The 144,179-nt window shown below is 44.4% G+C and overlaps 2 protein-coding genes and 1 pseudogene across 2 annotated transcripts; 2 read left to right on the plus strand and 1 right to left on the minus strand.

The window, feature by feature from the left end:
* Positions 27,463 to 85,475, plus strand: FAM198A (family with sequence similarity 198 member A). The gene is given in 8 exon segments (XM_013981528.2): positions 27,463 to 27,868; positions 69,373 to 69,532; positions 69,535 to 70,140; positions 70,143 to 70,190; positions 70,193 to 70,659; positions 82,543 to 82,665; positions 84,252 to 84,355; positions 84,966 to 85,475. Coding segments are annotated over 8 exon segments (1,722 nt in total). The 5' UTR covers positions 27,463 to 27,865; the 3' UTR covers positions 85,177 to 85,475.
* On the minus strand, positions 110,407 to 112,279 carry LOC106505583 (annotated as a pseudogene).
* On the plus strand, positions 115,436 to 138,011 carry POMGNT2 (protein O-linked mannose N-acetylglucosaminyltransferase 2 (beta 1,4-)). The gene is given in 3 exon segments (XM_003132141.4): positions 115,436 to 115,963; positions 135,704 to 136,358; positions 136,361 to 138,011. Coding segments are annotated over 2 exon segments (1,740 nt in total). The 5' UTR covers positions 115,436 to 115,963; positions 135,704 to 135,808; the 3' UTR covers positions 137,551 to 138,011.

Raw genomic sequence — 144,179 nt, forward strand, 5'->3', positions numbered from 1 at the left:
CTAGTCAGTTCTTTCTCCTCACTCACTATACTTCACATTCTCTCATTGCCTACCTTGCAATTCTTTCTGCTTCCTCAGGTGCCCTCCCCTCTTCTCTCTCCTTTTCTTTGATCTTTCCTGGGCTGCAATAGGCCCTTTAAAGTTTGCGGCTTTTATACTGCCTTTTACACTATCTTCTGTGCACCCTGTTCCATCTTGAATTGTCACCTTTTCTGTAGATGGCTGCATTACACTTGATATAACCTGGAGTTTTTTCCCCCTCTGGACTTGGATTTTTATTTTCACTGTTATAGCCAAGTTGACACGTCTCAAAGGCTAGATGAAAAATGGTCGAGAAGTTTGGATATGTTTCTGCCATAAACAAATGTATAGGATGAGCATTTGAATGTTGATTATAGAAATGGTGAAAACAAGCAATTTCCTTTAGCCTCCAAAGGGAGAGATTTGAATAGAACCTGAAGGAGTTCCCATCGTGGCTCAGTGGTTAACAAACCTGACTAGTATCCATGAGGATGAAAGTTTGACCCCTGGCCTTGCTCAGTGGATTAAGGATCCGGTGTTGCTGTGAGCTGTGATATAGGTTACAGACACAGCTCAGATCTGGCATTGCTGTGGCTGTGGTGTAGGCCGGCCTCTATAGCTCTGATTCGACCCCTAGCCTGGGAACCTTCATGTGACACAGGTGAGGCCCTAAAAAAGACAAAAGAAACCTTGAAGATACTGCTGTAAGAAATAGACCTTGTAGAGAGCTGTTTATGCCTGGGCCTTCTAGGAGGCTGTAATTGCATAGTAAGTGGGAACTGGTCCTCAGTTGTACTTCAAGGGATGGTTTCATCAGTGATGCCGGAAAGATAATACTGGAATCTGGGTTCTTGTTCATGGCGGTCGAAGAATGAACTCCGCGAACACACAGGCAGCAAGCAAGCAAAGTTTTTACTAAAGGAAAGCAGATAGCTCCCAGGGTTACTGGGAGTGGGGAGAAGAGCCCCCTTTCTCTATTGTCCTATAGGGGTTTTTATTCCTTAAAGTTGGCGGGGGGGGGGGGAACCAACGTGGGGTCCAGAAAGATGTGGTCTTCTCCTATTGGCCTTGCTCAGTTATCTATACCAGTCCTTGTCCAGTAGGGTCCTAGGGGTGGAAATGTCCCGAAAGTTCTATGGTTTTATTTTGTCCTTTCTGCAGACCGAGTCACAGAGGATTAGGGATTAATGTCCATCTGGGTGTAGGTACACTCTCTATAGTAAACAAGGCCTGTGGGGATGTTACTCCCTGGAGCCCTTAAGCCACAAATGTTAATCAGTGGCCATATCAAAGAATGTATCAAAGCCCATGCTCCTACACTGACTACCTGAGTTAATATTCTGCCTCATCAGGACTTACCAGTGCAACTGAATCCCAGCCACTGGATTCATTTGACATTTTGCAAGAGACTGATCTGTTAAGCAAAAAGGCAGTTTGTTATTTTTCCATACGGTACATCTTTTCTGGGTCCAAAGGGTTATTTGCTATCTAGTTTCTACCTGTCTCTCCTTCCGTAACAGGGGAGAGTAGCTTCATTATGCAAAGGTGTCAGCCTTTATAGGTTGGCTGCTTATGACCCTTTTAAGACGTAGAGTGATAGATGACCTCCCTTTCTTGTGTTCCCCCTTGTTGGTATCTTGCAAATGTTAACCTTCTTTTATTGTAATCAAAGGTTATGCTGGGTTGGAAGCTATACTTTAGAAAAATACAAGTGAGCCAGGTGTTGATGACCTTGAGCCAGGATAGTCACAGCTAATTAGAGACCATTTTATCCAAAGGTAGAGGGTGTGAACTGAGAATAAGATTCTGGAGCTAAAAGCAGTGTTGCTGCTTAGAGAAGGGCCTAGGAGAAAAACTGTGAGTTAAGAAAGAGCCTCAGTTAATAGAGTCCCCAGGTTTATTTAAATAGTGAAGAGGTTTGGGGACCACAGGACAGGGATAAATCCAGGGACCCATCCTTGGAGGGCCATCCTTGGAGGGCTGCCTGGAATGTGGTGCTTATGGCCTGAAAGTAATATCTGGCAACTACAATTCAAATGCTAGTTGATTAGTAACTTAATCCCTGCATTGCTCTGGCTATCTGGTGAGGAGAGAGCTTATCCCTGAGATCTGGGTATAGAGGGGGAAATAAAACCAGGTGAAGAGGGAGATAAAGGAAGCTGACTCTCATCTTAAGCAGTGCTATATATTAAGCTGGGACCACCTTGATTCTGTTAATCTTTATGTGTTTGTAATTACCCAGCCTGGATGAAACTCGTGTCTGAGGCCATTTGAAAATGCTAGGGAACTGAAAATGTTTAGCCTGATACTGGGGGTTATCTTGAGAGTTAATCTTGGAGAGGTGAACAGTATCCTAGGTCACTGAGGAACTGGTAGCCCATGCTGAGGAGTTTGAACTTCATCCTTGACAGGAGAAGCAAAGTCATTTGTGGAAAAGGAAGAATTAAGGGTGGGTAAAATAGGAGCCGGGGAAACTAGTTAGACCAACTGTTCCTAAATGGGTCTGTGGCCTGGTGCAAGTCCATGACAACATTTCCACTTATCTGTGAAGTGAGTGAAAATGTAGTGGAAATCTAGCTGCATATGTTCACTTATCATGGCCCACAGTGCTTGGAAACTTACACTGAAATTGTCCTTTTTCCTTTTTGGCATTAAAACGGTCTTTTATGAAATAATCATGAGGATTGTAGACTTTTGTCGTAGTTCTGCTCTGTTTTAAAATATTCTTTATTGAAAAATAAAAGATTGGCTGTGCTTTATTTCTCTCCCCTCCCCCAGCCATTCGTGTTTTAAAAACTGGTTTGTGAAATCACAAAATACAACTAACTAGTATGATAAACTTTTCTGGATCAACTCTGGGAAACTGAGTTAAGAGTTTAAACCAGTACTTCTCAGACTATCTGTGGTAAAGTATTAGTCTCCTGATCTTCCCATAAATCTTTCATTGACAAATACATGCTTCTATGGCACATGACTAATACACAGCTCATGCTATATGTAATTTATCACATGGGTTCAAAAATGGTATAAACCCTGTATGATATGAGTTAACTCATCACCTTCTTGGATATCTTAGCAGTGTCAAATTGCTGTAGATGTTTTAAAAATTTTATTCTTAATATCTACACTACTAGGTTTGTAAGAAACAGTTCACAGATGGATTCTAGACCACAAACTACCCTTTGAATTGCAGGGCCTTAGACTCTCTTTATGCATCAGATTTGAGCCTGCCAGGTTTCTGGGTTGAGCGGTTGAGGTGAATTGGTCAGCCCTGTGGTCAGGGTACCTTATTATGGTGAAGGGCACTGCTTTTCCTGGGATCTTGGGGGCTAACACAGACTCCATTAGTCCTGGAGAGAGAAGTATTGTGGTCAGACAAGTGTGTCAAGAGTCAGGAGGTTGGCTGTGGTGTAAATTTTTCAGAGGGATGACCGGAACCATCAGGACCTCTTCTTGCATAAGCCCTGTGCTGATTAAGTTTGGGTAATTGTGTTTTATTTCCACCGCGTGATTTGTATCTCCTAGATTGCTACACCACAATAAAGATATGCTCTTAAGTGAACTCTGAATGTGCAGTGCAGGGGGTGCTGTGAAGAAGGGCAGCATTAGAGAGTGAGTCAAGGCAGAGATGGCTGGAATCAGGCTTAGAAACCTACAGTTAGAGAGCTCCTCTGGAGTGTCCTTGTTTGGTTACATGGTTGAGGTCTCAGATATATGTTTGTGATGGCATCAACCACACTGCCTGCCTTCAGCAGCCTTGAGTATCCTTGTGAGGCATAGTGCATAACAGGCAAAGGGGAAGGTGGGAGGGCAGGTTTCGTGAATGCTTAGGACAAACTGTGGCCCCTCCTCCCCTACTGAGACCCAAATGATATTTTGATACCTCCTTTATATGAGCAGTGGGCCTTTTTATGGAGAACAGGCCTGTCCAGGAAGCCCTCAACAGTAATAGAAATGACAATAGTTACACTGCTATTTATTGAGCATTTACCATGAACCAGGTACTATACTGTGGACTTCATATAGTTTATCTCAATCCTATAATAGCTCTGTGCAGTAAGTGGTTATTATTGTCATGATTTTATGGCTGAATACATCAGGGTTTTTTGAGAGGTCATAATTCAAACCTGGGGAATGTTCATAGTTGCACTACTTTATTTATTCATCTCTCTCTATTGGTGCTTTGTGCTCCAAGCCAAGATCTTTGAGATCAGGGTTCCAGGCTTCTTTCTCTTTCCTACTCCTGGCCCTGCCACTGAAAGACCTCCCATGGTCCAGGTCCCACATATGGAGCTTGTGGAAGGGCCAGTCACAGCCTCTGTTTACCTTCTCACACTCAGGACTGAAGATCTTGCTCAAAGGCCTTCCTGGGGATAAGTCAGACATTTATAGAAAATAATACGAGTAAGAGAGAGAAGAGTTGGGTAAAGTGACTGTAGACTTGATCACAGCCTGGGGATGGGAAAGAAGGTTAGAGAACCATGTTGGCCAGAAACTGATGATACATAAATAAACATGTATATGAATATCTGATTGTGTGTGTAGCAGAGCCAACTGTTGAGATGGGCAAATGTGCCAAGGAGATGATAGCCACTTGGACTTGCTAAAAATTGAACTAATTTTAAGCAATACACTGTTTAGTGAGGACAAGTGGCTATGCCTCAGTATCATTCCTAATGCCAGGAAGCTACTCAGACCTAATTAGGCAGCTGAGTCTAATGTGCCATCCCTTGATACAAGTCCTCACTGGAGGCCATCCATGCCAAGAGAACCAGCTGCTGAAGTGCAGGAGAAGCCTCGAAATGGACACTGTAAGGTGGAGGGTTACTGAGATAATACCTGAAACAGTGTCCTAACAGGACTGTGTTACTGGATTTGACTCAAAGTTTTTTTTCCAGGCAGATTGAGATCTGAGAAAAGCCTGTGTAATTATAACAAAAATGCAAGTTTATTTTTTACTGAGTTTTATAGCATGATTGGAACCTACACAGCATATCTTGTTAACATTGTTAGAAAGTGGGTTAGGTCCTTCTAAATTTCGCTATATTTACTAACTTGTAGCCAATAGAGATATGGTAGGACTGGCTTAAACTTTGTATTTTAAAATAACATTCAAAAATGTTTAAGATGTTGATTTGAGCATAGACATCTAACTTTAATTCTCCATCCTTGTGACCAAATCTTGACCTGAGAAAAATACTGGAGAGAACATATCTCAACATGCTACCTTTTGCCTCAGTTCTTGAGGACTTTTCTTTAGGTTGGTATAGATGGACCTGAATTGATCCTGAGGAATGACTCAGAGCCTTTTCTGAGAAAGTTTGTGTCATAGGCAGCAAGCAGAAGAGATGTGAGCAAGGTTTTAATAATGTCTCTGAGTTGGGAGGAGCCAGGAGGGCACACTGAGTGACTGTTGAGGGACCAGATGAAAATGTCAATATTTTTTGCAAATGCTCAATAGCAATAGAAGCTCTACTAAACAGAGCCAAAGATGGACAGGTCTTTTCTCTGACTTAGAGGGATAGGACAAAGAAGGAAAATACATACAACATGGCCAGGTTGCAGGGCTTGTAGATCAAAGAGAAAATAATAAAGCCAGTACCTGGCAGATTGGTATCGTCAAACATGAGAAAAACATTGTAGATTGCCCTTCAATTCCTGAATTCTGGTGTATCTTTGAATGGAAATGTTGACTTGTATCAAACAGTTCTGGAGCTTACTGAGGGAAGGATGCTGATATTGACTAATATTTGTCTGTTTATTTTGCCAGTTATTGAGCGGTATATCCTAAAATCTCATGCTGTGCTTTGTCCATTTTTTGTTGTTTGCTTTGTAAACTTTGAGGTTGTATTTCCAGATGTGTATAGGGCCCCATGGGTCTGGGCAGTCATGGCTAATGAGTAGTGGGTGAGCAGACCCCATGCCACTGTCTGTGGTCTTGAAATATTGTGCTCCAGGTCCTTTTTTTTTTTTTAAATTACTGAATGAATTTTATTACATTTATAGTTGTATCTAGGTCCTTTTAAAAATCTTAACCTGGAGCAGTGATATATCCTATTCACTCTCGCACATATTCTGAGACTGGGGAGCAGGCAGCTACAAGTTGAGGAAACGCAGAGAGAGGGGAAAGAGAAACAGAGGAGGAGTCAGGAAGGCACAGCTGCCAGAGTATCGCCAGGAAGGAAGAAAAGAGGCAATTGTTCTGACAGTGTTTTTAAATATTCCCAGTTGCCAAGAAAGAAATTATTACTTTCGCTGGGAAATTTTCAAAGGCTTTTTCCTATCAGCTCCTGCCATGGCCTCCAAATGCTACCCATTTGCAGATGGGCCTTTTGTGTCCTTAATGCTCAACAGAAGTCTGTGCTTCCTGCTCTGCAAGGTCCAGAGATGACCCTGACCCCACCTCACACACAGCATCCTGTTCCCTTTGACTAGAATGCCTCCCCTTCCCCCATCACCCACTTGGAGAACTCCTACTCATCCTAAACACTCAGCTGTCTTGGAAGCCTTAGACCACCTATTCAGGCAAGTGTCAAGAGCAGCCTGTTCATTCCTTTATGGTAGCTCTGGTCATGTTATTCACTTCCACACCTTTTCTTTCCCACCTGGAGATCTTTGTGGGCAGAGGGTAATGTTCTAGTTTTCTTTGTCACCCTACTCCTTACATAGTTCTTGGCACATGGAAGATACTTAATAAATTTTGGATTAAGAAGTAAATGAGTGAGATGATTTCTGCAATCAGTAGATACAGGATATATTGGACAGTTCCATCACTTTAACATTAGTTTATTCAGCAAACATTTATTAGGCTCATTTTTTTTTTGTGCCAGGCATCGTGATAGATTACATCTGTGAATAAGTTAGTCATGGCATCTGCCTTCATATTGCTCAGGAAACCTACAAAAAGATAGACAGCCATACATAGTGGAAGGCAAAGAGTCTGGCAAGAAATACAGTTTCATGAATCCCACCCACACTGAAAGGTCATAGCTAGTCTAGAGGAGTTGGGATGGGTCTTGCTCAGGTTAACCTCTGTAAAATGCCTATGGCAAGGGGGTGTTGAATTGTGCCTGTTAGGAAGCTAAGAGGCCCTCCAGGCACAGTGGGCTCACAGCCACAGATCTTCGTGAGGAACAGATTGTGAGACCAACTGTATTCATTTCTCTGAATGTGTTTTAATTCTGTCTCCACCCTGGTGAAGCCAGAACATTGTACAGTAGCTAGGAAAAACCCAGGGCTGAATCAAAGCACACAACAGCTGTGCTTTGGAATATGGAATGTTGGCCACACAGTGGTGCTATTTACTTCATCAAATCCTCCTTAGTTAAAACATTTCTCATACTCTCCATTCTGGGACTAGCTTAGATGTGTCAGAACCCACCCGCCAGCCTTGATGTTCAGTGCATTTCCTCACTTTATTCCTTCTGAGGTAATCACTGTCCATGACCAAGGAGAGCAATTCAGGATGCCCATTACCATGAGTTCTCAGAATTCATCTTCACATCTTAAATGATGTTATAAGCTAAACAGTGTCTCCTGACCTTGAGGAGAAGTAATTGGCATTAGGAAGCATGTCGAGCTGATGCTGCCCTTCATTTATTCTCTAGACTGCTGCTTGGGTCCAGGAACAAGGTCTGAGAAGCATAGCTTTTCTGAGGGCTTTATGAGCAAGGCCTTGGTAAGGCTAGAAGAGAGCTGTCATTCAGTGAGCACCCATTAGGTGTTAAGTTCCTTAAGTTTATTGTCTATATAAAACTTTCTACCAAACTTCATGAGGTAGGCATTTTACAGATAAGGAAACTGAGGCTGAATGTGTATGTTATTTGTCCAAGGTTATGTAGCCCAAAGTGGTAAAATTCAGTTTTAAACTCAGGTCTATCTCCATAGCTTCAGATTCTCTTTCTTCATGTGATTTTCAAGATAGAGCCCCTGTAACTTGCTCAAGAAGATAAGATTCCTGAAAGTATGTTTAATAAACAAGAATAACAACAACAAAAATGGTGACAGCAACTTAAAACTGATGAAAGAGAGCTACTTTTGTTGACATGGAAATGGTCACAATATGTTACTAAGTAAGAAAAAGCAAGCTTGAGAATAGTAAGGTGGGTTTCAGTGGCAGTGGACAGTGAGAAGTATCATACCCACCACCCAGATCAGGATAGCACAGAAGGCTTCCTTATGTCCCTCACCGGTCAGCCTCCTCCCAAGGGTTAACCATTGTAATGATTTCTCCTACTGTAGATTAGTATAGGTTACAAACAAAATAATTTAGTATTTCCTCTTTTATGTTTAGATGCTTTCGCCACATTTAGTCTGTGAGATTTATCCATGTTGTTACATGTAGCAGAGGCTTTTAAAAATTGCTGAGTACTATTCCGTTGGCTGAATATACCACTGGTTGATGGATTTTGGGTAGTTTCAGCCCTGGGCCTTGTGTGAGTAAAGCTATACAAATCTTTTGATCTATTCGTGCAACTCTCTTGAATATAGGTAGATAGATTCATGTTAATTAATTGCTATATGAGTGGAATTGTTGCATCTTAGGTTAGGTATATGTTTGGCTTTAGCAGATACTGCCAAACATTTTACAGAATCATTATGATGATGTATGCTCTTCCAGCAGTATGTGAGTCTGAGATACTCTACAGTCTCCTCCTCCTCACTATTTTTAATATTAACCATTCTGGTGGTAGTCTAGATGTAGTTTATTGTGGTTTTGATTTGTATTTTCCTAATGACTAATAATTTTGAATACCATTTTCATATCCTTATGGCCATTTGGATATTCTTTTTGTGTAGGGCTTAGGGTTAGGGTGAGCGTTCTTTGTACCTGCAGAGGCTGGGCATAATTTGAACTTCCCTCTGGGAGCAGGGGAGGGAGCCTGCGGGGTTTCTTATAGGCCTTTTCAGGGGTGGGGGAATAGGAGAAGAGAGAGGGGAAGGGCTTGAAAGCTCTTAGCAATTGAACATCAGTAATGGAGTTATACTCTTTTTATTACAATGTTTCTAAGATCTGTAGTGATGAGGTAAATCTGAAATAACCAATACTTACACTTGGAACAAAAGGTAAAGTAAGTGAATATGAGATGCTGATTATCTAAACTGTTCAGGCTGGGCCAGGGAATTAGCCTTTAAATATGATGTATCCTGCTTGGCTGAGCTATGACTGCTTTATGAGTAAGAACTACAATAAAATTTTAAAAAATGCAGTATTGACACAATACTTTTATCTTTGGCAGTAGACTAAGCATGGATCCTTGACTACCCAAATAGTAATAAGCTTAAACACTATGCCTTATGTAAATTATTTCTTCTCAAATCTCACAGAGACTATGGAATAGAGAGGGAAGGCATCATTTTATATTTGCTTTTTAATTTTTATTTATTTATTTATTTATTATTACTCAAATGAATTTATCACATCTGTGGTTGTATAATGATCATCACAATCTAATTTCACAGGATTTCCATCCCACAGCCCAAGCACACCCCCCCACCCCCCAAACTGTCTCCTCCGGAGACCATAAATTTTTTAATGTCTGTGAGTCAGTATCTGTTCTGCAAAGAAGTTCAGTCTGTCCTTTTTTCAGCTTCTACATGTCAGTGAAAGCATTTGATGTTGGTGTCTCATTGTATGGCTGACTTCACTTAGCATGATCGTTTCTAGGTCCATCCATGTTGCAAACAATGCTGGTATTTTGTTCCTTTTAATGGCTGAGTAATATTCCACTGTGTATATGTACCACATCTTCTTGATCCACTCCTCTGTCGATGGACATTTAGGTTGTTTCCATGTCTTGGTTATTGAAAAGAGTGCTGCAATGAACATCGGAGTGCATGTGTCTTTGCGAGTCCTGGTTTTCTCTGGATAGATGTCCAGGAGTGGGATTGCTGGATCAAATGGTGGTTCTCTTTTTAGTTTTCTGAGGAATCTCCATACTGCTTTCCATAGTGGTTGCACCAGTTTACAATCCCACCAACAGTGTACGAGGGTTCCTTTTTCTCTACACCCTCTCCAGCACTTACTGTTTGTAGACTTTTGGATGATGGCCATTCTGGCTGGTGAAAGGTGGTACCTCAGAGTGGTTTTGATTTGCATCTCTCTAATAATGAGTGATGTTGAACATCTTTTCATGTGTTTTTTGACCATCGGTATGTCTTCTTTGGAGAACTGCCTGTTTAGATCGTCTGCCCATTTTTTGATGGGGTTGTTTGTTTTTTTGGTATGGAGCTGCAGAAGGTGTTGATAAATTTTGGAGATTAATCCCTTGTCAGTGGATTCACTTGCAAAGATTTTCTCCCATTCTGTGGGTTGTCTTTTTGTGTTGTTTAGGGTTTCCTTTGCTGTGCAGAAACTTTGAAGTTTGAGTAGGTCCCATTTGTTTATTTTTGTTTTTGTTGTCAGTGCTCTGAGAGGTGGATCTGAGAAGATGTTGCTGTGGTTTATGTCAGAGAGTGTTTGGCCTATGTTTTCCTCTGGGAGTTTGATAGCGTCTGGTCTTATGTGTAGGTCTTTAATCCATTTGGAGTTTATTTTTGTGTATGGTGTCAGGGAGCGTTCTAATTTCATTCTTGTCCATGTGGCTGTGCAGTTTTCCCAGCACCACTTATTGAACAGGCTGTCCTTTCTCCATTGTATATCCTTGCCTCCTTTGTCATAGATGAGTTGGCTGTAGGTGCGTGGGTTTAGTTCTGGGCTTTCTACCCTGTTCCACTGATCTATATGTCTGTCTTTGTGCCAGTACCATGCGGTTTTGACGACGGTTGCTTTGTAGTAGGGTGCAAAGTCCTGGAGCCTGATTCCTCCAGCTCCATTTTTCTTTCTCAGGATGTCTTTGGCTATTCTGGGTCTTTTGTGCTTCCAAACAAACTTTACAATATTTTGTTTGAGTTGTGTGAAAGATGTCCTTGGTAATTTGATAGGGATTGCATTGAATCTGTAGATTGCCTTAGGTAGTATAGTCATTTTGATAAAATTAACTCTTCCAATCCATGAGCATGGTATATCTTTCCATCTATTTGTGTCATGTTTGATTTCTTTCATCAGTGTCTTCTAGTTTTCAGAGTACAGGTCTTTTGTCTCTTTAGGTAGGTTTACTCCTAGGTATTTTATTCTTTTGGATGCGATGGTCAACGGGATTGCTTCCCTGATTTCTCTTACTGCTCTCTCATTGTTAGTGTGTAGAAATGCCGTCAACTTCTGTGTGTTGATTTTGTGTCCTGCGACTTTGCCAAATTCGTGGATGAGCTCTAACAGTTTTCTGGTAGAGTCTTTTATTTATTTATTTATTTATTTATTTATTTATTTATATTTTCCCACTGTACAGCAAGGGGGTCAGGTTATCCTTACGTGTATACATTACAATTACTTTTTTCCCCCACCCTTTGTTCTGTTGCAACATGAGTATCTAGAGAAAGTTCTCAATGCTCTTCAGCGGGATCTCCTTGTAAATCTATTCTAAGTTGTGTCTGATAAGCCCAAGCTCCCGATCCCTCCCACTCCCTCTCCCTCCCATCAGGCAGCCACAAGTCTCTTCTCCAAGTCCATGATTTTCTTTTCTGAGGAAATATTCATTTGTGCTGGATATTAGATTCCAGTTATAAGTGATATCATATGGTAGTTGTCTTTGTCTTTCTGGCTCATTTCACTCAGTATGAGATTCTCTAGTTCCATCCATGTTGCTGCAAATGGCATTATGTCATTCTTTTTTATGGCTGAGTAGTATTCCATTGTGTATATATACCACTTCTTCCGAATCCAATCATCTGTCGATGAACATTTGGGTTGTTTCCATGTCTGGGCTATTGTGAATAGTGCTGCAATGATCATGCGGGTGCACGTGTCTCTTTTAAGTAGAGTTTTGTCCGGATAGATGCCCAAGAGTGGGATTGCGGGGTCATATGGAAGTTCTATGTATAGATTTCTCAGGTATCTCCAAACTGTTCTCCATAGTGGCTGTACCAGTTTACATTCCCACCAGCAGTGCAGGAGGGTTCCCTTTTCTCCACAGCCCCTCCAGCACTTGTTATTTGTCGATTTCTTTTTTTTTTTTTTTTGTCTTTTGGCTTTTGTTGTTGTTGTTGTTGTTATTGTTGCTATTTCTTGGGCCGCTCCCGCGGCATATGGAGGTTCCCAGGCTAGGGGTTGAATCGGAGCTGTAGCCACCGGCCTACGCCAGAGCCACAGCAACACGGGATCCGAGCCGCGTCTGCAACCTACACCACAGCTCACGGCAACGCCGGATCCTTAACCCACTGAGGAAGGGCAGGGACCGAACCTGCAACCTCATGGTTCCTAGTCGGATTCGTTAACCACTGCGCCACGACGGGAACTCCTGTCGATTTCTTAATGATGGCCATTCTGACTGGTGTGAGGTGGTATCTCATGGTAGTTTTGATTTGCATTTCTCTTATAATCAGCGATGTTGAGCATTTTTTCATGTGTTTGCTGGCCATCTGTATATCTTCTTTGGAGAAATGTCTATTCAGGTCTTTTGCCCATTTTTCCATTGATTGATTGGTTTTTTTGCTGTTGAATTGTATAAGATGCTTATATATTCTAGAGATTAAGCCCTTGTCCGTTGCATCATTTGAAACTATTTTCTCCCATTCTGTAAGTTGTCTTTTTGTTTTCTTTTGGGTTTCCTTTGCTGTGCAAAAGCTTTTCAGTTTGATGAGGTCCCATGGGTTTATTTTTGCTCTAATTTCTATTGCTTTGGGAGACTGACCTGAGAAAATATTCTTGATGTTGATGTCAGAGAGTGTTTTGCCTATGTTTTCTTCTAGGAGTTTGATGGTGTCCTGTCGTATATTTAAATCTTTCAGCCATTTGGAGTTTATTTTTGTGCATGGTGTGAGGGTGTGTTCTAGTTTCATTGCTTTGCATGCAGCTGTCCAGGTTTCCCAGCAATGCTTGCTGAATAGACTTTCCTTTTCCCATTTTATGTTCTTGCCTCCCTTGTCAAAGATTAATTGACCATAGGTGTCAGGGTTTATTTCCGGATTCTCTATTCTGTTCCATTGGTCTGTCTGTCTGTTTTGGTACCAGTACCACACTGTTTTGATGACTGTGGCTTTGTAGTATTTCTTGAAGTCTGGGAGAGTGATGCCTCCTGCTTGGTTTTTGTTTCTCAGGATTGCTTTGGCAATTCTGTGTCTTTTGTGGTTCCACATAAATGTTTGGATTGTTTGTTCTAGTTCTGTGAAAAATGTCATGGGTAATTTGATAGGGATTGCACTGAATCTGTAGATTGCTTTGGGTAGTATGGCCATTTTTACAATATTGATTTTCCCAATCCAGGAACATGGACTATCTTTCCATTTCTTTACATCTTCTTTGATTTCTTTGATTAAAGTTTTATAGTTCTCGGCATATAGGTCCTTTACCTCCTTGGTCAGGTGTATTCCGAGGTATTTGATTTTTTGAGGTGCAATTTTAAAAGGTATCGTATTTTTGTATTCCTTTTCTAATATTTCATTGCTGGTATACAGAAATGCAACTGACTCTGAATGTTAATCTTATATCCTGCTACTTTGCTGAATTTATTAATCAGTTCAAGTAGTTTTGGGGTTGAGTCCTTCGGATTTTCTATGTATAGTATCATGTCATCTGCATACAGTGACAGTTTGATCTCTTCTCTTCCTATATGGATGCCTTTTATTTCTTTTGTTTGTCTAATTGCTGTGGCCAGGACTTCCAAAACTACGTTGAAGAGCAGTGGTGAGAGTGGGCATCCCTGTCTTGTTCCAGATTTGAGTGAGAAGGCTTTCAGTTTTTCCCCATTGAGGATTATATTTGCTGTGGGTTTATCATAAATGGCTTTGATTATATTCAGGAATGTTCCCTCTATACCCACTTTGGCGAGGGTCTTGATCATGAATGGATGTTGAACTTTATCAAATGCTTTTTCTGCGTCTATTGAGATGATCATATGATTTTTGACTTTTTTTTTGTTAATGTGGTGTATGATGCTGATTGATTTGCGTATGTTGAACCATCCTTGTGAACCTGGGATGAACCCAACCTGGTCATGGTGTATAATTTTTTTGATATGTTGTTGGATTCGGTTGGCTAAGATTTTGTTGAGAATTTTTGCATCTATATTCATCAATGATATTGGCCGATAGTTTTCTTTTTTGGTGGTATCTCTGTCTGGTTTTGGAATGAGGGTGATGGTGGCCTCATAGAATGTCTTTGGGAGTATTCCTTCTTCTTCAACCTTTTGAAAGAGTTTAAGGAGGATGGGCACCAATTCCTCTTTATATGTTTGATAGAATTCACCTGTGAAGCCATCTGGTCCTGGACTTTTATTTGTAGGGAGTGATTTTATGACCTCTTCAATTTCATTTCTAGTGATCAGTCTGTTCAGGTTGTTGTTGCATTTCATGTTGTCCCAGCGTTCTCTGAGACTCTCTTCATTTGTTTTCCATCTTTTTTTCTCTTTTCGGTTCTACATTTCATAATTTCTGCTAATCTGTCCTCCACCTCGCTTATTCGTTCTTCTGCCTCCTGTTTTCTGCTGTTAGCTGCTTCTAGTGAATTTTTTATTTCCGTTGTTGTATTTTGCATCTCTTCTTGTTTAAGTTTTATATCTTGTATCTGTTTGGTCAGTGTTTCCTGTAAGTTATCCATCTTTGCCTCCAGTTTATTTCCCATGTCTTGCATCATCTTCAGCATCAGCAATCTAAAGTCTGTTTCCTGGTTGCTGAGAATCTCCTCATTGCTTAGCTGATTTTCTGGGGTTTTTCCTTTCTCCCTCATCTGAGTTATAGTTCTCTGTCTTTTCATTTTTACAGGTTTGTGGTGTGGTGACCTTTTTATAGATAATAGAGTTATAGCCTGTCTTACTTCCTGTGTCTGCCCCAGGTTGTGGCTGAAGTTGGTATGGGGGCTTGCTGTAGGTTTCCTGATGGGAGGGAGTGATGCCTGCCCACTGTTAGGTGGAGCTGATTCCTGTCCCTCTGGTGGGTGGGGCTTAGTCTCTGGATGGGATTAGAGGCAGCTGTGTGCCTGAGGGGTCTCTAGGTAGCCTGGTTCCTGAGGGGTGGGGCTGTGATCCCACCTGGATTGTTGTTTGCCCTGGGGCTTCTCAGTGTTGACTGATGGGTGGGGTCAGAGTTTCCCAGTATGGCCACCTCCAGAGAAAGGCACACTCCTGAATATTCCCGCGAGCTTTGCATTCAATGTCCTTCCCTCACAACAAGCCACATTCACCCCTGTTTTCCCAGAATGTCCTGGAAGAACTGGAGTCAGGTGTGACCCAGATTCCTCTGGAGGCTTTGCTTTGTCCTCGGACCCAGTGCACGTGAAAGTCTGTGTGGGCCTTTTAAGAATGAGGTCTCCGTTTTCCCCAGTCCTGTGGAGCTCCTGTGCACAAGCCCCACTGGCCTTCAATGCCAGATGCTTCAGGGGCTCTTTCTCCCAGTGCCAGATCCCCACACTTGGGAGTTTGATGTGGGGCTCAGAACTCTCACTGCTGTGGGTGAGTCTCTGTGAACCAGTTAGTTTCCAGTCTGTGGGGCTTCCCACCTGGGAGGTATGGGGTTGTTTATATCATGAAATCACCCCTCCTACCTCTTGATGTGGCCTCCTCTTTGTCTTCTGGAGTAGGATGTCTATCTGAATGTTTCTGGCCCATTTGAGTGACGATTGCTCAGCCTTTAGTTTTGAATTTTGTTGTTTTTAGGAGAGAAGTTGAGCTCCAATCCTTCTGTTCAGCCCTGCAACACCAGATCCTATATTTGTTTTTGTCAGAAATATAAATGTTAAATAGCTTGTCCATAGTTACAGCTTTCTGGAACAGTAATTCAGACAAAGATTTTTTTTTTTTTAATTTTGGTACAATTTTTTTTTTTTTTCCTGTACTGTGGCTTACGGAGGTTCCCAGCCTAGGGGTCAAATTGAGCTACAGTTGCTGGCCTTCACCATAGCTACAGCAACACGGGATCCAAGCCGTGTCTGCGACCTACACCACTGCTCATGGCAAGAGATCCCTAACCCACTGAGGGAGGCCAGGGATCAAACCTGCAACCTCCTGGCTCCTAGTCAGATTTGTTTCCACTGTGCCACGATGGGAACTCTTTGAATTGTAGTACAAGTTTAGAGGTTACTTCTTTATCTATGTTATTACAAAATAGTGGCTATATTCCCTGAGTTGTACAATACATGCTTTTTTTCCCCTTTGGTCATACCCACTGCATGTGGAAGTTCCTAGGCCAGAGATTAAACTTGTGCCACCCAAGCTGCTGCAGTGATAATCCACTATGCACAAGGGAACTCCCTATACAACACATACAATATTAAGCCTATATCTTATACCCAATAGTTTGTACTTTCACCTGCCTCACCACTGGTAACCACTAGTTTGTTCTCTGTCTCTGAGTCAGACAGAGATTTTGATATACAAGGTCAGAAATGTATTTAAAGCATTTAAACAATGATTTAATTATTTTAACATTAAAATAAACATACTTGTATACAAACAATTGGGATGAAAAATTACATGCCGGCCATGAGGTGGTTTAAGGCCTCATCCCTAGTTTTGTGCCTGGGGTCTGAATTTTTCTGATCTGCCTTTAGAGATGAAGTTTAAGAACTACCACATAAAGGATACAACTCTTAATAAAATAAGGTTGTAATGTTCCAGGAGCAAAAGGAGCCACCTGGAGGGAGCAAAGGACAGTGGGCTTGGCAGGCCCTAACTCAACCCTCTCTAATTTGTTGTCTTTCCTTTAGAGTTACCTAATTCTCTCCTCTTTGCCAGTGTGTCTGACCCTTAGTTTACTCAGATATGGTTCCTTTCTAGCCAAGGCAAGGACAAAAATTCATTTTCCATTTTCCTCCAAGTCCTTAAGTGGCAGAGCCCGGATTTTTAGCCTCAGTTTCTCCATCTATAAAATTGAGACTATAATAGCTTCTCATAGGGCTTTTATAAAATTTTTAAATTAAGTGTACATGAAAAGACCTTGCACTATACTTGGTCATTGTAGATGCTTAGTAAATATAGCTAATTACTAGTTGAATCCATCCATTCTGGAAGTTGATATAACTGCATAGACCCCAAGATTCCTTTAGATAAGTATGAATAACTCCCTGGTTTGCTCAGTACCATCCCAGTTTTAGTACTGAAAGTTCAGTGTCCCAGGAAACCCCTCCCCAGGACACAAAAAGTCTCAGTTTTTGGTGCTAAATGTAGAAGTATGAGGGCGAATATAGAGCCCTACAAGGCTACCTGAAACATAGGGGGTGAAAGCAACACCGTTTCTAGTGTCAAAATGGTATGATATGGATTATCTGCCTTTTGTAGTTGTTGTTGCTTAATTTTTTCCCCTTACCATTGATGCTGGCAACCTTGGTTTATGGTTCACAAAATGGAGCATTCATTGTAGCATCACTCCAAATTATGTAAATTAAGCATCCTCCTTAAGTGTGCGGTAACCAACAGCACTAATGGTCTGCTTTTTTGTGTTTTTTTTTTCTTTTTTCGTCTCTTTAGGGCCACACCTGCAGCATATGGACCTTCCCAGGCTAGGGGTCAAATCGGAGCTACAGCTGCTGGCCTACACCACAACCACAGCAACGCCAGTTCTGAGCTGTGTCTGTGACCTACACCGTAGGTCACGGCAACTCCAGATCCTTAACCCACTGAGCAAGGCCAGGGATTGAACCCACAACCTCATGGATATTAGTTGGATTCATTAACTAACTAGTGGAGCCACGACGGAGCCCTAACAGTGGAGCCCTAACAGTCTATTTTTTATTTTGCTTATGGATTATCTATTGGATTTTGCATTGAAACAGTGCTAGTTTAACTTTTAACATTGTGAACCATGTTTTCCAAGAATTCAGATAATGAAAAGAAAAATGAGGAGTTCCCTGGTGGCTAGCAGTTAAATGATCCAGCATTGTCATTGCTGTGGCTTGGGTTACTGCTGTGTTGCGGGTTTCCACCCCTGGCTGGGGAACTTCTGCCTGCTGCAAGTGCAGCCAAAAAAAAAAAAAAAAAAAAAAAAAAAAAAAAGAAAACAAGAATGATTATCCTACCAATGCCAGCATGACCCAAACATCTCTGAAAAAGAAGGCTAAGAGACTTTAATGAGAAATTGATGGAGGTGTACAACTGGATTAGGGCAGGGAATAATTAAAGGAGGACATACTTCACACTATGGAGAAAAAAGTTTGGGACTGCGTATGGTGGAGCAGGAGATGTGAATCTCACTAGGATGAGACAGGCACATACCTCTAAATTGGTCAGAGGGCCCCACCCTCTTTTTTTCTTTATCTTATTCTTGTCTTCTCCGGAAGACACTAATGCTTAGTGGAAAATAGAGGCCACTAAATTAGCTTTGGTACACCACATGAATGAACATGCATTATTATATCATTTCCTTGATATCTATATAAAACTGAGTACCTGACTCGGAGGTTGCAACTAAACTATCCTGTGGGCATACACAAGGGGAAATTTTGATAGTAGATATGTTGGTCTTCCACAGTGTAAAACTGTTCTATCAGATCTTACTAACAATTATACTTTCTGTAGCATGTCAAGTTGCCATTAAATCATGGCAACAAAAAATGTTGCCCCTAGCAGGTAGGCACTTTGACTTGAAAAATGGAGTTTCAAATAATCCTCTTTATTTCTATTAAGATCTTAATAAAACCACAGAATACATAAAGCAAAAGATTATTAAGATATTATTCAAATACAAACTAGACTTTGCTTATCAATTAGTATGGTCATTAGACAGGTAAATGTAAATTTCTACAGATTCTATCCAATCTATAAACTTCTTACCAAAGGAAAAGAAAAGATCTTATCTTCTAAATGATCTGGATGCTTTGTACACAACGTGGCTAGAAATGGGTGTGATCTGCTTACCAGTGATACAGAGACTTTTATAATGAAAATTTTTGGCCACTTTTCAATTTTCTCAAAACCTGCAGAAGCACTTAATGAGATTTTTGACTTTATAGAAGTAGAAGGCACCTCCTTAGGCATGTGCTTTTAAGATGGCTATCATTCTAGTCATAGAAAAGATATTAAAATGTTGGCCTGCCATTAAATCATATTTTCAAAGTAGGGCACAAGAAGGATGTCTGTCTCAGTCTGCTAGGCTGCCATAACAAAATAATACAGAGCTGCTGAAAAAGCAGAAATTTATTTGTCCACAGTTCTGGAGACTGGGAGTCCAGGATCAAGGTGACAGCAGGGTTGGCGACTGGTGAGGGCTCTCTCTCTGGGTTGCAGATGGCTGCCTTCTCACTGTGAGCTCACATGACCTCTTCTTTGTGTGCCTATAGGGAGAGAGAGAAAGCAAGCTCTCTGATTTCTCTTCTTATGAAGACACTAATCCTAGTGGGTTGAGCCCCACCTATGACCTCATTTAACCTTAATTACTTCCTTTGAGGCTCCATCTCCAAATACAGCCACACTGAGAGGTTAGGGCTTCAACATATGAATTTAGGGATAGAGGGCACAAATACTCAGTTCATAACAATGTCTTTCTTTAATTTGGAAATACATTGATGAGAATGGAGGAAAGTACTATAGCAAAACAGTTTATATGCTCTGTCTCCAAAACTGATGGTCTTTGAAGAGGCCACAGAGCCTGAAAAAGAATGAACTGACTACAACCTGACTGATTTAATGTTATGGGTATATTGCAACAAAACTCATACAAGCAAAACATGACTTGATTTTTGGAAGTGAGACTGCTTTAGAACTACAAAAATTGTCATCTGAAAAGATCAGGCAGTTTAAGTAAGACTTTCTCAATTTCTTTATTAAAAACTGTAATTGATATTACTTATATGTGGAATCTAAAATATGGCACAAATGAACCTATCTACAAAACAGAAACAAACTCACAGACATGGAGAACAAGCATGTGGTTGCCAAGGGACCGGGAGGAGGGAGTGGGATGGACTTGGAGTAGTAGATGCAAACTATTACATTTACAATGAATAAGCAATAAGATCCTACTGTACAGCGCAGGGAACTCTATTCAGTCTCTTGGGATAGAACATGATGAAAGATAATATATAAGAAAAAGAATGTGTGTATGACTTATTTGCTTTGCAGTACAGCAGAAATTGGCAAAACTTTATAAATCAACTGTACTTTAATAAAAAAAAACAACTGACTTAGAATTTAATCTCACAACTTCAGATTATCTTTGTGTTTCAAACTATTTTCCCTGAGAAAGAGAGGTTTAATTTATGATGACATCTAACATGCTTCAGAGTGTTTAAAAATGATGGAAGTTACCATCTGATAAATGTATAGATACAAAGTACCTGATTGGCAAACAGCTGGTCTAGCAAAACAAACCTGTAGATACAAAAAGAATGGACGTTTTTGGAGAGCTGGAAGCCAATTCCTGTAAATCTATATGCCTGCTGTTGTAGGTTCGTAAGATAAACCTGGTAAATAAAATCCTAAGTTCTCAATGCTCAAATGCCTTCATTGAGAGGATGTTTAGCTTGATGTCATCACATTGAACTGACACAAGGAATCAGTGAAACATATACTTGGTAAGAGCTGAGCTATAGGTCAAAGTAAGGTTTATATTTGACAGGAGAGTAACTGTATTATGAGAAAGAAGGGAACATTGTGGGTTTTTTAAATTATAGTTGATTTAGAATGTTTTGCCAATTTCTGCTGATCAGGAAAGTGACATATATATATATATATATGTCTGTATCTGTGTGTGTGTGTATATATATATATATATATTCCTTTTTATATTCTTTTCTATCATGATCTATTCCAGGAGGCTGGATTTTTTTAAAGTTGTATTGAAGTATAGTTGATTTAAAAGGTTGTGGTAATTTCTGCTGTACAACAAAGTGATGCAGTCTTACATATACACAGTCCATTCTCTCTCAGATTATTTTCCCACATATATTATCACAGAATATTGGGTAGAGTTCTCTGTGCTGTACAGCATGTCCCTGTTGTCCTATCATTCTGTATATCTCAGTGGGCATATGCCAGTCTTAGACCCCCAGTCCACGACAGGAACTCCCAATTTTTTTTTGTTGTTGTTTGTTTGTTTTGGTTTGTTTTTTTGTGGCCAAAGTTCCTAGGCCAGGGGTCAAATCAGAGCTGCTTCTGGAGCCTACACGACAGCCACGGCAACATTGGATTTGAGCTGCAACTATGACCTGTGCTGCAGCTTACAGCAATGCCTAATTTTTGAGGCCAGTGATCAAACCTACAATCTCACAGAGACAACGTCATGTCCTTAACCTGCTGAGCCACAATAGCAATTCCCTGGGTTGTTTTTTGGTTTTTTGTTTTTGTTAAGTTGTATATTTTGGAGATTAAGCCCTTGTCAATTGCATCATTTGCAACTATTTTCTCCTATTCTGTAGGTTGTGTTTTTGGTTTTCTCCTATTCTATAGGTTGTGTTTTTGGTTTGGTTGTGTTTTTGGTTTTTGGTTTTGGCCTATGCAAAAGCTTGTGGGTTTTACTAGGTCCCGTTTATTTATTTTTGTTTTAATTTCTATTGCCTTGGGAGACTGACCTAATAAAATGCTTATATAATTTATATTGGAGAATATTTTACCTGTGTTGCCTTCTAGGAGTTTTATGGTGTCATGTCTTATGGTTAAGTCTTTAAGCCATTTTGAGTTTATTTTTGTGCATGGTGTGTGAGGGTGTGTTCTAATTTCATTGATTTACATGCAGCTGTCCAACTTTGAGAGCACCATTTACTGAAGAGATTGACTTTTTCCCATTTTATATTCTTGCCTCCTTTGTCAGAGATTGACTGCAGTTGTGTGGCATATTGTTATTTTAAAATTATATCTATATAACATCTGTTTAAGAAGTCCTATTATATTTCTGTTCTCTTTTTAAAAAATCTTACATTTATATAGCCCCCTATATAGATTGGATTTCTAGCCTGGGAGCTTCCATATGCCATAGGTATGGCTCTAAAATGAAAAAAAAAAAATAGAATTTGTTAAACAAAAAAAAACAAACAATATAGAATGTTAGATAATTTTATTTTATTATTTTTTTCTTAATTCTCATTTATTTTGATCTCTGAATAGCATGTGAGCATATCCTCTTTCTTTTTTTTTGGTGATTTTTTAAAATTATTATTCAAATGAATTTATCACATCTGTAGTTATATAATGATCTAACAATCCAGTTTCACAGGATTTCCATCCTATAACCCAAGCACATCCCCCCACCCCCCAAACTGTCTCCTCCGGAGACCATAAGTTTTTCAATGCCTGTGAGTCAGCATCTGTTCTGCAAAGAAGTTCAGTCTGTCCTTTTTCAAATTCCACATGTCAATGGAAGCATTTGATGTTGGTGTCTCATTTGTTAGATAATTTTAAATGAACACCTATCTCCATATTTTTATGTTAAAGTAATAACACATGTATGTATAATAATTTATTATATGTTATATTATTATAGAATTTTTGGATATGATATGGCTCCTTTATTGGCCTGGGAACCCTTTTGTCCTGGATCGCCTGTCTAAGAGCTTGGCCCTCCTCTCAGTATCACTCAACATTTGCTACAATAATGCTGTGGAACAAACTTCTCTAAGACTCCTAAGACTTAGTGGCTTCCAACCGCACCATTTATTCTCATGCCTCCGGGATGGTTGGACGTGGCTCCAGATAGTGAGTTGGGTTCAGGTCTGTCCCACATGTCTCATTCTAAAGTTAAGCCTAGAGGGTAGTGGCTATCCAGGTCTTGTTTTTTATGTGGTGAACCACCCGAAAGAAAGTCAAACCATACTGTATAATGCCTCTGTTGCTCACATTGTAGTGGTTTTAGGGATCCATGGCCAAGCCCAATGACAGTGGCACAGACACGTGCTCTGCTCACTGCAGGGCAAAGGGGAGTGAATATTTGCTGAGCAATAATCTGAGCAGCACCAGCCATTGAAGAGCCTTTGTGGGCCCCATCCAGTGACTTCCATTTATTTCCCATTGGCTGTCCCTTTTTGCAAGTGAGGTTGTGAAATATATAAATTTTTTTGGCCGGACATGCTACTGCCCTTAAAATGTAGGGGTTTAATGAGTGAGAGGAAAAAAAGAAAATGTATGCTGGATGTTAGCATTCTCTACTACAAAGGAAGTTTCCTTCTCATTTGTTCATTCATGGATTCAATAAATGTTTCTGAAAGTTTGCTGTGAAACAGGCCCCTAACTGGATGATGTAACTTATATGAACCTCGGAACCCAGGGAGGTGGGCTGAGAAGGGATTATGGTTCTTATTTGTCAGGCAAGGCATGTGAAGCCATTGGAGGAGAGTTGCTTTACTGAGTACCCATGCTTTATGAGCTGCAGATCTAGCCTTGAACCCAGGTCTTTTGTCTTATTCCTTTATTCAGAAGCATTTATTGAGTAGCTGCCTGGTGCTAGGCAAATGGATACAGAAGGCCCAGAATGGTCTCTTCCTCTGAGTAGTTTGGGGTCCATGAGAGAAACTAATAAGGCCATGTTATTCCAGAGTAACTTCAGGGAACAGGGAGAATAGCTTCATTATGAAAATGTGTCAGCCTTTATAGGTTGGCTGCTTATGACACTTTCAAGAAATAGGATGATAGATGACCTTCCTTTTTTGTGTTCCCCCTTGTTTGTATCTTGCAAATGTTACCTTCTTTTTGTTGGAAATTATAGTTGAGAAAAATGCAAGTGAGCCAGGTATTGATGACCTGGGTGTTCAGGATAGAGAGGATTTAGGCGTGGGGTGGTGAAGGTACATCAGGTTAAAAATGTCAAGAAAAGGCTTTGGATGAAGGGAACTGCCCTTAAAAAGGTTCAGAAATGTATAAGAGGCCTAAAGAAGTTATCAGAAATCAAGCCTGGAAGGACCTTGAAACCCATGCTGAATTTGCTTTTAATCCTGAGTTAGGGGGACAGGCCAATGGCAGGTCCACATTTATGTTTTTGTAGTTATGTGCAGGATGGACTGGAGAGAGTGAAAGCAGAGCCTGGATGTCCTTCCAAGGGTACTGCGAGACAAAAGTTTGAGCCAAAGAAATGGCAATGAGAATGGATAGGAGAGAGGTTCCAGAATCATTTAAAATGGCCATTTGGACATGGGAGCCAAACACAAGGAGTTGCTTGTTTAGCTCAGCAGTTCTCAGTCTGGAATTAACTGTGCTTTATAATTAACTGTGCTTAAAAAATGGACAAGTTCTTGGAGCGTTCTTGTGGCATAGTGGGTTAAGGATCTGGAGCTGTCACTGCAGCGGCTCAGATTGCTGCTGTGGTGCAGTTTTGTTTTTCTTCTTTTTAGGGCCGCACCCAGGGCATATGGAGGTTCCCAGGCTAGGGGTTGAATTGGAGCTACAGCTGCTGGCCTACCCCACAGCTGCAGCAACACAGGATCCGAGCCGTGTGAGCGACCTACATCACAGCTCAGGCAACGCTGGATCCTTAATCCATTGAGCGAGGCCAGGGATCGAACCTGAAACCTCATGGTTATTAGTTGGATTCGTTTCTACTGCACCACAACGGGAACTCCTGTGGTGCAGTTTTGATCCCTGTCCTGAGAATTTCCATATATTGTGGTTGCAGCCAAAAAAGAAAAAAGAAAGATTCTCAAGCATTGGAAATTTGATTCATTAAGTCTGGGATGGAACCAGACATGGAACCATATTAAACAGTGGGCCAGTTGGGGAGCTGCCTGGGGTACTCATTTATAAGGAGCCCTAAAATGTCTTTAGAGCAAATTGGAAATTTAACTCCTTAGAAATGGTGAAGATAGAGAGATTCACTCCGTGATGAAGTGGGAAGCACTCTTTGGTGGAAATAGTAAAATATTCCTCACCAACATCAGCCAATCTCAGTTGATATTTCCCACATGCAACATCCACTGTGTAACCTGTGTAACCAGAAGCCCTACCGGTGTCCTCGGCCCAACCTCCAAGTAGCCAAATTCTCTAAGTAAATACTGCATGAAATGCTGTTTCCTAGAAAGGAGGGCATTTATTGGTTATCTAAATTTAATATATTCAGAGCTGGAAGGAATCAGTGTCAACTAGGAGTTAGTAAAGAAAGGGAAGGCAAGAGTCTAGGCAGAATCTTGTGAAAGGCAGGTGGAGTGATCCCAGATCCTAGAGTGTCCTCAGCTAAGCAGTTTATCTGCTTCCGCACTTGTGGTCATTCCTGGACACTGACGACTCACATTCCTTCTGGGTTTTAAAAGTGGCAGTTGTTCATTTATGAATGGAGTCCCTACACTAACCATCTGGGTACTTGATCCTTTGCAGAGCAGAATATCAGTTGGACAGAATGGCTGAGCTTGGGATTGGGCTTCAGAATGTAGAGTTTTGACTCCTTGTTCATGTATGACATTTCACTTGTTTGGGCCAGGTCCTGGAGCAGCTTTTCTCAAGTGTGTCCCCTGAGTCCTGAGAGCTGACTTCTCTGAGAGTTTTCTATCTAGTAAACCTGGGAAAAACTGGGCACTCTCCTCCTATCTCAGGAAACCTCAACATCTATTACCTTCAAAGGCTCTGGCAGGTCTGACTGCCAAAAAAAAAAAAAAAATCTGTGTTCAGTGTTCTCAAAGTTGACCAACAGAATCCTGCATATAAAATTCCTTTTCTAGGAGTTCCCATTATGGCCCAATGGGTTAAGAACCTGTCTTTGTGAGGATGTGGGTTTGATCCCTGGCCTCACTCAGTGGATTAGGGATTTGGGGTTGCTGCAGGCTGTGGTGTAGGTTGGCATAGGTTACAGATGTGGCTTGGATCTGCCATTGCTGTGACTGTGGCTGTGACTGGCAGCTGCAGCTCTGATTCGACCCTAGCCCAGAGAATCTTCATAAGCCATAGGTGTGGCCCTAAAATGAAAAAACAAAACAAAACAAAAAAACTTTTCTATATAGCAGACGCATTCTGCTAAAGACCACAAAACTCTTTGAAAACATTAAAGAACTGTCTCTATTCTACTCTCCATAGTTTTTCAAACTGTACTCATTAGTGGATTTTAGAGAAATATAATGATTAGAGAACACCATTAAAAATAATTAAGATGGGGTAGAATAGAAAATATTGGAGTGCATCACATGTGATAACAATTGCTAAAACTTTGTTACATTTATGTGTATGTGTGTATGTGTGTACATAGGATGTACATCTTACATAGGTTGCAGTTAGAAAAGGAGACTCTCCCCAAATGGCTGGACCAAACACAAAAAAGTCTGTACTGTCTGTCCCACTCCCTTTTGCTTTATGTTCCTCAGTCAGCGCTCAAATTCCCAGTCCTCCTCATCCTCCCTAAGCACAAACTAGAGTTTTCAGCACTGCATCCTATGTCCTGTTCCTGACTTATAGATTTCTTCCTCTCTCTTACCTGCTCTAGCAAATAGACTTTGGTTTGTGAAACTACTTACTATCTGGCCTCAGGGAAGTCACTTCAGCTACCTAATCTTCAGTTTCCTTATTTGAAAAATGGTGGTAATAAATTTTCTGTCTTAGGATTGCTTGTAATGATGAAATGCAATGACCTATGGAAAGCATCTGGAACATAATAAGGACCGAAAAAATCCTTTGAATCTGTTGTATCCCCACTACACACACACACACACACACACACACACACACACACACACACACACACTTTAAGGAGATCCTCTTAAGAAGCAATGTTAGTAGTGACATCCTCAAAGCATTCGGCAGCAGGGGACTGCTGGGAAGATACCAGCTTCTGTCCATCTAACAATGGTTCTTACTAGTTTCAGTCTTGGAGGGTAATATTTCAGCTTGGCTCCCAGATTCTCTCAGAGCCCTACTGCTGACTCTGTCCCCACCTCCACCTTCCTTTCTACAGGCTGTTAAGAATCCTGAGATTCAAACATTGGGCTACTTGGGGACACTGATCTAAAAGAGGTCCAGGCCCTGGTGGAAGGTGGCTCAGCTGTTAACAGAGAGACCAGCCTCCAATTCCAGGGCTTTGGATTCCAAGCCCGGTCCTGTCTCCAACACGGAGCATGCAGATCTTTAGGTCCTGCCTGGCCTGTGCCACAGCGCTGGGAGATTACCCAGGGAGTGTAAGGTGCTGTCTGTGCATCCATATCAGGTGCTTACTCCTGCGACCTAAACACTGATTAGTTCTCAAGGAGAGAAGCTGTTCAGTGTTAATGACCTTAAGTGGTCAACAGACTTTCCTTCCAAATCGCGCTTGATGACTGGGCTCAAACAAGGCTGTGAGGCTCCAGTAAAATTGTCTTTCAGAGGCTTTGCAGGGGAAAGTGATAGTTTTGCGACCCTCCGCAGGAACCCCGGGGTTTCCGCCGTTCCAGAGCCCCGGACTCCTTGGAGGCGAGATCGTGGCGATGCACAGTCTCGCTGCCCAGCTTTGGTTTTTCACCCAGCGGCAGGCGGGGCCGTTCCTTTCTAGCACCTGGGTTCCTGCTCGAGGCGGCTGAGGCTGCCTGAACCCCGGGTAGGGCTTTTATTGTGAAAGGAGCTCCCCCCTCCCGTGCTTTCGGGAAAGTGGGGAGGCTGGGCCGGGATGCTCGGCAGGGACTTTGCAAACTCTGCAAACGTCCTCAGCCGATTACAGAGGCTCGAGGCTGTGGGAGGGGTCCCGCAGAACGGCAGATTCTCGCAGCCCCAGAGACCCCCCCATTTGCATTCGCCTATAGACCTCTACCAACCCCACCGCAGAGCATCCCACCGCTCATCTCTCTCGTCTGGGAGTTGGCCGTTAGGAAGCTGTGGCCCCTCGGTCCGGGAAACCCAGGTCCAGGGAAGCCGGGAGAATCGTGGCGCTAGGAGCAGCCTGGGGCGGCAGGATGAGCTGGCGAGTAGGCTGAGCGCCCCGAGGAGCCAATCCAGCCACCGCGGGGGACATGGTAGGAATCGCAGGAGGGGAAGCTCAGGCAGGCGGGTGGGCACCCAGACAGGTGGCGGCAAGCAGCGCACCCGCCCTGCACGACCTCCCTGAGCCAGAATTGTTCCCAGAAAGTAGCAGGGGGGCGGGGACTTAGGAAGGGGGCAGTTGGCTTTTCTGCTTCCCTTGGCTGGGGGAGGACTGTAATAAGGCAGCTTTCCTTTTGGACCCGCACTCCCTGGCTGCACTGTAACCCTCTGGCAGTGCTGCAACGACTCCATCTAATCCACAGTGTTGGGGAGGAGAGGATTCCACGGGCACTCAGGGCAGCCAGTGATGGGTGAGATGATTTTGAAGTTTCTTTCTATCTTTGAAAAAATGCACGTGAATTTTATATTCTATCATAGCCATATTTTAATATTAAGAAGTAATGCCTTGCATTTATTACCATAGAATTATGTTGGCCCTGGTAAGGTTCCAATGCCTGGCTCCCAGTGTCCCATCTCCCTCTGCCTCCTGGGACCCTAGGGCTGGTATGGGGGTGGAGGACTGCCTGGGGCATGATTCATGGAGCCAGGGACCCTGTGAAGGGTTGGCTCTTCCATTGATAAAGCTCACAGACACCAACAAGCAGGAAGGATAGACTTTTTGGGGGTATGATCCAGGCAGTGTAGCTAAAACACACGTGTAGCCTCTGGAAAGGGACTTACCTCAGCACTGGCTGCTGATCAGCTCTGCTTCCAGGTAGAAGCTACCTACAGCCCCTACCCCCACCCCCTCCTGCAGTTCACTGTCCTTCCCTGGGGGGTATCACCCACCAGGATAAGTTTGAACTCTGAAGGGACTCAGAGGGGTTCTCCTATTTGCTTCTTTGGACAGCCCCCCACCCCACTTCAAGATCACACAGAGCAGATTGGAGCTCACTGTACTTTCTAAGGAATTTAGCTTTGGGCCTGGTTTTGAGACAGGCACCCAGGATTCCCCTGATGGGCAGTCTCTGGGAGGTGAGCTCCCTGTTTGCCAGGTATCTGGGCAGTGTCTGTACCAGAGGTGGAAGGCCACTGACCAGAAGCTGGGGGCTCAGGGAAGGGGACCCATGAGGCTAGGGGGGATGCTGTTTCACTTTATCCCTGCATAGCACCCCTTCCCCCAACCCTCAGAGTTTTTGTTTTTTGTTTTTTGTTTTTTCCCCCTCAAAGCTGCTAAGGAGAAATTAATAATGGAATCTTAAGGTTGGAAAAGGGCAGTGATTAGAGGTACAGGGCATGAAAAATCAGCAGATATTTTACCCCAAAACTCCCTTTTCAGGGCCAGAATGTCTCCAGAAGAGAGTATAGGCCAAGGCCACCCACTCAGGGCTGTTACTGTTGTGCAGGAGTCTCCTGTCCACGGCAGAACCTCTCAGGTCTCCTCTGGCTTCTGCTTGGGCAGCCTTTGGGTGCCACATTGATGTGATTGCTCCATGCCAGGGTGGGCTTCTTTTTTTAAATTATTTTTTTAACTCAATGAATTTTATAACATTTATAGTTGTACAGTGATCATGACAACCCAATTTTATAGCATTTCTGTCGCAAGCCCCCAGCCCATCCCCCACCTCCAACCTGTCTCCTTTGGAAACCATAAGTCTTTGAAAGTCTGGTCTGCAAAGAATTTCATTGTGTCCTTTTTATAGATTCCACATATAAGTAATAGCATATAACATTGATGTCTCACTATCTAACTTCACTTAGGATGATAATTTCTGGGTCCATTCATGTTGATGCAAATGACATTATTTCTTTCCTTTTTGTAGCTGAGTAATATTCCATTGTGTGTATGTACCACATCTTCTTGATCCACTCCTCCATCAATGGACATTTAGGTTGTTTCCACATCTTGGTTATTGTGTATAGTGCTGCAGTGAACAATGGGGTACGTGGATCTTTTCGAGACATGGTTTCCTCTGGATAGATGCCCAGGAGTGGGAGGGTGGGCTTCTTTTTCCTGTGAGCCAGCAGGCTCCTGGCTTTTCATCCTCAGTTCTGGGGTATGTTAGGAAGAGGACTTGAGGTAGGATTTTGCTGTGTCCAGGTCCACATGCCAGAGAAAGGGGCATATTGGGCACCCCCTGGCAGCAAAATGGCCTTGGAGATCTGAAGGTTTCCTTTGCTCCTCCCTCTGAATGAAGGGTCTTGTGGTCCAGAGGCCTAGGGGCCCGAGGGCAGCCAGGCATTGGCAGAAACCAGCATAGGAGGAGGCAGGGGGCTAGGAGTCCTCTGGGGGCCTTTGTTTCCTACTCTGTAAAATGAGATTGAACTCATGCCCTTTGAGGTGCCATTTAGCTCCAAAAATGGATGATGCTTGAATAATTCTGAGGGTGGACCCCTGATATTGCCCTCTTCTCAGCATGAGCAGCTAAGCAGGGTGAAAGGAAGAAGTTGTTCTTAGCACTGACTCTCACTTATCCCCGGATCAAATCCAGGATGGGATCCAGACCAAGGGATTTTTTTTTTTAAGTCTCCCTAGGTGATCCCAATGTGCAGCCAGGATTGAGAACCACAGGGCTTGAGGACTGAGGGAACAAGAACTGCACTTAGAGAGAAACTTCTTTTAATTCATTAAAATTGAGATGTGAATATCCCCAACTTGTTCAAATATTTAGTAATTTCTTAATACCATCGTATTACTGATCCCATTACATAAGATAGAAAAGCCTGAGTTGGAAATATGAAGCTAACAGTCTGGAATCCTTAAATGTCTTTTTGCAAAAGTGGACCCTGAACTTCAGGATCTGTGAGGGCGTTTTTGATTTTTGATCATCTTTTTTTTTTTTTTTTTGGTCTTTTTGCCATTTCTTGGGCCACTCCTGCGGCATATGGAGGTTCCCAGGCTAGGGGTCTAATCAGAGCCATAGCCACTGGCCTACACCAGAGCCACAGCAACGTGGGATCCAAGCTGGGTCTGCGACCTACACCACAGCTCTTGGCAACGCCGGATCCTCAACCCACTGAGCAAGGGCAGGGATCGAACCCACAACCTTATGGTTCCTTGTTGGATTCGTTAACCACTGCGCCATGATGGGAACTCCGATTTTTGATCATCTTAAAGGGGCTGTGGGTCTTATCCAGGGCTTGGATTGTGTATTTCTAAAGCTAAGAGTGGGACGCTTGCCACTTCCCTTACAGTAATGGTGGGAAGCTTCTTGTATGTTGAAGACTTTGAACTTGGAAGAAAAATATTGATAGAAGACTGTTATTGCCAACTTAAAAGTGTTTTTTTCTGGTTCTTGGGGGATAAAAAGTATATGTATTTCTGAAATATATTTTATCTAACAGCCATACTGCAAAATTCTATAGGTAACCTTGATTATTGTTTTGGTGTATCTCTTACTTTCTTGGAGTATTGTTTTATTTTATTTTTATTCTTATATTTATTTTTTGTCTTTCGAAAGCCAAACCCATGGCATATGGAGGTTCCCAGGCTAGGGGTAAAATCAGAGAGGTAGCTGCTGGCCTACACCACAGCCCAGTAACTTGAGATCCGAGCCATGCCTGTGACCTACACTGCAGCTCACGGCAACACCGGATCCTTAACCCACTGGGCAAGATCAGGGATTGAACCTGCGTCCTCATGGATACTAGCTGGGTTTGTTAACCACTGAGCCACGATGGGAACTCCTTGAGTATTATTTTAGAGAGTTGTATACCAAACTTGCAGTTTTTCAGTCTGATTTGTTTTACTTTACTTTTCATTAAAGCAAGTTTCCATGTCTACATCTTTAAAAAGATGTTTATCACCCTACTTTCAATGCTCAGTACCATGATTTTGATAATCATCTCCCTGCTTATAGACTTTAGGTCATTTCTCTTTGGGGCTATTTTCAATGGCGTGGGCCAACTTCTGATCATCCATGGAAATGGGGATCTGAGTGCCTGGGGAACAGATTGCTTCAGCCTCTTCATCAAAGATTTTGCTGCAGCCACCTTCGAGGCCCCAGAATGGGAGTATGGGAGGCAATTCCTCTTGTCTGTCTTCTCTCTGCTATGATCTTGTCATAACGAAGGCCATAGGCAGAAGGGGGTCCCAGAAGAGGCCACACATGGGTCAGTTCTCCTTGTGAGAACCAGAAACTCAAGTCCCTGGAGGTTGAGACTCAGAGGGTGATCTCTAGGAGAATGAGCTAAGGCCACACAGAGAAGGGCACAGAGAGCTGGGCTTGAGGGAGTTCTTCATTCCCCAACCCCACACCATGCAGGTCCCATCACAGACACTGTGGCATCTTTGTATACTTGAGACCTTTGATGTAGCTTGGCGTGGTGGAGAAGAGGCACACAGTTTGAAATCACAATGAGGTTTGTGGCAGACTAGCTACTGTGCAGCTCTGAGTAAGTACATCAGTGCTCTGAACTTCAGGCTGCTCATCTGTAAAATGGATTTACACTAACGTGTTGCTATTAGCAAAAGGACCTCGGAGGTGACACCACTTGATGCCCCCAAAGGTGCTATAAGAATGGGAATTTTACAAAGAACCCACAAAAATAGATTTTCTTTTGTCAGGACCTAAAACAAACAGTAAGGAAGTAACTGATATATTTTATTCAGTACCTGACTAGGGGGTATTTCTGGGACTCTTCTCTAAGTGTGGATCAAGTATAGACAGATTCTATCCTAAAATAGGTTACTTGCTTTGTTAGATCTTTCTTACCAGGCAGGAAATTCCCAGCCTGTAGGAGATGTTTCCCTAGTCTGTGTGCCCCGGGCCTCCTTTGGATGCTGGTCAGGTGAGAAGGTAGCCCCATTCCGCCATAGCCCCTGAAGTCTGATGCTGGGGTGCCCTGGCAAATCACCCTGATGAGGCCTTCAGGTTCTTGGGCTTAGCTGGAGAAGGGAAGAGGTTAAACTAGTTTTGGAGTTAGAACTGGGAATCAGGACATTCAGTCCTTGGAGCCTGCAGGGAATTTGATACCCTCTCTTGCAGGCATCACCCCCTCCTCATGGAACAGCTCCTGCTGCATACGCAGGCCAGGCTTTGCAGGGATGGCTGGGGAGCAGAGGGGTTTAAACAATCCACTGGCCCCAACCAGACCAAGGAGGAGTTGGTTCAGAAACAGTGGATTGGGGAGTTCCCATTGTGGCACAGTGGAAACAAATCCGACTAGGAACCATGAGGTTTCAGTTTCGATCTCTGGCCTTGCTTAGTGGGTTAAGGATCTGGTGTTGCCCTGAGCTGTGGTATAGGTCACAGACGCAGCTTGGATCTGATGTTGCAGGCCAGCAACTGTAGCTCCGATTGGACCTCTAACCTGGGAACCTCCATATGCCATGGGTGTGGCCCTGGAAAGCAAAAACAAAACAAAACAAAACAAAAAACCCCCAGTGGATTGGAAGGGGTAGGGTGTGGGTAGCATAGGGATAGATCTTGTGAAAAAACGAGGTCTTTAGCAGTTTTGGGAGCCAGTGAGAGAAGTGTACTTCAGATAGGCCTCAGAGATGCTTTCTGACAATCCCCTCAGAGGAGGTCTGGAAGACTAGCCCTCCCTCCCTCCCCGCCCAGGGTGCTAATGTAGAAGCAGAGTACTTCTGGTATCCTTGAAGCCTGGGTGCTAAGAGGCACTGGATTGTGTTTTTTTTGGGCAGGGGAAAGTAGGGGGCTTCATTGTTATCCATGCCACTACAGAATCAAAGAGATTATCCTTGATAATAGATGCCATTTTCAGGGTGCTCATGGTGTGACTGTGCTCTAGATGCTCTTTCTACCCATGGTCTACTTTAAATACACCCGATTGCCTTTGCTTGGATCATTTTTTGATGTGACTGCTCCACTTTATTATTTCCATCTGGGATGTTTGGGGTGCAGTAGAGATTGCACACATCCCATATTGTCTGAATGAGTCTACACAGGCTTGAGTCTGATGGGCACCTGGCCTGAGGATAGAGTAATAGTGGATGCCCTTATACACCATGTGCACACATTCTTGGAAGTGGCCTGGGGTCTGGCCATATTTCCCAGGGCCTGGCTTGGTGGCTCCAGAACTGCTCACTGAGAGGAAGTTGGAAGGTGCTTTAAGATAGCAGCTGGTGAATTCAGGGGTGAGGGGCGAAGGGTGGAAAAAGTGAAAGATAGGGAGAGAGGGATGTGGAGGATGAGGAAATAGTAGGGGCCTTTACTGGTCTCCAGGCCTTGACTGGTTCTGAATGAACACATGTCTCCTTTGGGTAGGGCCTGAGTCTCACTCTCCTTGACTTTGGACTTCTTGGGTGGCACATCTAGGAGGCCACAAAAGGGGAGTTTACAGTCTACGTATAAGTGTGTGTTAGTACTCCCTTTCTTTCCTTCCTCTCTTGGCATTAATTCATTCATTCATACCTGCTTTAAGCCAGACAATGTGCTAGAAAATAACAACAATAAAAAGCACAGATCCTGCCTCTAGGAGACACACAGTTCAGTGATGCTGCCTGTGTAGGTATGTATGTGGGGTGGAGCAGGTGCAGGGGAGAGGGAATGTGAAGGAATGCTTCTGACTTGCGAGCTAAATGCTAATGAGGATGCAGAGAAGGATGCCTCTGATGCCGAATGCCCTCCCATCCTCAGCTTGAGGAATGAGGCCCACAGGGAGGCTCCAGGACAGGGAGGGCCTAAGAATGGCCTGGATTTGTCAAGTGAAGAAAAGAGAAGCTACTGTATAGTTATTGGAGTAGCTAAAATACAAACACCCTGAGAATGTCGAGTGCTGGCCAGGATGCAGAGCTACTGGAACACTCATATGTTAAAGATGGAAATGACAGTCATAGAGCTACACTGGAAAACAGTTTGTCAGTTGCTTATAAAGTTAAACATTCATATACCATATAACTCAGCAATCCTGTTGCTATATATTTACCCCAAAGGAATGAAAACACATGTCTGTACAAAAACCCAGATCCAGGGAGTTCCCGTTGTGGCGCAGAGGAAATGAATCCGACTAGGAACCATGAAGTTGTGAGTTCGATCCCTGGCCTCACTCAGTGGGTTAAGGATCTGGCATTGCCATGAGCTGTGGTGCAGGTGGCAGACGCGGCTTGGATCTGGCATTGCTGTAGCTGTGGCGTAGGCCAGCAGCTGTAGCTCCGATTTGACCCCTGGCAGGTGCCGCCCTAAAAAGACAAAAAAGACAAAAACAAACAAACAAAAACAGACATGTTATAATACCTTTATTCAAAATTGCCCAAAATTGGGAACAAGCCAAAAGTCCCCCAAGGTAGATCAGATAAGCAGACTGTGATCTAGTCATACCATGGAGTAGTACTTAGCCTTACTGAGACCACACTGCTGACACAAACAATAGCATGGATGCATCTCTAAGGCTTTATGCTGAAGCCAGTTTCAGAAGATTACACGCTGTGTGCTTCCATTTATATGACATTCTGGAAAATGCGAAACTCTAAGGATAGAGAACAGATAATGGTGGGGAATGGAGAGGCTGTGACTATGAAGAGATGTTTTTGGTGGGGAATGGAGAGGCTGTGACTATGAAGAGATGTTTTTGGTGGGGAATGGAGAGGCTGTGACTATGAAGAGATGTTTTTGGGGTGATGGAACAGTTGTGTCCCATTTGTGATGGTGGTTCTCTATATGTGTTAAAACCATAGAACTGTATACAAAAATTTTAGTTTTACTGAAAAAACATTTAAAAAATAATGTAACAAAAAGAAAGAAAGGCAGTCTAGCATAAGGAATAGCATATGCAAAGCCCTAAAGGCAAAAGTGGGCTGTCAAAGTTGGCTGGGAGGGAGTTGGGGAGAATCTTCTGGAAATGGAGCATGAGTGGTCTCCCCAGCCAGCAAGAGATTTGTGTTATTATCCTGAGAGCAGAGTGGGCAATTTTGAGCTTAGAGAGGTGAGATTGTATTTTGCGTACTAGAGAGCAGTTTCCAAGGGAGGGGAGACTGCAGGAGTTGGAGTGGAGGGCATCTGGGGAAGGATCCTGGTCCTGGTGGACAGGAGGGAGGAATGGCCTTGTGACTGGCTAGAGGGAGCAGGTGTAGGGGAGAGATATTTGGGCAGGAGGATTTAGGATTCTTGGTAGCCTGAGGGCAAGTCAAGAACAACTTCCATTCTTGCTGAGGCATCTGGGTATACAGGTTTCTGGGCCTTCCTCTTCTTTCTTCATCATTATTTTATTTATCTTATGAGGGGTCTTTTAACTAGTCACCCTTAGAAGTAACCATGATGTAGAACTGACTTATTTAAAAACAATACTAATAATTTCATTTCTATAAAATAGATCATTGTATTATATTCTTTTTTAAATTGAAATATAGTTGATTTACAGTGTTAGTTTCTGAACAGCAAAGTGATTCAGTTAAACATATTATATACTCTTTTTAAAAAATATCCTTTTACATAGTGGTTTGTCATAGGACATTGAATATAGTTCTTAGTGCTGTACAGTAGGACATTGTTGATTATCCCCTCCTTGTATAATAGTTTACATCTACTAACCCCAAGCTCCCACTCCATCCTTCCCTCAGTCCCCTCTCCCTTGGCAACCACAAGTCTATTCTCCTTATCCATGAGTCTGTTTCTGTTTCATGATAGGTTCATTTGTGTCATGTTTTAGATTCCACATGTAAGTGATCTCATATGGTATTTTGTCTTTCTCTTTCTGACTTGCTTCACTTAATGTGATAATCTCTAGTTGCATCCAGGTTGTTGTGAATGGCATTATTTCATTCTTTTTTATGGCTGAGTAGTATTCCATTGTGCATATGTACCACATCTTCTTAATCCATTCATTTGTTGATGGATGTTTAGATTGTTTCTATATCTTGGCTATTGTGAATAGTGCTGCTATGAACATAAGTGTTCATTTATCTTTTTGAATGATAGTTTTGTCTGGATATATGCCCAGGAGTGAGATTGTTGGATCATATAATTCTATATTTAGTTTTCTTAGGAACTATAGAAACTGTTTTCCAAAGTGGCTGCACTAACTTAACATTCCTACCAGTAGTGTAGGAGGGTTCCCTTTTCTCCACATCCTCTCCAGCATTTATTATTTGTAGACTCATTAATGATGGCCATTTTGATTGGTGTGAGGTGGTACCTTGTTGTAGTTTTGATTTTCATTTCTCTAGTAATTAGCGATGCTGAGCATTTTTTTCATGTGCCTGTTGACTATGTATATTCCTTCTTTGGAGAAATGTCCATTTTTTCAAGTGGGTTGTTTGTTTTTTGTTGTTGTTGAGTTGTATGAGCTGTTTGTATATTTCAGAAATTAAGATCTTGTCAGTTGCATCATTTGCAGATATCTTCTGCCATTCCATAGGTTGTATTTTCATTTTGTTTATGGTTTCTTTTGCTGTACAAAAGCTTGTAAGTTTGTAATCTTATAATCAGATCCCATTTATTTTGTTTGTTTTTATTTCCATTGCTTTAGGAGACTGACCTAAGAAAACATTGATATAATTTATGTCAGAGAATATTTTGCCTATGATCTCTTCTAGGAGTTTTTTTTTTTTTTTTTTTTTCTTTTTTCTTTTCTTGGGCCACACCCGTGGCATATGAAGGTTCCCAGGCTAGGGGTCCAATCGGAGCTGTAGCCTCTGGCCTACACCACAGCCACAGCAACGTGGGATCCAAGCCGCTTCTGTGACCTACACCACAGCTCAAGGCAATGCCGGACCCTTAACCTGCTGAGCGAGGCCATGGATTGAACCTGCAACCTCATGGTTCCTAGTCAGGTTTGTTAACCACTGAGCCACGATGGGAACTCCCATGTCTTATAAGTCTTTAGGCCATTTTGCGTTTATCTTTGCGCGTGGCGAGAGGGTATGTTCTGACTTCACTGATTTACATGCAGTTGTCCAACTTTCCCAGCACCACTTGCTGAAGACACTGTCTTTTTTGCCACTGCATATTCTTATTTACTTTGTCAAAGATTGATTGACTATAGGTGTATAGGTGTGTGGATTTATTTCTGGGCTCTCTATTCTGTTCCATTGATCCATATGTCTGTTTTTGTGCCAATACCACATGCTGTTTGATAACTGTAGCTTTATAGTATTATCTGAAGTCTGGGAAGGTTATGCCTCCTACTTTGTTCTTTTTCTTCAGGGTTGCTTTGGTAATTCTGGGTCTTTTATGGTTCCATATATATATATATGTGTGTGTGTGTATATATATGTGTGTATATATATATGTATGTGTGTATATATGTATGTATGTGTATATATATGTGTGTGTGTGTGTGTGTGTGTGTATATATATATAAGGATTATTCCGGTTCTGTGAAAAACATCATGAGTAATATGATAAGGATTGCATTAAATCTGTAAATTGCTTTGGGTAGTATGGCCATTTTAATGCTATATGCTTAGAGCTATAGTGAAGTGTTTGACATTCCTTAATCCTCTGAATTGGTTTTGCCAATATAATCATAAAAATAGGATAGAGATAATTGCAATAATAAATGAATACAGCATTATTTATGACACCCAAGCCACCTGGCTGGCAGTCCCCAGGGTCCTCTGCCTGCCAGAGCAGCCACACGGCTCCCCTTCCTCCTGGCCCCCAGGCCCTGCTGGAGGGTGGGCAGAACTGCGGCTGCTCTATTTCCTTGCCCACCTTCCTCACCTGCTACAGGCTTCAGCTTGGGTTTCTGCTAAGTGGCCACAGGAAGGGGCTATGTCACATGCTGTTTACTTGTGGGCATTTTTTTGTTTGGCTTTTGAGAATATTTGCTTGCAGTAAGCAAACAGCCTTTTCCAGAACCATCTGGAGAATTCAAATCCTTCCATCTTGGCTCAGGCAGCAGGTTCACGGTCCTGTGTTTAGAAGCCAAGTCATGTAGGGATTTTTCCAAGAAGGCCATCAGTCAGAGAACTGATCAAAGATAGCAGAGGGCTTAGGGTTAGAAGGGAGAGAGGGAGAGAAAAAAGAGAATAAGAGCTGGAGGTGTATGGACGCGAGATGAGGAGCTCAGGGAGAAAAAGGAGGCCCTAGGGAGGCCCTTTCCCCTCTCGGCACCTGTGTGAAGCCCACAGGTGCTCCTTGAAGTCTGAACATGCCAATCGGAAGACACAGGGTCTGGAGCTGCACTGGGCACAGTGCTCTGGGCTGCGTTTCAGCAGCATGCTGCCCTCTGGTAGAGCAGGGACGCTTTCTGCTGGCCTGGCTGGTGAGGGCTGACTGCTACTGCCTCTCTGTGTTTCCAGTGTTTGCCCTGTGAGCCTGCTGGGGGAGCTTTATTGGAACAAACTTGGTTTGTCCAGCAGCTGGCCCTGCCTCTGTCCAGAACTGGTTTTGCACCAGTGCTATGAGATGCCTTCCAGTGTGGGAGGCATTGGAGGATTCTCAGGACATTCTGTCCCTTATATCTCAGTCTCCATGTTTCCTGAAAGGAGAGTATCCATGTGAGTCCACGCCTCTAAGCAAATTTCCTTCATATACATGCCCTCAAGCAACTTATACCCCTCTCAATAATTTCTACCACCCAGCTAAGTCCTTAGCAGGGCAGTGTTGTCTATGGTGTGTTCCCATCTGGACCATAGACTGAAGGCAGAGGCCATGCCTTTCTCTTTCATTCTGGCCATGATTTAAAACACTGCTTTAGTACTTTTAAATGCTTGGTGCTTTGTTAGAGGTGGGAGAGGAGGAGTCAAACCTGTAACACCTTAGAGGGTCATAATTTCAAAAAGTACAGGATCTGCAACCCCTTTCATCCTTTTTTCTAAAGGAAATGAATGAACTCCAGCTCCAAGGATAATATGATAACCCGTTTCCAGCCAGGTGGAGGAAAGTGGGGAGGGGTAACAGGCTCATGCTCTGCCCAGGCTAGGATGAAGGCTTTGGGTTGTGCTGCCTGGGATGCCTGGGCCCAGTGCGGGTGGAGGCTGGGAGGCCAGTGAATGGGTCATTTGGATGTCCATCCTTGTGCTGAGGGGAGGGTGGGTGGGACACACAGGCCCCTTTCTCCAGGACAGAGTGGCTCTGTTGTCTCTCTGCACAGAAGCTCAGTGTGTACCTGTCAGGGGACCTGGATCCTGGCTCAGGGACTGGCTGCCTGCAGAGGTGGCCTCCTGGATGGCATGAGCACTCCCTCCCCACCTCCACACACATCCGGCCACTGTCTGCAGGCCCCAGTCCCAGTCAACTCATACAGTTCTGTCTCACCCTCCTCCCCCCTACTCTCCCTACTTCTCCTGGTGCCCTAGAGATCCTGTTGCGACTACAAAGATGCTATTGTATTCCTTTCTTTCAGAACATTCTTTCTTGAAACTCTAGTTGAAATCTTCTCATTTCCCTTTGGGAAGGGCACATGGATGGCTGGGCAATGCCACCCTGTTCACTTGCTTCTCTGGGAATCAGGAAAGGTTCCTGGTCTTTGTTCACAATCACCAACGCCAGGGCAGTGGCCCATGGTGACTGACCTTACATACCTTACTTGGTATGATTTTAAAGCATGAAGGGTTCAGAGGTGAGTTGTAATCAGAACTGAATTCAAACCCTGCCTACCACCTGGGGCAACTCAGTGAACCTTTAGCCTCTCAGCCTCAGTTTCCCCTGAAGATAATTCTGTTCCATGCTATAATGAGCATAAAGCACCGTGTACAGTAGTCATCAGCACATAGTAAGTGCTCAGTTAATAGGTGCTATACCTTGTTTCTAAACAACAGACAGAGCTGGAGGTGCAGCAAGGCCTGGGCCACTAGGGCTGTTAGTAGGATCCTTCAGTGCATCAGGGGAGCAGGAGTTAGCGGGTATTCTTGGGCCCTAGCTCTTGTGTAGAAGGGGTGCTAAGGTGGGGGAATTGGGGGACTATGTGCTGTATGGGGCCTGCCTTTATATCAGCCATGTGGATCCATGCCTATAATGGTGAACTGGAGAAAGGCAGAACCAAATGGTACAGGTTCAGGGATTCTTGAATAGATCCCTAAACTTGGATGAAGAAAAGTTCCATTTTTATTTCACTTGTTTCTAACTGAAATTCAGCATTTCTTTAATAATGAATGTAGGCATTAACTACAGTAGTGTTAGCATCACCTGTGACTTTGTCACCAAGAGGAATCAGAGGAGTTTTATATCATGAGAGTGGAAGCACATACTTTGAAATATAGTCTTTATTTCTCACTCTTTTGAAATTGCATTTGTTATTAGATGTGCTGCTAGATCTCATTATTGTAATGTGTTAATCAAGAAGCACGTTTATTATTATATCATAAATTTGTTTTTTGGAATATTTTGATGACTATATTTCAGTATAATTGATTACCTTTGTAACACTATGTCTTTTTTTTTTTTTTTAAATACCTTAAAAAAGCATCCTGAGAAAGCCACGGCTTCACCAGGTGGTTGGAGTAGTCTGGTACTTTATAAAAGGATCAGAACCCCTGCTTCTGTGTAGATATTCATCAGTGTGATCTGATTTTGGAATATGTCGAGAATCCTCTTTATCTAAACATGTCTTTCCTCAGCTTCTACTCTGAGATCATTAAAAAAAAATAATAATAATCTTGAGGATTTCCCATTGTGGCTCAGTGGGTTATGAACCTGACTAGTATCCAGGAGGATACTGTTCTTTGCCTCAGTGGGTTAAGGATCTGGTGTTGCCATGAGCCGTGGTGCAGATTGTAGATGTGGCTTGGATCCTATGTTGCTGTCTCTGTGGTGTAGGCTGGCAGCTGTAGCTCTGATTCGATCGCTAGCCTGGGAACTTCCATATGCTGCAGGTGTGGCTATAAAAAGCAAAAAAAAAAAAAAATCTTCAACAAATTCTAGTGAGTGCTGGCCTCTGTGCTGGCTGCGGGAAGATCATTCCCCGTTAGTACTAGTAACAACATACATTTGTGTTGGGCTTTGTAGCTTTCTTATCCATTATCTCATCAGATCTTTTAATTTTCAGATGTTAAGGCTGGTATTATTAGATCCATTTTAGAGAGCAATAAATAAAGTAGCTTAGAGGTCATCATTAATTGACCGTAATTGCCAAGTCATGCAGTTCATAACTATGACGGACTTCAACCACAAATGTGAGTCTCTTTCCACTCAAACAGCCTGAAAATTCTCACACTTAGATATAGCCCTTTTATTTTGGTAACATCTTTGGAGATCTTCTGTTCAAAGTAAATGTCCTTGGAAATTTGTTTCTTGTGTAGAGCGTTGCCTGGAGGATCTGGGTCCCAAGAATGTCTTGTTTAGGCGTGGTGGAGGGAAGGGCAGGGCTGAAGTAGGAACCCTGGAAGTGGGCTAGATCTGGATTCAGGGAGAGGACAGCCTTGGGAGGCATGAGGGCAGGACACACGGGCCTTGGGGTGTGTTGGAGCTGAGTGTATAGAGGGGCATAGGGAAGCCCAACTCGGGGGAGAAGTCCTGACAGGAAAGGTGAGCTCTGAAGCCCAACTTGACTCTTTGTGTGCTTTGCTTGGGGAGCCTCCAAACTTGGTCAGACATCCAAGCAGCATCTCCATGAGGGGGCTGAGGAAGTCCCCATTTCCGGAAACCACTGAGGAGACTGCCTGGGACTGGGCTCAGAGGGCATGTGATGGGCAAGCAGGCATGTTCTTTGTAGCATGAAAACAGAGACCTGCTCCTCTTCTCTGACTCTAAGAAGGTCCCTGGGACACTGCAGAGTACCTCCTGTCATCTCTTGTCTTTGGCTGTGGCTCTTTTCCTGGTTAGATAATGAGCCCCTGGAAGGCAGCAGCTCCCCTGCAGTGCCCAGTGCGGTGTAGATGTAGAACTCAACAAGTGTTTTCATTGGGTGGCAGCCTCATATTTAAGCTCGTCTAGCATGACTTTCTGAGATGATGGAAATGTTCCATTCTGCAGTGTCCCCCATGTGGCCACTCCTTACAGGTGGCTGCTGAGTACTTCAAATGGAATTAGTGCAAACAGGAATGGAAGTTTTAAATTTTACTTAATTTAAATGTAAATAGTCACATGTGGTTTGTGGCTTTTGTATTGGACAGTGCAGCTCTGGACCAACAGGTATAAACTAAAGTACTGATGGAGTCCAGGCTGCTGCATAAGTGGCTGAAGTGGGCTGGATATAATGAAGAAAAAAAAAACAATCTATGTTTTGTTTTCCCACGTTGTATTGAACTGGGGTCAGGGACGTGTTTTATCTTCTTTGAAAAACAGTAAAGCAAGTAGATTCCAAAGGCAGCTGTCCTTCCTTCTTCTGGGAGACAATAGGGATCAGTGAGGTCTTTGGTGAACAGCAGAGAACATATCATTAAGAGAGGGAGCCATACTCTATTCCAGTCGTGTGAGATCATGGACCCAAGTTGTGGCTAGAACTTCCTGCTTTTCAAGGGAAGCTGGAAATCTGGATTTGGGGCAGAAATACCCTGGTTTTTTTTTCTTTTTTTTTTTTGTCTTTTTGTTGTTGTTGTTGTTGTTGTTGCTATTTCTTGGGCTGCTCCCGCGGCATATGGAGGTTCCCAGGCTAGGGTTGGAATCGGAGCTGTAGCCACCGGCCTACGCCAGAGCCACAGCAACGCGGGATCCGAGCCGCGTCTGCAACCTACACCACAGCTCACGGCAATGCCGGATCCTTTACCCACTGAGCAAGGGCAGGGACCAAACCTGCAACCTCATGGTTCCTAATCGGATTCGTTAACCACTGCGCCACGACGGGAACTCCAGAAATACCCTGGTTTTTAAACACTGATGCACATTTATTTAAAACATTTCGGGCCAAATAAAACACATCTGCAATCCAGTTTTGGCCCAAGGATCCCAGTTTACAAACTCTCCTCTAGACTTTATTCTGGAGAAATCCATATGACTTGCTATGACTGGATTGGATTGAAGGCAAAGAATGGGATGGATTCTCCCTTTGTCGTCCTTAATTGGCTCAGCCCTGTATTGTCACAGATTTGGTTGGACTGGGGGGAAGTGTGTATGTAGGCCACAGACCTGCCTCCCTTCCACTCTTCCTGAGGGTTGTGTCCTGGCCTCTGAGCAGCCAGAGAGTAGAACTCTCTGGAAGACTAGAATGGAATGGTCCAGAGAGAAACTTGCTTTAGTTTTCAGCCTAAACCCTCACTCCCAGGCCTGCAAGCAAAAGCATAATGTATGGCTGTTAATACCAAGGCAGCCAGAGAAAATTTCCAACAAATAACAGGGTCTCCAAAATTCCATCTGGCCTGCGGTGTTCCCACACTAGTGCTCTTATGAGCTGGAACAAAATGGTAATTCAGTTATGGGTATGGAGAGAGCTCCTGGGGCAGACGGCAGGGCTGGAAAAGCCCCATCATATAATCAACATAGAGACTAGAGCACAGTAACCAGCTGGCAGGGCAGGGGAGATAAAGGACACGTCGTTTAACCCCCTCCCATCTCAGGAGCAGGCTGAGGGTTCATATGCCCACCTGTAGGGCAGGTGTTCTCAACGCATGTTCCAGGTACCCTGCCACGGAGGTAACTCCTGGGTTGTGCTAGAAAATTATAATCAGTTATGATGAAACGTAACTATATTTCAGGTTCTGTTCTGAAAGCTTTACCTACAACAGCTCATATATCTCACAATTCCTAGTGGAGCGGTTTTATTTTTGAGTGACAAGTCACATTCTTTTTCCAGCAGAATGTCACCATCCTAAGGGGAGTGACTTTTTATCTGTTTTGTTCATGGTGTTTCATGTCATCCCTGTGAGGATGCTACCATTCTTATCGCCATTGTACAGATGAGGAAACGGAGGCCCAAGTTCACACAGTCAGGATGCGGTAGGGCTGAAATCAACATTCAGGCAGCCTGGCCCTGAGTCCATTGAAATTAACGGGCTGCTGGTGGTAGGTGAGCCTGGTGAGCTGCTGCATCCCTGTGGGCCCAGAGAGGAAGCTTAGAAAACAGGCTGGGGACTGGGAGAAGGTCATGAGGAGTGGGTTTGCCCTGGGAGTTGGTCCTGAGGTCAGGGACTGAGTTGGGCCCCTAGGACTGTTTCGATGTGGATGTTCAGTTCCTTGCTCAGCCTGTGCCTGTTGGCTATGGGCTGCCTGGAGGATGTGTCCAAACCCTGAGAAGCTGTTTGTCTTTCTGATGACAAATAGGTCACTCTGTCCTGGGGCAGAGACCTGGCAGCTGCAGGACTGTACACTCCATGCTCCTGCCCGTGCTGAGCAGTGAGTCAGCACTGAGGCTGGAACTCAGGCTGGGATACCATCCCCTCTGTGGTGGGGGCCAGGGGCCCTTTGATGGGCACCCCCACAAGCCAGGGTTCCTTGCTTGGGGCAGGAGATGTAGACATTTTCCTTTCTGTTCATCCTCTACTCTCTGAGGCTCACACCTTGGGTGATACCTGCAGCTCTCTTTAAAAAATGAGGAAGGCAGTTTTGTGTATGATTATGGCTGGGGATTGATAGGGGGGTCTGGGATCAAACTGTTGGTCCCAGGGAGGCCAGGCCCTTGGCGGGTTGCACCGCTAGCCTCTGCTCTTTGCTCAGCACCAGCTTCTTCTTGGTCTGACTGCTCGGCTTTTCACTTGGGAGATGTGAAGTGTGCCAGTTGCCATTTTTTGGAGAGAGAAAGATCTGGGATCCACAGAGATGGGGAGAATCTTCAGGTTGGAAAAAAGCATGTTCTTTTCCAAATATATACCCCTGAGGGCTTCTTATCCATGGGCTACTCTGATCCTCACCTTCAAATTCTCCCCTCCTCGGCTATACCTCACCTGACACTGCACAGGGAGGCATTGTCTTCCTCCTTCTTCTCCTCCTTTTCTTCCTCCTTCTCTTAGCTGACATTTATTAAGCATCTCTAATGAGTCTGGAATATGAGTCTGATGGATAGTTCTTTCATTTAATTTTCATAACTACCCTATAAGGTTGTGTCTTAGGTTGCCTTCTCCCAGAAGCAGACCTTGAGCAAGGATTCTGGTGCAAGTAGTTTATTTGGACCATGTGACCAGAAGACAGCATGGAGGTGGCAAGGGGGAGGAAGTGGGACTGGGTAGGCGGCTGATGCAGGGTGCAAGCAGGAGCAGGTTACCTCTGTGAGCAACCAGGGCTCATATCTGCTAGGCACTTCAGGGACAGTGTAGAATATGCCTCAGAGTTGTCCTCCTGAGGGGTGGGGAGGATAGAGTCTTTACTCACCAGTTGCCATCTGTCATGGTTGAGGGCTGATCCTGGAGGTATTAACTTCCTAGCAGCATACTCCTGCATTCTAAGCAAGCACCAAGCCAAAGCTACTTGTGGAGAGGATATGGGCAGGGTGCAGACAGCACCTACTATAGGTAGGTGTGTCTTTTTCCAATTGAAATTGAGGCACATTCCAGATGCATGAGTCACTACCAGATTCTTTTTTTTAAGAGAAAGAAAGAGGAAGAGTGAAAGAAAATATGAATGGGAGTTCCCACTGTGGCGCAGTGGAAACAAACCCAACTAGTGTCTATGAGGACTACTGTTGATCCCTGGCCTTGTTCAGTGGGTTGGGGATCCGGCCTTGCCTTGAGCTGTGTTGTAGTTCGCAGACGAGGCTCAGATTCTGCATTGCTGTGGCCGTGGCATATGCCAGTGGCTACAGCTCTAGTTCAAACCCTAACCTGGGCATTTCCATATGTTGTGGGTCAGGCCCTAAAAAGCAAAAGGAAAAGAAAGGAAAGAAAGAAAAAGAAAAAAAAGAAAATAAGGGCAACTATCATTTCATGAAGGTTTTACTTCAGTTACACACAGAGTATTGGGTCACAATGTCAAATGTATTCCTTTGCATATTGGTAAAAAGAAAGTTTGAAGGCCAGTGGGTAGATGACATTGCTGTGGACATCAGAACCTGGTAAGAAGCAAAGAGACTAAGTAACTTGCCCAGGGTCAGACAACAAGTAGGTGTGTTGGGATTTGAACCCAAAGGCTGACTCCAGAGCCTCAGTGTGGAACTGCTGTGCTGCCATTGACTATTTCCAAGGTCCTTTAAGTGGTCCTGGTCTTTACTTTGTTTTTCATCTGTGTGGGGATACTGGTTATGAGCACAGATGGTATAAAATATATAGCTGGAAGAACTCAGTATTTACGTGGTCTACACCCAGTGTTGGTTGGTTGAAGACCAGCTGTTGTGGAATATCCTTGGGATATTCCAGGGTGAGGATAGGCTAAAGGAGAGGGGGTTGGAGTGGGAGTGGGGAGGGGGCAGGGCCAGCAAGATGGACATGCTCAGAACCAGGCCCTCACAAAAGGGTGATGACCTGTGCATGGCATCTAGGGATTGGCCCCACAGCCAACTCCTCAGCCCAGTCTGTCCTTTGTTACATTGTTGTAGTAATAGCAGCTACCATCTTTTGAATAACAGTTATGTCCCTGAAACTTCTTTATGCGATTCATGCACATTACCTCATAAACATTTGCATCAATCCTCAGAGGTAGATGCCATTGTTTCTACCATGGTATAGAAGCATATGCAGAAGTAGGACACTTGCCTGGGCGTCCTCACCTGGGGGCTGGTCTCTGCTCTCCACCTCACAATGAGATGGGGGCCCTCCTCCTGATGGCTGATCCTCCCCACTGACTCACTACCCCCTCCTCATGACCTGTGTGCTAATCTGAGGTTTGCTGGTACAAATTGACCTGCTATCACCTCTCTGGTCCTGCCTTGCACTGACTTGGTCTCTGTGGCTGTTGATGATGCTGATTTGGGTAGGGGCTCCCTAGTCAGTGTCAGATTTCCTAGGATGCACAAGGTGGGAAAAACCTCTCTGCTTTCTAACCAGGTCCTGCTGGCCACAACTATGTCATTTAACCCACTGGCTTTCAAAATTTCTTTTACCTAAGGAATACATTTTGCATTGTGACCCAATTGTGTGCGTGCATGCATGCGTGCATGCTTGTGTGCCTAAATAAAAGCTTTATGAAATGCTTAGCCTCATGAGAACCAGTGCCTCATACTTTCTTTCATTCTTCTCTTTTATTCTATTCCCTTTCCTTAAAAAATTCTGCTAATGACCCTGGTAATTTATTTCGACCGACAAGGTAACAATCTGATTGAAATTCCCTTCTCTAACAGAGCTGTCCCCCTTCTTGATCTTGGTTCAGATTCCTTAAAATGAGGTAATTTGGCTGTTGAAAGCAAATGTGCCTGTTGTTGCTTTTTCGAATCACTGTGCCTCCTTGTAACATATACTGCACATTCTGGACTGACCTGGTACACACTGGTTCTCCATGAGCCAGCACCCTCCACCCCCAGCAAGCCCCATGGTGGAGTGTTCAGGAGCCCCTTTCCTGGACTAGCTGGCAGCCCCAAGGCTGTCTCCTTACTGTTCTTCCTGGGGTGGAGGCAGGGAGGAAGTTTTCCATTGGGTCTTCTGTGGGTGCCTTTCCCCACTGCCCATCCTGACGTAGACAGTTTGATACCTAGGGTGGATGCTGGACACAGCCCCCTGGGAACCCTGTGGTGGGAAGACATCTTAAAGGAGGCCATTTGGCCCATCTCTGCAGCAGCCAGGGTAGAGGTAGTATTAGTTTCCCCCTGTTGCTGTTATAAATTACCACAGACTTTGTGGATTAAAATAGTACAAATTTGTTCTCTTCTGGTTCTGGTCAGAAGTCCAAAATCAGTTTCCTTGGGCTCAAGTCAAGGTGTCAACAGGGTTAGTTCCTTCTAGAGGCTCTGGGGAGAATCCTTTTTCTTGCCTTCTCCAGCTTCTAGTAGCCATCTGTCTTCCTCGGCTTGTGGCCCCATCCTCTATCTTCAAAAAGCACCACTCCAGTTTCTGTTTCCATCATCACATTGCCTTCTTCTCTTCTGTGGTCAAGTCTTCCTCTGCCTCCCTTTATAAAGATGCTTGTCACTACATTTAGGGCTCACCCAAGTAATTCAGGATAATCTCCTCATGTCAAGATCCTTAAAGTAATCATGTGTACATAGTCCCTTTTGGCACATAAATTGACTCTCGCAGGTCCCAGGAATTAGGTCCTGAATGTCTTTGGGAGCCATTTTTCAGTTTACTACGGGAGGCATCCAGCTTCTACTTTAAGGACTGTAAGTTGCTCCCCCCCGTATAAACTGGCCTAGTCCTGTGTTGTCAGGTTTAGAATGTGCACTCCTAGGGGTCCTTTGAGACCAGTATGACCTCCAAATACTTTCCCATTCCCATTTAGCAAATCAGTAGTAATTAGATTTTAATAAGTAATTGCTATTTTCTACCATTTCCAGAGTTAGGTTTAAAGCTCCTCAATAAAGTTCCTCTTTGGATCTGCGGAAACACAGGGAGCTGCAGAATCTCAGAAGTGGAAGGAACTTAGAGATCATATAAACCAGGGCTCTCAAACTGGTGAACCCCTGGACCAAATCAATCAGATTTTCCAGGCTTGGTGCTTGATGCTGAGGAGAGAGATGAAGGAATCTGGGAAATTATCTTTTAAGACAGCACCACGCCTACAAGTCCATATATTTCCACATAATTCTAGATCACATGTCAGAAATTAGAGTTCTGACACTCAGCATTGTTTTGTAATATTCCTCTGTATCATTCCCACATGGTCAGGTAAGATGCAGCTCAGGGTCTCAGGAATGCAAGCAGGAGTTAATACTTTGTAAACAGTGGGAGTTCCTTTCGTGGCACAGTGGAAATGAATTTGACTCGGAACCATGAGATTTTGGGTTTGATCCCTGGCCTCGCTCAGTGGGTTAAGGATCCATCATTGCCATGAGTTGTGGTGCAGGTCACAAACACGACTTGGATCCTGTGTTGCTGTGGCTGTGGAGGAGGCTGGCGGCTACCAGCTCCGATTGGACCCCTAACCTGGGAACCTTCATATGCCGCGGGCATGGCCCCAAAAAGACAAAAACAAAAAAACAAAAAAACGAAAAAAACCCACCACCACCAACAACAAAAAAACTTTGTAAACACTATCCTTACACCCTTGCTTTAGAGTGCTGCTCCCAGGAGGTGAATTGTATGATCATCCAGCAATTGGCTGAGGTTATGGACAGTTTTGTTTTAGATGTGTTTGGCGGTAGGATGGGGAATAAGGACACTGGAGATTATTTTCTCCTGCTTGCTAGTTTTGCTTTTTTAAAGTCTTGCCCTGGATGCACTTCCATAACTAAATTTTACATTTTCTTACAGACAGGGAAAATCTTGTTCATTTAGACCCCTGTGGCACCACCATGCACTGGTGAAGTACCTAGTGGATGCCTGTCCCGGGGGAGAGTCGAGCCATGATTTCTTGCCTAGGAGTGCTCTCCCCTTGGCACCTCTTTCCCTTTTCCACCTCTGCCCCTCCCCTGGTGTATCTACCAGAAATATGTTCCACATGCCCCAGTGTCTGAAACGCCCAGCACCAGGTCTTCACCTTGGCAGAACTCCTTCTAACCAGGGCCCTGGCATTGTGGGACTAGTCCAGAAAGCCTGCCAGGGGCACATTCTACTTCATGACACAAAGGAGAGGAGCGCAACCCTTCCAGTTCCTTTTCTTGGTGGAACTTGGTGATACATAGTCCAGAGTAAGTGATCTTTCCTTCTACCACTGGATGCAACTCAATCCAAACATGTGGTCACATCCGGCCTGGAACGGGCTTGGTCTGGTCAGAGCAGAGGAAAAGGAGCCAGCTGTTATGAAATATTAGCCTGTGCTCAGTAGGCTCCCGCAGCCATTAGCAAGTACGTGGACAGGGATGCAGTGTTGGATTATTTATTCATGGATACAAAGCTACTGTCGGGGAAATGGCAATTGCCTTTACCCCTTTAAAGAGGAGAGCTGGGGTTCAGGGAGGAGGACTACAGCTCCTGACTTCCAAGAACATATGATTTTGTCAGGAGCTCCACAGAGAAATTAGGGAGGCAAGGGAAGTAAAGGTGAAGGTGCAGGCAAGGGGGCCCCTGGGGTGTAATTAGAGGTGGGCACTAGGGGCGTCTGCGGCAACATTACTTTTTAAAATTTCTGTGACCAGTGAGAGAGCAGTCAAGCTTGCTTTGGAGAAAGAATTTCTGCAGGCTTGGGAGGCTTCGTGCCAGATCATTTCTTCCTCTTATCCTGCAGGCTGCTGCCCCTCTCCTCAGACACCCTCTCTCCCACTTGAAACTGTCTCCTCAAAGCCTCCTGCTGCCTTTGAGGCAGCTCCCTGACCTTTTTCAAGGTCACACACACCTTCTTTTTCTTTCTAGATTCTTATTACTAGAAACTACACAACATGGTATTGATTGATTGGTAGAGTAGTGATTCTCTGCTAATTAGAAACCTGCTGTCGTTAATTATCACTGTTTTTCCAAATGTGAATGGAATTTGGTGAGTCTGCCTTCAGACCTTCCTTTCCCAGAATCCCTTGTTTGATGGTCCAAGTATTTCTCAAGACTGATGGTCTCATAGGCTGATGTGCTACTGGAATTTCCCGACTCTGTGGTTTTATCTGGTTGAGACAAAAGGCTCAGCCTCTGTTCTAAGGCTGGATGAAAAATGGATGTGTATCAGTTTCTTTCTTAAGGGATTTTCAAGAGTAATTTTGATCTAGACTTCATTTTTGCCTAGTTTGCGCTATTAAAATCTCTCGTGTAAATCTGAACTCCACTGCACTACAGATTTTATGTCTGCCTTAGTGTTTGTGTTGACAGCTGCATTGATCCAAGTGATCTGGTGCTGAGGAATAAACCATTTTTGGAAAATTATATATCTGAAACTGCTCTTATTTTGCCCTCACATTGGATTGATAGTTGGGCTGAATATAAAATTCTAAGCCAGAAATCATTTTCTGTCAGATTTGGAAAGATTTGCTCAATTGTACTCTAGCCTTTATCACTGCAGTAATGAGGCCAAAGCCATTCTGCTTATTGATTACTTTGTATAAACCTGTTTTGGTTTTTTTCTTTCTCTCTGGAAACGTGTAGGGTGTTTTCCCTAGTCTTCTGAAATTTCATAAGGATGTGACTTGGTTTGTCTTCACCTAGCTTCCCAGTAGCTGAGCCTGAGGCAGAATGCTTGTGAACTATTATTTTGTTAATTTTTTAATTATTATTTTTTATTATTTTAAAATTATTTTATTTGCTATTGTTTTGTTATTATTATAAGAGTGAACACAGCCTCAGGGAACACACAGAGAAGCAGGGAGAGATGTTATGAGGGTCCATTAGTAAGCTGACTATTGCTAAGTAAAATTGATTGCAGAATCTTCTGGACCTACTAAGACACTCATACAAATGGAATTTAAGACCACTTGAATTTATCTACTAGGTTCAGTCTTCCAGTGATCAAAGTTTTGCTCCATTTGACCTGACTTTCCCTATATCTCTGGGTTGTGTATTCCTGGGTACTACACATCTGCTAGTCGTGGGGGTTGGGGAAGGGGCAGGTGAGAGGCATAGCACCTATGATGAGGCTGTGCCTACAGATGGCTTAAAGAACCCCAGTCCATGACTGCAGGGATGAGCCTTGCCTTATTAGACTGATCCATCAAAATGCAAATGCATGAATGTGTCTGTGCCGGAGGCCAGTGCCAGAGGCCAGCTCCAGCGGCCAGGGAGTGTACACTTTTCCCAAAGGAGAGGGTTGTGCATCGGCTTTTGCAACAGAGACAGCCTCTTTGTCCCTTCTTTCAGGGTTCTGGGACTGCTCAAATTTTATTGGCATAAGTGGTTGATTATATAGACAGTTTTTTACTACAGATTACATCACAGTGTTAAAAGTACATTGGTTAACTTTTACATGGTACAGCAGCTATACATCATGTTCTAAGATCTTTGTTTTAACTACATTTAGTGAGTACAATTTAAGGGCAATTAGGTACAATACATCATGAGGAAAGGAGGAGACTCAGTACAAATCATACCATGGCCAGCAAGTCTCCACAAGTTGAAGAGGTCACGGACACAAGAATTTGGCATTCACAAATCTTGTTTTTAGACTGGTGCTTATCTTTAAAGTGTTATGGCAAGGAGACAGTGTAAGAAAATATAAACCAACTTAACTAGCTATCACTTAAAAGCTTCTATAACTCATAGCTAGGTGTCTTTTGGTCAAGAATAATATATGTCTAACTTCTATTAACCTCATTAAAATCCTAACTCTAAAGTTTACTGTATAACTAGTTATTAGATAAACATTATGTTTTAATTAAGTTGGATTTAAATAGGGGAAAGTCTTTCAGGATGAAATTCTTATTATATTATTGTTGTAACTTTGTTAAATCACAAATCACCACAGGAAAATAAGAATGGAAAATAAGAATAATAGGTAAATAATCAGGAAAGACTGAGGAAAACTGAATAAGAAATAAAACAACAGGAAAGACTAGGTCACCCGAGAAACAATCCATGTTCTCCGGCACAAACATGGAAATTGTTTTCCCAGGAAAGCCCCAATTCTTCCCCATCAACATCAAAGTGAGAGCTGTGTAACCTGAGGCCTGCCCTCAGCTTGTACCATACAGGCAGGCTTTTATCCTGACCAGAAGCCCACATTTGGCTTGTACTGTTCAGGTGAGCTTTTATCCTGACCAGAAGCCCACCTTCAGCTTGTACTGTTCAGGTGAACTCCCTTCCTTGGTTAGGAACCTGCCTTCAGGTTTTTCTGCTGTCAGGCAAGGTCCTTTTTTTGAGTCCCTGCATCTTCTAGGCTCCCCGCATGTCTGTATATGGGTAAGGAAGGGGTTGCAAATAATTGAGTTTACTTCGATTTGAACCTTGTTTTTAGCCAATTTCTTGGCTACTTGGGAGACCCCAATAATATTTCAATATTCAGTGTGTAAGTGCTATCTTAAAACTCAGGCTTTCAGACTAATTCCCTGCCCTCAACTGCCAGATAACCCCCAATATATAGATTCCTTGGTTTTCTCTCTCCAGGTCTTTGGCTGGGTGCAGGGGTGTATTACCTGGTCAAGCAATGTGGAACAAGAGACCTGGGGAGCCAGCTGCTTCTTAAGACTACTTTCAACCAGCCTTGAAAGTTGACTTGTTTTTGATTCACCTTCACTCCTACCCCTGGAGTGAAGAGGTACTTGGTGATACCATTTCTAGATATACTGGGGGTGCTTCTGCAGGGTAAATCATGTTGAGTCTTGCTCCTTCACCTTCCTGTTTAGAATTCAGCCTTCATGATCTGCTAAGATCATTGCCACTCACTTAACTCCTTTCCAGCTTCCTGAATTTTGCTTATGGTTGCCTCCTACCCAGTTTTCTCTGTCCTTTAGATTTGACTCTTAAAAATAAGAGCCTTTTAGGAGTTCATGTTGTGGTTCAGTGGGTTATAAACCCAACTATTATCCGTGAGGATGTGGGTTCAATCCCTGGCCTCGCTCAATGTGTTAAGGATCTGGCAGTGCTGTGAGCTGTGGTGTAGGCTGGCAGCTGTAGCTCCAATTCTGCCCCTAGCCTGAGAACTTCGATATGTTGCAGGCATGGCCCTAAAAAGAAACAAAACAAAACAGCTTTTTCCTAGCATTTTTGTGAGGTTTTAGGAGGGCAGAGAGGAATGCCATGTATTTCATCTACAATCTTTAGATGAACAACAGCATTGCTTTTTAAAATTGAATTGTCTGCCTCTAAGCCAGGCCTCACCTAGGTAACCCAACATCAGATAGACAGCCTAGCTTAAGTCACCTCTAGAAGCCTTGGCTTTTGAAAAGCAAAGGCTTTTTATTCTCTCTTGGGGCAGGAAGAGGCCAGCTCTCTAGGCTTTGCTTGGTTGCTTAGAGAAGGGTGCCAGGAGGGGGAATAACTCTTGTCCTTTGAGTCCTTTAGCAGGGACAGAATTCTAGTTAATACACTGATGGAATCAGCCAGACCCGGGTTTGAATCCCACCCCTGCCACTTAGCTCTGAAGCTGTGAGGACATTACATGAGCTCCCTGTGCCTCAGTTTCCTCAACGCTGGATATGAACGATGATCCCTGCCTTATGGGGAGGTTGTGGGGAGTAGATGAGTTGTTGAAAGTCAAGTACCTGGCATGGAAGCTGGCATAGGAGCTGCTCCACAGTGCTGGCTACAGCCAGTGTCGTGGGGTTTCCTGAAGGCCTCCCTCTGTACTTCTAAGATGGTTCCATCTGTGCCTGTGGGCATGGCTGCCCAGTTCCTCCCTAGTCCTTCCGAACCTCAGGTTTTCTTCTGGAAGGAGCTCTGTGCCCTGTGGTTGTTGGGAACTGCTCCCTCCGCAGCAGGGTCCCTTTATTTCCTATTCAGCCCACAAACTGCGCATCTGATAAATTTGCTAAGGGAAAAATTAAAGATTTAATTTTTGCATCTCGTGTTCCAAGGGTAGCTTTGTTTTAACACTCCCAAGGTCCTATCTTCAAGGCATTTCTTCTCCTGCTGCCAATTTCTCCAGGAGTATTTAACCCGCTCTGGCGCCCCACAGCTGATGTGTGAAAGTCTGGTGCACTGGGTTTGCAGAGCCTGGAGTCAGAGGCTGCTCTTTTGGTCACATGAGCTAATCATGGCTCTGAGCGGGGTGTGGTTGGTTCCCAAGACTTGCCCATGCCCCTTCCTCTCAACTGTGGCTTACCAGTCCTCAAAGTGCTGGCCGGCACTTTAACCAGCCTATTCACAGATGGAGAGTGAGGCACAGGATAGTAACCTGAAGAAGGTGCTGGAGTCACAAAGTACTACAGAGACTTATTAATCCTGGGATTAAATAAACTACTAAGTAATCACTATAAAAATAAATGCAATGCCCTGTTCTTAGCACTTTACTGTATTAAAACTCATTGAATCCTCACTACAACTCTTTGAGATTAGAACCATTATCATACCCATTTTTCAGATGAAGAAACTGATGCTACACAACACACTCATTAGTGGCAGAGCTGGGGTTTGAACCTAGAAAGTCAGCTTCTATGTGTCCTCCAGTGTGTCCTTCAGGATCCTGCCTTTCTAAAGTAGAAGCTGGTAAATATTTGTCAAATGATAATGAAACCCATCATTTCCTATGTCTTGGCTGATATCAGGTTCCCAGCTTGTGTAATGAAAAGACAGACCCAGGAATTCCTCAGGTCTCCTAAAGCCTTTTGCGGGCACTGGCTCCCCCACATCAGCTGGGAGCATCAGAAATGCTTCTGGATGAGCACCAAGGGCCTGAGCTAATCCTTCCCTCAAGGCTTGGCTCCTGTGTGCTGGGAAGGACTTGGTCTCTGAAGGCTGAGGATCTGAGTTGGAATTCCAGCTCTTCTGTTTAGTTGATATGGCCTTATTCAGTTGACTAGGTATCTCTGAGCCTCAGTTTCTTCATCTGTAAAATGGGCATGGTGAGAATTCCTTCCTGCCTTCCAGGGTTGTTGTGAGAATGTCTGGAATAATATCCTTCTAGCCATATACAGAAAAACACTTAAAAAAGTGTGAGATGTTACCTGACTTTGGTGGAGTCCTTACAGGGTGGCCCCCAGCTCTGCTCCTTGGCTTTCTATACTCTGCCACCTGCACCCCTTTAGCTTAGAAATGTAGATTCCCTGGCCAGGCCAGTTTTGTGGGAAACTTTGGGCTAGCCCCAAATTGGTTGTCATTCACGTTTTTGCAATGAGACAGTGAGTTGCTTGAGGGTAGAGGTAAGCCTTCCTCTAACTGGTGTCACTGTTCCCTGGCCCAGTGCCTGGCCTGAAAGGATACTCAAAATAAAAGGGTAAGATTGTGGGCAAAAATTTTTCTGAAAAAATTTTTCTGAAACACTTTTGTGGTGGTGTGGGGTGGTGGTTCCCAAGGCACGTGGAAGCTCCTGGGCCACAGATCAAACCTGCACCACAGCAGCAACCCAAGCTGCTGCAGTGACAGTGCTGGATCCTTAACCCACTGTGCCACAGGGGAACTTCCAGGAACAATACCTTTCCTTGCCTCAGCCCTACACGGTCCCTTTGGAACTGTACGCCTCTTGGCCTCACTTCTGATGAGCCTGACAATCATGGCTTTCCTGGTGTCCTCCACTCCATGGTTTTCTAGTCATGTCTTGGTTTCCAGGCACTTATAATTAATAGCTCAGTTGCCAATGACAAAAACCACTGTAGAGAACAAGGGAGACTGAAAAGGCGAACCCACGCTCAGATGTTCCCTAACTAGAGCCTCCTTCCTGCCAGGCAGTGTCCTCCAGTAGAACTCTATCTAATGCTTGTGAGGGCTAGTTCTTAGGCTTTCTCATATCCACAAATTTGACAAAAACCTTACAGCCTTTTATGTTCTAAACGAAATGCAGCAAAGTGGGTGGAGAGTGTCAAAATTGCAATTTCTGTTATTGTTCTTTTTTTTTTTGGCCACATGCACAGCATGTGGAAAGTTCCCAGGCCAGCAATGGAACTCGCTCCGCACCTACAGCAACGCCGGATCCTTAACCCGCTGCACCACAGGGGAGCTTCCCCTGTTACTGATCTTAAAAAATAATTTTTTACTTTGGCTGAAACAAAACAAAACAATTTTATTTTTATTTTGCTGAAACAATTTCTCAAATTTCTTTTCTTATTTTCATGAATATGGATTGTAAATTTCTGCCATCTTGGAATGTAATATTCTAATCTTTACTGTTTTTTAAGTTTGTATTTTCTGGGATTCTCTCCCCTCTGTTTCTCAAGATCCATCAGTTTCTGAGACTCCATTTGGTCTTCATTTCTACCTCTAGCACTAGCTATTGGCATTGTTTAACCAGGAAGTTTCTGTCACATCACAAGGTTACTGTGTCCCTGACGTTATGCTATGAAAGCTGAACTGCAGAACCTGGGGCAGAGAGCCATGGACTTATTTGCTTGGGGTAAATGAAATTCACACTGACCCTCAGGAGAACTTCAGTTTACCCACTATCATGAACCTTTAGCCACCCCACCCCCACTCCCCCGCCGTAAATCCTCCAAGGCCAGATATCTTTAGTGCCTTTATGTGTACAAAATGCTTTACTTCAGGTGTGCCAAGGAGAGCATTTACTTGGGCAGATTAAGGAAGTGTGAGGACACAATGAAAAGAGATTTTCATTAAAAAAATTGAAATATGATTAATTTTTTTTTTTGTCTTTTTGCCATTTCTTGGGCCACTCCCGCGGCATATGGAGGTTCCCAGGCTAGGGGCTGAATCGGAGCTGTAGCTGCCAGCCTACGCCAGAGCCACAGCAACGCAGGATCCGAGCTGCGTCTGCGACCTACACCACGGCTCTCAGCAACGCCGGATCGTTAACCCACTGAGCAAGGGCAGGGATCGAACCCGCCACCTCATGGTTCCTAGTTGAATTTGTTAACCACTGCGCCATGACAGGAACTCTGAAATGTGATTAATTTATGGTGTTGTATTAGTTTTAGGTATACAGCTAAACGATTCAGAATATATATATTCTTCTTCAGAAGTTCCCATGTGGCTTAGCAGGTTAAGGATCTAGTGGTGTCACTGCTGTGGCTCAGGTGGCTGCTGTGGTGCAGATTCAATCCCTGGCTCAGGAAATTCTGCATACTGTGGGTGTGGCCAATATGTATATTCCTTTTCAGATTCTTTTCCATTACAGGTTACAAAATATTGAATAAGTTCCCTGTGCTATACACTAGGTCCCTATAGTTTATCTATTTTATATGTAATGGTGTTATCAGTTAATCCAAAACTCCTCTAATTTATCCATTCCTCCCTTGCCCTTTGGTAACCACAAGTTTTTTTCCTACAGTCTGTGAGGTTATTTCTATTTCGTAAGTTCATTTTTATCATTTTTTAAAGATTCCACATATAAGCGGTATCACATGCTATTTGTCTTTGTCTGACTTAACCTCACTCAGAGTGATAGAGATTTTCATTTTCAAGAAGGACTTTTCTCTGTCCTTAAAAACACACTGTGGACCATCATTTGCAAAACTGAGCTAGCTTCTTGGGCTTAGTGCCCACTGAATTGCTGCAAGTCAGGACTGTGTGAAGCCCCAGGAAGTTGCTGAAAGAGGCAGCAAAGGCAGCAAAGGGGTGGCAGGATCCCAGGTTCCTTTTCCATTAGTCCCTTCCTAAACTCACCTCTGTCTCTTAAGACTCCGGAGTCTTCATCATTCTGTGGTGGAATGAAAAGTACATGAGCTTTGGGAAAAATTCACATCCTACCTGCCACTGACCTGCTGTGTGACCTTGAGCAAGGAGCTTCTCTAAATTTTAATTTCTGTAATTCTAAAATCATCATATTATTACATGTGTTATGGGGTTTTGAGTGTACTGGTGCATAGTGTGTGTTCAGTAAGTGGCTGTTGTTAATAGGATCTGCCGTATTCATTCCTCAAGTCAGATTATGTTCAGTTTCTTGGCTACAGTTGTCAAAATGCTTGAGCCGAAAGGAACTTGGGCACCATCTTCCTCTGGAAGGAGCAGGGGGCATAGAACCTGCGTGGTTTTGAGATCAAGCCCTAGACCTACTTTGAGAACAACAGATTATTAGAAACTGCCTTTTGATGTTATCTCTCAAGTACACCCAGATTTGATTGGGTCAAATGGTGGTATTTTCTCATTGATATTCTATTTAATAAAGTAGGACATGATAAAAAAAGATGTGGTACATATATATAATGGAATATTAGCCATAAAAAGAATGAAATAATGCCATTTGCAGCAACATGGTTGGACCTAGAGATTATCATACTGAGTAAAGTAAATCAGACAGAGAAAGACATCATATGATATGATATCACTTATCTGTAGAACCTGATAAAAATGATACAGAAGAACTTATTTATAAAATAGAGACAAACTCACAGATTTCAAAGTCAATCTTATGGTTACCATAGGTGAGACTGTTGGGGGAGGGAAGAATTGGGAGAGTGGGAATAATATATACACACTACTATATAAAATAGATGATTAATGAGAACATACCATACAGCACAGGAAAATCTACTCAATAGTTTGTAGTAACCTATATGGGAAAAAAGAATGAATATATTTATATGTATGACTGATTCACTTTGCTGTACATCTAAAACTAATACAACATTGGATTTCAACTATACTCCAATAAAATTAAATTTTTTAAAAAGTAGGTCATGAGATACAATAAAATTATTTTCATTTTGGAGGAAAAATAAATGTAGTCTTGAAAACATTTTTATTTTCCCTCAGTTTGCCCCAGTGCACAAAGGCTGCCACTTACCCTTAATCTTGCTCAAGCCTGACATTTTACAGATGAACTGACCATTCCCAAAGAGCTAAACCTGTGAGAGCAGGGCCCACCCCTGAGACCCAGGGCAGTCTTTTGGAATCAGGGCTGGAGCAGGGGCTTTGGCTGACAGCCCTTTCCCAGGGTGACCCAGCTATTAGGTCACTGGTTCTGGAGCCGGGATGCCTAGCTTCATGTCTTGGTTCTGCCCTTGCTAGCTCTGTGAGCTTTGGGTCACCCTGATTTATTTCTGTGCTTTGTTTTCCTCACCTGTAAAATGGGGTAATAATCTTCATACCTACCCTGTAAGACACATACAGATTGATGGACTTAATAGAAGTAAAGTTCTTCAAATAGTCCCAGGCACACAGTGAACATGGAATAAATGTTAGTTATCATTCCTTTGGTCCCCCCTCCCCAGGCCCCCTGGAGATTGGCCAGGCCAGAAATTATAGGGGCAGAGGTCCTGTCTTGTTTTGAAGTTGCTGATGTGGAAGGAAAATCACATCTTTCCAGTAGAGCTGAGCAAAGGGCCTGGCCGGATGGTGGCTTAGGAGACAGCCAGCCTGGGCTTCTGCCCACAGTGGAACAAACAATTCTAACCTCCTAGGACCCAGAGATCTGACTCAGATAGGGACACTGTGTGCCTGGAGGGTCTAACGGGTTGTGCCTGTTGCTTTTGCTGTCAAAGGCTTGTGCCAGCTCTGCTCCCCATGCCTGGAGCCTGATTCTGGGTTCAGCCAAGGAAGCAGAGTTTGAGCAGGTCCAGCCTCCAGCGTTACTCACAGAAGGAACATGTGGTTTTAATCCAGCCCTTGAAAATATTCTTATGTATTCCTTCTTACCCCAGCCCTGGTTTTGTTATGAAAATTATTTAACTGATCTTTAAAAACTGGAACACAAACTCCGCATTACAAAATCTCTTCAGTCTCACTAAAGTCTGAGTAGTGATGAATCAGTGATCAACCAGTGGGGGCTGCTTAGAAGAGGACAGAGAGGTCAGGGGACGGAACAAAAGGGGCTCTTGCACCTTTAGTGGTGACTCCAGAACCAGAGCCAAACTCGTTTTTTATTATACAGGCACACACACACATATACCCCATGTGGCTTCCCTCTGTCCCTTCTCCCACCCAGGAAACTCCCACCAAGAAACTGTTTACAAGTGCTTTGTCTTTGTATCTGTTGTGATGAGAAGAGGACCACACGATCTTTGTCTTCTCTCCACCTTCCCTGCGCTGCATGTTATCCCATCCATCACAGCAGTTCAGTGGAGGACCAGGTTTTTATCATATTATTATTATTATTATTATTTTGTCCTTTTTGCCATTTTCTTGGGCCGCTCTCGCGGCATATGGAGGTTCCCAGGCTAGGGGTCTAATCGGAGCTGTAGCCACCGGCCTACACCAGAGCCACAGCAACATGGGATCCGAGCCGCGTCTGAGACCTACACCACAGCTCACGGCAATGCCGGATCCTTAACCCACTGAGCAAGGGCAGGGACCAAACCCCCAACCTCATGGTTCCTAGTCAGATTCGTTAACCACTGAGCCACGATGGGAACTCCCTTGTCATCTTATTTTGACATCTGGGAGTTAAGAAAAGATGGCTCTGTCTCTGTTCCTGCCAGCTGGTCTGCCGAGACCAGCTCAGCAGGATGGGGCTGAAGAACGGGTGCTGTGAAATTTAAGGAAAAACGTTAACATAAAACAAGACACAGAGATATTTATCTTAAGGTGGGAACAGGGGGACTCAAGGTCTCAGGGACCAAGAGCACCGCCTTAAGAAACCACACTGCTTTTATTGTGTTTTTTAGGATTACATCAAGTGAGGAGGGGGCTATGGGTGGAGGATATAGGGTTTGTTTATTGTTTTATAAGTTCTTTTATTATTTTAAAAGTAACTTAGCTGGTAGAAGTTTAAGCTTTTACTCTGACCTTTAGGCACATAACAATCATTAGCATTTGAGTTAGCTATGTATGTATAGCATTGCAGAGAGTCCTCACTGTGTTTCCGCAAACCCGCATGCCTAGGTTTGCACTTTGGTTCTCTTTGCTAATACATATTCTGCTAACGACCGCTCATAAACCACTTGGCCATGAGGTTCCTCTTTCTCTTCTTCCTTAGAGGACACATCATGCTTGTGCAAATGGCGTGCCTAGACCAATGCATTAAGTCCTCATTCAGCTGACCCAATGAATAACTTATGCCTTTAGGTCTTTGTTCTTAAGCTTAAGTCATTTACCAGTACTGTGACTGTTTTCCAAGCAGGAAGATGGGGTAAAGTAAAGCAGGACAATATGGAGTTTTCAGGAAAGAGGCTAAGAAAATATTGTAGAAACATGTCTCGCGACACTGGTCCCTGTGCAGCAGCCAGTGGGAGTCACAGTTGATGAGCCTGGAATGTCAGGGTTTAGAGCAGGGCATCCTGGAAGGTGGTCTGGGTGGGGAAGGAAGAGCCAGTGCCCAAAAGTGAGGCAAAGTCCTAATTTTCCCCAAGTAGGAGAGCATTCTTTTCCCTGTAACACTTTAGAAATGAGAAGGTTTCCTGCTGGTGGTTATAGTGCAAACTGTAATAGAGTCCTTTTCTACAAATGTTCTCATTTCTCAAACTCAGTGCAAAGATCATCAGAATATGTTGGAATTTTTCCAAAAAGATCTTCTTGAAAGACCTTTCTGGTTTCCATTTGACAGAAGGCATCCTCCATGCCACCTGCCCATCTCATGGGCAAGACTGGTTCATGGGATGTATCTGACCAAGTTGTACCATCATTATCATCACAGCCTGAGTCCCATTTGTAGTGACACCACTGTGTCATTTTTAGTCAAGGGAAGAACACTCTATTTCAATACTAAACTGCCTTACTATTTTCTGACTAAGGGTACATAGTGAACCCGAAAGAACTCACTGAAGGATCTGTATTAGTTAGGGTTTGCTGTGATAATGCTGCAAAGCAAACAACCTCACAATCACAGTAGTTTGTAACAATATATACTCTTACCTTGGTTACAGGGCTGTGGACCCAGCAAATGTGGCTGGGTTGAGCCCAGGTTTGGGACAGTTCTGCTCTAGGTGCCTCACCTGGGACGTGCTCCTCTCATGATGGAGGACAAGTTTGCAAGGAGGCAAGTCACACCACATAGACACATTTAAAGCCTCCAATAGAATTTGGCCTACTATGTCCACTTACATTCCATTGGCAAAAGTGGGTCACATGGCCAAGGTCAAAGACAGTGGGCAAGGAAGTGTTCTCCATCTTCAGCCAAGCCATGGCAAAGTGAGGAGACAGGGAGAACAGTGAACTAATGATTCCATCAATGACACTGTCTTTTACTTCATGTTTAAGAGCTACCTTCACCTTGTATGGAGGCAATGCCAGAGAATTGGTGGTGCTCTTGTTCCCAGCCCAGCCCAGCCCCCATCTTCACTGTGGGCTGGCCTCTTTACTACTCTCCTGGAGCCCCTTCCTGTAGTCATTAGGGGACCCCAAATCTCAGTCTCTTTCTTTTAGACTGTCTGCATAAAATTGAGGAGAGAAAGGGAGGGAGCACCTTTTAGCCACTCTTCGTGGCTCCCACCCTTTCTCTCCTCAACTTCGTATATACTTTTTTTTTTCCCCCCAAGACCAAACGATTCCTTCCTGTTCCATCCTGGATATCTTTGGATGGAGCTTCTGTAGGGAGAGACCTTTCTCACTGCTCAAGTGGCCTCCTTCTGACTTACACTTGTGGTTTTATTTTATTTATTTATTTATTTTAATAGTTATTTCCACACTTGTGGTTTTATAATGAAAGAGTTTCTCTCTATGTTCCTACCTTGAGCTATGCTCCCAGATATCCTTATTACAATATGCCAAAACCCAGGAAGGGTTGGTGGGGGATCTTTTTTAGATCCCAGAAAAATAGAGGGGTCCTGAAAGTGAGGGCAGAAACCCTGATCCTACTGTGCAAATGTACCAAACCATATACTGGGTCCTTTCTCTATTTCGACTCATTTTTTTCTCATGTTAATCCTTGAGGGAGGAATTATCTCATTCTCCCCCATTTTATGACTGAGGAAATGAGACTGGTTGTATATCTTGCTCAGAAGGGCACAAGCTAACCTAGAATTCAAATGTATCTTCCCTAAAGGTTTTTGAGCTACCCTGTTTTCACCCCTCTTCCTTTGTAGCTGTGAGTGGATGCGACTGCTGAGCCAGGGGGCATCTTCTCTGTAAAATTAAGGGGGAGGAGTTCCCATTGTGGTGCAATGGAAACGAATCTGACTAGTATCTGTGAGGATGCGAGTTTGGTCCCTGGCCTCGCTCAGTGGGTCAGGGATCTGGCGTTGCCATGAGCTGTGGTGTAAGTCGCAGACATGGCTCAGATCCCATGTTGCTGTGGCTGTGGTATAGGCCAGCAGCTGCAGCTCCCATTCAACCCCTAGCCTGGGAACATCCATATGCTACAGATGTGGCCCTAAAAAGACCAAAAAAAAAAAAAAATGGATTAATGGGGAGTCTTGGTGAAAGGGTGGGAGATGGGGTTTTGAGGAGGCACGAGAAACTGAGCAGCTGTAGAATCAGACAGTGAGGGTCACACAATTCTTCTTTCCCTCCTGCTACCAGCCTTGCAAAAGACAGTGCCTGTGTTTTGGATGGAGACAATTGGGGCCGGGTTCCACCGGCAGGTGTACAGCAATGGTGTCAGTTGGGTTCCACCAGCAAACTTTGTAGTACATCATGTATCATTCTATTTCCTCCTTTCTCTAATATCCTCTTTATTATTCAGCTGAATATTTCTCTTCAGAGGATGTTTTTACAGTTTGATCAAAGCTGCTTTTCTTTTCCCAAAAGCTTTGCTTGGGTGGCCCTGCAGGAACCTCAGCTCATGGCCGTTTTGAACCTTTCTCCCTGCACAGCTGCACAATTGCCAACTTTCCCCAGGTTGTCTGAAGCCAAGTTAGGCCACAAGAAGGATCAAAACAGTCTGTCTTCTTGAAACATTTTTAAAAGATGATTTATCTTTATCTAGTGGTATCCGAAACTTTGAGAATCCAGATTGTGAATCCAACTTGAAAACGTATTTTTCTTTTTAGAAGAAAAAAAAAACCCCAAACTTCTTTGTCCATGGCCATTTCTAGTTTTAGTTTAAATTTGAAATATTGGTATTCTTGCCAGCAGTTGTGTGACTCTGTAAATTAGTTCTCTAGACCTTTCAGTTTTCTCATCTGTAAAATAGGAATTGAATAATTCCCATTTCCCTACATTGTTGTGAAGATTAGGAAGATAATAACTCATATACAATTGAAAAGTTAACATCAATAATGGTATCTGCAATTGATTGAATTTGAGAATCCTGAATCTGTGATTATGGAGGGCTAACTGTATTGTTTGGGTTTTTTCACAGTGCTTATCTATGCATGTGTTACACAAATGTGTGTGTATGTTTAAATAGTAATAAACACCATATTAAAAACGTATCTAATCAGGACAAAAATTTAGAATCTTACTCAGAAAGTATCATCAGCTAAAGGCATCTTAGGGGGAGACAATGATCATCTGCTTTGTAGAAAAAAAGGCTTATTCTCCGTGGGTATTTTCTGTGGCATTATTTATTTATTTATTTAGGCCACACTTGTGACCTGTGGAAGTTCTTGGGCCAGGGATTGAACCCACATTGCAGTTGCACCCTATGCCACAGCTATAGCAATGCCAGATCCTTAACCTGCTGCCTGTAGGCATCACTTAGAATGCCTCTCAGAATTGCCCCTTCAGGGAGTTCCCATTGTGGTTCAGTGGGTTACAAACCCGACTAGTATCCGTGAAAATGCGGGTTTGATCCCTGGCTTCACCCAGTGGGTTAAGGATCCAGTGTTGCCATGAGCTGCGGTGTAAGTCACAGATATGGCTCAGGTCCCACATTGCTGTGGCTGTGGTGTAGACCAGCAGCTGTAGTCCAGTTCGACTGCTGGCCATGGGAACTTCCATATGCTGCAGGTATGGCCTTAAAAAATCATCATAATGATAACTGCCCCTTTGAAGGGTGGGGCTAGGCATTTACCCACCGACTTTTTGTCCCCTGTTGGTTGAGGGTTTTCCTCAAAGGTGTTAATTTCCTCTGTGCCTCCCTGAGAGTGGGCAAGAAAGCAGGGAATGATTCAGGGGCTTGAGGTGGGAAGCTGACAGTGTGCAAGGGGATCGTCCACTATGGGGGCAGCTGGAGTCAGTTTGGGGCTAAGGGGAACATAACACTGGGCATAAAAAGCATCTTCTATAGAGAGAGGGCCCCTGGAGTCCCAAACAAGAAGGAACCCCAGAGATTGAAGGAACCCCTCTGGGATATATCTGAAGGAAAAAAATCATATCTTGAAACAGTTGTCTGCATGCTTATGTTCATTACAACATTATTCATAACAGCCAAGATGGATGGATGGATACAGAACATGCATACATGTATACAGTGCAATATCTGCCATAAAACAGAAGGAAATCCTACCATTTGCAACAACATGGATAAACTTGGAGGACATCATGCTAACTGAAATAATCTGGGCAGAGAAAGACAAATACTGTATGGTATCACTTATATTTAGAATCTTAAAAAAAAAAAGGCTGATGCATAGAAATAGAGTACAATGAAGGAGTTCCTGTCATGGCTCAGCAGTTAAAGAATCTGACTAGCATCCATGAGGATGCAGATTAAATCCCTGGCCTTGCTCAGTGGGTTAAGGATCCAGTGGTGCTGTGAGCCATGGTGTTGGATGCAGATGTGCTCAGATCATGGTGCTGTGGCATAGGCCAGCAGCTATAGCTCTGATTCAACCCTGGCCTGGGAACCTCCATATGCCAAGGGTGTGGCCCTAAAGAGCAAAAAAAAAAAAAAAAGAAGAAATTTTCAACAAACAAACAAAAAAGGAGTTCCCGTCATGGCTCAATGGTTAACAAATCCGACTAGGAACCATGAGGTTGTGGGTTCAATCCCTGGCCTTGCTCAGTGCGTTAAGGATCCAGAGTTGCCGTGAGCTGTGGTGTAGGTTGCAGACGCGGCTTGGATCCCACGCTGCTGTGGCTGTGGCCTAGGCCAGCAGCTACAGCTCTGATTCGACCCCTAGCCTGGGAACCTCCATATGCCGTGGGAGCGGCCCTAGAAATGGCAAAAAGACAAAGAAAAAAAAAAAAAGAAAGAAAGAAAGAAATAGAGTACAATGGTGGTTGCCAGGAGCTTGGGGGTGGAGGAAATGGGAATATGTTGGTCAAAGGGTTCAAACTTTCATCTATAAAATGAATTGATTCTGAGGATCTAATATACAGTGTGGTGACTATAGTTAGAAATACTGTATTGTATACTTGAAATTTGCAAAGAGAGTAGCTCACTACACACAAAAAAAGGTCCATGTGTGGTGCTGGATGTCTTACTAACTTGACTGTGGTAATCATTTCATAGTCTCTACATATATAAAATCATCACATTTAATGCTTTATATACAATTTTATTTGTCAATTATCCCTCTATAAAGCTGAAGGAAAAATGAAAAAGAAAAAAGGAAGAATCCTTAGGGTTCCTAGGCAGGGTAAAAGGTCAGCCTAATCTTAGATTTCTCTGCAGCAGTGTTTGATGTTAGAAAACTGTGGAGCAGAATCCACCAGCTATTCCAAGAAAGAAACTGAGCAGTATTTTATAGCTCGCCAAACTTTCTCTCAGGTATGAATGCTATAGAAAAATAGTTTTGAACATGCAAGAACTCAGAGACTACTGTTCCCATGAGTACTTCCTGAAAAAATTACGGAGTTTTAACTTCAGTCAACCAAGAAATAATGGAAAACTAGGGCAAAAGGGACAGGAATGTGCAAAGAATATATTTAACTGAAGAATTAAGACTGAACGAATGTGAGTATTGGAGTGGAAGAGACATGTTTTATAGCCTAATAATATGGAAATGACACAAATCTAAAACTTTGGAAGGTGAATGGGGGAAAAGGTGGGAGAAGGAATAAACATGCTGCTCGTTAATGATAGCTGGGAGCAAAAAAATAACATATAAAGGTGACAGAGTTTTGAAATGTCAGCATTTTTAGTTGTTCAAAGGCAAACTTTAAAAAAAGATAATGCTAGTAATTAAAATTGAATAGCAAAGGGATGGTAGGGGATGGGGGAAGAGGAAATATATATATATATATATATATATATTAATTTTATGATTGTTTTTCCTAGGACTTAAGGGCTATAGTTCAAAGAACTAGATCTAAGGGCATACAATCATAAAGGCAATCCAAATCAAAATTTCCTAAATGTTATAAGACAACCGAGTAAAGGTAACTGAAAATATAGCAAAAGGCCTAAAAAATTACAAATACAAAAGATATGTCATAAAATATGACAGAACAAAGACTAAACATGTATGGCATCTCAAGTAACAAAAATGGGCGAAATCCACCCAGTGAAGGAATATGGAACTTCACCAGGCTCAGAACTGGAACCAGAAAACTTCAGGAAGCTGGGCAGGTGCTCCCTCCTGTTTGGGTTTCTGGTTTGCTGCTGTTTGTTCTCTCTCCTTGTAGACTGGCTCTCTATAGAACATGGCCACTGCCGGAATCATTGGTTGAGAAGCCATGTGCCCCTGCTCTCAAGTTCATGAGCAGAACAACCCACCAGCTTTGGTCAGGAGTCAGGGTGCCTGGACTGATGCGGCAGCTGGGGTGTGGTGGGGGATGGAGATGATACTTCAGGCTCAAAGTTACAGGGACTCCAAAATACAGTGGCTTAAACAGCCCTTCCTAGTTCTGCTCCTGCACGATCATGCATGTTCCCAAGCTCCTTCCTTCTGGAGGCTCCACAGTGCCCAAGCATCAGAATCACATGGAGAATTTGTTAAACACGGGTTGTCGCACCTCTGTTTCTGATCTAGTGGTTCTGGGGTAGGACCTGAGAATTTACACTTCTGACACGTTTCCACATGATACTGATGTTGCAGGTCCAGAGACCATGTGTTGAAAAATCACTGCCCCAGTGTGTGTCCTTGCCAAGATGTGTGGACCTGGCACTGCCACACTTGTGTGCCCAGACAGGAAAGCTGGGGCAGAAAAAAATGGTTGCATTGGGCCATGGACAGGGACTGGGTCCCAGGGCCACATTTGGCTGTGAAGGAGGCTGGGCAAGGTCATCTGGAACTTGGAGGCCATGTGCCTAGAAAAGGGAAGAGCATGTTTGTGGGAGACAACTACAGGTCTGCAGAGTGGGATCATCTGGAGATGAAAAGACTGGCCAGTGCTTAGTGGTGGGGGACAGATGAGCAATGACTCTTATGGTGTTGGGTGACCAGAGTCATAATGGTAATTTATTCAGAGGGGAGAAGACAAGTCAGCCTGCAGGCATTGGCCAAGGCTGTGCTGGAGACAGAGCAAGGCTAAGCTTTGAAGCAGGAGCACAGTTGCCTTTGGCTGCCCATTCTTTCTTAAAGATGGCTAGGTGTTTCTCCCCTGGCTCCTCTCTTTTCTGTTTTCATGTACCTGAGATGTTCTTTGATTTTTTTTGTGGGTTGGGGCTGATGTTTTCACAGGTCTCAAGCTTTCTTTTTCTACCCCATCCCCCAGGCATCTTGGCTTTGGAGAAAGCTGCGTGGCAAGAAGCGATTGGTGATGACATTCTGCCTCTTGATGACTCTGTCTATGGTGGCTGTCACCCACTTACCCCCGCAGCATCCAGCTATTGACTCTGGTCCCATGGAGCCCCAGGGGGTAACTGGCACCCCTGCCCCAACAGATGGCAGGCTCTGAGCTCCAGCTGGAGGCAGCGGGCAAGAAACCTGAGGTTCCGGAGAGGCTGGGCCTTGCCCAAGAATTCCGTCCCCGTGTGTGCTGAGGAGCCAGACCACAGAGGGACCATGGATAGCAGCAGGCAGTCCCAGGACAGGGACAGCAAACATCCAGGGAGGGTCAGGAGGGACATGACTTTGGCACCTCCAGGACATCTGAGACTCAGTACACAGCATCTTGTGCTCTTGAGGGAGGATGAGGTCAGGGGTCCAGGAGCCAAAGACCTGGACTCCCCCTGGCATGACAGTCCCCTCCAGAAGGCACAGAGTGAGATGGGCACCCCAGATGCCCCCTTGGCAAGGTGTGACACGGCAGAGTTAAGGGCTTGGAGATCTACCGCTAGACCGACCCTCCAGCCCCATCCAGCAGAAGGTGGGAATCTGCCAGGAGATGGGAACAGAGCCTTGACTGCTGGACCACAAGCAGGGCGTCCTGCCCCAGCTGCAGGTGCTCATTGGTGGCCTGGCTCTGTTGGGGAGCTGCAAAGATCTGTCTGGTGTGACGCTGAGACCCCTGGGTTGTTGAGTGGCTCAAGGACTAGGGGGCAGGTCCCCCATGGCTCACAGAGCACGATGTACGGACCCTTCAGCTGTTGGCTCAGGGGAGGTGGTGGGCAAAGCCAGGGTCCCTGGCCATGGGCAGGTGCTGCAGGTTGGCTTCTCTGCCGAGGGTGTCCTTCAGAACATATCTCCTGGGCTCAGCCAGCTCTGCTCCCAGGGACTCTGTGGCCTGATCAAGAGGCCTGGGGACCTGTCTGAGGTCCTGTCCTTCCACGTGGATCGCGTACTGGGACTGTGCCGGAGCCTACCCGCCGTGGCCAGGCGCTTCTACAACCCTCTGCTGCCCTACCGCTACACAGATGGTGGTGCAAGGCCTGTTATCTGGTGGGCACCTGATGTGCAGCACCTGGGTGACCCAGACAACGACCAGAACTCTCTGGCCTTGGGCTGGCTGCAGTACCAGGCCTTGCTGGCACGTGGCTGCAGCCGGCCAGGCCAGGACCCGTGCCTGGACATCCACCACGCTGAGTGGGCACGCCTGGCACTCTTCGACTTCCTGCTGCAGGTAGGTGGGGCCTGGTGGGAGAGGGATGGGGAGCAGCAGAGGTAAGGGATTCGGGTGAATTGAGACGCCGGAATTGCTCATCTGGGAATGGAGGTGACTCTGCCTCTAGTCCTGGTTTTTGGATCACCAAGCACCCAGCTTTGTTATTTTTCTGCCTCTGTGTTTATTCATCCAGTGGTGTGCTGGAACCAGCGTGTATCAGCTCACAAGAGCTGATGACTGAAGTTGTCAGGAATTTTGTGACCTGATTGTGAAACACAGGCATTACTAGAATTTAAATTATATAAACTAGTTTTATAAAAACTAGTATTTATGCTTAGTTTATTATATATATTTATAATATAGTTATATATTATATAAACTAAGCACGTAATAAATTGTGTTTGAGACAAAGGTAATAAATACTCTGAACTCATTACTTCATAATTATTTTATGTCTTACTGCAACCTGTGCTCTTGAGGTTATTTGCATCCATCTAGTAAATACTCCATGATGCTGAGCACCTGCATATCCCTTGCCAGCTCCACATTCAGCCACTCTGGTAGCTTGAGACCGGCCAGGGTAGGGGTATTTACACCATGAGAATCAGCAGATGAGACCAATCAGGACTTCCCCTTTTCCTGTAGAGTGGTTGTTAAACATTTATCAGCACACTAGTTTGTAATGTTTTGTCCTTGAATCAAGAATGATTAAAGATGGTTACATAATTTGAAAAATCCAGTTGGGGTGGGAGAGAGATAAAATGGGAGAGGGAGAGATAAAGGGATGTTACTGGTCCAGCTTGGGCCCTGAAGAATGAGGAAGCCATGGGCCCAGTTGAGGACCTTGCTGTGCCAGAAATTAAGTCTGGAGTTTTCTGGGACCCTAAGAAAGGGGTTGGGCCGTTGGGGCATGAGGGCTAACAGAGGGACTGCGGGCATCAGCTATTTACTAACCAGTGCACCTGTTCTGGGGCCTATGAGCTGGATGCCAGCTGTGAAGACACACATGGGGAAATATAACCAGAAAGAAATAAAGACAAAAAATGAATAAAGCACAAAGTGGGTGGATATGCACACTAAATGCACACCAAGCCAGCCCCCATTTCTCTAGGGTCCCTTGCTGAGGAAAGAGATCAACCCTAGCCTTAAATTTACCTACTGGAATGAGTAGATGAGCCACAGGACAAGTTTAAGGCCACAAGCAGGTGACCAGGGGTTGATATGCTCGTTATGGTCTCTACAAGTCTGCTTGAAATATGTTTTAGAAAATTCTAAGACCCCATTTAATATTTTGGAGATTTCCCATAAAAATCCTGCTTCCTTTGAAACCTTGGATGGTTTAGTAACACTGGGCCTTCATTCCCATACAGCAGATATCAGCCTGAGCTGCTGCCCCCCTAAAGGCTGCCATATTCTCCTTTTGACTGAAAACTGCCTCCTCATTGTCTGACACCCCACCCCCAAACACTTGGATGATACCTGTGGGTGTTTGTCTCCCAGTTACTGGACCAGCTGGGAGCCATGATACTTCTGGCTGCTCTAGTCTGTGTCTAATGCTGTTTTGTGGAGGGAGGAGCATGGGGCCTGGTGTTTGGCATAGGCTTTGGCATCAGACAGACTTGGTTTTGAGCCCCCTGCCCATAAGCCACTTCGTACTGTGTAACACTGAGCAGATTACTTTGCCTCTCTGAGCTTCATGTCTGTTACCTCTGAATGGGACTGGGTGTCCTGAACTTATACTTTTGGGCACATGGTAGCTCCTGATTGCCAGCATCTGCACCGTGGGTTTGCTCTGGCCCCTGAACCTGTTCCATCCAGTGTGTGATGGGCTGAGGCCTGAGAAACAGTGCCCCCCAGGTAGACTGACTAGCCATTCAACCTGGGATGGAGGAGACCACAGACTTACAGTCTGGCCAAACTGGAAGAGCTGATCATGATCCCTCCAGGAGCAGCCTTCCTGTGACTGATGGAAGCTGGTATGTAAAAGCCCCAGCTCCATGGCTGGGATAGCTCTGTGCTGCGTATTCTATGTGTCTCTCCAAGTTCCCTATCAGAACTGAGCCCCAGTTACCAACAGCAGTCATTGCTGGCCCTCCCCGCCTCCCTTTCTCTCTCCTTGCTTGTGTTTTTGAATTAGTTTTGCTTGAATTCTTGTCTTGAGGTCTGTCTCTGGGGAACACTGACCTTGTGTAATTTCTGCGTGCAAGATCATTCATGTAATGTACTTAATGCAGTGCCTGGAGGGTGGCCCAAGCTCAGTGATAAACAGGCACTGTTCTCAACACTTTATAGGAATTAGCTCACCCAATCTTCATGGCAACCTTATTAGAGATACATTTCTCCTTATTTTAAAGTTGAAAAATTGAGGCCTACAGTGGTTACGTCACTTGCCCAAGGTCATGGTAGGAGGAGCCGACACAGCCTGGATGGTCTGATGCGAGAGCTCACCCTTGTACTTGCTCACAGCATCCCTTTCAGCTGGCCATGCGTGAGGGCAGGGAAAGGGGATGCTTGCAGAGATGCCCTGGGGCTTTGAGCTTGGAGGCTCCTCCTTGCAAAGCCCAAGTCCTGCTGATGCTCACACAGCAGCTTTCTGCCCACACAGAGTTCCTCTGTCCGTGTTTGGAAGTTGTGGTGTGGGGCCCTTCCTCAGCTGCCAAGCCCTACCATGGGGATGGAAGTTTCAGCAGCCAAAGCACACGCAGGTCGGGTGTGTGGTCAGAGATGACTTGACTGGCCTCGTGCCACCTCTTCTTGGTTTGCCAAACACGATGCAAGTCAAACACCCCTGTCCGGTGGATGCTGCCTTCCTAGAAACCACTGGCAAGTCGGAGAGAGGCGGGGCTGTGGGTTTCTTAGCCTAGGAACCCGAGGTCCCTTCTGATCATAAGTCAGGAACAAACTCCACACACAGCCCACTCTGCGGTATGCTTACTCATTTGTTTTGTTTCATCCAGTGTAAACCCTTGTTTTCCTGTGTTTGTGTATTACAACATAGTGTTTGCCCAGACACAAAATACACAAGCACTATACCCAGACACTTTGCTTATGCCCCCACAAATCATACTCTGTTCTTGGAAGATCCCTGTAGCACTCCATATTAGTGATTGCTGAAATAATGCTGCATGACAAAGCTCTCCAAAACTCGATGGCTTGAGACACCAGCTTTTGATCTCTTGCTCCAGGGTCTGTGAGTCAGCTGGACTCAGCTGATCTTGGCCCCAAGCTGTGGGTTGCGGTCTGCTCTGCTCGTCATTTCTTGTTCTGGAGCCCAGGGTGAAGAGGCAGCATTACCCCAGGGCAGAGGTGTCTTATGGGGAGTAGAAGAAGCCCAAGGGCTCAACCAAACTGCAGAGGCACAATTAAGGCCTCTGCTGATGTCACTTCTGCTACTACTCCATTGGCCAAAGCAAATCAATGGCCAAGCCCAGTGTTGGGGAAAGGAAGTCCAATGTCTAGAGTGGAAGGGGGAGAGGAGCAAATATCTGTTGGACAATAAGCAAATTAGTCACACACCTCCCAAACACACATTGTACACTTACCCATGAACCTTACACACCCCCATGTGCCATAGCCCCACATATGCACACCATTCACGTCAACCCACATATTCTCCATGTGGTGCCCAGACACTGCTGTGGACAACTGGGGCTCAGTCCTGCTTGAGACCTTTGGGGAATGTGTAGAACACACCTCAAGTTATCCACCCAAGGGCCATGGAAGCTGAGCTCTTCATGCATTATCTCCCAACTGTCACCAGTTGAGACTGCTTTTGAGGGCATTGACTTCCTGGCACTTCTAGCTTGGCCCATATGATGGCCAGCTAAACATGCTCCTGAAGCAAGAAAGGGGTGAAGGCCCAGAGCCCTCGGTGTGCACTGCATTAATGAACGCCAAGAGGAAATTAGGGGGTCAGTTACCAATAGCATCTGCTACAGTGGTGAATAAGTCAAAAGCAAGTTTCACTAGGTCAGTATGACCAGGACAGTGTTCTCAATTAATAAACAGATTTGTCTAAGAAAGTTGGTGTACAATAGTGAGTGGTGCCCTTTCACCCCAGCCTGGGCTGTGTCACAGGGAGAAGTAGACTGAGAGAGGGTCACTGAGAAGCTGGTTCTCCTTGATGGACACAGTGGGTGGGAGAGTGTGTATATGTGTTGGGGGAGGAGAACCCAAAGAGCTCTACTCGGCTTCACATTGGGGCCACTTGCAGCCGGAGTTGCATTCACTCCTGCTCCTGGGACAGTGAAGGTGCACAGCCAGCTGTGTTCAGGAGCTGTGACCTTCACATCTCTGTAAGCCAAATCTAACCCGAGGGGTGTTGTTGCTGGACCCAAGGGGGCCTTCTGCCCAGAGGCCAGAGAGAGGGAAGGAAGTGCTGGGGGGTTGGGCACATTCCTATTTTTCCCTTTTAGAGGGGCTTCCTTTCTCATGTCCTGCTTCTTCTTGGAGGCTATGTGCTTGGCTGGATTGGGTGAGGAGTTGTGGCGAACTTGCACAGTGAGAGGGTAATGTTTGCTCATGGAAGTCATTCTGCAGGTTCTGCTCCTAAAAGGCCTTCACATTCTTGAAAGTCCAGTGCCCAGAAAGCCTCAGCTGCTACCTGGTCCAGGCCACTGTCTTTTCCTATCTGGACTTGTCGCCCTGCCTCCACTTTTGTCTGCTCCAATCCAGGCTTACAGAAGCCAGAGTGATGTCTTGGCTTCAGTTTCCCCAGGCAGACCCTGAGACCAGGATGCCAGTGTGGTGGTTCATCTGAGAGGGACCCCAGGAAACACCTGTAAGGAAGAGGAAGGGAGGGAAGGCAGCCAACACAAGGCATGTCATCAAGCAGGTTACCTGCTGTGGGTGACTGGGGCTTGGTTCCATGGAAAAATTCTGAGAAACGGTATAAAATACATGTTCAAAGTTAGCCCACCAAGAGGTGGGGGGCATGAGGTATTTCTTTATAGCCTGATCTTCCCTTGGTCTCTGGTTGAGGGCCACTTCTGGAGGCATTAATTCCCTGGCATTTGGGAAAGCCCCTGGCAAAGCCCACAGCTCTGGAAGTTGGAGAGAGGGCTCTAAAGTTCATACATAACTGGTCCGGCAGAGAGCCCCCAGATGGTGTCGCTTTCTTATTAAAAATAAAGCACAATCTTCTCAATGCCCTCAATATCAGGTTCTTGAAGGGCCCATGGGATCAATTCCTGTCGGCTGCCTCCAGACCCATCTCTTGGCATATGGCCTTCATCAGTTTCTCGAGATGCAGGGCTTCTTCCTGGGCATGCCTCTGACTCCTCCTCCCGGCCTCAGCTCTCCTGACCTTCCCCTCCCCCACTGTTTTCCTCTTTCTCTTTCATGGTATCCAGTCGATTCCCTTTGTGACTCCCAGCACAGTATTATTTTATTCATTCACTTCTATCTCTCTTTTGTTCACGATATGCCCAGCACCTGCATAGAGTTTGGTCCTAGATAAGCACCTATCGAATGTGTGAATGAATGGATGAACATCCAAGGTCCCTGTATGATTTCCTGTCTAGGTGCTGCTGTGGTCAGCTTCCTCAAATGACACTCCTTCCTCTAGACTGAAAAGAATCCCCAACCCTTTAGGGTTTCTTTTAGGGTCCAGAAAGAATCTCAGAGGCAGAAAACAACATGATGGTCATTTGTCGAGCTCTCACCTTTGGCACGTAAGTAATTTTTGCATCCAAAACAGATGACAACATGCTGCCTGACGTCCTCCACATCGGGCACTGTGCCAGCACTTTGCATGTGCTGAGGCAAAACAGCCCTAGGGGACAGACAGTTTTCTTAGCTTCATCCTACAGATGAGGAAACTGAGGTTTAGAAGGGCCTAGGAACTTGCCCACAGTCACAAGGCCTTTAGTGCTAGAGCTGGGATCGAATCCAGTGCAGTTTGGCTACAGAGGGCATGCCTTTGCCTCTTTGCTTACTTAACAGACTCTGAAAAATCATTTTTCCTGGGTCTCTTCTGGGTAAGCTGGCCCATTTCCTTCCCAGGGAGCCCTGTTCACTCATTTGTGATTCTGCACGTGTGTTCCTTATTTTGAGTTCAAATCTCTGGTTCATGGTATCTCCTCTGGCTTGGCCTTCCTGGAACATCAAGTGTTGTGTCAATTAGAGAGGAGCCCAGATCCATGACCACTGCTGACCCCTCAGGCTTCCAGCTGGAGACATGAAATAAAATAGTCACCACCACTTAGGGAGTGCCTCCACATGAGTTCCTTCAAGTCCCACTACAGACCCAAGAGATAGGTGCTGTCCTTCTCTCTCCTTCACAGGTGGTGCAGCCAGCCATGGAGGAGTGAAACAGCCCACCCAGACAAGGGTGTTTAAAAGGAACATTAAGCACCTTAAATTTAAGCAAGACCCTGGAGTTTCCATTTTGGCTCAGCAGTAACAAACCCAGCTAGTGTCCATGAGGATGCGGGTTCGATCCCTGGCCTTTCTCAGTGGGTTAAGGGTCCGACTTTGCCTTGAGCTGTGGTGTAGGTTGCAGATGAGGCTCAGATCCCATGTGGCTGTGGCTGTGGCAGGCAGCTGCAGCTCTGATCCAACCTGTAGCCTGGGAATTTCTATATGCTGCAGGTACAGCCCTGAAAAGCGTAAATAAATAAATAAATAAATAAATAAATAAATATGTATTGATTGATTAGGATGAGGTCTCTAAGATACCCACCCCCTTAGTATTAACTCCTGCCCTTGAATATTACAGAATATCACTACAGTGATTAGGTTACCAGTCAGTTAACTTTGGATGTTTTTATTTTGTTTGTTTTTTTGCTTGCCACACCCACAGCAGGTGGAAGATCCTGGGCCAGGGATCAAAACCACACCATAGCAGTGACCAGAGCCATAGCAGTCACAATGCCAGATCCTTAACCCACTGCGCCACAAGAGAACTTCCTGGGTGTTTTTAAAAATTGCAGTATAATTGACCTATAACTCTATGTCATTTCCAGGTATACAACATAGTGACTCAATATTTCTGTACATTACAAAATGATCACTAATTTATGTCTAGCTTTCATCTGTCACCATACAGAGTTATTACAGTATGATAAGAATTTATTTTTGAGGTTACTAATCACTTAACTTTGAGTTACTCAAAAGGGAGATTCTCCTGGGTGGGCTTGAGCTAATCCGGAGATTCTTTTAAAGACGTTCCCTGGCCTCAAGGAAGAAGGTAAACAGCCATGCTCTGAACTGCCTGTGGAGAGGGAAATTCTCCAGCAGGACCCTGAGATCCCGGGGAACCTAGTCCTATAACCACAAGGAATGCTTTCTGCCAATGACCTGACTGAGCCCAAGGGAGGAGCCCGAGTTACAAATGAGATGTGATCCTACCCGACACCTTAAGTTCAGCCTGAGACTCTGAGCAGAGAAGTCAGGAGAAATGGGATGGACTCCTGACGTGCAGAGACTGTGAGTTAATACGCCATTAAGCTCATGGTCGTTTGTTTTGCAGCAAATTCATGAGGCAAGGGAGGGGCCCGTCTCAGGTGCTGACCTGCTTTGTACAGCCCGACATGGAGCACCACCTTCTTCTGCCTCACCTTTGTCCTGCCTCTGTTCAGATTCTTAAGAAATCTTTTCCTAAATGTACATATTCTTTGCCCCATTTTCTGTTGGATTGTTGGTCTTATTCTTAATAATGAACTTAAGAGCTTTTTATAGGTTAAGGAAATTAGTCTTTTGTTTTCATTGTATTGTAATATTTCTCTCAGCTTCAATTGTCGTTAAATTTTGTTTCCAGGTCTTCTGCTGTGCAGAAATTTTTTAAAAATTTATGATGTTAAAATTATCAAGCTTTTCCTTTATGACTTCTAGGTTAGTATATTATGTTTTAAAAGGCCATCCTTATTTCAGGGTTATTTTAAAAATTCTCCCATGTGCTTTCATATATTTTTGATCCATCTGAAAGTTATTTTGGAGTAAGAAATCAGGTGCAAAACAGTAATTATTTTTTCAGATGGCAACTCAAAAGTCCTGGCACCATTTACTGGATAATCATTCTTTCCCCCAATTTGAAATGCTGCCTTTACCATATAGCCAATTTCCATATGTACGAAGGTCTATTTCTGGACTCTTCTGTTCCTATAAAGGGTCTGTCTATTTATGTGCCAGAATCACACTGTTTTAATTATCACGCTTTATGTTTTATGTTAATATCTGGGGAGGGCTTGGTCTTTCGATTGCTCTTTTTTAGAATATTCCTGATATTCTTGCATACCATTCTCACGTGAAATTTAGAGTCAGCTTGTGACTTCTTTCACCTTCCCAAGTCCTTTTGAGAAGGAATCAAATTAAATTTGTGTGGACTAATATAGAGAGAATTTACATTCTAAAAATAGGGTCATTCTAGCCAAGAACAGGATATATCTTTCCATTTATTCCTGTTTCTCAGAAACATCTTATTGTTTTCTTGAGCTGGACTTTCATTTCCGGGTTGGGATGCTACTGGTATTTCATCTGCTTTTGACCATTGCAAGTGACCTCTTACCTTCCATTATATTGTTACTGACCCAAGTCCTTGGACTCTTTAATCAATAGAAGTTGATAAGAGGCCAGATAAGAAATTCAGGCAAGGCTTTACTGGGGCTTATGCTGTGGCTTATGGGAGTGAAAACTAGAAACAGGTGCCCTTGCTCACTCCCTGATGGAGGGTGAACTTGTTCCTTTTTTTTTTTTTTTGCCTTTTTAGGGCCGCACCCACGGCATATGGAGGTTCCCAGGCTAGGGTTCTAATTGGAGCTGTAGCTGCCGGCCTACTGCAGAGCCACAGCAATGCCAGATCCGAGCCATGTCTTCGACCTATACCACAGCTCATAGCAACACCACTGAGCGAGGCCAGGGATTGAACCCTCAACCTCATGGTTCCCAGTCAGATTTGTTTCTGCTGCGCTATGACGGGAACGCCTATAGATATCTTTTTAAATGAGATCTAGTTCTTCTCAGACCATCTCCTCAAAGCCCACCAGCTGGCCTATTCAGCCACATCCAGATCTGGTACTGTAAGTTCTGGCCTCAGGCTTGAGGCAGGTAAGTGTCTAGATGTTCCTCCATAGGGCGGCAAAAGGAAGGTTGCCCTTTGTCAGGGCACGAGGGGAGCCCCACAGAGGAAGGTGTCAGAGGAAAGTAAGAGGCAATGCAGAGTATCCTACTCCTCCCCCACACCCTGACATTCCTAAAGCCTCGTGAATTCTTTAACAGCCAGCCAGTCAGTGAGGGACCAGCCTGATGCCTTCCTTGGACAGAGATGCTGCCACCTTGGGACATTCTGGCAGTGACTGAACCCAGCCAAAAGCCACGCTTTCCACCTGGAAGAACCTGGGCCTGTGACTGCCCCCCGTTGTGGAGAGGGTCCTGCATGAGGGGAGGGCAGGGACAGCAGGAGGTTCTTCGGGAACCCACCAGATTCAGATCGAGCTCTGGCTGAGGACCCCATCTTGGCTCAGAGTGTGGTGGGTAGGTTAGGAGACTCAGGCCACACCTCATGTCCTGTGCAAGTCTCCTCCCAGGCCTCCCCTCCCTCACAGCTGGGCCTGGAGTCTCTCTTGGCAGACTGCAGTGTCTTGTCCCACCAAGACACTGGGGGTTGGGGGTTCCAGAGCCAGGCCTACCCATGGAGTCTTCTGTTGGTATCCTGGGCAGGGATCTAGGGCACACGTGATGGCAGGCTTTCGGTGATCAGTCCCCATGTGGCCTCCGCCCCCAGCCCCCCAGATCCTCCCTGCTGTCATCCAGCCATGCACTTCATTAATTCATTCTTTCACTCAAAAAACCTCAGCTGAGTCTCTGGTTATGCTGAACAAGTCTTCTTTGCATCAGAAGCTCATACTCTCTGGTGCCAGAAAACACATGCTTGCCACTCAGTCCAACTCAGTGGTCAGAGCCAGACTTCCCGGGTCTGAGACTAGGCACCAACCCTTTAGCTCTGTGGGACCACTTTAGCTCTTTTGCCCAGCCTCTGTGACTCAGTTTCCTTATCTTTGAAATGAGGATAATGACTGTATCTGCCTCTTGGCTGCTGGGATGGGTTAAGTGAGCTGTGATAGGTATAGCTCTCAGAGCGGTACCCAGCACAGGAGTAAGGGCTTCACAGCTGTTTATGTAAAATGAAACAAAAACATCAATTCACAGCATGATCATGCAACACTGCTAGTTTGGTCAGAAAACCAAAACTGCAAAGAATTATAGTTTTTTCTTGGTTAACTGCTCCTTCTTTCTTTTTCTTTTCTTTCTTTCTTTCTTTCTTTTTTTTTTTTTTTTTCCAAAAAGGGGGCAAAGAATCAAATCCTGAAGTGATGTGAGATGAAACTTAAGCTTGGTCTTGCTTGGCTGCCTCTGTTTAAATGGAATTTCTCTTCAGTGGAAAAAAGTTCCCAGACACTGGCAACTGTGCTGGGCCAGCTCCTTCCTGTTCCGCATTCAGAGGGCTGTAGATTTGGGGAAGCTAGCACTGCACATGTTATATGGGCCAGTATTCCTTGTAGCTTCTTCTGGAAATAATGCTGCTGAAAGTTGGAATCAAATGGCCTGGAGACAGGGTCAGGGAGTGTTTGGCTGGCTGTGCATTGAGCATAATGTGAAAATCCAGAGCACTTATTGTATTTCAGTCTTGCTAGAACTGCCCTGGCATTTACTCTCCCAACCAGAGAGAGCGTGTTAAGTGGTGTCTGTCTCAAACTTGTCCGTGCTGCAAAGCAGGCCTGCACACAGAAGAGAGTGGCTAGATCATCATGACGCTGCTTTATCTCAGACTCTGATTCTCAGGCCTGTAGCCAGCGTGAGGCCAGGGCCTCTGGAGGGAGGAGCCTCTGAAAGCACAGAGAAGGATCCCCCTTGCTCAGTTCTAGGAAAATATGGAGAAATATAGGGATGTGATACTAGCTTCAGGTGGACTTAAAACCCGTTGGAGGGCTGGGAGGTCTTTGGGGGCATATGCTACAGGGCTCTGTCCTCAGCCTTTTCCCTGTCAAACTTGTACTAGGAGCCTGGGTGATGACATCAGGGCTGTGGTGGACTCAGCTGGTTGCCCCGTGTTCCTTCTGCAGAGAGCCCTGGTGTAACTCACCTTCCCCCCATTCCTGACCTTCTGGCTGTAACTCCCTCCTTCTGAAGAAAGCTACTGCAAGCAAGTGTGTGGACAGAGTTACTAGGAGAGTCCCCTGACCCACTCTAGACTGTCATGTGTGTCAAAAAAATTTTTTTCTGTTTCTTTAATTATGTATCTATAAGAGATGATGGCTGTTTACTAAACTTATCTATGACATATGTAGGTCAAATTGCTATACTGCACACCTTAAATTTTTTTAAAAAGGTCATATGTGTCACCTATATGTGTGTATACTGGGGATGGGAAGCTCCTCAGAGCTGCTGCCACCCCACACATGAGAACTTAGGCATCCAGTGTAAGATGAGTCAGGAGCAGGAATGCTGTCCTTCCAGACTTTGATTCAGGCCTCCCGCAGCAGGGCAGAGCTGTCCTAGAGTCCAGAGCTGCCTAGACCATCATTAAAAGATTTTACCTCTGAGGAGGGAGGAATCCTTTTTGTAGTGTTTGCTGCTTAAAGAAAAAGTGGTCACGTCTGGGTTTCCCCAGGTAGACAGTCAGCAGTGGAGGCTCCAGGCTGGAGCTCAGGGCCAGTGGTATAGAGTAATCAGCAGGTGTGAAGTGGAAATCCACATAGTGTAAGTAAGCAAGCCTGGCGTGCCGGGCGAGCGGGCCCAAGGAGCAGGCAGAAGCTCCCATTGTGGCCGGAGGCCCGCAGCAGCGCGGAGTAGAGAGCCCTGAGGGTGGTCCTCAGCGCATGGCTTCAGGGTTCAGGTGGCCTGAGTGTTGCACCTGGTAGAAACAGGCACCGTCCACCCCCTCAGAGGACAGTGTCCCCACAGGTCCACGACCGCCTGGATCGCTACTGCTGCGGCTTTGAGCCCGAGCCCTCGGACCCCTGTGTGGAAGAGAGGCTTCGAGAGAAGTGCCGGAACCCGAGGGAACTACGGCTGGTCCACATCCTGGTACGTCCCCAGGTTGCCCCAGACTGAGGTCTTCCTGTCTCCACAGCAGATGCTGTTGGCGAGTGTCAGAGATCACTTGACCTTGGGATGCCCCAGTCTTCTCCTTTTCAGCAGCAGGATCTTTTGAATGTTTCCAGGAATCCTTAATATATGGAACCAATGAAAGTGGAAATTTGAGGGTGTGGTTGAAGTGGGTCTGGGGTAGGGGCTGGAGCCGTTGTCACTGGCTCCTCTGGTCCCAAGAGACCACGGGATGCCCTAGGCCTCCTGGAAGCAAAGTATGAAAACTTTGTGTCTGGTCAGATGTCCTCATTGTGCCAGTAAACATGGAAGTTGTAGCATAGAGTGAGGAAGGGAGTTTGCAAAGCTGCATGTCTGGTTGGTGGCAGTGAAGGACTCTCTCCTGGACCCTGATGGCCCACAGGCTGGTGCTGTCGAGGCCGTTGGAAAGTGGTTAGTGGGGCAGAACTGCACTTTCTCCTGCACGGAGGAGTGAAGGGCCACCCTGCCGAAGGGCTGCGCTGTCTTTGCCCAGTAAGTCTAGTGTCCTGCTGCCTCCCCTTGGCCACTGCTCTGGAGGGTAGCTGTTAGCCTGGGGCCCTGGGCTGAGTGTCAGAAAGCCCCACCAGCCCTCAGGCCAGGGCTGCCTTGTGGAGCTACTCCGTGGTGGTGGTAGTTCTCCCTCCCTTGCCCCAGAGCCATTTTTCCTCTTCCCTGGTAAAAGACAAATATCTTTGGGAGAGGGAGAGTCTTTATATCTATCTTTTACCCCCAGTGCAGGCCATCTCACAGAGCCTTCCAGACAGCAGATTTTGGAGGGAGGAGTCATTGGGCTTTGAGAAATACCTGATGTGTGTAGATGGATGAGAGGGCAGAGTCAGAGAGAGGGAAAGCTGCCGTCCTAGAGACAAAAGTTCAAAATTTAAGCCCAGGTTACTGGAGAGAACTATGGGAAATGACCAGGGAATCTTGGGACTGTGTGCAGGGTATAGGAATGGGGAGCTGAAGGAGATGACCTCTCATTCCTAGAATACCAGAGTTTTAAGATGCTAAAGAATTTCCTGCCGCTGATTTTAGTATTGAAGAGTTTTAGGAGATGCTAAACTCCTCTGTGGGGACAGAGCATGGTCAGTCCTACCTGAGGATGAAGGATGTCCTGTGTTCTTGGCAGTGCAGCCATAGCCCCTCTACCCCTACCCATTCCCACCCATGCTCCTCACCCCTTCAGCCCCCAGTCCCTCTTCCTGTGGCTTGGGGCTAGGGTCCAGGTTTGAACCAGCCAGCCAATTATTAGCTGTGTGACCTTGTGCAAATTACTTAACTTCTTTGTACCTCTGCTTCTATAAAATGGGGGTAATACTAGTGCCCAATTCCCAAGGTTGCTGGTCAGGTTCATTGAGATGGTGCCTGGACAGGTACAGCATTGGCATGGAGTAAGCTCACTACTCAGCACTGGGAAGTAGCAGGGGGGATTCTGGGGCTGACAGCTCAGGGTCCCCCAAGTCCCCCTGAGCCCCTACAGAGTTCACGGGCACCAGCTAGGCTGCACCCTGACCCACCTCTGTCTATCCCTCTTCTTCCCTGAGGTCCGGAGCAGTGATCCATCTCATCTGGTCTTCATCGATAACGCTGGCAACCTTCAGCACCCTGAGCACAAGCTGAACTTCCGGCTGCTGGAGGGCATCAGTGGGTGAGGGTCAAAGGGGCTGGGTGGAAGTCCAGGGACTGAAGCTTGATGGCCCTACTGTAGACCGTGGTACCTTGAGCCATGGCTTCTGAGAAGTCCACAGTCCATCAGATAAGAGTTGTTGGACTGAGCCTCAGGAAGGGGCAGAGTCTCCTGGGAAAGCTGAGGGGATAGAGCTAGCAGGCCCTTCAACTCCTGGATGGGCTGCCCTGCCTCAGTATTCAGAGGGCACAACACAGGCTGCCCTGCTGTGGGCAGGCTGGCCCTACATTGGCCCCTTGCCTAGCAGGGAGCTAGCCCGGGAGGCCCCTTCTCCGCTCACTCCTGCCAGCAGCTCAGCCTTCCGAGGGCTTCTCCTCACCTTACCTAGGCCAGCAGAGCTGATTTGCCCAGCTTCTCTGTGGTATGGGACTCAACCAAAAGCTCTTTCCCCTGCCTGCTGTCACAGCAGAACAGGTGGAAGTGTCCCCAGATGACCAGTCAGCAGGTGGCCTTAGGGACTTTGCAGGCTGACTTGGCAGGTCCTGGCCATCTAGCCTAACTTGTCATGGAAACTCTCTGACATGGCTTTTGCTCTTCCTTTCTGTTATGGGGCTGGGGGACCTTCCTCCAGGTTTCCTGAGTCTGTTGTGAAGGTTCTTGCATCAGGGTGTCTACAGAATATGCTGCTCAAGTCGCTGCAGATGGACCCTGTGTTCTGGGAAAGCCAAGGAGGACAACAGGGCCTGCAGCAGGTTCTCCAGACACTAGAGCGGCGAGGACAGATCCTGCTGGGCCATATCCGGACACACAACCTGACACTCTTTGGGGATGAGGGCCCATGAGCACCCCACAGGCTGGGTGGGACTCTCACCTCGCTGTGGGTAGGCACGCCTGACAACACGACCTGAATGGGTGAGTGTCCATCCTCACGGCCACATTTTCTGGGGTTCACCCATCTCGAAGACAAAAGGGAAAAGCCAGAAACCAGGGGGGCACCATGGATGCCACAGAATGTGTTACCCATTTGAGACAGAAGAGGTGGTGGTGACTGTTGGGTTTTTGATCTCATCACATTCCTTTCTGCCTGCTCAGCTCTGGCTCTTTACTCCCTTGCACCAATAAATACATTAAAAAATGTGAACTGCTCCAGATTCTATAAAGTCGTGCATCCCACATGCACATGCAGAGCTGGACAACTGTGTGTGTGTGTGTTTGTGTGTAGGTAGCTATGTGTGGTATGTGTACATGCCCACAGGCATACGTGGCATGAGCCTCATGAAGGATCCTCATAAGGCTGTACTTGTGGCCGGAACTGCTCTGGCCAAACGTGACCTTACGTCTAAGAAATGAAACACTAAACATTTTGTCTTTATAGGCTTTAGATGTTCAATTCTTATTCACTTACATTTTTGATTTAAGAATTATAAACATAATACATGCTCACTAAAAAGAAATTCATAACTAATACAAGCATATATAATTAAAAAGTGGAAGTCCTAGAAACTTCTTAAAGCTGTATATGTGTGTGTGTTATTCACACTCACACTACATGCAGATGAAAATATAATAAAAGTAGGATATCATTGTCAACTCACTATTTTCTCTTTCGTATATTTACTATGTTCTGTATCAGCCATTTGGGTTAAAGCAATCTTTATTTATCACTGCACAGAACTCCAAGGTAGGGATGTGTCATGTTACGTTTAGCAGTTCTCATAAACATGGACGTTTAGGTGGCTCTGACTTTTCACCAATTCTGGACAGTGCTGCCACGAACATCTTTCCATGGTGTCAAGTATATCTGCTAGCTGGATTCCCATGAGTGGGTTTCTGCATCAAACGGTATGGGCATTCTTTATTTTCAAAGAAACCACCAGATTCCCTCCAAAATCCTGGTGTCAATTTACACTCCTACCCAAAGAGTGGAGGACTAATTGTTTTCCCTACACCTCACCAACACTTGCTATTCTCAGAATTTTTGTTTTTATTCATCAGATAGGGAGATCTGGTTTTTATTTTTATTTTTTTACTGAAGTATAGTTGATTTACAGTATTATGTTAGTTATCGTTATACAACAAAGTGATACACTTACGTATACATTTTTTTCAGATTATTTTCCATTATAGGTTATTGTAAGATATTGAATATTGTTCCATGTGTTATACAGTAAATCCTTACTGCTTATCTGTTTTATGTATAGTAGTAGTTGGTATCTGTTAACCCATATTCTTAATTTTCCTTCCCTATCCTTCTTCCCCTTTGGTAACCATAACTTTATTTACTATGTCTGTGATTCTATTTTAGTTTTGTATATGGATTCATTTGTACTATTTTTTAGGTTCCACATGTAAGTGTTATCATATAATATTTGTCTTACTCTCTCTGGCTTACTTCACTAAGTACAATATTCTTTCAGTCCATCCGTGTTGCTGCAAACGGCTATTTCATTCTTTTTTATGGCTGAGTAATATTCCATTACATATGTATACCACATCTTCTTTTATCTATTTTTATTTTTATTTTTTGTCTTTTTGACTTTTTTCTAGGGCCACTCCCACAGCATATGGAGGTTTCCAGGCTAGGGGTCTAATCGGAGCTATAGATGCTGGCCTATGCCAGAGCCACAGCAACGCAGCACAGCATCTGCAACCTACAGCACAGCTCATGGCAACTCCAGATCCTTAACACACTGAGCAAGGCCAGGGATCGAACCGGCAACCTCATGGTTCCTAGTCGGATTCGTTAACCACTGAGCCATGACAGGAACTCCAATACCACATCTTCTTAAACCACTCATCACTTGATAGGTACTTGTGTTGTTTCCATGTCTTGACTATTGTAAATAGTGCTATTATGAACATAGGGGTGCATGTATCTTTTTCAGTGAAAGTTTTGTCCGGATATATGCCCAGGAGAGGGATTGCAGGATCACATGGTAGTTCTGTATTTAGTTTTCTGAGGTACCTCCATATTGTTTTCCATAGTGGTTGTACCAATTTACATTCTGCCAACAGTGAAGGAGGGTTCCCTCTTCTCCACATTCTTTCCAGCATTTGTTATTTGTTGACTTGTTAATAAGGGCCACTCTAACTGGTGTGAGGCATCACCTCATTGTAGTTTTGATTTGTATTTCTCTAATGATTAGTGATGTTCAGTATTTTTTCATGTGCCTGCTAGCCATCTGTATGTCTTCTTTGGAGAAATTTCTGTTTAGGTCTTCTGCCCATTTTTCAATTGGGTGGTTTGTTTTTATTGTTGTTGAATTGTATGAGTTTGTGTATTTTGGAGGTTAAACCTAAATCATTTGCAAAGATTTTCTCCTACTCTGTGGGTTGCCTTTTCATTTTTTTTAATGGTTTCCTTTGCTGTGCAGGAGGTTTTGAATTTAATTAGGTCCCCTTCATTCATTTTTGTCATTATTGTCATTATTCTAGGAAGTGAATCAAACAAGATGTTGCTGTGATTTATGTGAAAGACCTTATGTTTTCTGCCTATGTTTTCCTCTAGGAGTGTATCTGGCCTTACATTTAGGTCTTTAATCCATTTTGAGTTTATTTTTGTGAATGGTGTTAGAGAGTATTCTGATTTCATTCTTTTATGTGTAGCTGTCCAGTTTTCCTAGCACTACTTATTGAAGAGACTGTCTTTCCTCCACTATATGTTCTTGCCTTCTTTGTCATAGTAATTGACCATAGGGGTTTGGGTTTATTTCTGGGCTATCCTGTTCCATTGATCTATATTTCTGTTTTTGTGCCAGTACCATACTGTTTTGATGACCGTAGCTTTGTAGTAGAATCTAAAGTTGGGGAGCCTGATTCCTCCAGTTCCGTTTTTTTTTTTTTTTTTCTTTTCAACATTGCTTTGGCTATTTGAGGACTTTTGTGTTTCCATACAAGTTTTAAAATATTTTGTTCTACTTCTGTAAAGAATGTCATTGATAATTTGATGGGGATTGCATTGAATCTGTAGATTGCCTTAGGTAGTATTGTCATTTTGACTATATTGATTCTTCCAATCCAAGAGCATGGCATATCTTTCCATCTATTTGTATCATCTTTGATTTCTTTCATCAGTGTCTTATAGTTTTCAGAGAACAGGTCTTTGGTGTCTCTCTCTCTCTCTCTCTCTCTCTCTCTCTCTCTCTCTCTCTCTCTCTCTCTCCTTTTTTCCTTTTTAGGGCCACACCCATAGCATATGGAGGTTCCCAGGCTAGGGGTCAAATCAGAGCTACAGCTGCCAGCCTATGCCACAACCACATCAATGCAGGATCCAAGCAACGTCTTCACCCTACACCATAGCTCACGGCAATGCCAAATCCTTAACCCACTGAGCAAGGCCAGGGATCAAACCTGCAACCTCATGGTCCCTGATTGGATCTGTTTCTGCTGTACCATGATGGGAACTCCCGTCTTTTGTCTCTTTAGGTAGCTTTATTCCTAGGTATTTTATTCTTTTCGATGCCATTGTAAATGGGATGGTTTCCTTAATTTCTCTTTCTGATCTTTCAGAAAGTAAAAGTTTACAGAAGCACATTTGATTTCTGTGTATTAATTTTGTATCCTGCAAATTTACCAAATTCATTGATGAGCTCTAACAGTTTTCTGGTAGCGTCTTTAGGATTTTCTAGTTATAGTATCATGTCACCTGCAAACAGTAATAGTTTTACTTCTTTTCCAATTTGGATTCCTTTTATTTCTTTTTCTCTTCTCTGATTGCCACAGCTAGGAATTCCAAAATTGTTTTGAATAGCATTGGTGAAAGTGGGCATTCTTGTCTTGTTCCTGATCTTAGTGGAAATGCTTTCAGTTTTTCACTGTTGAGAATAATGTTAGCTTCAGGTTTGTCATAAATGGCTTTTATTATATGGAGGTAGTTTCCCGCTATGCCCATTCTCTAGAGAGTTTTTTTTTTTTAAACAGGAATGGGTGTTGAATTTTGTCAAAAGATTTTTCTTCATCTATTACGATTATCATGTAGGTTTTTTTCTTCAGTTTTTTTTTTTTTACAAAATAAAATACATATATTTAAACACAATTACATTCACACAGATTATTATATCATGGATCTTAAGAAACAGATTAAGTGGCTCCCTCTGGAAAAGTGGAATGGAAAATATGCTGAGACAAGTAGGAAATTTATTCTATACTTTATCCCATTTTGTATGGCTTTCATCTTTACTGTTTAGTATTATCTATTACATTTCAATTTTTCTTTAAAAATTAGCATTATATTAAAATTGTATATATTATGCAACTAAAATTTATAAGGAAGAAAGCCTTATATACCATTAAATATTTTATATAGCATAATAAAAAGAATAACTTAACCAGTAAAAATAACAAAAATAATATACACTCTGAAAATAAGTAAAATATAAAATGCATAAATTGGTTAAAAAACAGTGTAACTATATAAATATATCCTCACAATTTGTTACATCTTATTGATTCTTCAATAAAGGCATTACACCATTCTAGGTGATGTGATAAGACATTACATTGTACCCATGGAGAGAAATTGTTATTAGTAATACAATTGTAGAACTATATTATTTAATTGTACAGTTGCATTATTTAATTATAATTATCATAAATTCTTTGATGGAGAGGAAAGCAGAATCAGAGATAAGAAGACTTCAGCATTCCAAGAATGATGTCAAATGACCCCCTTCATGGTGGATTATGCACTTGTTTACTATGAGATATATTTCTTCTCCAGAGATTCCTTGTTTGTGTATCAATTGTAGATTTTTGGTTTGCAGTTATTCTGAAGTTTTGATATAAGAGTCTATATGTATATGAGATTGTTTTAAGTTATTGTTCTCTTAATTGCAAGTTCATTTCCAGTGTCCTGCATTTGTACCCACCTCTTCTCATGATTTCTGATTTTGGTGGCATAATTGTGCATGGATACTTTCGTATCTTTACTGTATATATACCTTTCCTGGTGAGCCTTGTCATGTGTGGAATTTTTGGTTTTCTATTGCTGCCTTTTCTTTTCTGCCTAGAGAAGTTCCTTTAGTATTTGTTGTAAGGCTGGTTTAGTGTTGCTGAATTCTCTCAACTTTTGCTTATCTGTGAAGGTTTTGATTTCTCCTTCCAATCTGAATGAGAGCCTTGCTGAGTAAAGTAATCTTGGTTGGAGGTTTTTTTCCTTTCATCTCGTTAAGTATATCATGCCACTCCCTTGTGGCCTGCAGCATTTCTGCTGAAAAATCTGCTGATAGGCTCATTGGGGTTCCCTTGTATGTTACTTGTTTGCTTTGCCTAGCTGCTTTCAAGATGTTCTCTTTGTCTTTAATTTTGGTCAGTTTGATTAATATGTGTTTCGGGGTATTCCTCCTTGGGTACTGTTTGTGCTTCCTGGATTTGAGTGAGTGGTTCCTTTCCCATGTTAGGGAGGTTTTTGGCTATTATCTCTTGGAATATTTTTTCTGTCCCCTTCTCTCTCTCTCTTCTCCTTCTGGCACCCCTATAATACGGATGTTGTTGCGTTTCACGTTGTCCCAGAGTTCTCTGAGACTCTCTTCATTTGTTTTCAATCTTTTTTCTCTTTTCTGTTCTGCATCCATAATTTCCACTAATCTGTCCTCCACCTCATTTATTTGTTCTTCTGCCTCCTGTTTTCTGCTGTTAGCTGCTTCTAGTGAATTTTTTATTTCCGTTATTGTATTTTGCATCTCTTCTTGTTTAAGCTTTATATCTTGTATCTGTTTGGTCAGTGTTTCCTGTAAGTTATCCATCTTTGCCTCCAGTTTATTTCCCATGTCTTGCATCATCTTCAGCATCAGCAGTCTAAAGTCTTTTTCCTGGTTGCTGAGAATCTCCTCATTGCTTAGCTGATTTTCTGGGGTTTTTCCTTTCTCCCTCATCTGAGTTATAGTTCTCTGTCTTTTCATTTTTATAGGTTTTTGGTGTGGTGACCTTTTTACAGATAATAGGGGTGTAGCCTCTCTTACTTCTGTTGTCTGCCCCACTTCTCCTTCAGTTTTTTGATGTGGCGTATCACACTGATATGCAGATACTAAAGAATCCTTGCATCCCTGGGGTAAATCCTACTTGATCATGGTCTGTGATCTTTTTAATATATATTTGTATGCAGTTTGTTAATATTTTGTTGAGGGTTTTTGCATTCATGTTCATCAGTGATATTTGCCTGCAATTTTCTTTTTTTGTGGTATCTGGTTTTGGCATCAGGGTGATGGTCGCTTCATAGAATGAGCTTGGGAGTGTTCCTTCCTCTGCAAAATTTTGGAAGAGTTTCAGAAGAAGAGGTGTTAACTCTTCTCTGAATGTTTAATAGAATTCAGCTGTGAAGGCTTTAGGTCCTGGACTTTTGTTTTTTGGAAGTTTTTAAATCACATTTTCATCAAATTAAAGGTTTTGTCTTTTCTGGATATATGCCCAGAGTGGGATTTCTGGATCATATGGTAGCTCTACTTTTACTTTTTAAAGTAATCTCCATACTGTTTTTTCATAGTAACTGTACCAACTTACATTTTTACCAGTAGTGTAGGAGGGTTTAGGGAAACTTATTTTTTAATTTAAATTTATTTAAAAATTTATTTTATTAAAGTATAGTTGATTTACAATGTTGTGTTAATTTCCACTGCACAGCCAAGTGATTCAGGTATACACACACACACACACACACACACGCACACACATTCTTATATACATATATACACATTCTTTTTCGTATTCTTTTGTATTACGGTTTATCACAGGATGTTGAATGTAGTTCCCTGTGCTATGCAATAGGATCTTGTTTATCTATTCTATTTATAAGAGTTTATGTCTGCTAATCCCAAACTCCCAATACATCCCTCCCCTGCACCCACCTCAGCAACCACAAGTCTGTTCTCTTTGTCTGTGAATCTGTTTCATAGATAGGTTCATTTGTGTCGTATTTTAAATTTCACATATAAGTGATATCATATGGTATTTGTCTTTCTCTTTTTGACTTCACTTAGAATAATAATCTCTAGGTCAATCCCTGTTGCTGCAAATGGCCTTATTTCATTCTTTTTTATGGCTGAGTAGTATTCCATTGTATATATGTACCACATGTTCTTTTTTCTTTTTTGGCTGCCCTGTGGCATATGGAGTTCCCCAGCCAGGGGTCAGATCTGGCTACAGTTCTGACCTATACACAGCTGCAGCAATGTTGGATCCTTAAACCTGCTGTGCCAGGCCAGGGATTGAACCTGTGTCTTGGTGCTGCAGAGACACCACCAATCCCATTGTGCCACAGTGGGAACTCCTTTACCACATATTCATTCATTCATTCATCTGTCAGTGGACATTTAGGCTGTTTCCATGTCTTGGCTATTGTGAATAGTGCTGCTATGAACATAGAGGTGCATGTATCTTTTTAAATTATAGTTTTGTCTGGATATATGCCAGGAGTGGAATTGCTGGATCATATGGCACCTCTATTTTTAGTTTTTTTTAAGGAAACTCCATACTGTTTTCCATAATGGTTGCCCCAATTTACATTCCCAGGAATAGTATAGGAGGGTTCTGTTTTCTCTACACCCTCTCTAGAATTTGTTATTTGTAGACTTTTTAATGATGACCATTCTGACCAGTGTGAAGTGGTACCTCATTATAATTTTGATTTGCATTTCTCTAGTAATTATTGATGTTCAGCATCTTTTCATGTACCTGCTGACCATCTATATGTTTTCTTTGGAGAAATGTCTATTTAGGTCTTCTGCCTGTTTTGATTGGATTGTTTAGGGGTTTTTTGGTTTGTTTTTGAGTTGTATGAGCTGTTTGTATACTTTGGAAATTACGCCCTTGTCAATCACATCATTTGCAAATATTTTCTCCCAGTCCGTAGGTTGTCTTTTCGTTTTGTTTATGGTTTTCTTTGCTGTAAATAAGCTTGCAAGTTTGATTAAATCCCATTTTGTTTTTATTTCTGTTGCCTTAGGAGACTGATCTAAGAAAACATTGGTATAATTTATATCAGAATGGTTTGCCTATGATCTCTTCTAGGAGTTTTATGGTGTCATGTCTTATGTTTAAGTCTTAAAGCGATTTTGAGTTTATTTTTGTGCATGGTGTGAAGGAGTGTTCTAACCTGATTGATTTACATGCAGCTGTTCAGCTTTCCCAACACTTGATGAAGAGACTGTCTTTTTTTCCATTGTATATTATTGTCTACCTCTGGATCTGTTTATATTGTCTGATTTTTTTCCTTCCACTGTCCCTTATATCCTGGGAATTTGGGCTGAATGTCAGACATTGTGTACAAAATATTGCAGAAGCTGTAAATGGACCTTTAGCTATGGTAGGCAGGTAGAATTAGGATAGTTTGTATTAGTCCAATCACAGAATGGATTGGGTATCATTCTTTATAAGATCTGGTTTACTTTTAGTTCCTTTTATTCCTAGCTGTGTAGGCCTTTAGAAGTTCCATGCGAAAGCATGAGGTGCTTACCAGAGTCCCTCTTTCTTGGCAGGACCTCAAAACCAATTTTTATCTCCCACTCTTGTAAGGCATCAAAACTTCCATTAAGCTTTTCAACCTGTTGGCTGCCACTTTCTGCTTTGTTTCTCTCAGCCTATACTGTTTGTGAATTGGTGAATAACTTGAGAATAAACACTTCATTTCTCTGTACTGCTCAGAGAATCTTAGCCTCTCAAACCATGGATGTCTTAATAGCTTGGAACTCTAATTTTTGTCTCCTCAGCCCCTTCTCAGACTGCTGACATCTTTGCTACAATTCTCTGTCCCTTTAAAGCCTTTCTTTGTTGTTTATTTTCTTTGGCTGTACCACCCAAGAACCCACTTGTGCTTTGAGGGGAGAACAGCATAGAATGTCAGATTCACCTTAATTACTTTCTCATTTATCTGGAATCTCGGATAGTCAAGTTGTGATTATTTTAGTAACTCTCCAATCCCCAAACAGATTGTTTTAGTCCAGCCTTTTTAGCTGTTTTCAGTGAGAGGTTTTTTCCCTGTAACACATTAATTTGTCATCATCTTCCCTTTTTTGTTACTCTAAACAGCACTTCAGTGAACATCTTTACACAAAGATATTTTTCCACTTATCTCCTATTTTCCTAGAGTAGATTTATCATAATGGAAGTTTCTACCTCAAAGGGTACATACACATTTCTAAGGCTTTTGATACGTATTTTCAAGTTGCTGTCTGGAAGATTGTGTCTTTTTACATCGCCACTGGCTGCATGTGTGAGGGTGCCCAACCCAAACTGTTAATTAATTACTGCCTTGTACAATATGCCAAGCTCCATAATAAGCAAGGATAGCGTCAAATGCCCGGAAGCAATTTATTTTTACTCTTAAAATCAGAGTCAATAACCCAACATTTGTTGAAGATGGGAGCAGATGTAGTTATTGAAAACATGTAATGTGATAGGCATTGTTATATATATTACAAGAATATATTTTGTTTCGTAGAGGCAGCAGGTTAGATTACTGCCCCAATTCTTGAACTATCTCTAGCCATGTTCTTTGCTATGTGCCTTTTACTTTAAAGCAGTGAGGTGTGCTTTTCTGTCCTTTAATTCTGAGTTCAGCAATATGATTTTCTTTGGCCAATAGAATTGCTAGCAGACATGCTACAAGCAGAAGTGTGAAAAAGCACTTATGCATGTTGGCCTGTGCTCTTGCTGTTTTGCCACAATCATGGGAAGGGACATGCCTGTCCAAGTCCATTGGATCCAGGAAGAAGGTGAGAAACATACAGAGCAGAACTGCGTCAGCTAAGCTGTCACAGTCAGTTTACAGACACATGAGCAAACACACCCAAAATCAACCAGGACAGCCCCCTGCCTGACATACAGACATGTGAGTTGTAATAAAAAATGACTGTTATTGTAATCCCATGAGTTTTGTGGTGGTTTATGGTGCAGCAGTAGCTAACTAATAAGAAAGGAAAAAACTGAGGCTTAGATAGGTTCAGCAGGTTTCTGGCTAATCTCTGGTTTATGCTTGCTTACTTTTTATACCCACCAGGTACCTTTCTAAGAAGAAAACTTATGTTATCATATTAAGACATCTCAGTAACCTATAAAATAGGTCCTATCAATATTGTTGACAGATGAGGCAATATATTACCATTACAGATATAATATTAATATCTGAATATAATATTACATCTGTAATAGTAATATTTTATCTGTAATATTTACAGATGTTAATATAAAATATTAATATTGTTCAAAGATTATTTACAAATGAGGAAACAAGCAATTTGCCCAGGGTCACATAGTTAGTAAGTGGTGAATCAGAGGTTGAGGCCAGGCCTCTCTTATTCCAAATTCCATGCATCATCCACTCATCATGCTGCTTCTACTAAAGCGGGTAAAAAAGGATGGGGTTGACATAGGTAGAAGTATAAGTTAAAAATCTTGTACCTATAGAGCTTACTACCTAAATGAGAAGACAGAGTGTATGAACCCCAAACATTAAACAAAAGTATATGGTAATTTTATCTCAGTGCCAAGGACTTTCAAGGCCATGCCTCGAGACCACTTCCTCTCAGCTTCCACCATAGTGATCTACAACTGCCTGTTTGACAACTCTTAGCTGTCTCAGTGCCTCTCCAGACTCAGTGTGCCCAGAACTGATCTCATCATCTTTCCCTACATCGTCCTCTGCCAGTCGTCCCCATCTCCGTGACTGTCCGCACATCCAAGTAATTGCTTAAGCCATTAACACAGATCACAACCTTGGCACCTCCCTCTCCTTTCCTCCCTGTGTGCAGTCACTAAATATTGCCAATTACCTGCTAAATAGCTGTTATATCTGTTGACCTTTCTTCACCTCCACCATCTCTGAAAACTCATTCTAAGCCATTATCAACTTTTTTTTTTTAAGTAGGCTTATTGAGACATAATTGAAGTAGAATAAACTGTACTTATGGGAAGTGTATCACTTGATGAGTTATGGCATGTGTATACACTCATGAAACTATCACCACAGTGAAAACAGTCAACACATTCACTGCCCCCAAATGTTTCTTCATGTCCCTTTGTGATCATTTCTTCCTGCCTTTCTGGCCCTTCTTGCTTAGGGAACCACTGTTAATGCTTTCTGTCGCTGTAGACTTGCATTTTCTAGAATTTTATCTAAATGGAATCATACAGCATGTTATGACTTCTTTCACTCAGCATATTTATGTTTGTTATAGGGATCACTAGTTCATTCTTTTTTGTTACTTACTAGTATTTCATTGCATAGATAGACCACAGTTTATTTATTTCTCGATGAATATTTGGGTTATTCCACTTTAGCTGTTATAAATAGAGCTGCTGCGAATATTTGTGTACATTTTTTGCTTTGGACATATGCTTTCTTTTATCTTAATTAAATACCTAGGAGTGGCAGGCTGCATTATGTGGTAGGGGTATGTGCAACCTTTTAAGAATTTACCAAACTGTTGTCCAAAGTGGTTTATTCCCCATAAGTAGTGTATGAGAGTTCCAGTAGCTCCACATTCTCTCTGACTTTTGGTATAAAGAGTCTTTTAAATTTTAGCTGTTCTAATATGGAAATAGTGTGATATCATTATGTTCCTAATTTGCATTTCCCTAATAGCTAATGATGCTGAGCACCTTTTCACATGTTTGTTTGCCAGTGACATAGATTTTTTGGTTAAGAGGCCATTCAAATCTTTTCCCATATTGAATTATAAGAGTTCTTTACATATTCTGAATACAAGTCCTTTGTCAAATATATGCTTATAAATATTTTCTCCCAGTCTGTGGCTTGCTTTTTCCTTTTCTTAACAGTGTCTTTTGAAGAGCAAGTTTTTCGTTTTGATTAGGTCTAATTTATTAATACTCTTTCCTTTTTACAGCCATACCTGCAGCACATGGAAGTTCCCAGGCTAGGGGTTGAATCAGAGCTGCCTATGAGGCCTGTGCCACAGCCACAGCAATGCCAGATCCTTAACCCACTGCGCAAGGCCAGGGATCAAACCCACCTCACAGAGACAACATTGGGTCCTTAAGACAATTAAGCACAATGGGAACTCCAAAATTTTTCTTATAAGGGATATTTTAGAGGGATATTCAAGTTACATATTTTTTTTAGAATTTTGGTAGTTTGTATCTTTCAAGTTTCTATATTTTAAAATTTATTGGCATTAAGTTGTTCATAATTTTCCCTTATCAACCTTTTAATATCTGTGAAATCTGTATGATATCACCTCTCTCATTCATAGTATTGGTAATTTTGTGGTTTTTTTGTCTTTTTGCCATTTCTTGGGCCGCTCCCGCGGCATAGGGAGGTTCCCAGGCTAGGGGACAAATCGGAGCTGTAGCCACCGGCCTACACCACAGCTCACAGCAACACCAGATCCTTAACCCACTGAGCAAGGGCAGGGATCGAACCCACAACCTCATGGTTCCTAGTCGGATTTGTTAACCACTGTGCCACAATGGGAACTCCTGGTAATCTTTTAATTTTTCTTTTTATCCTGCTCATTTTTGCTACAGGCTTACAAATTTTATTTATATGCTCAAAGAAAAAACTTTTGGTTTCATTGATTTTTCTCTATTGTTTTTCTCTTTTCCATTTCTACTGCTGTTTTGATCATTATTATTTCCTTTTTATCTGCTTACTTTTGTTTTAATTTGCTCTTCTTTTTTTAGTTTCTCAGGTTAGAAGCTAAAGTTGGGAGTTCCCGTCATGATTCAGTGGTAATAAACCTAACTAGTATCCATGAGGATGTGGGTTCGATCCCTGGTCTCACTCAGTGGGTTAAGGGTCCGGCATTGCTGTGAGCTGTGGTGTAGGTCACAGACATGGCTTGGATCCAGGATTGCTGTGGCTTTGGTGTAGGCCAGCAGCTACAGCTCCAATTTGACCCCTAGCCTGGGAACTTCCATATGCAGCAAGTGCAGCCAAAAAAAAAAAAAAAAAAAAAAAAAAAAAAAAAGGCAAAGAAGCTAAAATCATAAATTTGAAATCTTCTTTAAAAAAGAATGTAAGCCTTTAGTGTTATAAATTTCTCTTTAAATACTGTATTAGTGGCATTCCACAAATTTAGTATGCTGGGTTTTTGTTTTCATTCATTTACATTTTCTATTTTTTTTTTTTGATCCATGAGTTAATTAGAAATATGTTATTTAGTTTCCAAAAATTGGAGGATTTTCCAGGTGTGTTTACATTATTGATTTCTGATTTAATTGCACTTTGGTCAGAGAGCCTACTTTTCATTTGAGTACTTTTTTTGTTGTTGCTATTTTTTTATGGCTGCATCTGTGGTATATGGAAGTTCCTGGGCTATGGATCAAATCAGAGCTGAAGCTGCTGACCTGCCACAGCCATGGCAATGTGGGATCTGAGCTGCATTGGCATTCTGTGCTGCAGCTTGGAGCAGTGCAGATCCCTTACTCACTGAATGAGGTCAGGAATTGAACCTGCATCCTACGGACACTTTGTTGGGTTCTTAACCCATTGAGCCACAATAGGAACTCCCTATATCTTTACTGATTAATCTTCTGTATCTCTACTTACATATTCAGGTCTTCTACATCCTCAGTGATTTTCCCCTCATCTTGCCTTATTAATTATTCAGGGGGAAGTTTGAAATCACCCAGCCTATGTGAGCTCTGGATACTCTTCCCTCTAATCCTTGCAGGTAGTTCTTTCTTTGGCCTCTGGCAGTTTCCTCATTTATACACACTGATCAATATTCAACCAAAAATTCAAGGAGCACCCTATATAGAGCTCTATAACTCTTTTTTCCCTTTTATTATTTTTAATTGGAGTATAGTTTATTTATAACGATTCAGGCGTACAACAAAGTGATTCATTTATACACACACACATATTATATACTTTTTACATTTTTTCCATTATAGGTTATTACAAGATACTGAATATAGTTCGCTGTGCTATACAGTATGTCCTTGTTGTTTATTTTATATATAGTAGTATGTGTCTGTTAAGCCCAAACTACTAATTAATTTATCTTTTCCCATTCCCTACCCCCATCCCCTTTGGGAATAGTTTGGAGATAAGTTTGTTTTCTATGTCTTTGAGACTCTTTCTGCTTTGCAAATAAATTAATTTGTATCATATTTTTAGATTGGTATATATAAATGATAGCATGTTATATTTGTCTTTGTCTGACTTACTTCAATTAGTATGATAATCTCTAGGTCCATCTATGTTGCTGCAAATGGCATCATTTCATTCTTTTTTATGACTAGAACCCTCTCTGTTTGAGATCTCCTTTCCAGTACTCTTCCCTTTGAACTCTGGCTACTCTGGCTTCCCAAGTCTTCCAGTCCTTTTTTTTTTCAACTCAAGACTTTGCCTGAGGGAGTTCCCATTGTGGCTCGGGGTTGTGAACCCAGCTAGTATCCATGAGGAGGTGGGTTCGATCCCTGGTCTTGCTTAGTGGGTTAAGGATTGGGCATTGCCATGAGCTGTGATGTAGGCTGCAGTTGTGGCTTGGATCTGGCATTGCTATGGCTGTGGCATAAAAACCATTGTTTCATATTCTTTGTCCAATTTTGTAACTATTCTAGGCTAGAGGGTAAATCTATTCAGTTCCTGTTACTCTTATTTGGGCTGGAGCAGAAATCCTACCATCAACCCTTGCCTTCATGACATCTTCTACTCTTTCCCACTCTGAACCATTCTCTGCCCAACAGCTATCTTTTCTTTTGAAAAAATCTGTCTCTTAAAATTTAAAATCTAATTATATCACTTCCTAGCTGAACAATCTTCAGTTAATTCCATTGCTGTAGAATGGAGACCAAAACCTTGCGCATAGCGCTATTGCATTGTGCGTTTCACGCTTTATCGCTTTAGTCTTATTTAGCCCCAAGTCGTCTTCTTACTCTCTGACCTTTAGCTCCACTTCTGTGGTCCTTGGTGCCTCAGGGCCTTTGCACATGTTTTCCCTCTGCCTGAAATACTCTTCCTAGATCTCTCCCACCTCTAGTTAGGTAGCTCCCACATCTTTCTCAAAGAAGCTCTCCATGATTTCTCAAACTAGAGTATGTTTTCCTGCTAACCTTTCCTGGGGCTCTCAGTTCTTTTATTCCACTTCACTTTCTCACTGTCTTTATTGTATCTTTGCTCATGTATTTAATCAACATTGGACTTCTCTGTTAGATTTTAACCACCAGGAGATCACAGGTAATATCTGCAATGTTCTTCATTACAGCTACAGTAGCTGGCACAGGGCTTCATACAGAGTGGATGAATTAATGAGCAAAGGAGGGAGAGGACAGCAGATGCTGTCAGTAATTACCCACATCCCCTCAGCCTTCTCCACTCCTTTGTACAGTGAAGACTTCTTAAAGAAAGCACTTGGGGAATTCCTGTTGTGGCACAGGGGAAACGAATCCAAGTAGGAACTATGAGCTTGCGGGTTCCATCCCTGGCCTTGCTCAGTGGGTTAAGGATCCAGTGTTGCTATGAGCTGTGGTGTAGGTCACAGATTCAGCTCAGATCTGGTGTGGCTGTGGCTGTGGCTGTGGCTGGCAGCTACAGCTCCAATTGGACCACTGACCTGGGAACCTCCATATGCTGCAGGTGTGGCCCTAAAAAAAAAAAAAAAAAAAAAAAGCACTTGGGTTTCTCCATCTGAGGGCTCTCTCCATAGATGTGGGACAGAAGGATGTTCTTAGACTTCTAGAAATAGACCCTGCAAAATGGATAGCAGGTGAAGGATAAAAGTCTTCTTTCCTACCCCACTGAGGCAAGATGACTAGAGGGCAATGTCTATGCAGTGTCCAAAGTTTGCCAGTGGGACTGAGCCACTGATTGTCACAGTGGTGGTATTAGCTTCCTTCCCTCCTTGTATCACTTCTCCAGTCCTTTGCTGGAGCTTCCTGGTACTACATCTCAAATAAACTACTTTCCCTCAATTTTTTTTCGGCGGGGGGGAACCCAACTTAATAATACAATGAATGAAAGTCATAGAGGGGTAAGAAATTCCTGTAGGTAGAGATGATCTTAATAGTTTGTGCAGCATCTAATAGGTTCACTGGAATTCAGAAGTCTGTCACTGGAGGAGGATCAAAGAGGGAGCTCTGTGTGCAAACCCCACTGGATAGTGTGGGAAACGAGCAGCCTATATTGGATTTCTTTCCCCGCCCCAGGAATGGGATGACTTTTCTGCTCTACCAAGCTATCTTTGGTTTATTTTAAGAAGTCTCCTCTCTCATCTTCAGGAATAATTTTCCTCTTCTGAACTGATGAATCTCAATGCGCCAGTGAGATCATTTGCTCTTCAGGTCACATTGCTGAAGTCAGCCTCATTACTATTTCTGTTTTTACAAAATGTCTCTTTCACAAGCCAGGATCAGGTTCTTGAGAGAACAAAATATGGGACAGAGCGAGTTCAAGAACCTGGTCTCCAGCCCCCACTAAAGTCAGGCCAAGGGCTGGCAATTTCTCCTGTGAACTAGGGAGGGGGTGATGGCAGTCTGATGAGAGGAGGACAAACAGAGGGTTCTTTTTCCTCCAGAATTTTTTAGAATGACTTTCAGATGATTGCCCCCATCCAGCCTGGCTATGAAGCAGGTAGATTCACTCAGACTAGAAGAGTTTTTCCCAAATTAAAGAAAGCAAAGCCAGCAAGCCCTCAACCTTTGATTGGTGTGACTTGGCCCAAATGGCTTCTCTGAGGTTTTGTAGTCTGAAAATACTGAGGCTCCCCCAAAACACTGATAAATACCCCCAATGATATAGTGCACAGAGTGTTTGCTAAATGAAGGGAATTGTTGAAGGATGGTGTTCCCCATATAGAAATTGAAACCCAGAGCTCCTCTTGGCTTCCATAGGAGCTGCCTGGCAGTGAGCAAGGCTGTTCCACATAGTGTCTGGGTGAAAATCAGCTTGCTCATAGCTGGGCCTCCACAAACTACCACCCTTATCAGCAGATGTTCTCTTGCTAGAAATTCTCTGTGGAGTACAGGGGATTGTGTAGGTTGTTTGAAAAGAAAATAGAGTTTCATTGGGCAACTAAGCGACTGAGCTCTTCCAGGGCATCATCTGAGTTCATTCAAGACAGAGACATTGTCCACCTTGCTGACTCTCTGAGGTTTTACCTGGATATAATGCATTCTTTTTTTTTTTTTTTTTTTTTTTTGTCTTTTGTCTTTTGTCTTTTTGTTGTTGTTGTTGTTGTTGCTATCTCTTGGGCCGCTTCCGCGGCATATGAAGGTTCCCAGGCTAGGGGTTGAATCGGAGCTGTAGCCACTGGCCTACGCCAGAGCCACAGCAACGCGGGATCCGAGCCGCGTCTGCAACCTACACCACAGCTCACGGCAACGCCGGATCGTTAACCCACTGAGCAAGGCCAGGGACCGAGCCCGCAACCTCATGGTTCCCAGTCGGATTCGTTAAGCACTGCGCCACGACGGGAACTCCGGATATAATGCATTCTCCAGTCACAGTGCCTCTAGACAATGGACCAAAATTGGTGAAGGCTGATGAAGATACATGGAAGCAACTAAGTCAGGGACTACAGACAACGCTAGAGTCTTGTGAAGGGCTGGTTTATTCAGAGGTTTCAATAGGTAAAGTCAGTGGTAAGTGAAGCTGGTAATTCTAACAGAATGAAAAGACACTCGAGAAGTGAGATGGACCACTCACTCGGAGAAAAAAATTAAAGGATGAACACTTTCATTATCGGATCATCCTTCCTCCCTTTACCTGTTTTTCTTAAACATCTTGGGTTGGAACCTCTACCCCCCCCAAACTTTGAAGGGACAGCTAGAAAGGTATCTCCTTACTGATGAGTAGTGAACATGTATTGAACACTTATTCTATGACAGACATTGGCCAATAACTTCATAGCCTCATTCTATCTAGTTTTCACACTGCCACATAAAAAGAAAGAAAAATGTCTTAAAACTTGGCAGTAGACTTCCACTTATGAGAGGGACTGTGTTTTAAAAAGCACCTACATGAGATGCTTGGTGGAGGTAGCAGATACAGAGGTCTGCGCTCACCATGATCTCACTCAGCACTTACTCCAACTCCATTCCACCATGCTGTCCACACTGGAGATGGAGTACTATAAATTCCATCTCTCAGACTCTTTGCACCTAGGGATCCCCCAGGACCCAGGTGCCACCAACAGATGCACCCTATAAAACTTGTAAGAAAGAAGGGAACTCCATGAGGTGGTACCCCTGCAGGGGAAATGGTGGCAGAGGACTGTGGTTTTGCTACAGCCAGCAGGGGCCATGGTAGCTTCTATCCCATGGCAGGGCAGCACGATCCTGGAGATATGGAAGTAGCAGCTCCCTTGTACTTTGGTTCTCAGACATTGTGAGAATTGTCCCTGGAAAACCAGTCTAGAGTCTGTTCCTTCATCCATCCCAATGAATCTTTGAGTCACCCGATATTCCTTAATAAATCCCATTCTAGGCCCCCTAAACATTTATGCTCTTCTCCCCACTTTACTGCTTTGGCTTAGAGACAGATCCCCCACCCACTTCCCTGCTCCCTCTCTCTACCTACCTCCTCCTTAGGAAGAGAAGTTGCTAATCCGATGGGTCAGAGCTTGACATTCACTAAGACACTGCATTTAGTTGAAACGCATGTCCATGAATCCCTCCCTGCTGTAAGAAACATGCGTATATGGTGTGTGTAAGGACATGCGTATATGTGAGAACACGTCTCATAAATCCCTAGCAGGGAGATTTCTGACTCAAGAGGCACGTGCATTTAAATTTAAAAATTTTGATAGCTGTTTCTGAATTGTCCTCCAAAAAATTCTGTACCTCATGGCAGAGAGTGCTAGTAATTGTATCTACTCTCCTTTATTCCCTTAATAATCAAAAAGCTATCTTTCTGGGCCTCCCTTGCAGATGGGGTGGCCAATGAGATGTAAGAAGAACTTTTGAGTGAGACTTCCATAAAAGTCCTTTTTGCTTCTAGTCCTTTTTCCTCCCTCCTATATGGGTTTCTGTTGTGATGGCAAGAGCTGTAACAGCCTTTTTGTGACCTTGAGGATGGATGCCATTAACTGAGTTTGGTGGAACAGGAAGGCCAAATAAGTCTGGGTCCTTAAAAGCCCTGTTAGAGGGCTGTTTCTTAGAGCTGAGCCACCAAAGTCTTAAATATTGTAAGCTACCCCAGGCAGCCCTCTGCTTCTGATAGCCCAGTGCAGTTCTTGACTGATTCACACTAATTTATATTCTCATCTTTAGTGGATGACGGCATCTTTTCTCTCATAACCTCACCATCTACCATGCTTACAATGTACTCTGTTTTTTAGCATTTAATTTTTTATTTTTATTGAGGTAAAATTGGCATATATTAGATTAGTTTCATGTGTACCACGTAATGATTCACTATTTGTATATATTGTGAAATGATCACCCCAGTAGGTCTAGTTAATGTGCATCAATATAGAGAGTTTTCTTCGTGGCTCAGCAGTTAACAAACCCGACTAGGGTCCATGAGGATATGGGTTCAATCCCTGGCCTTGCTCAGTGGGTTAAGGATCTGGCATTGCCACGAGTGTGGTGTAGGTCGCAGACATGGCTTGGATCCCGGGTTGCTGTGGCTCTGGCGTAAGCTGGCAGCTGTAGCTCCAATTTGACCCCTAGCCTGGCAACTTCCATATGCCACAGGTGCGGCCCTAAAAAGCAAATATATATATGCATCACTATACATAGTTACAGATTTTTTTTGTTATGATGAGAACTTTTAAGGTCTATCTAAGCAACTTTCAAATATACAATTCAGTATTATTAGCTATATTCACCATGCTGTATGATAAAGCCTCATGACTTATTTGCTTATAATTAGAAGTTTGTACATTTTGACTCTATTCACCCATTTTGCCCACCTCCCACCCCTCAGCCTCCAGAAACCACCAATCTGTTCTCTGTTTCTGTAAACTTGGGGGATCTTTTTGGGTGGGGAGAGATTGCTAGATTCCATGAATAAGTTAAACCCTACAGTATTTGTCTTTCTCTTACTTACTTCACTTAGCCAGTGTTCCCTGTTTTTTTTTTTTTTTGAGGAGTCATTTCTTTTTTTTCTTTTAACGTTTTATTGAAGTATAGTTGATTTACAATGTTGTGATAATTTCCTCTCTAAAACGTAGTGATTCAGTTATATACATACACATATCCATTCTTTTTCATATTCTTTTCTTATATAGGTTATTGCAGAATATTGGGTAGAGTTCCCTGTGCTATACAGCAGGTCCCTGTTGACCATCCAAGCCACATACAAGAGTGTACATATGCCAATCCCAAACCCCCAATCCATCCTTACCCCCCAACACCTGTCCCCTTTGGTAACCATAAAGCTGTTTTCAGAGTCTGTGAGTCTGTTTCTGTTTTGTGAATAAGTCCATTTGCATTATTGAAAAATTAATTTTTTTTTTAGAGCTGCATGTGTGGCATACAGAAGTTCTCGGGCTAGGGGTCAGATTGGAGTAATGGCTGCCGGCCTGCCCCACAGCCTTAGCAACACCAGATCCAAGCCACATCTTACACTTCAGCTTGTGGCAATGCTGGATCCTTAACCCACTGAGCAAGGCTAGGGATCAAACCCACATCCTCATGGATACTAGTTGGGTTCTTAACCCACTGAACCAGAATGGGAACTCCAGTATTATTATTTTTTTTTTAGATTCCACATAGAAGTGATCTCATGTGATGTTTGTCTTTCTCTGACCTACTTCACTTAGTATGATCATCTCTAGTTGCAGCCATATTGCTGCAGATGGCATTATTTCATTCTTTTTATGTCTAAGAAGTATTCCATTGTGTATATGTACTGCTTGCTCTTAATCCATTCGTGTGTCAATAGACATTTAAATTGTTTCCATGCCTTGGCTATTGTGAATAGTACTGCTGTGAACATATGAGTACATGTATCTTTTTGAATTATAGTTTTGTCTGGATATATGCCCAGGAGTGGGATTGCTGGATCATATGGTAGTTCATTTTAGTTTTCTGAGGAAACTCCATACTGTTTTCCATAGTGGTTGCACCAATTTACATTTTCACAAGCAATGTAGGAGGGTTCCCTTTCTCTACATCCTCTCCAGCATTTATTGCTTGTGAACTTTTGATGAATGGCCCCATTTTTTGATTGGATTGTTTTTTGTTTGTTTGTTTGTTTGTTTTTATATTGAGCTGCATGTGTTCCTTGTATATTTTGGAGATTAATCCCTTGTTGGTTGCTTCAGGTACAAATATTTTCTCCTATTTGTGGGCTGTCTTTTCAGTTTGCTTATGGTTTCCTTTTCTGTGCTAAAGCTTTTAAGTTTAACTAGGTCTTATTTGTTTATTTTTGCTTTTATTTTCATTACTCTAGGAGGTGAATCCAAAATATATTGCTGTGGTTTATGTCAGAGTACTCTGCCTATGTTTTCCTCTAAGAGTTTTATAGTATCTGATCTTACATTTAGGTCTTTAATCCATTTTGAGTTTTGTTTTGTTTTGTTTTGTTTTGGCCACCCTGAGGCATATGGAGCTCCTAGGCCAGGGATCACATCCGAGCTGCAGCCACAAACTAAGCTGCAACAACACTGGATCCACTGTGCCAGGCTGGGGATCAAACCAACATCCCAGCACTCCCAAGCAGCTGCCAATCCCATTGCGCCACAGTGGCAACAACTAGAGAGTGTTCTAATTTCAAATTCTTTTACATGTTGCTCCCCAGTTTTCCCAGCACCACTTATTGAAGAGACTGTCTTTTCTCCATTGTGTATTCTGACCTCCTTTGTTGTAGATCAGTTGGCCATAGGTGTATGGGTTTATTTCTTGGCTTTCTATCTTATTCCATTGATTTATATTTCTGTTTTTGTGCCAGTACTGTACTGTTGTGATGATTGTAGCTTTGTGGTGTAGTCTTAATGCAGGGAGCCTGATTTCTCCAGCTCGATTTTCCTTTCTCAGGATACTTTTGGCTATTCAGGGTCAGTGCTTTTTTTTTTTTCTTCTTCTTTTTTTTTTTTTTTTTTTTTTTTTTTGCTTTTTAGGGCCACACCCTTGGCATGTGGAGGTTCCCAGGCTAGGGGCTGAATTGGAGCTACAGCTGCTGGCCAATACCACAGCCACAGCACTGCCAGATCTGAGCCTCGTCTGTGACCTACACTACAAGGCAGTGCTGGATCCTTAATCCACTGAGTGAGGCCAGGGATTGAACCTGAAACCTCATGGTTCCTAGTCGGATTCGTTTCCACTGTGCCATAATGGGAACTCCAGTGTATCCTATTTTTAACCCTTGAGTCTCCAGCAAAGTTATTTTCCAAGATAATTCAAGACATAGGGCTGGAGGAAGTCAAGTAAATCACTGAATTAGAGATATCAGAAACAGCTGTACTACAATTTGAGTAAATGAGCTGTCAGAGAAAGACAAGTAAGTCAGTGACCCAGGACAGTCCTGTAGGGTGTGGTGAGACCAGTTTGCCAAATTCTCAGTTATGTATTTCCCAGGTGTATGTACCAAAGGCACTGTTTTTTTCTATGTAACTGAGCATTTGCCACCAAAGGATGTATCTTATTTCTCTCTCATATTCAGAGTAAAATTTTCTTCCGGAAACTTCCATGGGCAGGGCAATTCAAATAACAGTCACTGACAGGAGCGAAAGGAAAATAGGCAGTGTTGGGGGAGAGGAGATGAAAGAATGGGATGATTTTGAGTTATACAAATTTTACCCTTCCTCTAACACTTAAAGTTTATTAAAGGCAGTCGTTTGAGCTTCAGTTTCAGGAGATGATGATGTCTTTTATAATTACCCCCTCCCTCAGTAACATTCAGTTATTTACACAAATCAGTATATCGTGTTGGGGGAGGGTCCCTCACCAAATGCCTGATTATGCCTCCCATTCATCTGCAGTGAGTGCTCCCAGGGGGAGGGAAAGTGGCATGTCCCCTTGGTAAACAGGGTTGGTGGCCCCAATACTAACAAGATGACTTCACATACCATCAGTGAGCTGAGCAAATATAACCTTGAATTAAAAACATACACTAGGAAAGGCTTACAAAAATTGTATTTTCTCAGAAGTCATTATTAAATTTTAAAAAGGGTATTTTTAAAGGCCTTCAAAACTTCATTCTCTTGCCAGAGCCAGAGAAACCAGGCTGGGATTAATGGCTGGGGAGAAGGGCTCTTGTTCTCTGCCTCTTCTTATAATCCTGCTTTCCCATGTCTTGTCCTGGTCTTGTTTTCTGATCTGGGCACAGATTCCACTGAGATTATTTGGCTTCCTGCTTCACCATTTTCTCTGAGTCTGCACATTTCTCTTGAAGATCGTCATACAGTAGATGGTGTGGGTTTCAAAGTAAGTAGTAAGTAGGGCTATAACAGATTGCTAGAGTTTCCTCCTTAATTTAACAACAACATATTTTTTCATTTTATACTTTTGGGAACCATCCTGAATCAGGACAGTAGAAGCAAGGTTGGAAGAGGATGAAGGGGAGGATAAACACTGCTGGAATTTATAAACTTGGTGGCGGTAACAGGGAGAGGGAACAGAGGGGTGAAACTGGCTTGGAGGTTTCAAGGCCAGGAGAGCATGGACAGGCTAGGAGGAGGTCACACCAAGCTGGGTTCCAGCTCTCTTCTCCATTTGCTAGCTGCATGTCCCTAGGCAAAACATTTAATGACTCTTAGCCTTTCTCACCTATAAACTGGGGACAAATACAATCTACTGCATAAAATTATAGTGAGGATTAAATGAGATTATTTCCATCTAAAGCCAAGCACATGATAGGTATCGAACTGATGGTATCTCTTATTATCATTATGGTAGCCAGCCTCCAAGAAGGTCTTCAAAGATCCTTGTCATTTGGTATTCACACCCTTGCATGGTCCCTTCCCAAACTGAATCAGTGTCAACCTATGTGATCTACAGAATGCAGCAGACAGGACAATGGGTGAGGACTCTGAGGCCAGGTCACAAAAGGTGTTCTTCGGCCTTGGTCTCTTCTCAGCCTCTGCCTTGGTCTCCTAAATCACTTGCTCTCTGGAAACAAACTGCTGTGCCACAGAGACACTCAAGAGACTACATAGAGAGGTGCACATGGAGAGGAGCAAACTTCCCAGCCATGTAGCCAGCCCCCTTGGAAGCAGGGTTCTCCTGCCTCTGTCAGCTTTCAGTGGACTGCAGTCTCAACCAATACCTGAGTGCAACTCTGTGAGAGACTCGGAGGCAGAACCAGTCAGCCAAGTCTCTTCCAGATTCTGGACTCAAAGAAACTGTGAGATATAATACATGATTGTTGCTTTAAGCCACTATGTTTTGGCGAGATTTGTTGTACAGTATTAGACAACTCCAATAGGAAGATACTGTTTATCTAAAATTTTTTTTTTAAAGTCATATCTGCGGCATATGGAAGTTCCCAGGCTAGGGGTCAAATTGGTGCTGCAGCTGCTGGCCTACACCACAGCCACAGCAATGTAAGATCCAAGCCACATCTGTGACCTATACCACATCTCAGTGCAACACCAGATCCTTAACCCACTGAGTGAGGCCAGGGATTGAACCTGCTTCCTCATGGATACTAGTCAGGTTTGTTACCACTGAGCCACAGTGGGAACTCTGAGTAGTGTCCTTATAAGAGGAAGAGACACTGAGGATGCTTGTGCACAGAGTAAAGCCCATGGGAGAACACAGAGAGAAGGTGGCTGTCTGCAAGCCAAGGCGAGAGGTCTCAAAAGAGAAACTAAACTTGCCATCACCTTGGTCTTGGACTTCCACCCTCCAGGACTGTGAGAAAGTAAATTTCTGTTGTTTAAGCCACCCAGTCTGTGGTATTTTGTTATGGTAGCTTTAGCAAACTAATATGCCCTCTCACATCCTTTCCATGTGGCCTGAGCTTCCTCACAACATGGCAACTATGTTGCAAAGGCCACCAGACAGAGACAGAGGTGTAGATGCTGTATCTTTTTTAAGATCTAGTTTCAGAAATCATGCAGCATCTCTTCTGACATATTTTTTAGTAATAAGTCATTAAGTTACGCCCTTGAGTCACTGAGAGTCAAGGGAAAAGGAATTCAACTTTACCTTTTGAAGGAAGGGGAGTAAAGTAATTAGCAGATCTATTTAAAACCATTACCATCATCATCATATTCATCATATAGATACCTCCGGCAAGGTAGAGGTATGCCTCAAGCAATTTGATTGGAAGTGTAAATCTGAAAGTCAGGGCCGGAGATGTGGATTTGGGAGTCATCCACAAAGAGAAATAAAAAGAGAATGTGACCCTGGAGAAAAGGAGAGGGCTCAGCCTTGAGGACTGCCAAACCCACTTGGTGCTGCATAAAGTCTTGATTTGCTGGAAGCATTGGGCAAGACTTCAAAAAGCCAGCTAACTCAGCCCACCTTGGGTATTTACTACAAAGGAAAGTTTTTTTTCCAGTCTATTAAAGCTTCCTACCAGCAAATAGAGCACTACCTAATGCTCCACAACCAGAATAGTTTTAAAACCTGATAATCTCATGAAGCGAAACATCATCTTTGACTACAAGGTGAGTCCTAGGGGACCCACAGGCCATGTCCTTCGCAATCTTAACCAGAAGACTCTGTTTTGACCAGAACCCAATTCCTTCCCACCTTCAGTAGTTGGCCACCCTCTTGGGCTGCTTGGTGCCTCTCTTCATCGTCTGACCATCATGGCTTTCTTGTAGACAGCCATAACCTCAACCTAGGAGCTTTTTATAACTAAAAGCGTCTTAAATTTATTTATTTTTTTCCATAAAATATGGATATTTTATTCCAGCTCCAGGAAATGAAAAATGAAAGCAGAGAAGAGAACACATTCTTCCAGGCACCATTCCTATTTAGCTGACATTAATTCAGAAAAGCAAAAGAGCATATATATGTGTATATGTATAAATATTTATATATACACATATTTTCTCAGATTTTAATCTCATCAGTGTTTATATATTTACTCTTTATTTTTTATAAACACCCATAAAAGTCATCAAATACATCCTAATATTGTACATCTACCTTTTCATTGATCATTTGCTATTGTTTGGATTGTAATCATGGTTTGTATTTTAATCACTTGTGTGATTCTTCAAACTATACATTAGAAAATGTAAGGGGAAAACTTTTTTTTAATACTCTATGCATCACGATTACTCATTACATGATTTTTTCCATCGTTATTTGCAACTTCATACATCTTGTAGTTCTCTATGCAGACTATTTCAACTTCTCATGCTGTACGTATCTGCATCTTCTGGATGGGACTGCCCATGATCCATGAGCCTGGGGTCATGCAAAAACTGTGTAGCACCTGAGGTGGATTCTGATTTGTCTTTGTTTCAGAGCTGAGTTCTGTTGGCAAAGGCACTGACTGTTTCAAGTTCTGAGTTGTTTTTACAGGTATTGCTATTTCAGCAGAGCTTCCTAGCTTAGTGTTTTCTTTAGATTCAGGAAGCGACTCTTTTTTGTTTTTTGGTTTTTTTGTCCACAGTGACTTAGCTGCTTCATAAATTTGCTGGCTTGTAGTATATGCCTTTTCCCAGTTATCTTTGCAGTTATTACTGACTGAACAGTTATTACTATAGCAAACAGTTGTTCCTATAGTGGTTGGTCCCAGTGGATAAGCAATTTTCTTAAACCTAGAACCTTTTTGTAATTATGCCAATTTTTGGAAGAAAGTCTCAAAGTGGATTCTTCAAATAGACATATGCATCTTTTCCAAATTGTACTGTATCCATTATCCCATTTTTCACAAAGACATCATAAGCACCCCTGCACCAGCCAATATAATGACCAGTTGTAGTGCGAGTGGATGCAAAGCCCATTTGTAAATGACCTGGCTGTTCTTCAACATATTTAGACTGAAGAGGTGATGCACTGTACATGGGGAGCTGCTCTGGTTTCACTAGCTGCTTTCTGGATTCCTCTTCTTTGGCCACATGCACACTTATAGATGCGCATATTAGACCTACTGGCATGGTTGTCAGCTTTCCCATCCTAAAGGCCGCCATATCTGTGACCCTCTCCCTAAAAGCAACTTAAATTTAAACTTGAAACTTAAAATACATATTTAGGAGTTCCTGTTGTGGCGCAGTGGTTAATGAATCCGACTAGGAACCATGAGGTTGCGGGTTTGGTCCCTGCCCTTGCTCAGTGGGTTAACGATCCGGCGTTGCCGTGAGCTGTGCTGTAGGTTGCAGACGCGGCTCGGATCCCACGTTGCTGTGGCTCCGATTCGACCCCTAGCCTGGGAACCTCCATATGCCTCAGGAGAGGCCCAAGAAATAGCAACAACAACAACAACAAAGACAAAAAGACCAAAAAATAATAATAATAATAAATAAATAAATAAAATAAAATAAAATACATATTTATTGCAGAAAAAGATGCATATGGGTAATGCACAAGATGAAAATAGAAATTACCTGTAATCTCACCACACAGGGTATGTGGTGATTTCCTTCTGGACTCTTTTGAACAATATACTCTTTTTTAAAAAAAGATCACTTTGAATGTTTTGGGGCTTTTTAAATTAAATATGTCATATGAAGTATCTTCCACAGTATTAAGTGAATATTATTTTGCAGTATTCTTTTAATGATTTCTTAGATGGTCTATGATGTTATTTAATCAATTCTGTATGGCTGTGGACCTAAGTAATATCCTTGTTTTTGTTGTTGTTCTTGTTCTTGTTTGCTACTTTCTTCTAAAAAACTTTTTATTTTGAAATAATTACAGATTCATAAGTTGCAAAGCTAATACAGAGGAGTTCTGTTGTGGCACGGAGGGAGGGTTAAGAATCTAGTGTTGTCACTGCAGTTGCTTGGGTTACTGCTATGGCGAGTGTCAGTCTCAGGCCTGGGAACTTCCACATGCCACAGGCATGCTCCTCATCCTCCACCACCAACAAAAGATAGTATAGAGAGGTTCTATGGAATCTTTTTATCCAGTTTCCCCCAATTGTTACATTTTACATAGTTACAGTACAATATCAAAACCAAGTGTTTGACACTGGTATAAAGTTGTGTATGGTTCTATGCCATTTTATCATATGTGTAGATTTGTGTAACCACTACCACAATCAAGAACTATTCCAGCACCTCAAAGATCTCCATCCTGCTACCCTTACATAGTCACACTCACCACTTGCCCCGTTACCCCATCCCTAACTCCTGACAACAGCTAATCTCCGTCTCTATAGTTTTATTATTTCCTTTTTTTTGGCTTTTTAGGGCCACACTCCGTGGCATATGGAGATTCCCAGGCTAGGGGTCTAATGGGAGCTGTTGCTGCAGCCGACACCACAGCCACAGCAATGCCGGATCCTTAACCCACTGAGCAAGGCCAGGGATCAAACCCACAACTTCATGGTTCTCAGTTGGATTAGTTTCTCCTGTACCACAATGGGAACTCCTATTATTTCAATAATGTTATATAAATGGAATCATAAGTATATCACCTTTTGTGGTGGACGTTTTTTCACTGAACATAATGCCCCTGATATCCATCCAAGCTGTCCCCTCATCAGTTGTCTATTCTTTTGTGGGACTGAATAGTATTCTGTATATGAATCCATTACAGTTTGCTTAACCATCTATTAAGGGACATGTTGTTTGTTTCTAGTTTGGGGGTATTATAGATAAAGCAGCTGTGAACAATCAGTATAAGTTTTTGTGTGGATACGAGTTTTCATTTCTGTGGGATAAATATCCAGGTGTATGATTGATGGGTCATACGGTAAGTGCATGTTTAGTTTTTTTAAGTAACTACCAAACTATTTCCACCAACAATGTATGAGAGATCCAGTTCTCTGCACACTCACCAGCAGATGGTATTGACATTATTTTTAAATTTACCTGTTCTCATAAGTGTGTAGTGATATCTCCACATGGCATTAATTTTGCATTTCCCTAATGGCTGTGATATTGAACATCTTTTCATGTGTTTATTTGCTATATTTACATGCTCTTCAGTAAAATGTCTACTCATATCTTTTGCTGATTTTTGTAATTATGGCCTAGGATACAGTTTAACATTTATTCTTTGGTTGTTTGAAAAAATGTATATTTTATTGTTTAATGGAGTATTATGTAAATGTCCATTAGATCCTATTGTTTTTTTGGTATATTGAGTCTTTCTTTATCTAGTTGTTCTATCAGTTGTTGAGAGAGAAATGTTGAAGGCTCCAAGAGCAGGTTTGTCTGTTTCTACTTTTAGTTCTATCAGTGTTTGATTTATTTATTGGGAGGTTCTAATATTAGGGACATTCAAAGTTAGGGTTATTATGTCTTGCTGGTGAATTGACCCTTTTATCATGACATAGTATCCCTTCTTATCCTTGGTGATTTTTCCTTGCTCTTGATTCTACTTTGTCTGAAACTGATACGGCTACTCCAGCCTTTTAACTTATTATCATTAAAAACAATACTGTTCAGCCTTCGCACTCATCCACAAATACTAGAATTTCTTGGTTAGAGGTCTGCATGTTTTTAAAGGCTTTTGACTGTATTGTCAAATTGTCCTGCATAAATTTACTTTTACTGCCACAGCACTTGGGCCTTATCATTTAAAATAATTATAAATGAAATATAGGGTTTTCCAAATTCAGTGGAAGTATTTTCTCATAGATCAATGAGGGTGCTGGTAGTCACAGTTGGTGCACATCTAAGTGAGTAAAATTTTCATCTATCCTAACAAAAGTCAAGAGGTCTAAAATTCGTAAGTCAAGAAGTAAGGATATCTGGAGATAGATCTCAAGAGTTGGCAGTAAATGTCAGATGCAGCAGCCATAAGAGTTGGGAATATTGCCCTTAAAGAGCCGGTCAGTCGCATGGGAGAGGGTGGTGGTGGGTGATTGGAGTGGCACAGTAGAGGAATGGTGCTTTTGTATTTAAGTCCCCTGTAGTATTTTATGTTTAAAAGCATGTGAACGGGAGTTCCCATCGTGGCGCAGTGGTTAACGAATCCGATTAGGAACCATGAGGTTGCGGGTTCGGTCCCTGCCCTTGCTCAGTGGGTTAACGATCCGGCGTTGCTGTGAGCTGTGGTGTAGGTTGCAGATGTGGCTCGGATCCAGCGTTGCTGTGGCTCTGGCGTAGGCCGGTGGCTGCAGCTCTGTTTCAACCCCTAGCCTGGGAACCTCCATATGCCGCGGGAGCGGCCCAAGAAATAGCAAAAAAAAAAAAAAAAAAAAAAAAAAAAAAAAAAAAAAAGCATGTGAACGTATTAACTACTTTGATTTGATTAATAACATGTTTGTTGGCTTAACTTGCACTTAAGTTTATTATGAGGCCTCCCAAATTGCACAAACCTAACACTAAGCAAAACTTTGCCAGTTAGGGAGCAAACTCTAATTCCCAGGATTCCGCGGATTGAAGGAGCAGGCTGTCAATGGATGCAACTACAATTCCCAGAATTCCGCGAGACAAGGGGGTGGTTCTGGCCTCGGGCTGGGGCGGCTGAACCCAGGATCCTGCGCACGTGCACAAGCTTCCTCACGGGGCTCGTCAGCTGGGGAGACGCACGGAGGGCTCTTGTGAGCCGGGTGGCGACGGACCGGTCTGCGCGGCGGAGCCTGCGTTCCCTGCCTGGGCCTCCACGGCTCAGAGCGGGCGGCGGCGGCGGCGCTTTCGACCAAAAACGGCTCTTCGGAGGGCCAGCCTGGAAGCTTCATTCAGCCCAGCGGAACCCGGGCTACGGGTGCAGGTGAGACGCGCGCGTTCGCGGTGGGCTAGGGTTCCGCGACTCGCCTGGGTTAAAATTGAGGGATAGACCCCCCCTGATCTCCCCCAGGAGGAGATGACCGGAGCGCTGGCGGGGGGGGTGGGAGTTTGCAGATGGGCGGGAGTGACGTGGGATGCGGGCCGAAGGAGGTGCGAGAGGTGGGCGGGGGTGAGGGGATGTGGACCCTCGGGGTCTAGGTGCACTGGGCCCTGGCGTGTCAGCTGAAGCCCTTAGCTCGGCTGGTACTGGTAGCGGTTCCCGCGCCCTTTCGCTTGGGAGGTGCTCATGAGTCGTGGGTTGGGGGGTAGCAGGCAAGGTGCACGGAGGGGGCCTGGGCCTCGCGAGCTCCTTTTGAAGGCAGTACTTAGGTAGCCCACAAGTGATCTTGGGTCGTTTGGGGCTCAGTAGGGTGCCGACTGTGTGTCTTGTGATGAGAGCCTCTCACAACCTGCTGGGGTAACCTCTGAAGGAGGATTCCTGGTCCCAGGCGTGTGTGTAGGAACCCATATCCCTGTCAGTGATGGGAATTCTATGCTAAGGTCTGGGGTCCTCAGGCCAGAGTCCTGCACCTGGTGGTGGGGGTAGGGTTTGTTTACTTTATGCCAACCAAATCTCAGAAACTATTCTTGAGGGAAGTGAGAATGAAATGGGAATGGGCTCGTAGGACTTGTTGGCTAAGAGCACAGGCAGAATAAGTTTCATTTACAAAGGTTTACTGTAACATGTTCACTACCTGTGCACCCTTGAGCAAGTCACTTATCCTCTCTGAGCCTCTGTTTCTTTGCAAAATGGGGGTAAAAGCACCTTCAATCACAGGGTTGCTGTGAGGATTACATGAAATGATGCTGCAAAAGTCCTCAGACCAGTGTCTGGTGCACAGTGAATGTGTAGCAAATTTTAGCGCTTGTGGTTGCTAACCACAGAAAACGTTAAAGGTGAGATTGGAACCCAAGTCCGTCACACTGGAACTAATTGCTCTCTCTGACTCTCATGGATCTTGGAGATCTTCCAACTCATCCTTTCACTTACAAACGAGAAATCCAAGTCCTGCTGGGTGGCAAAGCCAGGAAGGAGCACAGGTCTCCTCTTCTCCAGGGTTGGACAGCACATAAATTCCTGAGTCCCATCCAGGAGGGTGAGGAGAAGCAGAGTGGAATCCTCAGCAAAGAGGAGGATGGGGTGCAGGTGGCTGCTGTGTGAGTGTCTTGGTGGCCTTGATGTGGCAGATGTCAGAGCATTTTTCAAGCTGACCTTCTGGTTGGCAAGTTCTTGCTCTGAGCCTTGCTTTAGAAAATATTTAGCAATAAACAAAGGCTTCTAGTCTAGTGAATATTAGCTAACCAGAAAATTAAATTACCAAATGCTCTAGTCCCCAAGGGTCCTTATCACTCACTCTCGGTTGGTTGTCAATGGATACTGTCCCCCAGGACCTGCCTATTGCCTGATAGGTTTTTTTGGTTTGTTTTTTGTCTTTTTAGGGCCGCACATGAGCCAAAGGGAAGTTCCCAGGCTAGGGGTAAATCCAAGATGCAACTGCAGGCCTGCACCATAGCCACAGCAACCCAGATCTGAGCCTTGTCTGCAATGTACACCACAGCTCATGGCAACCTACTGAACCGGCATCCTCATGGATACTAGTTTGATTCATTATCGCTGAGCCACAATGGGAACTCCTACCTGATGGGTTTTTTTAATTGGGCAAAGTCATGAACATGAAAGGCAGAGCTCAAAAATGTCATCAACCCAAATGTCAAATTTGGGTTCAGATCCCAGCCTCACCACTTAATAGCTGTGCAACATTGGACAGTTCACTTAACAATTCTGAGCATACTTCCTCAAACGTGTAATGAAATTGGTAACACTATTTTAGATTTGTAAGAGGGAATAAATGAGATAATTCATGTAAAGCACTTAGCATTGTGCCTGACACAGAATCAGAGCCAGTGAGTAGGAGTTATAGCATTATTATGATTAATAATAATCCTATAAAAATAATTGTCAGACTGTGCTTTGCCTGGGTCATCTCTTTGAATTCACAAAACCACCCGGTGAAGTAGGTATAATTGTGTCTGTTTTCTAGACCAGGAAATGGAGGCTTGCCCGGGCTAAGAATTGGCCTAGGCAGAATCAGAAGGACAAATACTACATGGTACCACTTAAAATATGAATCTAAAATAGACCTATAGAAGCAGAGCATGGAATGGTGGTTACCAGGAATTGGGGGGAAGGGAAATGGGATGGTATTAGTCAGTGTCAGATAGACAAAACAACCAAATCCTAGAGATCTACTGTACAGCATAGAGGCTATAGTTAACAATGTTGTATTCTATACACCAAATTTTACTATGCAGGTAGAGCTTAAGTATTCTTACCACAAAAAAATAATTAGAGGGCAGAGGAAGCTTTGGAAGATGATGGATAGGTTTATGGCATAAATTACGGTGGTGATTTTATGGGTGTATACCTATCTCCATACTTATCAAGTCATATACATTAATTATGTACACCTTTTTTTTTTTTCTGTGTTTTTGCCATTTCTTGGGCCGCTCCTGTGGCATATGGAGGTTCCCAGGCTAGAGGTCGAATTGGAGCTGTAGTCACCGGCCTACGCCAGAGCCACAGCAACGCAGGATCTGAGCCGCGTCTGCAGCCTACACCACAGCTCACGGCAACGCCGGATCCTTAACCCACTGAGCAAGGGCAGGGACCGAACCCGCAAGCTCATGGTTCCTAGTCGGATTCGTTAACCACTGCGCCACGACGGGAACTCCCTGTACACCTTTTGGTATGTCAAAACATTAAAAAGAGACAAGAATTGGTTTACAGCTATGTAGCTGCCAAGTGACAGGACCAGAGCTCATTTCCTGGCATCTCAGCTCCAGAACTGGCACCATTTAATTCACCTGCTCTGCTGCCCAGGATCTTTGCAGTTCTCGGAGTCCACCAATGACCTGGGGCAGTCTCCAGTGTTACATCAGGGGAACTGCTTGGGGAAGAGGCAGGGCCCTGCAGCCTGGCCATGTGTGCTTCCTCTCCATGTCTGAGGTTGGCCAAGGCTAGAGGGTGAGGTGTTAGGAAGAGTCAAGGCAAGCAAGCCCTGTGGCCCCTAGAGGCTCTCATCCCTGGACCACAGGCCTGGGGAAGGGCGTAGTCTAGGTGAGATCTGTACAGCTTGGTTATGAAAAGGAAATGATCTTCTCTAGGGGCTAGGAGAGTCCTGGAGGCCTGTACTTTTGGGCTTGATCTTTGCTTTGGGGTGGAGGGTCACCTTCGAGCCACCGTGTGAGGAAAGGGGGACTTGGACTGAGCCAGCATTCTGCTGTTTTAATTTCAGCTGCCTATGAGAGCTCCCACTGCCTCTCAAGACCTTTTATAAAATAAAGACTTGGAGGAAATATTTCTAAGGGCTCTTTGAGCTCTAAAAAGCGGTAGTTTTGCCATTCTCAATTGGTAGATTAACCCTGTCAGCACAGCACCAGGGCAGGTGGGATAATTGTTACCCCACTGTGCTCCCCAGACCTTCCTTGGGTGAGAGAATGGCCACAGTTCCCACCTGCCACACATCTCTCTGCCTGGCTGGGTGGTGAGTAATTACATGAGAAGCCTTGGGTTGCTAAGTTACAGTTGAGGGCCTGTGGGTCTGTGTTTCCAGAGCTAGCCACACCTGCTCTGCCCTTGAGCAATGAAAGCTCATTGCTCTGAGATCTACCCTGCTTCTCCATCACTGATTGTACCTCTGAGTCTGAAGCACTGTGAACCCCGGAGTCAGACACAGGTTTGAATCCTGGTGCTTCTGCTTCAGCTGCAAGACCTGGAGGAAAGTGCTTAATCCCACTAAGCTTTAGTTTTTCATATTTAAAGAAAGTAGAGATAATATAAGTACCTACACGGGAGAGTTTTTGTGAGGTTTAAGTGAACAGTGCCTGGCACATAGGTGCTCACTAAAGTAAGATGATGGTAGCATTGTCTGGCTTCCCATGTCCTCACAGGTACACACCCAGGGCCCATGGTCCACCTGGGAATCAGACCTTTCACTCTGCCAGTGGTGACTGCCATCGGTACAGTCTTTTTAAAAAAATATTTTTAATATGGTTGATTTACAGTGTTGTTAATTTTCTGCTATACAGCAAAGTGACCTAGTCATTCATTCATATATATATATATTTTTTCTTTTTCTAATATTATCTTCTGTCATGTTCTGTCACAAGTGATGGGGGGAAAAATGATTGGATATAATTCCCTATGCTATACAGCAGGACCTCATTGCTTATCCATTCTACATGTAATACTTTGCATCTGCTAACCCCAAACTCCTTGTCCATCCCACTCGCTCCCTCCCTCTTGACAACCACAAGTCTGTTCTCCATGTCTGTGAGTCTATTTCTGTTCTGTAGATAGGTTCATTTGTGCCATATTTTAGATTCCACATGTTACCTCATATGATGTTTGTCTTTCTCTTTCTGATTTACTTCACTTAGTATGAGTATCTCAGTTCCATCCATTTTGCTGCAAATGGCATTATTTTTTATGACTGAGTAGTATTCCATCGTGTATATGTACCACATCTTCTCAATCCATTCATCTGTCAATGGACATTTAGGTTGTTTCCATGTCTCGGCTGTTGTGAACAATGCTTCAGTGAGCATAAGGGCACATGGTCTTTTTTTTTGGTCATTTTGTCTTTTTTTAGGGCCGCACCAGCAGCATATGGAGGTTCCCAGGCTAGGGGTCCAATTGGAGCTGTAGCTGCCAGCCTACTCCAGAGCCACAGCAACATGGGATCCGAGCCATGTCTGTGACCTTCACCACAGCTCACGGCAGTGCTGGATCCTTAACCCACTGAGCAAGGCCAGGGATCACACCCTCATCTTCATTGTTTTTGTTTTTATGGTTCCCATTGCTGTGTAAAAGCGAGTAAGTCTGGTTTGTTTTTGTTTTTATTTCTATTGCTTTGGGAGCCTGACCTAAGGAAACAATTGTTTGGTTGATATCAGAGAATATTTTGCCTGTGTTCTCTTCTAGGAGTTTTATGGTGTCTTGTCTTATGTTCAAGTCTTTTTTTTTTTTTGCTCTTTCTTGGGCCGCTCCTGTGGCATATGGAGGTTCCCAGGCTAGGGGTCCAATCGGAGCTGTAGCCACCGGCCTATGCCAGAGCCACAGCAACACGGGATCCGGGCCGAGTCTGCAACCTACACCACAGCTCATGGCATCGCCGGATCGTTAACCCACTGAGCAAGGGCAGGGACTGAACCTGCAACCTCATGGTTCCTAGTCGGATTCGTTAACCACTGCGCCACAACAGAAACTCCCTATTCAAGTCTTTAAGCCATTCACTGGTAGTCTTTTTTTTTTTTTTTTCTTTTTAGGGCCGCATGTGAGGCATATAGAAGTTCCCAGGCTTGGGATCAAATCGGAGCTGCAGCTGCCGGCCTACACCACAGACACAGCAATGCTGGATCTGAGCTGCATCTGCAACCTACACCACAGCTGATGGCAACACTGGATCCTTAACCCACTGAGAAAGGCCAGGGATTGAACATTTGTCCTCATAGCTACTAGTCAGGTTCGTTTATGCTGAGCTGCAATGGGAACTCCTCATTGGTACAGTCTTAATACTAGGAGCTGTCTCTTTTCTCCTCTTTGAAAAGCATAACATAGCGCCTCTTTCTGGCTGGCCAATGGGTACTAAACCCTGGGTCAGGTTTCAGGGAGCGTTTGGGGACCTGATCAACTATATTGCCACTGTTACTGCTGTTCCCAGTACAGACCCTTGGATCAGGTTGTTTTAGACACACCCAGTGACAAGACACACCCAGGATCCTTCAGTATGGGGGCTTGTGTCAGGAATCATGACACATCCTGGGGTTGGGGGGATTTAGGAGTTACCATGGTTATACTGGGTCCCAGAGCCTCCAAGAGGGGTGGCCAGTCACCATAAGGAACCAGAGAAGAGTCTAGCCTTGCTTCATTCAGTGGTTCATTTCTCAGGGACCTACCTTCTCTCTACTGGCCTGCGAGTGTGGCCGTGCAATACAAGGACCACTACTGGATCTGACCTCTCCAGGGTCTCCCACTGGTGGCTTCTTTAGACCCAAGCTCCACCTCTTGTTCATTTAGCCGGGGCCGAGAGACCTGCGCTGGTTTTCTGCCACTTCAGCATTATAAGTGATTCAGATTGTATGGGAAGGTGTGGGTTGGGGAAACTTTTTTCAAAAGAGGGCTTAGAGTCTGACAGCCCTCTTAGTCTGTCCCAGAACATAGGCTTATTTGTCATCTTAGCAGAGGCTGGGAACACGGTTTACTAGCCTTTGTTGATGGGGAGGTTGTCCTCGGTTGTTTACTCTGGGTTGGACAGAAATGCCCTGCTGGGTGTTTTGAAGCAGGGAACTGCAGAATTGTGGAGTGTTAGAAAACCTCAGAGGAGTTCTTAAAATTGAATGCACGCTAGAATCACCGGAAAGCTTTATTAGAAAAACAGGTTCCTACATTCCCCCCGTCGCCCAGAGATTCTGGTGCAGCAGGTCTGGAGGGGGCCCCAGATTCTGCATTACCCATATCCCAGGTGAAGCTGATACTGCTTTAGGGGAGTGAGTTCTGCTTTGGGGGACTCCCTGCTGTCTAGCCCCCATCCCCACCTCACAGGTTGACCTTGGTTTATTGGACCCCTTCCTGGCAGTAGCTGACCCTCATGTTAGAACAGCTCTAACCCTTAGAGAAGTCCTCTTCCTACCTCTTACACAGCACTGCCCCCCCCACTGTGACTTGCTTCCACAGGCCTTACTTAAGGGCCCTGGAGTCGCCCATACAGCTGTGCTAGGGGCACAGTGGCAGCCGGCTGCTGGGAATGACATGTACCTGAAGTCCACCTTAAGCCTGGGGGCCTGCGTTGCATGTGTCACCATCATGCACATGGTCCATTCAGCTAGACAGGGCTGCAGCCCACCCTCTGCAGCAGCCTCACTCTTGCTACACAGCCCCTTGGGTGTTTGAAGAATAGCTGGGGTCCAGGGGCTCCTTTTCCCCAAGGAAGGAGCCCTACTCCTTCAAGCATCTTACACGGGATGGATTTTCTGGGTCCTTGGTGATCCTGTCTGCCTCACTGTGAAGTGTCCCAGAAGGACTCAGGTAGAATAGGGTCATATTAACAGTTAAGCATGTGGACTCTGACCCCACACAGAGGTGCATGTCCCGAGTTTAACGAGGAAACATCAGGCGAGCCCAAACTGAGGAACAGACTAGAAAATATCTGATTCTATTAAAAATTGTCAAGGTCATGAAAAGGAAGGAAAGACTGAGAAACTGCCAAGATCCAGGGAGACTAGAGAGACATGCTACTGGGCTGGCAGACTTCAGCCCAGTTTGGATTCTGGATCATAAAATAGAGACCATGGATTCATAACAGTATGTTATCAGTATTAATTTCCTGATTTTATGTGATATGAGAGAATGTCCTTATTCTTAGGAAATAGATGCTGAAGTATTAGGAGCTCAAGGGGCAAAATGTCTCTAGCTTATTTTTAAACAGTGCAGAAAAAGAATGGTAAAACAAATGTGTCAAATTAGCATTAGTGGATCTGGGTAAGGATGTAGGAGCGTTCTTTGTACCATACAACTCTTTAAGTCTGAGATTATTTCCAGGTTAAAAAATAAATAAATAACAGAGATGACAGACAACTTTAGCTAGCCTGCCTACATTAGAGTTTCATTGCTGCTTCCTGTGGACCCATGGCAGGTTTCTAACCTCTCTGTGCTTTGGTTCTATATCTGTAAAATGAAGATCATCATGTCAAGTGGAGAACCCAGCACCTAGTGATTGGCCAGTGGATGTTGGCTCTGATATGATGATGGTGGTGGTGATTATGATGAAAGGGAGGAGTTGAGGGTGATGGTGATGAGACCAAAGGAAAACCCAAGCTGAGGCCTGTCACCTCCTTCCACTCACTATGCTGGGCTCTAAGCTCCCTGGGTGTCTGGCAGGGACTGCCGTGATCTGGACACTGCATGGCTTCACCTTGCAAAAGGCTTCACAAATGGTCATCTGAGCCCACAGGTCTCCACTGGTGAAACCCAGGTCCTGGCATCTTCATCTCCTGCCTTCTCCTGGCAGTGCCCTCACCTGCCCTGCAGCCCGGGCTCCCCTCTCTTTATGTGTCTTGTAATGCAGTGCCCATTCAGCTGTGCATGGCTTCAGGCCTGGCCGTCACTCCCTGGGATATGAGAGGAGCCCCATGGCTGAGTGGCCTTGGGGCTTACATAATGGATGTGAGAACGGACACAGCAATGTCTGCTATAGACAGGGACACCAACAGAGATGCTTATCTTATCTCCACAATCACCAAAACCCTCCAAAACCTTTCCCAGAACTCCCTCACCCTCCAGGTAGCTGCCCTGACTGGCCTCAGCTCCAGACAGGACCGTTTCTTGTTGTGCATACTTCTTCATTCTTTGTAAATGTTTTATGCTTGTAGTGAGTAGTCTTCTAATCCTCTTAATGAATTCAATCCTGAGGGCCCAACTGGGAACCGAGGGTTTCCTATAAGAATTGCTTTTATTTGAGTTGGCAGTTTCACTAGGAAAACTGGTGTAGGTGTATTCTCTGTCACCTGCATAAGCATCACAGCAGAGACTCACATGATTCTGTTCTCTGTTGTGTCCCTGTTTGTGACCATACTGTTGCCTAGTAGTGCTTTCCTGTTAAGCCAGAAAGGACCAACACAGGCAGATCTAACTTGCAAGTGACCCATGGGTGCCCTGCAAAAGCCAGACGATGTCACAGCAATGGTTTCCGTGTCAGTGGGAGGATGAAAACTGGTGATTGGTTGCAGCTGAAAACTGGTGAGAGGGTTGCAGGCAGGCCAGTGGGAGGCTGGACCCACCTTCACCTGTTCAGCTGTCCCACCTGTGCCGAGCGCCTTGGCATCTTGGCTGTCCTCAGCAAAGTGCGACCTCGCCCATCACACAGAGTCACACAGACTGGAATTCTCTTGCCCACCCCACCCCCCACCCAAGGAGTTCCATCCTTATTTACAGATAAGGAAGTAATCCCTATCTGCAGCTGTTGATTTAGGATTAATGTCTCTCGTTTGCCTTGCTTTATCCTTCAAAGCAAAATGTTATTAGCCACATTAAGTTTTTAGTCCAAGAAGATGCATTCTTAACTAAATGTTAAATATGCCTGTTCAATTAAATGTTAGATTTTACAAGGAGCACTCAAGAGACTGCCAACACTTTGCCAAAGGGTAAATGCTTTTGGCAGAAAACCTGATGCCTTGTCTGTTTGTTCAGGTTTGTCAGTAGCATTGGATGAAGATCTAACTTGGGAGCATATACAACGTACGTTAGGAGTACCACCAATTCCATGTGCTGCTTCTGGTAGCGATAAATGGCAGGGGGCGGGGGAGCAGGGAAAGAGATCATTCTGGGGCTGTTTGAGTTATTGGAACTTGTTTGCTCTTTACTAACTCACAACATGTGAGACTCATTGGTGCGAGGCGGGAAGATTCCATAACTCAGCGCAGCGTTTAGGATGAAGGCACTTTGCCATCAATGACAAAATAAGGATTCTATGATTTTCAGTCAGAAGTGTGAACAACCCTTAAAAATGAAGTCTTTGGAGTTCCCGTTGTGGCTCAGTGGTTAACGAACCGACTAGTATCCATGAGGACGTGGGTTCGATCCCTGGCCTCACTCAGTGGGTTAAGCATCTGGCATTGTCATGAGCTGTGGTGTAGGTCACAGACGAGGCTAGAATCTGGCATTGCTGTGGCTGTGTAGGCCAGCAGCTACAGCTCTGATTTGACCCCTAGCCTGGGAACCTCTGTATGATGTGGGCGTGGTCCTAAAAAGAAACCCCACCCCCCACCCCACCCCCAGCAAACAAAAAGTGAAATTTTTATTCTGTTTGCATAAAACCTCCTCTTGACCTGGGCCCTGCTCGTCTTCTGAACCTGGGTCTGGAGGAGGTGGTGCTGGCAGTCCCAGCCACCCTGACCCCCACAGCCTTTCTCCTAGGGGAGTGATTGGTGAACAGCAGCTGGTCCTGACAGTTGGGAACCCAGTGCAGCTGACCAGGCCAGCAGGAGAGCACTTCCCTTTAGACCAGAGCTTACAACCCTGGGCCCCTTGTGTCCTTGGGCCTATGTATCAGCTTCACTTAATGTGAAAAGTTGCCAGAAATGACAGATTAGGACATTTCACATTTTAAGTGGATTTCTGGCATCTCTGGAGAAGCCAGAAGAGTAGTGTTACAGACTGGATTGCATCCTTGCAAATTCATAGTTGAAGCCCTAACTGCTAATGTGACTATATTTAGAGATAGGACCTTTAAGGAGGTAATTAAAGTTAAATGAGGTCAAAAGGGTGGGGCCCTAATCCAGTAGGACTGATGTCCTAATAAAAAGAGGAAGAGAGACTCACAATCTCACTCTCCCCTTTGCACACAAAGAGGTCATGGGAGCACCCAGTGAGAAGGTGGCTGTCTGCAAGCCCAGGGGAGAGGCCTCAGGAGAAACCAGTCCTGTTGACACCTTGATCTTGGACTCCCAGGATCCAATTTCTGTTAAGTTACCCAGTCTGCAGTACTTGGTTATGGCAGCTGGAGCAGACTAATACTAGTAGGTGCAACCAGGCCACTTTCCTGCCAGGCCTTCATCATCTTGAGCTTTATCCTGAGTGTTTGTCTCTGGGTCACCCTGCTCACCCCTGGCTTCAGTCTCCCCATTGGCTCTTGACCTCAGCATGTTAATTTGTACGCAGCTCTAGGCCTAGAATTCCTGGGCTTCTACTCCTTATCAGATACCAAGGCCCCTGTGAATGTCTTCTCTGTGCCTGTGTCTGGAGCTGGGCAAGGCCCCCCAGGAGTGGAGCCTGCTCCCCATGCTAGATGCACAGCCTGAGGTGATGTGTCCCCACAGTGACAGCTCCTCCCCAGTGCCCAGCTCTTACCGTGTCAGCAGTTGTGGCAGCATCCTCAGTACTTTCTTCCTGTGCTTCCTGGAATAGATGGGATTCCGGGAAGGAGAGTTGGCTAGGTCTGTGGAAATCTGGTAGTATCTGGCCTAGGAGCCAAGGGAAGCAGTTTTGATGGAGGAATTGGCAGCATCCTTCTGTCTGCCTCAGTTTCTAGAGGGTTTTTTAAAGCAGATTTTTAATCTTTTGTTTATTTCTTTTTTCCTTTTCTTTTGAAAATACGTATTTTTTTTTAGCTTGAACCCATTCTTCTAGTTATTGACTTGTCAGCAAAATTAAATGAAAACTAGCTCAATATCTTTTATCTACCATATTTAAGTAGAGTACATTTTTGACGAAAATATTTTAACACTAAAAATATACCACTGAAAAGCATTCCTTGGAGTTTCCTGGTGGTCTAGTAGTTAGGACTTGGTGCTTTCACTGCTGCGACCCAGGTTCAGTTCCTGGTCTGGAAACCGAGATTCCACATCAAGCCGCATATGGCAGCCAGAAAAGGAAAGTATTCTTGCGCTATCAGTCTTTGTCCTGGCCGAGCCCGTAAGCACTTTGTACCCCATACCCACTGGGTCCTAAATCTTGTGCCTGAGGGAAAGGAGGCAGAGAATGACAAATCTGGTGATGTTTGAGTCCCCAGGACCACTTTGTCCTGAATGCAGAGATGAGGGCCCAGTGGTGCCTGGGCTGTTAGTGTAGACATGCTTACACGCTCTGTGTTCAAATCCTGATGCCATTCCAGGCAGGCCAGGGGCCTTGGGACACATGTACTTAGCTTCTCCTCGCCTCTGTGTTCCAGTCTGTAAGATGGGGAAAATGTTAATGCTGCTTTGCTAGCCACTTAAATATTGGTTTGAGGATTAAATGAGAAAATGCACAAATAATTTTTAAGTTCACTGCCAGCATAGAATGTTGGGAGTGACAGGGGTTCTGATTGTTAATTTTGTACTGAAAACTGGCTGCTCACCAGGGAGAGGCTTTTTCTAAATTTATGGGGCCACCTTCCCAGAGCAGGGAAGCAAGTCATTAGGAAGATGGAGTGAAGCTGGGAGGCTGTGAGAGTGCCCCACAAAGCTATTGGGGGTTCGGCCCCTTTGGGAATTGGTTTGGGGTTGTGCGGTGTGGTACCTGTTTTTCGTTTGCTGTTAATTTTAGGAGCCCTAACCTAGAAATTATCATGCTAAGTGAAGTCAGTCAGACAATGAGACACCAACATCATATGCTGTCACTTACCTGTGGAATCTAAAAAAGGACACAATGAACTTCTTTGCAGAAGAGATACTGACTCACAGACTGAAAAACTTAGGGTTTCCAAAGGAGACAGTTTGCGGGATGGGGGGATGCGCTGGGGGTTTGAGATGGAAATGCTATAAAATTTGGTTGTGATGATTATTGTACAACTATAAATGTAATACAATTCATTGAGTAATTAAAAAACTTTTTAGGAGCCCTAATGGAAATAAATTATGACAGCAGATGTGTTATGCGGCCTGTTACATATTTTACATGCCTTAGTTCACTTATTCTCATGACACCCTGAGGAGGTTATACTTCCCATTGTACAGAGGAGGACATGGAGGCTTGAGGCAGTAGAGGGACCTGCCGAGATCATAAAGGCTGTTCACATGTGGTCTTGAAGGCAGGTGAGTGTGAGCCTGACCCTGGGAAGAAGTCTTGAGCACCACCTTTACAAAGGAGGCGTGAAGTCTCCACTGCCTCTTGCGTGTGTCCTGACGCCCACGCTGGCCCAGATGGAATGCACTAACATGGTATGCGAGAGGTTCCCACTTCCTAAGCAGGCTCTCCTCTTAGCCACCCGATGGATGTGCTCTTCCTCTAGGGAGCCTTTTGGGTGAGATCACTGGGAAAGGGATTTTTGAGCAGAGGCCAAATAACTATCTCATCAGGATGACCTGAGGGATGATCAGATGAGGGGTTGGGCTGGTCCTGATGAACAAAGAAAGCTTGTCACCTCTAGCACTGGTGGCTCCACCCTACCCCCCAATAGTGAAGAGGCTTCCTCCGTTAGTGCTCTAGAGCATGCAGCCCCTGCCTCTGTGACAGCTGTGCCACATCAGGTGCCACATTAGGAGTCCCTTGTCTCCTCTGCCACAGGGGGAACCTTGAGTCAGGGATGTCTTTTTTTTTTTTTTTTTTTTTTTTTTTTTTTTTTATCTCTTGTACATACCCTACTCTCACTTGAGCTGAGGCAAAGCCTCACTCCCTTGTTTTCTTAATGTTCTCTTAAGTCTTTGGACTTAGATTCATGAATGGAGGTAGACATGGATAGAGGCATGGACAGGGCTAGAGATAGCCTCACACACCTCATCTTCCTGTAGGTGAAGTTGGGGGACAGTCAGGCTGCCTTGCCCAGCACCCCCGCTGGTGCTGCCCTCTGGGCGGGGGTTGGGGGAGCTGGTGTCCATTCCGTGCCACACTGATGGTTATGTCAGGTCAGTGCTGCACCTGCCCACGTCTCACCAGACCCTGTTGTCAAGAGAATGAAGTAGGGACCTTAGGGACCTATGTCCTTTCTACTATGTGGCACGAAGCAAGGCCTCAGGAGGGGTTTCCTTTGGGGATCTATTCAGAGCTTGCCTCCTTGCTGGAAGATGGGTGCTCTGGGCAAGTGCCCTTTGTAAGCCTTGAGGGCTCTTCTTTCTTAGCATGGGCGTCCTCCCTCTGCTGCTCACCTATTCTGGCTTTGTCTAGGACCATGACCCCACAGTAACTTGAGACAAGAGTGGTCTGGTCATGGTAAGTGACAGGCTCCACCCCTCCCAGAGACTACATGTGTTGAAGGCAACACACCCAAGCTATTGATGCCATGCCTTGAAAGTCCAAGAGGACTGTCTTTCCCATGTAATGAGTTTATTTCCAAAGAACAGGTTCTGCAGTCAGCCCTCTACCTTACAAGCAGAGAAGGGGCCCCTGAGGCCATTGAGCTGGCTTCTTTATGTGCCTCCTTGCCCCTGGCCAGGTTTGCTCTTAATCTGCCTCCATAACAAGACTCCACAGGGGCCCTGCTTTCCTCTCCCAGCAGCCTGGTCCCTGGTACGGAAAATTGTGTCCCTTCAGCCAGCAGACAGGACTTAGGAGGATCTTGGCTTCTTCGGGGTCTGATTAATGTACACTTTCGCTCCATCTGTTATCTTTTGAAAACATGTCTGAGGATTTTGCCCGAAGCTTCCATTCTCCTAGTGTCTGCAGACTGCTACAGTGCAGGTGGGTCTGGTTGGGGGGGTGTGGACAGACGCAGAGGGGAGTGTGGGGAACAAACTGGAGAACTTTATAGTTCTTGTTGGCGTTCTCACTGTCACACTTTGGCTATTTCATAGCAGGTAAAAGTGCAAGGGCAGCTTTCCATCTTTCTCCAGTGGCAAAGTACAATAATATTTGTGTTAATTAACATTCCCCAGAGTTCCTGTTGTGGCTCAGCAGAAGCAAATCTGACTAGCAACTGTGAAGACGCAGGTTTGATCCCCGGCCTTGCTCAGTGGGTTAAGGATCCCAAGTTGCCATGAGCTGTTGTGTAGATTGCAGAAGTGGCTCGGATCCTGAGTTGCTGTGGCTGTGGTGTAGGCCAGTGACTACAGCTCCGATTTGACCCCTAGCCTGGGAACCTCCATATGTCATGGATGCGGCCCTAAAAGGAAAAACAAAAAGTTCCCCTAGAAGCAAATTCTCAGATAAGGATTTAAGTGCAAGTAGATTATCTACACTCAATCCCAATAAACATGACCGGGAGGCCGGGGGAGGGGGTGAGTATGACAGGGCAGGGAAGAAGACCAGTTACCACTCTGGGCAGCTGCCTAATCCACTTGCTCGTTAGGGACTCTGGGAGTCTATGGAGCACACTTACCTGGAACCCTCTTACCCAGGGAGAATGGGATTGGGGGATTTATATGATCATTCCCATCAGATGGTGGCGCAAGCTGCCCAGCCTGAAAGTGGTAAAGTTAGAAACCGAGGCAGTCTGACCTCAGGGTCCCATAATTTAACAACCATGTTATTTCTAGGGAAATGTTCTGTCCATCCCCAGCAAAGCTTCCCTCCCATCTTCCCTTTTGGAAGGGTCACTGGAGAGCCTAAACTGTCCGTGCAAGGTCCACATGGGCCAGTCTCTATTTTTCCTGCCTTCTGTCAACACCATTCTGGCAGGGCCTGGGGATGGGTGGAGGACCAAGCATCTGATTAGAAACAACCCTCCTCACTCCCCAGGCTCCAAACCCAGTCTCTGCCTAGTTGTGTACTGGCCCCACAAGGCCCCTAGCCCATGTTTCCTGGTTCCCATAAGCTCTGTCCCAAGTTCAGTGACTTGACTGGGATTGACTGCTGCACACTTATTCCCCCTAGTCCTCTTTGCTGCCTGTGGCCCCCACCTCACTTCCCCACCTGCTGCCAAGCCAGCCTTTCACTGCAGGAGCCCCTAGGAGAGGGGCAGGTAGCAGAAAGCTCTCTAGAGAGGTGATGAGATCCCGGGGCTGAGATGCCCACTCAGGCTGGAGGTGGGTCTTGCTTTCTGATATTGCCTGGGTGTGTCTCTTTTAGCTTTAGCTGCTGTTGGAAGCCTTTTTTTGTCTACAATCAGAGCAAAATATATTCATCAACTCATGCCTCATGCATCTGTTTCCCATCTCTCCAGGGAAAGCTTTATTTCATATTTTCTGAGTATTAATTTATTACTCACCCACTTTCCAGTATTCTGTCATTTGTAATTGTGACTTATTTGATTCTTTATCATTTCCTTTTAAACTTCTTCTTATGGAAAATATCAGACAAACATAAAAGAGGATCCAAAAAAAGACCCCATCATCATCTTCCACAATTACCAGTGTTCTCCTGTCTTATTCCATCTGTCTCCTTCTTTGCTGGAGTATTTTAGAACAAACCACATAAATGTCATTTTGCCTATAAATACTTATGTTCCCTTGATTTTTCGGGCCACACCTGCAGCATGCAGAAATTTCCGGGCCCCAGGGGTCAAACCTGAGCCATGGTAGTGACCTGAGCCACAGCAGTGACAATGGTGAGTCCTTTACCACTAGGCTACCAGGGAGCTCCTCTTGTTTCTTATCTATTTTTTTTTTTTTTTTTGTCTTTTTGCTATTTCTTTGGGCCGCTCCCGCGGCATATGGAGGTTCCCAGGCTAGGGGTCGAATAGGAGCTGTAGCCACTGGCCTACGCAAGAGCCACGGCAACGCGGGATCTGACTGTGTCTGCAACCTACACCACAGTTCACGGCAACACCGGATCGTTAACCCACTGAGCAGGGGCAGGGACCGAACCCGCAACCTCATGGTTCCTAGTCGGATTCGTTAACCACTGGGCCACGACGGGAACTCCTCTTATCTAATTTTTAAATAACTTTTTGTTTGAAATAATCTCAGACTTACAGAACAGTTACCAAAAATGCTCCTTCACTCAGCTTACTCTGATGTTAACATCTTACACAACCACAGTATAATTACTAAAACTAAGAAATTAACACAGCACTAATACTAAACCACAGACCTCACTCAAATTCTGCTGGTTGTCTTACTAATGTCCTTTTTCTGGCCCAGGAGCCCATATTGCATTTAGTTGTCCTGTCTCCTTAGTCTCCTCCAATGTGGGACCTCCTCAGTCTTTCCTTGTCTTTTATGACTTAAACTCTATAGAGTCCTGGTCAGGTATTTTATAGAATTTCCTTCAATTTGGGTTTAATGTTTTCTCTATTAACTAATCTACAGACCATATTCAGAGCTAGAGCTGGAACTAGGCCCAAGTTTCCCAATTTAGAAGTACAAATTGAAGTTATGTATTTTGGGCAAGAAAGCTGCAGAAATGAGGTTACCCTTCTCAGCGCTGTGTGTAAAAGGTACATGATGTCAGTATATTGTTACTGGGAATGTTAATGTTGATTATTTGGTTCAGAGGCTGTCTGCCAAACTCCTCTGCTGTAAAATTTCTATTTTTACCTTTGTAATTAATATGTATCTCATAGGGAGATACTTGGAGGAGATGGGAACATTTCCTTTTTCTCATCATACTTTCACCCACTAATTTTAGCATCCATCAGTGGATCTTGTCTGAAACAGTTATCACTGTGGTGTTCGTCAAATGATGACTTCTTTTTTTAATGATGAGTTTCTATTTGCACCATTTTTTCTACATTTATTATACCATAAGGGAGATCTGTCTCTTCTCCCCTATTTATTTATTCAATAATTTATTCATATCAATATTGATTCATGGATACTTAGTTTATTCTATGGGTTATAATCCATTACTATTGCTTTTTAACTTTTCTATTCAGATTGTCCCATATTTAGCCATTGGGAGCCCCTTCCTTTTGGCTTCTGTGCCCTTTTGATATATGCCCATCATTTCTTGAGAACTTGCTTACATTGTGGCACTGTAAGATGTTTTAAGCTTATTTTATATGTTCCCTTTCCCAGCCCTGTAAACAATTATTTCTTCAAGGAGCTCTGATTCCTTTTAATGAAGAATGATATTTATTTATTTAGTATTTTTTTTTTTTTTTAGGGCCTCACCTGCGACATGTGGAGGTTCCCAGGCTAGGGGTCAAATCAAAGCTGTAGCCGCTGGCCTACCCTACAGCCATAGCAGTGCAGAATCTGAACCATATCTGCGACCTACACCACAGCTCACAGCAATGCTGGATCCATAACCCACTGAGCAAGGCCAGGGATAGACCTGAGTCCTCATGGATGCTAGTCAGTTTGTTAACCACGAATGGGAACTCCTGAAGAATGATATTTAGAAACCAAGATCTGAGTGCTGGGTGGGCTCATTGCTGCCGTGTGTCATTGTTGTCAGACTCCCCAGTGGTCAGAACTAGGAGCCACATGTTTGTGGATAGATCCCTACACCCAGCCATTCCTCCTGTTCATGTTGCCCCCTGTCATTCTGGCATAGTCCCTCTCCAGTCCTCCAGCTCAGATCTGAGCTGAGGCCCTCAAGGTGGTCTCACCAACCCCTGGTGAGATACCCTGCCCTCCCTTCCTTTGCATTTTCTTCTTAAACCCTTGTCCTTTCCTTTATTTTCTCAATTCTGTTCCTCTCCCCACCTTAAAGATGAATTAACTCTCTCTCCTTCCAGCCTCTTTGTGAGCAGCCTTTGTACCATCTGGACCATGGTGATGGTAAGGATAGTTGGTTCCCATAGCGGGACCAAAGGACATTGGTCAGAAATTGTCAAGTATCAGCAATTTAACATGGTTCAACCTAGCTGGTGAGGCTGGGTGGAGAATTTCTAGATGAGGACACATATATTTGGAAAAATACATACACCAATGTCATTTTACAGATACAGTATAGATATAAAATGCTAATTTAGAAAGTAGAAGTTGATGAAGTCCTGTTGTCTTGGGGAGCAGGTGTTGCAGAAGAGAGACTTGTGCATGAGAAGTTCTTGGGGGAAGGGGATGCTGAATTTGAGGCATGAAAGATTTCCCCTTTATTATCAGCAGGTGCATGGGTTTGAAAAGACTAAAAAACACTGACGCTTAAGCGGATTTCTCAGCTACATGGTTTCTGAGCTCATAGAGATCCTGCCCTAGAGATGAACAGGGCTGACTGGAGGCACAGCAGCCAGCTAAGAAGGCAGCTGCCATGCCCTGTCCTCTGACCCCTTGGCTAATGTCAGGTGTTCCCTGTGCTGTTCCGTGCAGGCTAAGGGTGAGATTCTTCAACTGTCTGAACAGTCCTAGGTTTCAGAGCAGGTATAATATTCTTCCTGGTAGGGTGGAAAAATGGGAGCAAATGCCTGCAGCGCACCCAGGCCTCCCTGTAGGTGTGTGTGTGTGTGTGTGGGACAGGAAGTTTAACCCTTTGGAGATTTTGTGGTGACACTCAAACACAATTGGACCACCAAGGGGACACATTTCTACCCATCTTTCCAAGGAGGTCTGAAAACCAGCAGGCATAATTTCCGGCAGTAGCTTTCAGTGAGAGCAGATGTTCGCTGTCTCTGTGGTGCGATGTGGTGCATGTCCCGGGAAGGGGCACCTGGGTCCTGGTGTGCAGCCAGGGAACAGGGCTCACAGGCCTTCAGTCCCCTTTGTGCCCATGGTAAGGCAAAGTCCTTACCTAGCAGTACCAGGCACGTCAGCCCCTAGCGGGGATTTTCCCTGAGGCCTCTTGTCACACAAACCTCTGTTGGTTACCTTTCACTGCAGCAGTGCTTCTAGCCTCAGAATGTCAGGGACCAATGATAAGAACTGAATGAATGACTTCTTCAGCTCAGATATCTCACATGGTTTTGACTGTGTTTGACCGGTGGTTCTGATGATCTTGGCTGGGCTTACTTACAAATCTGAAGGTCATCTGAGCCAGATGGAACATGGCTGGGAGGGACCAGCAAGGTAGGCTGAACACATTTTTTTCCTCAGGGCAATACCCTAAGTGTAAAGAAGGCAAGGCCAGTGATGCAAGTGCTGTTTATGTTTTTTTCTGCTAACATCTCATTGGCCAAAGCAAGTTATATGGCTAAGCCCACACTCAAGGTTCAGGAATGTATCCCCGCCACCCCACCCCCCACCCCGCTGCATGTGCAGGCATCCGTGGAAACAAGAGAGGGGTGGTGGTGAAGTTTTGAAAGGTCTAATGTATGCTGTCTTCCAGTGTACAAAATGGTGCAAGGTCCAGGGCCAGAGCAAGTCCAGCACAGTGCCTGGCATGGAGTGGGTGCTTGGGGTGACTCCAGATACAACCAGCCAACACCTTTTCCTTTATCCATCTCTCCTTCTGCAGGCCTAGGCTGGTCCTCAGGTTGCCGGCAGGGATGGGTAAGGCCTTCCAGGCCCTTGGCACTTCCCAGGGGCCATTGTCCCACTAGGGTCCCTCAGCCGCGCTAGGATGCACCTCTCAGCCGTGCTCAATGCGCTCCTGGTGTCGGTGCTGGCGGCGGTGCTGTGGAAGCATGTGCGGCTGCGCGAGCATGCAGCCTCACTGGAAGAGGAGCTGGTGCTCAGCCGTCGGGCCCCTGAGCCGGCCCCTACGCTGCGCATCGACTACCCGAAGGCTCTGCAGATCCTGACAGAGGGTGGCACGCACATGGTGTGCACCGGCCGCACGCACACTGACCGCATCTGCCGCTTCAAGTGGCTCTGCTACTCCAGTGAGGCCGAGGAGTTCATCTTCTTCCACGGCAACGCCTCTGTCATGCTGCCCAGCCTGGGCTCCCGGCGCTTCCAGCCGGCCCTACTTGACCTATCCACCGTGGAGGACCACAACACCCAGTACTTCAACTTCGTGGAGCTGCCGGCCGCCGCCCTGCGCTTCATGCCCAAGCCTGTGTTTGTGCCCGACATGGCCCTGATTGCCAACCGCTTCAACCCCGACAATCTCATGCACGTCTTCCACGACGACCTGCTGCCCCTCTTCTACACGCTGCGCCAGTTCCCCGGGCTGCCCGTGAGGCCCGGCTCTTTTTCATGGAGGGCTGGGGTGAGGGCGCCCACTTTGACCTCTATAAGCTGCTCAGCCCCAAGCAGCCCCTCCTGCGGGCACAGCTGAAGGCCCTGGGCCGACTGCTGTGCTTTTCCCACGCCTTTGTGGGCCTCTCCAAGGTCACCACCTGGTACCAGTACGGCTTTGTCCAGCCCCAGGGCCCTAAGGCCAACATCCTTGTCTCAGGCAACGAGATCCGGCAATTTGCACGGTTCCTGACGGAAAAGCTGAATGTGAGCCACGCAGGGGGCGCCCTGGGCGAGGAGTACATCCTGGTCTTCAGCCGCACCCAGAACAGACTCATCCTGAATGAGGCAGAGCTGCTGCTGGCCCTGGCGCAGGAGTTCCAGATGAAGACGGTGACAGTGTCCCTGGAGGACCATGCCTTTGCAGATGTCGTGAGACTGGTCAGCAACGCCTCCATGCTGGTCAGCATGCACGGGGCCCAGCTGGTCACTGCCCTTTTTCTGCCCCGAGGGGCCGCCGTGGTGGAACTTTTTCCTTACGCCGTCAACCCTGACCACTACACCCCCTATAAGACGCTGGCTACGCTGCCTGGCATGGACCTCCAGTACATAGCCTGGCGGAACACGATGCCCGAGAACACAGTCACGCACCCGGAACGGCCCTGGGACCAGGGGGGCATCGCCCACCTAGACCGTGCAGAGCAGGCTCGCATCCTGCAAAGCCAGGAGGTCCCGCGGCACCTTTGCTGCCGGAACCCCGAGTGGCTCTTCCGAATCTACCAGGACACCAAAGTGGACATCCCGTCCCTCATCCAAACCATACGGCGCGTAGTGAAGGGCCGGCCGGGGCCGCGGAAGCAGAAGTGGACGGTCAGCCTGTACCCCGGCAAGGTGCGGGAGGCGCGGTGCCAGTCGTCGGTGCAGGGCGCCTCCGAGGCCCGCCTCACCGTCTCCTGGCAGATCCCGTGGAACCTCAAGTACCTGAAGGTGAGGGAGGTGAAGTATGAAGTGTGGCTCCAGGAGCAGGGAGAGAACACCTACGTGCCTTACATCCTGACCCTGCAGAACCACACCTTCACTGAGAACATCAAGCCCTTCACCACTTACCTGGTGTGGGTCCGTTGCATCTTCAACAAAACCCTCCTGGGACCCTTTGCAGACGTGCTTGTGTGCAACACGTAGCGAGTGGGCCTGGCCAGGTGTCAGCAGGGTGGTTCCTCCAGCTCGGCATCCCTGGGCCCACCAGTCCCTGGGGGTGGCTTCTGGGAATTATTTATTTATTGAGCAGCCCTGTGCCTCTGGGTCATCTTACTGCATTGGAGGTGTGGGGTTCCCAGCGCACCTCTTTGCACAGGTATGATGGGGCCTCCCCACCCCCTTCTCCCGTCCTGAGCATCCTACCCCTGGAGAAGGTCCTTATGGGGAGGAGGAAGAGAGGGTAAGAATCCCAAAGAACCTCTGGCTCAGTGATCATGCCGTTCCCTATGGAGTGTTTCTGGTTGGTATCCGGGTTTTTGGAAGCTGCAGGTAATCATGTGGTTGTTCGGGCGGGAGGCACCTCAGCTTCCATCATCATGAAATTCACCTATAGCCCCCGTGAAGGGTGTGTTTGGAACATTCATTAAATAATTATAAATATCGTGGTCAAGTCTTTTATTGGACAGTGGGAAGGGGGACTGGTAGCCAATACCCAGATACCCTTTCATCTAGATTGTCAGCTGAGGAGATGTGGCCAAGGGAAGGCGTCGAGGCCTGGGAAGCAGTGCAGGCTGGCTGGATTCCGTCCTGATGCTGGGTGAGTATTATGTTTCCATCTGTGTGGGCTGAAGCTGGAATTAGGTGGGAGAAGGCAGTGGGGAGGGGCTGCTTGGGCTTCACTAGACATTTGGGCACATGGTGGATACATGCATCTGATTCACTTAGAAGGATGTAGGACAGGACTCTCAGCAAGTCAGCATGGCCGCATCAAGTGACTTCTTCCACAGAAGGAGTCCTCACACTGGCCCGGGGCCATTCTCTTACCCTCTCCCCCCAGTGACGGCTCAAGGCTGAGGGGATGGCGTCCCCATTGGTAGCTGTGGGAGCCACTTTGGTGGTTTAGAAGCCATATAGGAGCAGTTATCTTTCAAACAGCCCACAGTCAAGTCCCCAGGGTCCCGAGAGAAACCTGCCCGGTTATAGGAGCTATTGCACTGAGGGAGGCCTCAGCTCAGGTATCCTACCAGATAGTTTAGTTCATTCGGGGTCCTTCCAGTCCAGATGCTGTTTCTCAGAGGTCATCTTTACCATGCGCAGTTTTGCTGAGTACCACACCTGACGTTGAACTTTTATCCATCTTCTGTGGAAACAGAAAATTAAGATCAAATTTGTCTTTAGAAAAGGAGAGAGTTTTAGATTTTTTTCCCATAGGGAGACCATGTGATGCAGGTCTGATGTCCGAGAAGAAGAGAGGGAAAGGGGCTTCTGGGAGGTGGAGTCTCAGGTTTTAGCTTGGTTATAAGAGTTGTGCCAGGCTGATGGGGAGCCCCTAAGGCCAAGGTGTGTGTTAGGTAAATATCCTGGTCACTGGCTGAGAGCCCAGCTCTCACGTAGCCTGAAACCTGGAGAGACAGCCCTTGACTGCCAGGGATTCAGGAGTGGGGGTGCAGGAAAAGTCTTAGCTGAGGTGGCAGGCAAGCCTCAGGGGTTCAGGTGGGGACCACCCAGTCATCCAAGGGCTCAGGCCAAGGGCAAACCATCTCTTGATGTCCCTAAGACCCTTCCTGCAGGTCTTGTGCCCTCCCGCACCCAGGCAGAGCTCTTTCTCTGCCCCCTCTTGCCCACAGAGCTGCCCCACACTTCCCAAGGCCTCACTTAGCATACAGAACACCAGGTCACAGGTCAGACAGAAGGTGTAAAACTGGGTCTGTTTCCAAACACCTGGAACCTGTGGCCACCACAGCACATGACCTCTAGCTCTTTTCACACTCTGACTTCTCTGGGGGGAATTTGCTCAGTAAGATTTATTGAGGAGTTCCTGTTGTGGCTCAGTGGATTAAGACTTCAACTAGTATCCATGAGGATGCTGATTCAGTCCCTGGCCTTGCTCAGTGGGTTAAGGATCCATCATTGCCCCGAGCTGCGATGTAGGTCACAGACATGGCTCAGATCTTGCATTGCTGTGGCTGTGGTGTAGGTCAGCAGTGGCTCTGATTGAACCCCTAGCCTGGGAACTTCCGTATGCCACAGGTGCAGCTCTAAAAAGATGAAGAAAAGAAAAAGAATTAAAAAAAAAAGACATTGAGAGGATAAATGTAGGAAGAAAGGAAGGATGCTATGGTGGTTGGGAGCAGGGGCTCTGGAGTCAGGCCTGGGTTTAGATCCTAGCTCCACCAGTTACCTGCTCTGTGACCTTGGGCAAGAGACTCAACCTCTCTGAGCCTCGGTTTCATTTTCTGATGGTGGGAGCAATAATGCCTACCTCAGGAGTTGCTGTGAAGTTTTGCAGTAAGGAACCTATGTAAAGCTCATGGCACAGCGGAGGCACTGTATGTGTTCTGCTCATGCCAGGCAGTGCTTCTCCAACCATGTGGTCTCAAGCAAGCTGCTCTCTCCCCAGCTAAGGTTCTTTGTAGGGTGAGAATCATAGAGCGAGGACTGTGGTAAGGCATTCAAGAACTTGCCCTTGTAAAGCTTTAACACCATGCCAGATGTGCAATACATTAGTTATTACAGATCCGGAATCCCATGCTCAAACCCTAGAGGCCAGATATGATTCCAGATTCTGAGTTTTCAGAGGTAATCTGGTGCCTATACTGTGTATTATGCTAGAATCTCAGAAAGATCTGAGGTTACACCCAGTCACCAAACACATTGGTATGTCTGTGATGAAATGTATGAATACTCATACTAAGCGGGACGTGAGTTTTGGCACCAAATGTAAGAAAAAGCTTTTGACTTTCAGAGCTTGAGGGATTGTTGGAATTGCATTTAGAGAGCTGTGAATCATCAGCCTCTCCTGCTCGGAAACACCATCATTTTTCTTGGAAATGCCGAGGTCAGGGGTCAGGCCTGCTGTTCCACCATTGATGGCCTTGACAGAGCCCCTTGGCCAGTCTCTTTCTCAGATTTGCCTGTAGCTGAGCAGACCCCCACGGCCCCCACACTGCAGACCCATCGCCCAGTTCCTGGCCTGGCAGCCTCTCTGTTTGATGGATGGGAATGTCCTGATTCACCATCCCCTGCCGTTTGCTTCCCTGGCACATGGTTCTCATTCCAGAGGTAACGCTGGGGAGATGAGGGCAGGCAGCCCCAGCACTCACTGAGGCTGAGGTGGTTTTTTGAAAAGGATAAAAAGTACTTGAAGTTTCAAATTTGTAGAGAAGACACAGTTTGTAGACTTAACAGACTTTCACAGGCGAAGAGCAATGGGCAGGGAGTCAAATGCATGTGAATGTGCTTGACCAGAGTCACAGTTTGCGGTTCACACTCCAGGGAACTGGCCCTGCCTCATCATCAGCTCTGAGTCCAAGGGCATCAGAGGAAGAGGAGCTGTCAGAGAGGCGGGGAGGGCAGTGGGAGCACCTTTGAGTGGTGGCCCTGAGTTTAAGACCTGCCAGCACACGTTCTGCCTGGGCTTGAATTCTGGCTCTTCCACCTATCAGCTGGGTGACCTTGGGCAAGTCCCTTATCCCCTCTGTGCCTCATCTGTGAACTGGAGGTAGCAGTCCTCACACCTCCGCACTGGTTGTGGTGAGTTTAAATGCTCTGATCCATGCAGAGAGGATCATGGTGCTGGCACACAGTCATCACTCAGTGTCTGGGGTTATTATAGCCAGTGCTTGGAAAACTGCACTCAAGTCCAGTCCTCTGAAAGTCAAAATTATTTGGAAAAATTTTTAAGGATATGTAGAGAGAGAGAGAGAAAAAAAAAAAAAAAAGACGTTCAGAGCCAGGAGGTAGGGATCAGCACATTGAGAGGCCTCTGCCCCCAAATTGGAGCCCTTCTCAGCTGAAGGTAGCTGAGGCCTGACCCTGGAGTTCTGTGGACTCAGGCAGAGCTGGGCTTGGAGCACCCCCTCCACATATGCATCCCCCAGGGAGGAAGAGGCCAGTGTTGGGGGAGTGTCCAAGGTGGCATCTCTGTGCAGGGGGCTAAGAGGGAAACGGCCCTGTCCCACAGTGCCATGGGCAGTGGGCATGAGCTGGGCAGGCTGGGAGGGGCCCACAGTGCCTGCCATGTGTCCCCCCTTCTGTGCTAAGCAGACCTGTCCACATCAGGACACAGAAGTGCCAGCTGGAAGCCTGGGGACTTGCTCATGGAGAGAAAGATTCTGGCTTGGTGTCCAGAGAAACTCTTCACACACATCCATCAGCTGCCCCACCCTCCTTCCACTGGGTATATGTCCCCTCCTTTCCCAGGCAGCCACCCAGACCTATTTCAATGCAGAGGAGAACCGCTCTAGGGCATATGGCTCAGTTGCCTCCCTATAGGGCACTGGCCAGCTGCCTTCACCTGATTACCATCAAACTTTGTTTTACGCCTCATAGGCAAGCAGTGTGAAAATAAAGGCCAACCAAATGAGATCACCCGAATAGTGGCCCTGTAATCAGAGCCTGCTACAGCAAAGGAGACAGGACCAGCATTTGCTTTCAGCAGGGACCCTGAGGCACACCAAGGCATGGGAAGGCTTTTTAGTGGAAAAAAGGATTGGCTTCAGGGATGCCCTGACTGGAGGGCTAACTTGGGCTGTGGGCTAACTTGAAGAGGGGCATCCTGTGTGATTGGTTAGAGGGGGATCTTTGACTTTCTCTGGTTGGCCCTGAGTTGAAAGTGGGAATAAAAAATAGTGAAGCTGGACGTTATGGTCAAGTCCTGATCATTGGGGCCAGTTGCTACAGATGTTGTGGTTTGCGTTCCTAAGCTGATGGCTGCAGAGTTTGTGTGTTAGTTCTGTTGTCACAGATGTCTGGCTGTGGTCAGTTTATATAGTCAGTTTCTCAGCAGCAAGACGGTGCCCGCTGTCTTTGTCAAAAGGGGCAGTCTGAGTCACAGAGTTAGAACGAGCCTCATTCTGACATGGGAGCCTAACTCTGCTTTCCCAATGAAAGGCTTTTGCATATTACTGTCTCCTTAGCACTTCCTAGAGTAGCAGTTGTCTCACTCTCACTGTTGGCTGAGTGCAGGCCCATCAGGCAGGAGGAGGGGAACAGATGCTCTAGGCAGGCGGCAGAGGAGGTCTGTTAACCCTGGTTGAGTCCAGGAGGGGAGGCATATCGCTTGATAAAGCTGTTCTTGGAAAGAAAAGAGAAAGAGAGAAAATACAGGAAGTCAAACGAAGACAAACATATTAGTGATCTTAAGAAAAATAACTGGCATTTCTGTTGTGGCTCAATAGTAAGGAACCTGACTAGTATCCATGAGAATGTGGGTTCGGGAGTTCCCGTTGTGGCTCAGTGGTTAACAAATCCGACTAGGAACCATAAGGTTGCGGGTTCGATCCTGGCCTTGCTCTGTGGTTAAGATCCAGCGTTGCCATGAGCTGTGGTGTAGGTTGCAGACGCGGCTCGGATCCCACGTTGCTGTGGCCCTTGCGTAGGCCGGTAGCTACAGCTCTGTTTCAACCCCTAGCCTGGGAACCTCCATATGCCACGGGAGTGGCCCAAGAAATGGCAAAAAGACCGAAAAAAGAAAAAAAGAATGTGGGTTCGATCCCTAGCTGTACTCAGTGGGTTAAGGATCTGGCGTTGCTGTGAGCTCTGGTGTAGGTTGAAAATGTGGCTCAGATCAGGTATTGCTGTGTCTGTGGTGGAGGCCAGTGGCTACAGTTCTAGTTCAGCCCCTGGCCTGGGAACTTCCATATGCTGCAGGTGTGGCCCTAAAAAAAGAGAGAGAAAGAGAGAGAAGTACCTGAACCATCTGAAACCACACTCCCTCTTCCAAGGGCCTAAATCTGTGGATGCCAGAACTGAAAAAACAAACAAAAAAACCAAATCAGTGGAACAGGCCACTTCTGCATCCCCATGCCTGCTGAAGATGCCAGAAATGAGAGTTGATATCAGCCCCTAACTGCCCCTCGCCCATACTAGGTTGGAAGCACCTTAGAAAGGTTATAAAAGATCTAGAGAAAGACACAAGGAGCAGATGGTGTTATGGAAGAGTGCTTTCAAACCTTTGAGAAGTACATGATTCCTGTGTCAGTTGTTCCAGAGCATCACAAAGATGGGGAAAAATTTCATGAGGGCTGCTTAATTTTAATGATAAGTCAGCCATGGAGCACACACACACAAAAATGAAAACTTTATACCATGTGAATATATATGCAAAGATTCTAAATAAAATATTAGCAAATTAAACACTGTTGTTCCTAATATACTTTACCCAAGTAGGTTTATTCTGGAAATTTAAAGATAATTTAGCATTAGAACATGAACGAGAAAAACTATATGTTCTGTAGACAGTAAAAGGGCATTTAATAAAATTGTCTGTAGACAATACAAAGGCATTTAATCAAGGCGTCCCACTCTTGATTTTTGAAACAGTCTTTTAGTAAGCTAAGAATAAAAAAACACAAAACTTCCTTAAGCTAATGAAAGATATTTAACTGAAACTGTTTCTTTAACACTGATAACAGTCACTGGTGAAACTCTAGAGGTGCCCTCGTTAAAGTCAGGAATAAGATGAAGATGCTTGGTGTTGTTACTGTGTTACTCAGCTTTCCTCCTGAGATCCCAACCAAAGTAGTAAGATTACAAAAATAATTGAAGATAATAACACACACACATGTTTGTGCAATAAAAATGTAAAATTATCATTATTTTGAAGATACTTT

The sequence above is a fragment of the Sus scrofa genome, chromosome 13, assembly GCF_000003025.6.
Source record: "Sus scrofa isolate TJ Tabasco breed Duroc chromosome 13, Sscrofa11.1, whole genome shotgun sequence".
Classification (NCBI taxonomy): domain Eukaryota; kingdom Metazoa; phylum Chordata; class Mammalia; order Artiodactyla; family Suidae; genus Sus; species Sus scrofa.